Source organism: Nelumbo lutea, chromosome 7, assembly GCF_056320005.1.
Source record: "Nelumbo lutea isolate HS-2025 chromosome 7, American lotus-T2T, whole genome shotgun sequence".
Taxonomy (NCBI): Eukaryota; Viridiplantae; Streptophyta; class Magnoliopsida; order Proteales; family Nelumbonaceae; genus Nelumbo; species Nelumbo lutea.
The window spans coordinates 14,617,505-14,751,360 of NC_142690.1; the positions used below are offsets into that span (position 1 = coordinate 14,617,505).

General features: G+C 39.0%; 2 protein-coding genes and 1 long non-coding RNA gene across 4 annotated transcripts; 2 read left to right on the top strand and 1 right to left on the bottom strand.

Annotated features, from left to right (window-relative positions):
• Positions 1-13,141: 13,141 nt before the first annotated feature.
• Positions 13,142-18,827, top strand: LOC148845242 (uncharacterized). Its single transcript, XR_016101899.1, has 2 exons — positions 13,142-14,765; positions 18,480-18,827. It is a non-coding gene; the product is annotated as an uncharacterized LOC148845242 (long non-coding RNA).
• A 3,982-nt stretch (positions 18,828-22,809) lies between these two features.
• NUDT16 (nudix hydrolase homolog 16) lies at positions 22,810-30,125 on the top strand. The gene is made up of 4 exons (XM_088954389.1): positions 22,810-23,468; positions 25,491-25,605; positions 27,501-27,584; positions 29,533-30,125. Exons 1-4 carry the CDS (start codon positions 23,398-23,400, stop codon positions 29,827-29,829), a joined length of 567 nt encoding a protein of 188 aa, XP_088810515.1. The 5' UTR covers positions 22,810-23,397; the 3' UTR covers positions 29,830-30,125.
• A 1,025-nt stretch (positions 30,126-31,150) lies between these two features.
• Positions 31,151-103,427, bottom strand: KEG (protein kinase KEG). 2 transcript variants are annotated; one of them, XM_088956059.1, is made up of 16 exons: positions 102,309-103,427; positions 93,793-94,161; positions 93,482-93,712; positions 92,273-92,392; positions 91,835-92,171; positions 91,588-91,745; positions 71,913-72,070; positions 69,166-69,287; positions 68,904-69,038; positions 50,492-50,616; positions 50,219-50,323; positions 49,846-50,079; positions 34,398-34,731; positions 34,106-34,294; positions 32,934-33,239; positions 31,151-32,768 (listed from the first exon to the last, which is right to left on the bottom strand). In XM_088956059.1, the coding sequence occupies exons 1-16, from the start codon at positions 103,055-103,057 to the stop codon at positions 31,530-31,532; spliced, it is 4,911 nt and encodes a 1,636-aa protein (XP_088812185.1). In that variant the 5' UTR covers positions 103,058-103,427; the 3' UTR covers positions 31,151-31,529. The 2 variants fall into 2 exon arrangements, with proteins under 2 accessions (XP_088812185.1, XP_088812184.1); XM_088956058.1 differs by having other exon boundaries at positions 32,934-33,242.
• Positions 103,428-133,856: the final 30,429 nt, after the last annotated feature.

A 133,856-nucleotide genomic window follows, 5' to 3' on the forward strand; every position in this document is an offset into this window, starting at 1 on the left:
TCTCCTTATTTGTTGTCTTTTTCTTTGATGCACGAGTAAATATAAGCAATCAGAATCAAGGGTCTGTTTATAAAAGGATTCCAATAAGCACAATGGAGGAACCTCAAACTAGATCTAAGAATCCATACCTCCATTTTCTCCCTTGACGGAGGAATTTGTTTTCATGTAATGAACAAGTCATACATTATAATAAGTAATCATATAATAATATTACATACAAGATAACAACTTCTTCTTGTGTTTGATAACATTTTTATATAATAGGAATATATTAATAATATATGATATATTCTTTTTCTTTGTTCCTATTCTCTCTTCTCAAGCCAATGAAAATTTTCAGTATTTTTAGATTTCGAGGTTGCTTACTATAAATAAATTAGTTTTATTGTTGAATAAAATAACTTTTGTCCAATTTCTAAGGCAGGCTCAGATTCAAGATCTAGTCCCAATGGTCGAACTAGACTCGGGCTCAAGCCTAAACATATTCTAGTCCGACCCATGAACAGTTCTAAGTTCGAATAAGCTAAGGTTAACAATTTAGGCACACCCCATTATAGATAAATGGAATATGTCCCCATTTAAAAGACAAGAACTAACTTTACTTGTTTGTATTATTAGACATTTTATATTTGATACACGAACATTTCATAGCTCCAAAGGATTGGGTATGTGCCCTCAACCTTGTGATTTTTTTTTTTTTTGTATTAAAAGAAAAATTCATTGATATAAAGGAGTGTACATCATTGGATAGTGAGTGAGAAGGATTTGAAGAAGCCAAGAAGGCACATTCATTCCTAGACAAAGATAGAAGTTGGAATGCCAAGCTCTAGTAGTTAAGTGGTGCACTACGCTGCTTGCTCTTCTAGGGATGCTGACTATCTTACTGTCAAGGAACCAAGTTCTGAGTAGAGCCCCTGTTGGAGAAAAACGGGATGAAGCCTCATGGTTTACGGCCAAGCATTCTGGGCATCTGTTTCTACGATGAATCTTGAGTGAGGGAGATCACTGCTTTCCTTAAAACCCATGCGAATTGCTTGTAGCTCAACTGCTTCTACTAATGGATCTTTTCTGTTTTAGCTTTCAAGAGTGTGCCTTCATTTGATCTGATAATGCAAACAATCGTAGTTTCTTTTGAGGCTTTTCTAAATGATGCGTCACAATTCAAGAGTGGGTTCCATGATCAGATGTCACTGGCTCCGAGTTCCGAGAGCTGATGGTTCTACAAGAGGCTTTGTATTCCTCGGACTGAATGATGCTCTGAGTTACTATTGAAGTTGGGTTCTTGTCCAAATGCTTGAATAACTAGTCATTCCTAGCTTTCCAGAGCTATCCATTTCTTTCTATCATCTGAGTTCCACTAAGGAGTGTGCTTCCAATTCATGATCCGGTCTTCTATGCTATTATACTGAATATGGTTTTTGAATTGCCATTGATCCAGACTGTCGGACCATTTAGCTTGGGAATCGTCTAGGCAACTTGTTCTGTTTTACCCTAAATCAGGTCTCTGGCAAAAAATTGTTAAATCGGTCAATGATTCGTTGACCCGAGCAGCCGAATCGTCAATCTATCGACCCGCTTAATGATTTTTGGCTGCTTTTCATTTTTAATTAATTTTTTACTTTTTTTATTTTTATTGTCAAAACGAACTGTTCATTTGATCCAAATGGTCGAACCGCCGACCCAAAAACTGGTGGGCCAAAATGGTTTTATTTCCTGGTTGTTTTTTAAAACCATGATACTAAAATTCACAATTCTTAGGGCTTGAGACCCATGCTGCTCTAGCAAAATCAAAACCAAAGTAAGTGATAAATGGATTCTAAACTTAGGCATTTAGGACATTGACCTTGATCTGTAATGTGTTGAAGGAAGATTTTTTTTTTTAACTGCTATTGCTACTATGCAACAGCGCCAATTAAACTTAATTACAATCTTCAAAATGTAGGTTGGGAAGATGATCACAACTTATTACCAAGGCAAACATTTTTCTTCCACATGCACCCAACTAGGGGTGATCATTTCAGCCCGACCTGAAAATTCCGAGCTTAGGCCTGGGTTTTGTGTTTAGGCCTGGCCTGGGCCCTCTACAAATTTTAGGGCCGGGCTTAGGCTTAATACTTCAAGCCTGGCCCAACTCACATATATTTAAACTTACACATTTTGTGTATAATGTATACATATGTATACATCAATGGTGCGCACAGTTCGGGTAACCGAACCGTAGGCCTTTTTTTGGACCAAACCAATTGTACTAGTTTTTGGAAAACTGGTAACCAGAACCGAATCGAAACTAGTCGATTAACCGGTTGATCGATTTGGTTAACCGACAGTTCGATTTGTTAGTTTTTTGGTTTTTTTGACTTTATAATATTTATTATAAAAATATATAATAAAAATTATAAATATGTAAAATATTATATTTTAAATAATAAATAATAAATAATATATTATAAATATATATTTATACATATAATGTGTATTTATTAATTTATAATATAAAATACATATAATATATATAATATACATAAATATATAAAAAACATATACAAAAACATGTATACCGGTCGGTTTGGTTAACCGTCGGTTTTTTAAATTGGTTAACCAAAACCGAACCGGTACCTTCGGTTTTTTAAAATCACCGAACCGACCAGTTCGGTTAACCGATTTTTTGGTTCGGTTTTGGTCGGTTCAGTTTTTCAGTGTTTTTGCTCACCCCTAGTATATATGTTATTTTACATTATATTATATATTTTATATATAAACATTACAACACGACATGTATAATTTATATTATATATAATATTTTGTATTATATAATATATAAAATAAGAGTTTATATGCATGTTATGTCATTTAATATAAAATATTATAGATATATAATGTTTTATATATAAAAGTCATTGGCCCGGAATCAGGCCTGAAAACTTATATTACAGGCCCGGGTCGGGCCTAAACTATAGCCCTTATCATAATTGCAAAGCCACTATTTGATTTTCAATGGATTACTTCATATATACATTCTACAAGGGTACAAGGGTTTATGATGATATGATCATTACCATGATGATCCACGGAACAATGTGTATGGCCCATAAATTCTTGTTTTACTCCAAAAAGAAAATATTTAAGCAACTTTGACCCTTAAGGCAATAAGTAGAAAAGGTTGCCTTTGAATGAAAATTTTATTTACCTATTTAAGAAAATATTTAAGCTAACATTTCTCATTAAGATTCACAAATCATCAAAGTATATACGATGTATTAGTATAGTTCATTCATGCCAAATAGCCTTAAAAACTGGGTGCATTTCACTGTAAAGCAGTGTTGTTTTAAAAACCAACCAGAGGCTGAACTGTTTTCGCCTCCATATCAAGGATCAGTGGTTCAACTGTCTAGGTTGGATACTTGAATGGGTCAGATTATGATACGTCATCCTATGTTTATGTGTAATACACACATATTTATTCATTTATTCAGTTTTTATTTTTTATTTTATAAATTAAAAAGTTAAAATGGTGATTTCGAGGCCAGAAAAGGTGTTCATTTGACAAAAATAGTGAAACAAGGCACTTTCGGCCCCTTGAACACATAGATATTGTAAAGGTATCCAAAGTTGAAACAAAAAATCATCCCAAATGGATAATTGAACACAAAGTTATAGCCTCCAGAAGCTTTGATATATAAAATGTATAACCCCGATGACGGAATCTGACAGGTCAATGGTTCAACCATCTGGGTTTTAGAAAACTTGAACCCAAAAAAAAAGGCAGGTGGCAATTCGACCAGTTTGACCATTCAGATCAACGGCAGGTGGCAATACGACCAGTTTGACCATCTAGATCAACGGCAGGTTGAGAACATTGCTGTAAAGGGGTGGAAGTTCTGTTTCAATAATACATTCATCTATTCTTTTTAAACCTTCTACAATGATAACAAACATGGTGTTTGGAAGTGTGGGCGCTTTTTGGAACCAATTTTCAAGAAAAAACGTCCTTGCTTTCAAGACCTGTTTTTCACAAAAAAATGCTTCTGTTACGTAGGCAGTGAGCAATATTATGCTGTTTAGTAAGGTGATTTTCATCACCGTTTTTCATCTGTGTGCTGACAGGTAAGCACCACAGAGGATGCACATCAGTTAACCGTTGGGGGAAACGGTTCAACAATGTATGAAACACCAAATTTGGCATTTCATGCATCGGTGGGGTCCCGATTTTTAAGGCATACCCGATTTTTTAATAATCGGCTGAACTAAACAATGAGATACATGGGTGTTTGTTGAAATGCCTATATAGATCCGACATAGAACTGTTTTTTTTTTTTTTTTTGAAAAAATGGCCACGTTTCCAAATATCCCAAAATAAATAGATTAATAATTAATGCAGAATGATGACTAATCCTCCTTTTTAAGTATTTCAAATGTATTCAAGTTAAAAAAAAAAAAAAACTTCCCCTTTGCGAATTTGTCAAATTTTGGATTCCCCCCTCCATTTGATCACCTATAAATGAAAGAAAGCTAACCTGACTCTTTTAAAACACTTTGATTTTTGGATTAAACCCCTACAATCCACCAATCCAATCCATTTTCTGATTGTCGTTTCATTCATCTTTTATACCCATTCGAAGAGATGGTATTTAATCATGAATTCTTCTCGTGCTCATCAATTTCATACTTGACCATCTAATGGAACCTTACCTAATAAGTCATGCTAGCAGCAGCAATTGAAAGCTTGATTTATTTATTAAATTATTATATTCTTTGAAAACTTCCAGAGGAAGTGATGGTATTTATTCTAGCTTGTTTAACCGCATATGAGGCTTTTCTTGTGAGAAACTTTCGGCCATTTATCATGCACCCACATCAAAGCTTTCTGGTCATCTGTTCATGAAGCCATTTATTGGAGTTTATGACTTTTGGTGCTGAAGCATGTATACAAGTAGAGTTTTCTTTCAAATAGCTAAACTGTCCTTATTCCTTCTAATAAATTGTTTAAAGGGAAAATTATAAGTAGCGTGGCACTTAAGAGCCTCAACTTTCACTTGCCACAATGGATTTCAAATCTCCTGCCCACATTTACCCACAATACACTATCCCCGTACATAATACTATGTAGGAGGATGAGATGTTCTCTATATGTGGTTGCAATGATATGTGGACAGTCGCCACAATGAGGTACTTTGTACTTTTAGAAATCAACACTAAAGTCCAGTCATTAGCATTCCGTAAGTGATTTGGAGAATACGATGATGTCACACGACACGTAAATCTTAAAACATATTAAAATCTCAAAACTACCCTTTACTTTTTTTATAAGACCATTTTGCCTTCTCCTTTATTTAGTCTCTAAAACCCTAGCTGTTAACCATTTCTTTCCCATTTTCTTTCTTGAGGTGAATGAACATGGCATTCTCCCCTGTACTATTCTTATTTCTTTCTCATACGGGTTAATAAAATTTCAAGATAGCCACCCTCTACCTAGAATATAGTTTGGGGTTTAAAACAAAAAAGAACGAACATGGCATTGGATTTGAAGCTACACAATGATTTGCAGATTAACCATGTCCATTTCTATCATTTTGTAATTGTATAGAGTACTTCTGGCACAAGTGAAATTTGAGTCCCTTAGGCTCAGTTTGGAAAGAGTACAAATTAATGCAAATATGTACAGTATAAATACATACAAAATAATATAAAATACAAGTTTTGTACTCTACATATTTATATTTGTACTCCTTCCAAACTGAGCATTAAGTGTTATTACCCTCAAAGTACAAGGTACCTCTATAATCTTCCCTTTTAAATTATCAATACAACATTACAACCGTTAATTTTGTACAAAAGCTCCAACGTAAATAAAAATAACCATGGAACACTTATCATGGAAAAACCCTTGTTCTTTTGGGTGTTTTATAAAGTACTTCTACCATGGTCCATGGACCTCTAAATCTAAGGTTGTGTTTGGTAAGAATGCAAAAAGTGAACTGAAATTTGTTTGAATAAAAAGATGCAAATCCAATTCAATATTTGCATCCATAAATCTACAGTACTTTCTTGTTGTGATGAGTGCAAAAACGAATCCCATGGCTGGAACCAACATTTTTACATTGACCAAGTTTGAGTCCAAAGTTTACGAGTGTGAAAACAGTTGGGGAAAAAACAAGTTTAACTTACTTTCATTTTCGATATAAAAATAAAATCTTTGCTTGCAAAGCTAAACTGGAGTGCAAATTGATCACTAGTTCGGTTCTGCATTTGAACTGTTACCAAATGCAGTTTAAAGATCAGTGCCGACCGAAGAGAACATATAAATTTTGTAGAAAATTGAGAATATACTCCTTAATTTATAAAGTATTTTGAATCTCAACCAAGGTACCTTTGGGGTTCAGATACACCTAGGTGTTTCGGGAACCCTCTTTTTTAATAAAAAATATGTATAAAAGCCTTCCCAAAAACCAATTTTTGAAAAAAAAACTAAAAATATATATAAAATCACATGCGTTTCAGTACCGATACGCCTTTACCGATACACAAGAATATATCGATACTTTGAACATTGATCTCAATAGCAATTGCAAAGCCAATCGTAATTTAAGACAATGTATAAAACATCTCTCTCTCTCTAACTCTGTAGATCTCTATTGAAGGTAGAAGTGGGAACAGAGACGTTTTGGCACAAAACCCAAAGAATGATAATTTGAGATACATTTCAAACACGCAGACTTTGATGTAACCAAATTCACCTTACAAACATGAAAAATTGAATCGTGGCGCTGATGTGGTAGTGATTCAGCCTGAAATGGGAACGCATACAAAACCCTCTATATGAATCAAATATAGAGTTTAAGAAGCTACTTTATAGGTTTTTTGGTAGGCAAATCAACTACACAACAAGGGTAGCTCTCCCCCAAACCTAAGTGAGAAGGTGGGATTCAATTGCAAGCCTCCACTACAACCAACTGGAAACCCTATCAACAAGCTAGTTGTCATCTTTATTTGTCCATGGATTCCTTTGTCCACTCTGACTCTTGAGTGCATTAAATTAATGTGTACAAGAAAATTGGAAATTGATGACTTCTCCTTGAGGAACGCAGAAGTAGATAGATCACTAAAAGAGACAGGCCACCAAAACATTTTGGTTCGTAGTATATGGACAAAAAAATGGAAGTCCCATGGGAAAGAGCTGCAAACTATATATGATTGTATCCAATCCATTAATATCAGAGTCTGTTTGGATTGCAGTTGGAATCAGAATTGAAATTGGAATTAAAATCTTTCGGAATTGGAATCGGATTGATCTATTCCCATAATCTATTTAGTTCAGATAAAAATGGGAATGAGAATTTGGACTCAGCAGGAATGGACTTTCATTCCCAAGACAAGGGCAGGGAATGGCCATTCCAGCAGGAATGGGAATGAGAATATGATTCCGCCCAACCAAACAGTTAGAACCAGAATAGCCCATTCCAATTCCGATTCTAGACCCCTATTCCTGTGAACCAAACGGGGCCTCAGTTTGAAAGGAGTATTAATGCAAATGTGTAAAGTACTTCAAAACCTTGTATTTTCTATTATTTTGTATGTATCTGTATTGTACATATTTGTATTTATAATATTTCCGAACTAAGCCTTAATCTTCAGATTATTTGGACTTCTGTTGGTTTTATCAGAGATTTGAGACTGATCCTATCATTCATCTGGGTCAAGGAGTTCTCTACCCTTGTTGCTTATTCCATTTTCTAGCAAAGAAAAGAAAATTGAATCATGTCCATCAGATTCAAATATTGTATCGTCAGAAATATGAATTTAACTAGAAATAACTTGCGAAAGATTACATTCAATCTAATTACAGATATATAAAATTCAGATTACATCAATTGGATCTGAAATTTCATGATTATCTGAGACAATTAACAGCCTTAGTAGGGCTCTTTTGTAATCAAAATCTTAAGGTTTATTGAGCCAAATTTCTCCAGAGAAGCTCTCTTATACTATCGCCAAGGTTAAACACAGTTTTGTTTGGAGATCTCCTAGACAAACTCCATTGACCATTGAAGATGATGCCAGGGGCCGCTCAGGCCCCGGCTCTCCGGCGGCCCCATTTTAGGTTCTTCCTGTATGTAATAATAAGAAAAAAATAATGTACAAGTAAACATATATACTCCACCAACTTCTCTATCAATCTAATTTTGTTCTCTATTTAATTCTGTCTTAGTTAAGCTCCTAGTTGTCTGACATAAATGGAAGTTTGGAAAGAACAAGTAAGTAATTAATTAGCCTATCTATCCATCATTCTTTACATCTATCTCTCTTTTGTGAATGTGAGAATTAAATTGCTTTCCATCCCCACCTACTCTATTGACTTTGTACACAATGGCCAATCGTCAGCCCAAAAATGTATTAGAGGTTGTGCACAATAGGCAACAACCAGTGGACCCTGCATGCATGGCTTAGTATAGGAGAAAAGAAAACTCAAGGGTGGCTGGCTTTAGTATTTAACGTGCACTCTGAACTACTAAATCCGCCAGTCTCTACTAAAAAGGGGTTCTCTTTCTGCTCTAGGCTTTCTTTTTCCTGTATTGTTTTTCTCTTGTTGTTGGTGGAGGTCGACTCAAGTAGCCTAGCTAGCCCATGTGGTCTTCAAAACAATTGGATACTTGGATTGGATGGACTAAAGTCTAAAGATGCATGCATGCTTTTTATTTGCTCATTATCACCTTTATTAATGTGTTGTGTTATTTAATTTGTGCAGTTGTTTAATTAATAATGGTGCTGGTTTGGGGTCTTTATACTACTTGATTGAGAGCCATAATTTGTATTGAGAGACAAGTTCAAGTGGGTTAGATGGGAAAGGGTATAGGGTATAGCTAGAGTTCTGCATGACTGAGTTTCTAGCAATTGATTGCATCTACAAGGTCTCCTGGTTCTGGGATTCTTGGTGGGCTCTCCATAAGATTGAGCGACTAATAAATAGTTTTTCATCTGTTGGGTTTTGTTATATACCCACTACCGAGGGAAACAAACAAAGTTTTTCCTGCTGTGAGCTCACCAGGTTAATTAATGGGTGAATAGAGGGTGTAGATTTGTTTGGGTATAAACCCTATTTTTCAGGGCTGACAGACATTAATTTACATGTTTTCAGAGAGAATTGTCCCTTCCTCTATGACAAGCTTTGGGGCTCTTAGTATGAAAGCTAAGCTACAGAAATGAAGTCATGCGAAATGGATGGTTCTTTACTGAAATGCATGGCTCAGTGATGATATTAATTGCTAAGCATTAAGAAAGGCTTAGAAATACAGATTTTCTTGGCCCCACTCAGACCTTGATTCAAAATTGACACTAAACTTGCTAGGCAAGTGGGGTTTCTATATATGGTAGGAGGATCCAACCCCAAGTAGTCCACTCTGGACCCTGGAGGGCAGTTCAGAACTTCAGATATCAGCTCTGCTAATATGGGCATGTTAGTAACTGAAACTGACCTTCTTACATGAATGATAAGTCAATGTTAGGAATATCACATTCAATTGATGAGAGCTGGTGAAAATACAGCACAAATGAATAAATAGCCCCCTTCATTAAGTTGAAACCTATAATCCTGAAGTTTGACTGAGTCAAGGATTGGATCAATGAAGATGGTCCAAAATAGAGGGTGCTATACTATGTCAAGTTTGGATCAAGTCAAAATTGGTTAAACTTGGGATTTTAATCAGGTCAGAAATGGCTGTTTATAATTCTTTGAAAAGATTGAGTTAGACAAGTTGTTTCTGAAACATGTTGTGTGTTTTCTGTGTTCCAAACTTGAAGTACTGATTTATTGTACTTGGGTTGGAACTTGTGTGAATTCCAAGTCTATAAAAGCTGCATGCCTATCAAAGTGTGGTGCTTTATTGGTTGGGGATGGGCTTTTTAAAAGAGCTTTCAAAGCCTGAAAGCTCAAAAGATCTTTCTAGCGTCTAAACATGAAGATAAAGCTCAGAAAGCTAGCTTGATTGGTAATGTTGCTTTTTAAACCGTCATCTTTGGTCTTGCAACAATAGAAAATTATCAGAAGGTTGCCTTTCTGGGTTACAAAGTAGAAGTTCGGAAAATTGGAAAAAGGCTTCAATTGATGCTTCCTAGTTTTAGTCTTTTTTGAGCTTCAGCTTCAGTGGTTTGTGGCTTTCATTTTTCAAAGAACGTATATCTTCACTGAATCATAAAAAACCTTTCTTGGACTTCCATGGTTTTCAAAAACCCAGCCACAGCCTAACGAAACAAGGATTGCTGGAGAAAGCTTTAGGAGGTAAGCGTGTATCTGTAGGGGAGATGTTTGATCAGGTTGATGGGTTGCTCAAGAATTTAGAATTTGCTTCTTTAACAGAAGGCTTTTCCTCTTGCCTGCATTTGTGACTGTGTGGAGAGAGAGAGAGATCAGAACTATAATTCGGCTTTAGTAGGCCCAATGTAGTTGAGCCAGCCTTTATTGCTACAAAATCCGAGTTCACATCTCAGTGTGCATTGGGAACATTTTCCGTACTTGTCATTGGGAGATGTTTCTAATACACGGTTGGGATGTACTGTGGGGCGCAGATGTGAATTCATAAAACCCAGTTTGAATTTAATTGTGCATGGGCTACATCTTGCAGCTCTATGGACTGCCTTCGGTATACTAACTGTTTAACTGAGTCATCTGTGTTTTCTATCTATCCTGATCTGTTACCCACAAATTGTTCCCACATTCCTACCCACCGAACACTATCACTGCCTTGGGAACACACCTCATGAATGAAAAGTGAAATATTCTCAATGCATAGTTGTAAACTTGTAATGTCTCATGGGTAGAGATGTGGAAATAGCTCATGGGTAACAGATCCAAACCCATTTATTATGCCAGGCTTAAATGGGCTTTACTAGCCCAAGTCCAAACCATTAACATAATTACATCTATTACTACTTTAAAAAGCATGAATAGCCTCAGTAATATTTTTGGAAGTTTCTAAGGACAAAATTTAACCTTCCATATTTAAATTTAGTGATACAAATGAGGGCAAAAGGGTAATCAATTATTAATATTAAATGAGTTGAAAAGAGATAATTATAAGATATTCAATGCATTCAATTTTCTCTCATTAAATCCAACACTTAAGGTATTAATTTGAACCTTCATTGAATCATATATTTAAGGAATTTTTATTTCTTTTCATCATTAAATTCTACTAATTAAATCTATACATAATAAATTAATAATTCCAATAACATAAAAACATACTTTTAAAATCTACTTAAAAAAATAGTGTTTTCATCTAGGCAGTGGTAATAAATTAAACCATTTTGGGTCAAATGAACCATTCCATGTTGTCATAATTAAATAATAAAATTGAAACTTAGATAAAATGCAAAAAGAATATAGAAATAAAAAAATGGGAACATTTTTAATATTATATATATTCAACATATTAAACAATAATAAATATGATAAACAAGAAATGTTTTTATTAATGATGGAAATGGAATGTAAAATTTAAAACCAATTAGAATAAAACTATTTTCCTATTCTATCTTATTAAATCTCATATAAAGGTATATTCTCTTATTAAATCCACAAAATTAATTTTAATATTATAAAAATCAATATTTTGAAAAAAAAAAAACTATTTTCTTCCCTCCTAGTGGTGGGTAAGCAATTCAATCATTTTGGGTCAAATGGTTTAATAAATAATATCATAATTAAATAATATAAAATTGAAATATATAATACAAAAAATACAAAAGGATTGGACATATACCTAATATTGCATATTCATTATACTAAACAAAAATGTGTATGAAATGTAAGAAGTAATTTTATTAATGATGAAAATGGAATGCCAAAGTTAAAATCAACCTATAAATGAAATGATGTCATAGTAAAATAATAAAACTTTTAAAAATAGAAATATAAATAATAACAAAAATAAAAATAAAAATAAATTGGGTACATATCTAATGTTATATATTCATACAAATAAATATTGGGTACATCTCTAATAATATACATCATTATCAATGATGGAAATGTAATATAAAATTTAGTGTCAACCTAGAAATCAAATTATTTTCCTTTTTGTGTTGTGGATTAGTGGTTTGGGTCAAATGCATTAATTGATGACATGATAGTTAAATAATAAATCTTTAAAAAATAAAAAAGTACAAGTAATCAAAAGAATATATAAAAAATTATACATGAATTATGTCAAAAAAATTAAGTATGTTAAGTAAAAATTATTTATATAATGTAAATGATATATAATTTAAAACAAATCCAAAAGTAAAGCTATTATATTATCTATATGGTGGATCAATTATCTAATTTTTCAAAGAAACTCATGATGTCATAATTGAATAATAAATATTAAAAAAAAAAGATAGAACACAAACAATGAGAAAGTAAAAAATTCTATCACATTTAGAAACATTTATAATGTTATATATTCATCATAATAAAAAAATAATTGTTAAAATAAAATTTATTTTTACTTATGGCAAAAATGGAATACAAAATTTAATAGTAGTAGTAGTAATTATTGTTATTGTAATTTAAAATTTCCACATGCAAAGCGCGTGCACATTTACTAAAAGCATTTGAGTTTATTTTTTAACATATTGTTACGTTTGCTAACTTTCAATTTTTATCTTAATTATAATATATCTAAAATTTAAGTAATTAATATGAAAAAATTTCTCACATGCAATGCAGATGCTTAATTACTAGTAACACAAAAGCACAATACCTCTCTAATGCGAGGCCGGATCTGCTCCTCACACAGTGCGTCTCACCCTGACCTCACACGCACATCCTACCATGCATTGGAAACATCTCCTGTACTTATAAGTTATTGTTCACGGGAGGTGTTCCCAATGCATGGTGGATGTCAGTGTGAGGCGGCCATGTGTGAGGAGCAAACCTCGTTCCCTCTAATGCCTAATCCAACCTGATTGACACAACCTCAAACCCCCCATACATCCCCACCACTCAACGAGCCAATGATTACAATGTATGGCCTTGTGTGCTTATCATCTATTGGCTTGAGAATTTACCAAATAAAAAAAAAAAAAAAACATCTTCTTGTCTAAGCTCTAAAGCTAATGAATAAGTTTTCTCTCACACCTAGTTGCTAGTTCCCGGAAAGATGAGGCAAAAGGTCCCATCACCCTAACCAGCCAACTGTTGTTGTAGTTAAGAGGCACAGAGTCCCAATCCGTCGGTTGACAAGGCAATCAATCACCTCATTGCATGGCCCAATAAACTCCCGTCACCTTCAACCCTCCTCACCAGCAAACCTTCATTTCTGTTTATACTCTCTCTGGAGCTTTAATGGCAGAAACACAAAACTTTGCAAGCAGGCAAAAAATGGAAACACTATTAACCATGATGGACAGGCAAGTAAAAGAACTAGGAGAAGAACTGGCACAACATGCCACCCTTTCGGGCACAGTATATGAATTCAACATTAAGCCTGCCACAGAGGCACTAGACGTGGTAGTGCACATGCTTAGGGGAAGAATCTTCCCAAGGATACAAGTTAGCGAAGAAAACATCAAGTCCTTCGTCAAGCATACATGGAACCTGAGTATAGGAATTGAAGTTGACCACGACGACAGTGGAGGATGGGTTTTCATTTTCAAGAAAGAAGAAGACTTACAACAAATACTCGAAGGATGACTATGGTTCATTTGCACAAGTTGGATGCTACTAGGCAGATGGAAAGATGGATCCTTAGGTAAGAAAATAAAGCTTTGGCACTAGAATCTTTGGTTACAGCTCTACAACATCCCCCGCAACCACATCTCTGAAAAGAATTGCAAGCTAATTATCAGTGCGGCAGGGAATGTTTTAGATAGCCCAACCCCTATAGCCCTAGGGAAACCTTCACAAGGAAGGATAATCCACTTGAGAGTGGAGGTTGATTTGCGAAAACCCCTCTTTCGAGGGTTTTTTCTCAAGCACTCTGGAAACACTACCTAGATTCAGTTTGCGTATGAAGGCCTCACATGCCTTTGTTCATAATGTGGTCTAGTCGGGCATCAATGGAAGAAATGCAAGCAAATCCCGCTAGGGTTCTCCTATGAAGAAAATTTTCCACTGCACCACCTTCATGCAGATAGACTCAAATAATTCGAAGGGACGCCAGTTCTGATGAGGATTCGAAAGACAAACTCCTAGAAAAAAGGCCAAGTCTCCTCGAAGCACTGAAAACTCACAAGAACCAGCAAGGAAACACGGTAGCTCAGAAGCAGGAATCCAGACCAATAGAAGGAGGTGAAACGTCAAAGATGAAGCGCGCCAAGTCGACCCAGTCCCTAACTCGGGCAAAGAAGTTGAAAGAAAGCTAGGCCTCGGATTTCATGCCTAGTTTAGCAGAAACTGTGAACCCAGTTCGAGGCACAAACTCCAATTCGAACTCAAAGGTAATCATCAGCCCCCAAACCAAGAAAAATAAGGGGGAAGGCCCCCGCGCTACAAAGTTGCAATGATGGATTCTGCTCCAACTTTTGTCAACCATGACTCAAGCAGCATCAGAGTAAGTGAAGACCAATTGGTGTCATATGGGGCCTACATTCGGAATTGGATAGCCACCTTCAAAAAAGAAAACTCGGTCTTCTCAACCCCGGTCCAACCTCAAAAACCCCAAAGTGAATCAAGCCTGTCACCATTGAAACCTCTCTGCAATCTAGATGATGCTATGTGGATCGACAATTGGGACCCTACCTCGAGCAAGTAGCAAACCACCCTCATTACCTCAGTACTGGTCAAGGTACTCAATACCTTTTATGCAATAATTTTGTCCATTCTTCTTACTCTACAATTTTACTATTACACATTGTGCTACTATTTGGATTTGTACCTCTTGTTAATTGACAATAGAATGAGAATCCTGGCCTGGAATATTAGAGGGGAAAAGGAAGAGAGACCTTCCGGACCCTAAAAAACTAGATAGCAGTCTAGAATCCAGACAATTTTTTTTTTTTTCTATCTGAAACCAACATGAATGAGCATGAAGCAGAAAACTTCTGCAGGAAACTGCAGTACTACAACTCTTGTAGTATTGGAGCACGGGGGCTTAGTGGGGGCCTCCTCTGTGGTTGGAAAGACAACATTACCATAAAAATAACTGATTCCACACAAAGGCACATTGAGCTAAGAGAAGAATCAAACCCCCAAAACCACAGTTGGTCCATATTGCTTTTATATGGTAATCCCAACAAAGGAGTCAGAGAGAACTACTAGAATTCCCTCATCACATCCAAAGCCCACCTTCTGAATACACCTTGGATAGCAATTGGAGACTTCAATGATATAACTTGTACCTCGGATTATGAGGGCACCAACATCAAGTTCATACCTCACAGCCCTTGCAAAACTTCATAGAGAATTTTGGCCTCTTAGATCTAGGGTGTTCTGGCCCCTATTTCACATGGTCAAATAACCAATCAGGGAAGAGGAAAGTCTGTGAAAGGCTTGACAAATCTTATGCAAGTTCTCAATGGTTAGATTGGTTTCCAAATGCCAAACTCCATGCCCTACCTTGAATAGACTCAGACCACAATCCCCTTATACTCAAAACATCCCCCACCTACCATGAGGGGAAGAAACCCTTTCATTTCCTCCCAATGTGGGCAGAACAAAAAGGATGTAACCGAATCATTCATGAGCAATGGAGGAAGAAAATCAAAGGATCAAGAGCTTACAGGATAGTGGCCAAGTTAAAAGCAATTAAAAAAGATTTAAGGCTTTGGAATATGATAACCTTTGGGGAAATCACCACCACCCTAAAAAGATAGAAGCAGAAATGCAAGAAAAAAGATAACATTCAGTTACCATGCTTAAAGACTTAGAGGACGGACACAATAAATGGTTGAAATATAAAGAGAAGTTATGGAGACTCAAGTTAAGAGAGTTGTAGCTGTTAAGGGAGACAAAAACACCAAGTTCTTCCATCAAAGAACAAATTTCAGGCACAGATGAAATGGATTAGAATGGATAAAAAACTAGCAAGGGGAGTGGGTTTCAAACCCTAACCAGATTGCAGAAGCCCTCAAGCACCAAATCCTGGAAGTCAGTGGAGTTGATGAGTTCAACCAAAACTGGCTTGAAAACCTCCCCATGCACCAAATCAATGAAAATGAAAAGGCCTCCCTTACCACTATACCCACCCCAGAAGAAATTAAAGCATCCCTATTCCAAAGCCCCAGGTTCAAATGGATTCACTACATACTTTTTCCAGAAATACTAGAGCACAATAGAGTGACATCACTGCTATGGTTCAAAACTTCTTTCATAGTAGGAAACTCTTAAAGCAAATCAACCACACCCTCCTTGCCTTCATTCCCAAACGAACTAGCCCATAAATAGCAGAGCATTATTGGCCCATAAGTCTATGCACAACAATATACAAAATCATTGCAAAAGTAATGGCAAACAGGCTCAAACCAATCCTAAACAACTTAATTGATCCCAACCAAGCAACCTTTGTCAAGGGCCGAAGCATAATAGACAACATCATCTTATCCAAGGAGGTCATACATAAACTAAAAACTCAGAAAGGTAAGAAGAAATGGGCAATACTCAAAATTAATATGGCCAAAGCTTTTGATAGAATGGACTGAAATTTCCTAATTCAAGTAATGAGGAAAATGGGATTCCTAGGAGTGGTGTGAGATGACATGGCAATGCATTTCTACTACCTCCTACTCCATCAAGCTCAATGGCAACATTCATGATCACTTTACAACAAAAAGAGGTCTCTGACAAGGAGACCCACTCTCACCTTATTTGTTCATCATAGGAATGCAGGTTCTATCAGCCCTCCTTCTTAAAGGAGAACATGATGGAAGCATTAAAGGGATCCAAATTGCCAAGGACTTTGCTCCAATCTCCCACCTCCTATTTGCTGATGACTGCATTATCCTTAGTAGAGCCACTCCGAAAGCTCTTGCAAATATAAAAGCCATCCTCCTCACATTTGAAAAACTGTCAGGGCAGCACTACAACAAAAGAAAATCAAGAATCCTATTCAGCAAAAACACCCACAAAGTGCACCAAAAGCTTCTCAGCAGGCTCATAGGCATGAAACCTATGTCTTTCCATTCAAGGTACCTAGGAGCCAAGCTCTCGGATGGCAGGAGCAAAATAGCAGCAAGCAAAGAAATAATAGATAAGGTAAGCAAGAAATTGGACATGTGGCAAGCCAAACTCCTTTCCTAGGCAAAGCGAATGACTCTCCTTAAAGCAGTCTCTCAAAGCATACCTACCTATACTATGCAACACACCCTCCTACCCACAACAGTCTACAAAAAGCTAGACCGAATGCAAAGAAACTTCTGGTGGCATGGCAGCTCAGAGAAGAACAGAGGTCACAACATCAAATGGAGCCAAATCTGTAAACCCAAAAAGGAAGGAGGACTTGGCCTAAAACTCGTGGAACCTTTCAACAAAGCACTATTCGCTAAACAAGTTTGGAAGCTAATCAATTCGGAGAACTCCTTTTGGGCTTGCCAACTTAAACACAAATACTGGAAAGGAATCAGTCCTATTGTTGATGGCAGCTCTATTGATGCACTAAGGGACCCCTGCATCCCAGATATCCCGGGCAACATCCCAAGGCTGAGAGAAGACTCCCCCCAAACCAGCCTGAAGGTCAAGGACCTGCTGCAAGAAAACTTTGAATGGGACGTTGGAAAACTACAAAACTGGTTCAAGCCAGAGATAATTGAAGCTATTCTTAGCATACACATCAATGGTCTGGCATCACAGGACCATCTCCTCTGGTTGGCCTCCAGCAATGGATCCTTCACAGTTAAATCGGCCTACTCTGTCCTCCTTCAAAATAACAAAAGTGTGGAACAGACGGAATCAAGTGGTCAAAAATTTGGAACAACAAAGCCCCACACAGATGCCAGCTATTCATCTGGAAATTCTTCCGCCAAGCTGTCAAAAAATAAAACCAAAACCTGGGGAGCTCTTAGAAGCAATGACACAAGATGCACCTTTTGTGGCAATGAACCAGAGACACAAAATCATCTCTTCCTCCAAAGTCCTTTTGCTCGGGCTGTCTGGCTACAAGCCTAAGTAGTTCTAAACCCGGAAGCCTTCCTGCAGTCAAATTCAAGAGACATCCTGACATGGTGGCCAACCTATAACAAAGACACCATCAGGAAGGAAGACTGCAAACACTATCAGGCTCACATCATTTCTATCATCCAAGCAATCTGGGATACTAGAAATGCAACAATCTTCACAAATGACGAACCGACTCCATCGGCTGTTCTCAGAAGAGCCAACCAGTACCACAGGCTGCAATATGCCGACCCCCTTGAGCAGCAAATCCTAAGCCAGGAGCTGAACGTAACTAATCTTCTTGATGTGCATGAAGATATTGTATTGGTTGACGGGTCATGGGATCCAAACACTATGGATGCTTCTACAGGACTTTATTTTGTTACTCATACTATGAATCGCTTTTTTGCAGAAGGACAACCATGTTTGGCCGCTTCCTCGGCAGTAGCGGAAATGTGGGCAATCGCAAGAGGGCTAAGATATCTTCTTCAACAGAACATCACCACAGCAGCCCTCCTCTCAGATGCTAAAGCAAGTCTCTCCTCTCTAAAAGGAACCGGAGAAAATATTAATGGCAATGCCCAAGCCCTGCAGGAACATATTAGACATTGCTCTCTTTCTTTGTTAATATTAAACTGAATTTTGTTAATAGATCTGCGGTCATGAAAGCCCGTGATATAGCTGGAGTAGCCAGAACCCGCAGAACTTATGTATGTGCCCACTATCCCCTGTGATCTTACAAAAATATTTTTGTCAACTGTAACAAGGGGATAGTAATGTACCCTTAGTGTTTTTGTCGGTTACTAACTTCCTTTTAATGGATTATCATTTACCAAAAAAAAAAAACGAGCTAATTCTTCAGCCCAAGCAATTGTGGGTTTTCCCAAGGCCTTAAGCTAGCCAGAAAAATGAATTGTAAATTTTATGCTGAATAGGGGTGCTCATGAAAAACTGAAAAACCAAACAAAAACTGACAATCTGAACCGAAACATCGGGTTAGTTCAGTACTGATTTGTGTTTTCTCAAAATCTTGGTTTTTAACGTAAAAATCCACTATTAACTAAATATCTATCTATCTATCTATAACGATCCCAGAAACGAAACGAAGAGCTATTTATTGTTGTAGTATTCTGCTTTAGTGCATACGATAGACCATTTCTGTTTTATCCCTGGTTCCTTGCCCTAGATTTTTATTTTGCATCAAAAGGTATAGTGGATCAAGAACATTGTGTGCATGGGCTGGTTTTGTCATTGGTCTCATCTGTACTAATAGCTTTCGCCTTCTTTGTCGAAGTGGCCACTCTCAAACTTGAACATGCATTCTCAGTTTCAATCCATCTGTTTTCCTTCTTTGGATTTTGTTTGGATGAATAAGGCAATTGAAATGGGGGCAATAGAGACTTAGGCTCAGCTTGGACCTTGTATTTTGTATTGTTTTGTATGTATTTGCACCGTAAATATTTGTATTTGTGCTCTTTCCAAACTGAGCCTTATGCTGTGTTTGGTTGCAATGTAAATAAATTTGTACTAATGCAAAATCGTGGTGGTGCAAATGATTTGAGTGAAACCTAATTCTGTTTCAAATTTTAGCTTATTTTATTTGATTGCTGTACAAATAAATTAAATTAAGACATGAAGCAAAATAAAGTAAAACCCAAAACAAAATTAAGCAAGAATGTGCATTTTTTTTTCATTTGCACTCCCATGCATTTATACTAATGCAAGTAAAATTGCATTGCAAACAAACACGGCCTAAAGCATCAAATCATGCCTTCACAATGGATTAGACTTTTGGGATCTTTGTTGGGTTTGGGCCTAAAAACTTGATGTTGCCCTAAAGTTAGGTTGGGCTTAGGTAGATTCTATTCAAGCAGCCAGCCACGGGAAGATGGGTTTTTTTTTGTTAGACTGGTGGAAGGGTACATGATATGCATGCGTGTACATTTATATTTATATCTATACTATTATTAAAAGTAGTAAAGAGCTTGCCAAACTTTTTTTTGTTAACTGGAATACCCCTATTTTTTGAATTTTCTTTGGTCCTTTTAAATGCAAGGGCAGAAAATATAATTTGAACTATTTTTTACTTCGTTCATTTTCCTCTCATTAAGTCTTATATATAAGGTATTAAATTTCATTCTCTCTCATTAAATCATGTATTCAAGGTATTATTTCTCACCAATAAATTCTACTATATCTATCTCTATCTATCTATGTATATATATATATATATATATATATATATATATATATATATATATAATACTCCTAAAGATGTAAAGCCTATGCTTATTTAAACTGGCCAAAAAATACAACTATTCTTTTGTCCAAGTGGTGGGTATGCAATTCAACCACCTAGGTAAAGTGGGTCAACCCATGAATCCATGACATCATATAGTTCAATAATAAAATTTTTAATTCCATAATAGAAATAAATACCAACTAATTACAAAAAATAATTTTGACACATTGATCTCTAATATTTTATACTAATCATATTAAAGAAAAATTAAGTATGACAAACAGAAATTATGTTTATTAATGGTGGAAATAAAATATAAAATTTAAAATTGACAACAAATGAAATTGTGTTTCTATTTGGTTGTTGAAGAATACAACCTTTTAGGCCAAATGTGTCAACCTTTAGCTCCATTTGGGAGGAGTGCAAATACAAATATGTAGTACTGCAAAACATTATATTTTATATTATTTTGTATATATTTGTAATGTACATATTTGTATTTCTATTCTTTCCAAACTGAGCCTTAATGTCATAATTAAATAATAAAAATTAGAAAAAGATAAAAATACAATATATATACATAAATTATGTATAGAACATTTGTGTATATCTCTAATATTATATATACATTATATTAAACTAAAAGAAGTACTATGATAAATTAGAATGTTTTTCACATTGAAACCATCAAATTATAGAGAAATTTGGACACATATTATTATTTTCATCATCATCATTCCTCATTAAAATCGCCATGTGTTTGCACATGAGCATTTTCTAGTGAAACTAATGAAAACGCAATTTAAAATAAATTTTATATGCTTTAAATTCCTTAACTTTAATATTTAAATATTAAAACAACCACCGATTTCAAGCATCGACATTATATAATGATATTAAAATTTTCTAGTTTAATCTTCATGGCCATATTATTAATATGGCCACATCTTACCTAATCAATGCAACTAGAGCTAAGGGAAGAGCATGGGTTGGTTTGGTTCAACCCCAAGGTAAAACCTGGAACCTACGTTATAAGAGTTGGTTCCAAGTTTTTGAAACTAGAACCTACCCTGCCAATATTAGTTTTCAAGGTTGGTTCTGACTTTTGATGGTTTAAGGTCGATTCCAAAGGTCTACCCACGGAACCTATTCTTTAAAAAAACAAATAATAATATGTTGTTATTTATTTATTTTTTCTTTCAAAGCTTTGACCTTGAATTGCAATTTATCATAAATAATAAACATTTCAAATCCATATAGCAATTCAATCTCAAAAGAAATAAAACATCATCCATAAAAAACCTAAATAATATAACATAATCATTATTAATTCATAATTTAACTTCACACACATTCCAAAATTTAGTTAAATGCAATCTCAATGCAAATAGAATACCATCGATAATCAACCCAAATAATATAACATAGTTAATACATGATTAATCCATCATTCAAAATCATACACTAAGTTCAAATTATATCCAGACCAATTCCACCAAGGCGAATATGAAGGTCTGTTCTTTGGGTTGGTTTGAGACGTTTGAGTAGGGTAAACCCCTAAACCCTAAAGTCAACCTAAGCGGAGGATTGATTTTAAGAATTTGGAATAAAACCCTACACAAGATTTGAATGAATGCCAAGGTCAGATCCAAACGGTAGAACTGACCCATTTTGTTCACCCATGACTACAACCTTTTAAAAGAGTATTGTTGAAGATTTTCTGAAATGGCATCTTTTTATAGGGAAAATCTATGTAGTTGGAAAGACATGACACTAGATGGGCTTTGACCAAACCTCGACTGATTACCCCTTTTATAATACTGATTGATTGGTTACAAGGTTTTTAACATGCCTTTCTAATATCATGGTCAACCTTTTTATATATATTATGGAATAAATCACTCTAACCTTTTGTGTGTCTTGGACAAATTCTTTAACCTCTCTTGTACTTTGACCTCGCCAAGTCCCTCCCTTACATCTCATAGAATTTATACAAATAAACTTTTATATTAGTTTGACATTATGAATAACAATATTTGAAGTGTTTATTAACCAAAATAGCCCCAAAGACCTTTTCCATAGTTCAATAACAATACAAAAGAAACTTTTGAAGATATTTTAGTTTATGTAAACTCCATTATTATTATTATTTTTGGTCCCATCTCCAATATTATTATTGAAATATGTAAAGCCCCTTTTGTGGGTAGTGTGCACGTACTTTATATGTAGCAATTATAAATGATGATAGTGATAGTAATAATGTATCAATAAATTTTTATAAATATATATTTTTATTTTTTTGTTATACAAATTGTAAAATCTAAATCTGATTATATAAACACTTCATCCAAATATGTAATAATAAAATCGAGTTATAAAATTTCAAATATCGTCTATTTGCTTGGCTAGATTCTTTTTTCTCACACATGGGCACCTCATAAGTACATCCATTGTCCAGTCTCGTAGGAAACAAAACACCCTCAAAATCTAACAAAGTCTTCTACCAAAATTAAAAAAAATGTAACGGAAGCTAGAGTTAAAATCGGGGAAGAATCGAAAGGTAACCACACAAACCAACCCAACGCTGACCGGTTCTTCCATTGACCGAGTGGGAAGCGGGAACCCTTCTAATCCGATCCGTGCGTTCAGGGGTTTAGGGTTTGAGCCCAACCCCACCTCTACCCCCTTCCAAGCCCCATCTCTGTCTCTGTCTTTCCTTGAAAAAACAAACCAACAACAAAAAACAAGAGTACGGTAACAGAAGCTCGTGAGTCGTGAGTCGTGAGTCGTGAGTCTCTCCTATGGAACCTACCCTTCTTTGTGCCCACTTCTATCAAATCCGCGCCGGCCGCCGGTGATCAGTCGGTTGATGGGGTGGTGGTATTGGACGCACAGACCAACCAGAACACGCATTCTTGTCGTCATTAGATCATGCGGAGGGGTATTCATAATCTTCTGTGCAACAAAAGTCAACAAGGAATCTAACAGCAGTAGCAGAAATTCGATTGGCGGATTAGTGGCTATGATTGCGACTGACTATCATCCCTGCTCCTCCTACTGATCGTTACACACGGATACTTAGAAGAGTATGTCTGATTTGGTGGCCCGCACGGGTCGACTTCAGCAGCGCTACGAGGCCGGCTGTCGCCTTGTCGCCGGGTACCCTTTCTCTTTCTACCTACCCTTCTCTTTGCTTTTAATTTTATATCTCTTCTTTTCGCCATCGCAGCCCCGCCGCCGTGGTGACAGTCGTTCTTATGGGTCGTTTTCAGATAAGCCATTAATGGTATTTCTGTGTTTTTACTGTGTATTGAATTGAATTGGGTTATAAAATGGTTCGGGACTTTTTGCGTATACCAATTTCACCCTGGTTTTACTTCTGTTGTTTGCTCCATTCTGCTCAGCATCCTTGTAATTGTTAATGGGTCGTTTATTTTGACCACTAAATCCAAACGTTGACTCATCCTTTATTGGTGAATGATTTTGTATGTATGCACTTGTTAATGGAATCTATGCTGCTTTATTATAAGCGAAACAAGACAGGATGGGAGGCTCAACAGAATGTAGTTGTGACCTTTGGTCTCAAAGACTGTAAGTTCAAAGTAAGGTTGTTCCCCAGATCTCAGGTATGAGTTTCATGCCATGTGGTTATGTATCTTAATCTGTACACTTATTTAAGAGAAAACCCACCAAACCATCTTGGAAAAACTTTGGCTGTTGGGGGCCAACAGCCTATGATTTTCACCCTGGATAAAATTTTCGGTTTCTTCAATTTACCATTATTTGCTCAAAAGGCTAAATTATGTTGGCTGGTTTAATGTAAGAGCAGGAAAATGATTTCAAAGAAACTAGAGATAGGTGGATAGATCATCTGAGCAATCTGGATTACCCAAGTATATCAGCTGTATGGGTAAAACCTTGGCTTGATGGGAATATTGTAAGCTTTAACAATGGGATCTGAAGTGAAGAAAATACCTAAGTGTAGCTTTTGGTACAAAAAGTAGATGGAGAAGAAAATTGAAAGACATTTTCCATTAACAGTTTCTTTTTTAAGTTGCTATAAATTCTATTCTCGTCTCTTGTCTACAAGAAAATTTGAGTAACTTATTCTCTATCAAATTCTAATATGCCCCATTCATTTTAGTCTTACCCTAAGAAGGCCCAAATATCTTTTCTCCGACCTAGTTTAATAAATATATTGTTAGGGTCTGTTTAATGGTTATATAGCTCCAAGATGCAAAGTGAAAATGAGCTTTTTTACAAGCTCAGTTTTTTTTCCTGTATAACTTCCACCCAAAAAAGCACTGTATTGCAATACATATTGATTTGTGGCAAAAAGGAAAAGAAAAAACAAGTTTTCCTTTCCTCCTGGAATTTGACCTTCGCAACCAGAGATTTGTATCATGTGGAAATTTAGATTTGGGTATCTTGGTATTCATCCTTGTCATATCTGGATTCTGGAATTATTTTATGTTTCATCCATATGTTTGAGGTAGTGTTGATGGTGTCTTCAGTCTTTGTTTGCTTGGGTGGATGGTTAACATATTATTTTGGTTGCAAGTTGGCCCTTGTTTGGATAAGGAAGATCATTTTCATTTGTTAGGAGCTAGGGTATATGGTCAACTTTCTCCATTATCTTTTTATTTTGTACTGGGAGGAAGTGTTTGTGTGTGAGGCTTTCTTTTCTTTTCTTCCCCTTTTGTTTGTGGGTGATGTCTTCTTTTCTTTCTTTCTTCCTTTTTTTTTGCGGGGGGGGGGGGGGGAGGGACGTATACCATTTTTATTATTGTTTTTATAGATTCTCTGCTTTCCAAGCCTCTTTTTATTTCAATATATATATATATATATATATATATATATATATATATATATATATATACTTCATACATATATAAATATACACATTTTCTTCAAATCCTGGAAAAGGAAATTAGAAAACATATATATAATTTATGAAATCTTGTATCTTCAAAGACCTTCACTTTTTATAATAGAATTTTCTCCTTAATCACCATTAGTAGGAATATATTGTCCTATATTATGCATAATCTCTTGTCAGATTGTAAGCTGACCTATTGTAAGCCATTTTCTGTGCTTGTGGCTTATTTCTATTATGCTAGGACTGTATACAGCTGTGTTGTAATATGTTGAAGCACTTCTAACATGATAGGATTGTTACAGGTGTATTCCATACAGATACAGAAGGTCTGATGAGAGTAGTACTGCAAATTCTAAGAAGATTGTTGAGGTTCTTATGATCAACTCAACTAGTGGACCTGGTCTGTTGTTTCCAAAGGTACAAGGATATGTTGTTTCAGTATTACCTTCACTCTTCTTATGGCAATGTGATTTAGTCATCAGATAATACTATTTTTTGTTTTCCTTTTATGATGTATTAACAATTAAAATTGATTATTGTGGTTATGATGAATTTTATCAACAAGAGTGGTTCTATGATGGGATTATATATTTAAAAATTTGTCCAAGTATTGGAATGGATAAAAGAAAAATGTCTCCTTATAGGAAATCTTTTAGGAGTTTTTGTATGTTTTGAAGTCCTATAGCAATGTTACACTTTTTCTATGAGTCCTTATTTACACATGATCCATGTTCTCGTTGTAAAGGAGATGCATAAATTTTGAACAAAACTTAATCATTAGTGCCATCATAGACTATGATACCTGGATACGTATGCACTAGTCAATTGAGGGCCATATTGGTCAATCCCCATGATGCAGTCACATAGGATGGCAAACATTGGCTAGGTTTACTAGGTTGACTGATAACTAGTCTGCCTAGTTAGCCACAAAGTTAATTTGAAGTTTTATTTGTGTTTATCTCCAGACTCTTAGAATAGTATACCATGCCAAGCAATTGCCTCTAACTTTTAAAATAGTATTATAATGTCTATAATGTTACGCATATAGTACTTTTAGCTTTTCTGGTTCACACACACATGAAATTGGATAAAATAGAAACATTGCCTAAAATTAGAGAGAATAGTGGACTAATTTCTTCATGTCTTTCCTCTGATGGGGGATTTTCTGGTATGAAGTTGCAATAAACTAGGTTATCAAATCAAATAGTCAAGGTTGCATGCACTCTCTACTTAAGTCTATCCAACTTTTCCTTTAATTTTTGCAAAATAGATAATGTGTTAGATGTTCTATATCATAGTTCTTTATCACATATTTGTAGATTTGATTTGAAGTCTGTTTGCAACCAAACTCACCTCTCTAGATGTTTTCTCTAATTTCATTGAGGTAGCGAGCCAAGTGCCAAGGACCCCTTACATATTAATTTCCTTATAGGATCATAAGACTGATACATAAAGACCCAGTATTTCAATACTGCAATTCCAACTGTTTCAGGCCATATCTTTTTTTGTTATAACTTTGGTTCCAAGTATGTTTGCATCACTTCTATTCACGTTATTTTATGTTTCTGTTGTCTTCATAGAGCCTTCAAATTGCAGCAAATTACTACTGCTCAGGCACATTAATTGGTTACTGATGCATGATAAAATCTTCTTGTTCTTGTTATATACATCAAGGTTACCTTTAGAGTCTCCACAATTGTATTGAGTTTTAGTTTTCTCCTTCCTAATGCTGTTCCTTATCCATTTTGATATTGTCATTTTTGCTGAGGTCAGCCTATGAGCATGGCATTTCTTAATTTATGAACAAGAACGATATCTTCAATTGTCATTGAATTACTATAGTCTCCTATTTGTGTGAATGGACCATGCTGTTTTCTACCAGAATTGGCTGCTTTGGCTTTTTGCGCTTCTTCTTTCCCAACCTTTTCTTCAACACACCTATGTTTCTTTACCACTGTTATTTTGTCTAAGTTGTAATTGCTGAAAGTAGGTGACAACTGCTTTTGTACGGAAAGCCCATACAATTAAAGGCTTATTAACCATGAGGAGGCATATAATGCCCACAAATATTATTTTGTACATTAACATGAAATACAAAATTGTAATGAGTTGTTTTGTAAACAGTGATTGTTAATGGTTTACAAAAAAAAAAGTATTTTGTTAATGGTCTGCATGATGCTTGATAATAAATTCTTATGCATATCTTTTGATTATTGACTTCTGTGATGTAATTCACATATCTTGGATATTATACAAAAACTGTGAAAAAATAACTTAACAGGTTGATTAATGAGTTCAATGCTACCTTGTAGGGAGGATGGGAGAATGATGAGACTGTTGAGGAGGCTGCAGTACGGGAAGCTTTGGAAGAAGCTGGAGTCCGAGGTGAAATAAAGGTGAAAACTCACTTTTGGCTCAATACTGCAGAAATTTATTTTTTTTATGGAATTTATAGTAGCAAAATTTTCTGATGGAACTCAATTCAGCTCAAAGTAAACCTCATCCAAACCATTCAGGGTGTGCTACATGCCTACAACATTCTCTTTGTCTAGGGCTCTATACATTCCACATTATTTGTTTTATATATAAAGATTCTAAAAGCAATGCAATTTAATTGAATTTATTTTATATTCGTAAATTGATGTCTATGTCAAGTAGACTGTAGAAACCACTTGCATTTTACATCTTGGCATTATCTGTATACCTGTGACCTGTCATACTTTTTGATTGATTATGCATCTTCTGCCCTATTAGACACCATCAATTATGTAATTGACATCATGAGCCAAAGGACTATTACTCAATGATGGTCCCAACTCCCAAGTTTTTTTTTTTTCCTTTTTCTGATATCTTCTGAAGGGCTACATAACGGGGGGTAGCCCATACCTAACCCATACCCCCCAACCCAGGTGCAGGCGGGATTCAATCCCAAGTCTCCTCTACAACCAGCAGGAGACCTTACCACCAGCTGGTTGTCACCTTGCATGGTTCCAAGTATTTGGGGTCTTAGGAGGGCTGGACTGGATATGGACGTGATATTAGGCATCATGTTTAACTTATGTCCTAGATGATTTTAAACTTGAAAAATAATTGTGTACTCCAAGGGTTAGTGTATAACTAGCCATTAATATGATTCATGTATAATGTTTGCATGTTAACATCATAAGATACTTTTGATAAAAATAAAAAGAAACTTTATTATTTAAAAAATTCTTATAGTTCTCTCCTTCCATATATCTGAAACTGATGCCACAGAATAAGGAATGCAACTCCAAAAGATTCTTGCTACCATTGGTTCTAGGCCAACCTGCAAATATCCCCTTGGAATACTTGCTTGCCGTACTCTTCTTCTAAACAAAGAACAAAAATAACTCCAACTAAACTAAGAAAAATCACATGAGATGAATAAGGACAACATAAATCTTAGATAGTGCTAAGTCACGATATATTGTATGGACATTCAATGCTACGCCAAAGAAAATTACATATGTTTCTCCACAAGAATTAGAAAATATAATGTTGATCTGAAATAAGCTGCAATGGAACCCAAAACTGATACTAGACTCTGCTATGAAATGAGGTTGTGATGTTGCAAGCTATGATAGCCAATAGTTAATTTACCCTTACCCCATTTATTTATTTTGTATTTGTGTTTGTGTTATTTTTTTATTTATTTTTTTGTGGGGGGAGAGGAAAGACTTGTCTTGATTATTTTAATAATGGAGTGGAGCTTGATATGCATTGGATGCCTAGAATCTCTCCCCAAAGAAAAAAAATGGTTATTTGCTTCATTTAAATGATCATTTCACAAGCATGGGAGGGCAAGGCTCAAAATATCTCAACATATCACTGCATATCATACGATATGAATTGGTTTTTAGCGAGTTTAATCATTAGTACCCCTACTGTCTTACCTAACCCTGAAATGACTGCTTGAAAAAAAGAGTATTGTAGCTTATAAATATGCAGAACCCAATTTTTTGTGTTTCACCTGAGATACTTTGAACTCTGTGGGAGAGTGACAGTTACAACCAGTATGCTGGGACCGGTGAACCTAGGTTTCCATTAATTGAACTGGAAATTGTATCATGCATTTTAGAGGTCCAGGGAGCCCAATTATGGAACTAATATTATTTGACATTTGTACATGATGTAGATAGAGATGTAATGATTTGTCCTGGAGAAGCGAAAAGACATCTAGATTCCTACACCAAGAAAATGAAAATAAAATGTTGAAAGTTAAAAGGATGCATTGATATCTTTTTTGCATCTCATGTTATATGTAGATATGCCTCTTTTACCATTTACCAGACCAACTCCTGTTCATGTTTATGTGCATCTCAGGGATTCATAGGGTACTACAACTTTAAAAGCAAAACCCACCAAGATGAGATCACTCCAGAAGGCTCGTGTAAAGCTGCAATGTTTGCTTTGCTAGTCAAGGAAGAGCTTGACTTATGGCCGGAACAGAGTACTCGTAAGAGGAAATGGCTAGAGATCCCTGAAGCAGTTAAGCAATGCCGTCATGCATGGATGCATGAAGCTCTTACAGAAGGCTTCTGCAAGTGGTATGCTGATAATGTGGAGACCGCAGAGCAGGTGGATTGTCCCATTTCTTCGTCCTCCCCAGATAGGGACTGATTGTCTGCATGTCTGGATGTGCACATGCATGTATATACATGCCGACAAGAATGTGCCTTGCTGAAGCTGTTGTTTATGAGGATTCTCTCTCTTTTTCCTTTTTCCCTGTCAGGAGGTCAGAGGACAATTCTAATTGAGATGCTTTTCCGGGTGTCTTTTTAAGTCCTTATATTTGCCCGGAATTTGTTTTTCTTTTGTTTTTATGCCATATTCCTTCTCATCCTTGTGTTATGTATTTGGTGAAAAAGGGTTCATACTTTAGGATAAATATTTAAGGTGCCTTGTTGAATTATTTACTTTGGACGTATTCATTTGTGAATTCATACCAATCGTTCTTAGTTCTCAACAGTAACGTTACAGATAAAGGACGACTTTTGTAGGTTGAAACCTAAACCACTGATGAGTACGTGGGACAGAATCAGGACCCACCCAGAAATTCTCTGCACCAAAGATAGCTTGGTTTGATAACTTCAACCATTTGATTTCTGGAAACAGATTAGTTTTCCACCAATCAATTTAAATGGCATTAAATTAATACCTACAAGGATCATTCAATTAGGCTATAAACTGATTTTCACCAAATTCTAATTGGGTAATTAGACAAAATCCTTTTTACTTAATCAACTTGAAGTATATCTTGATATAAAGTCCATATTTGCCAGACTTTGAAAGAGAACAATGGAAACTAGAGTATAAAACCTTCATTTCTGGAAGAGAACTTCACCACGGTCCACAGAGGGACCCATGTCACCCATCATTTGGATAAATTTATAAATAAAATTTGGATTGTAAGATGTTGGCTTCAGATGTCATCCATATTCTTGCGTCGCTAATATTAAGAATCAACTACCCAGGAGGTCCTAAGGGGCAACAGTAGGGAGGTTGACCATATTTGTATTTGTGGAGGAAGAGACCAGCAAGCGTCCGTTTGGTCATGCCACACCAACTTAAATCTAAATCTTCAACAGTTAGCGAACTATTGTTTGATAATCTGCAGGATATTAGGAAGCGTTGCAAGAGATAAATAGAACCACTGCCAGGGAACTTTGAAATCCCTTGAAAGAGATCAGATGCTTGGTCAGAGTGCGGAACATTGGTTTGAGAAAGTGGAATGTTTGCAGGCCTTGAAAGAAAGTAGTTTGCCCGTTCAGCACTGCATATTAGTTGGCCAGTGAAGGGATTAAAAACAAATCAAAGGATTAATACTTTTCCTGCTGAGTTATTTAATTTATTTTGCGTTATGTATTGCTTATTTGCAGGAACATGCTTTCTTAAGCCTTGTTAGCTATTTCTATTTATAGTACAAAAGAGATCCAAGAGGTTAAGAACAAAAAGTTGGCATAACTCACAAGATTATGGGTTTAATTTGTACAGAGTAAGAATATTACATAACCACAGAAAATTAAGAGCTACTAGTGACATAAATACAAATGAACTGCTGCTTCCTCTCTTGTCTGCTCCTATGTCCTATCCACGGATTGAAAACCAGGCCAACCAACCTTTCTCTTCAATTGCACCTCTACCAGCTGGCTATATAAACGAATCTCATCCTTGAGGCTTCCTAACCACCACCAGAGCAAAGCCTCCAGCCATCAGGTAGTCCTTAACCCCCCTCCCCTTCCAAACCCAACTAACTGAAGGGCCAAAATTGGCAGCTGTGACAGACATTGCAAATAACAACGAATATCTGAATGCCATTACTATGAATTGCCCGACATACCAGTGGAGCATTCATCAAGAATAATGTCGGCAGGGTCCCCAAACCACAGCCTTCCTTCTCTCCACTGAAACTTGATCCTTAACTTACCATTTGCATCCACCCCAACTACCTCGCCCTTGCTTGCATGTGTCTCCATACCCCAACCCCACCTGGGAGTCACCAGCCCACCTCTAATTTTCACTTTATCACCCACCTTGAATGGTCTCACCCTCTCCATTTCCCAGGCCTTACATATCCATAGCCTCTCCATGAAACAGAATGCCACCCAAAGCTCCCCATCTTCCATCCTGTGCACAACCCCAATACTTGAGTGGTTAACCTCTCCCCACTGGTATGTTGGTGTTGCCACAGATGCTTTGACCCTTACCCAGTCTCCTATATGCAATTCTTCTTCCTCCACCATCTCAACCTCTGATGGGTCCAACATCCATGCTTTTGAGCCAGCAGGTGTATATATTCTCAGTTTTCCATCTGCATCTATTGCTGATATGGTCCCCACACTGGCATGGCTATGGCCTGACCACCCAAATCTTGGCTGTTTCACGCATTTTTTCACCCTAACCCGTTGTCCAACTACAAGTGCATCAATCCTTTCTAGCTGGGAAGCTGGCCCCACCCACCTATCCTGCTCCCCACAAAATCCGACAAGGATGTTTCCATCCCATTTATCCCCTTCATACCCTATTCCTTGTACAATGCCAATGCTCCCAGGTCCCAGGGATTTCCACCCACTTGCATCATCTTTTATTTTCACCCATTCTCCCACATCAAACATCTCCTCTACCTCAAGATCTGCAGGATCTCCTTTCCACAACCCCAACAAACCAAAGAATGCCACTCGGACTTCTCCATCAGCATGCGCACCAGTTATAACCCCTCTTGAATCAGGATAAACGCCTCTCCACCCCCACCTGGGCTCAACCAGTCCATGACGGAAACGTACATGCTGCCCAACTCTAAAGCATGGAATCTTTTCAACATCTTGATAGTGAGTCATCCACCGTCCTTTCCGGAAGCAACATGCCAGTTCTAAATAACCAGTATCCGGTACACTGTGCACCACTGCTAAACTTTCTTTTCCAATACCATTCCAGTCATAAGTTGGCCTATTTCCCATATTTGGCTTCAGACGAACCCAGTCCCCAACTTCAAAACCCGAAAGCCTTTCTGCATCTCCAGGAGCAACCTTCCACAAGCTAGCTCTCCCAGCTACTTTTACCTACATAAATAACCAGATCCATGGTAATTTAAACTAATTTGATATTGCAGGGGGGGGGGGGTTGGAAACTTGTGCACACAACAATTATAACAGGGCAGAGAAAAGCACACCTTAAACACCAAGAGAAAAAAGAGAACCTAAAAACAAGAGTAAGAGTAAACTCACATTCAGAGTACCATCCATGTCAATCCTTGCAATCTTTCCAGTGGAAGCCGGAGTTTCACCTGACCACCCAAGTCTTGGCTGGGAAACTGATGGCATCATATGAATCTCCTGTCCCACTTCAAAAGGTGGCACCTTCTCCATGTCTGTCACTGAGCAGCAGAAAGGCTTGCTCCTGAAGCAGAAGGCAACCCCCATATCACCATCTTCTTCCAAGCTATGAATGATTCCAATACTGTTCTTTGTCACATCTTCCCATCCATATTTTGGGGAAGGTACTGAAGCTTTTACCCTCACCCAATCCCCAACCTGCTGATATTGAAACAGACAACACAGAGAATGAATAAGTAAGATTCATTGACACCATAAATGTATCAATTCAAGAGTATCTTGGACCTGTGGCAATGGAACCCTTAGGTTTGACTTCCCTATAACTTGTTATTTGTTAACTTGCCAATTTTCCACCATCAAGTTTGCTACAGATAAAAGATTTGCTGGGTCTAAGATCAGTTTTAACAGAACTCAACAACTTCATCTACACTTCTTAATTTTAAAATCAGTATGAATAGCTGTAACAAATAGAAACTGCTTTTACATGACACCCAATTAGAACATAAAAAAAGAAGTTGGAAGAATTCCACCAGAACATGAATTGGAACCTTACAGATAGGGTGCAACTCAGATTGGCCCAAATCAGCATTCTACACTGTTTCAGGGTCAGGCCGAGCCAATTCAAATTTCCACAAAAGCTCAAGCCTAACCTGGCAAGTTGCAACCCTACTTACAGAAGAGGTCAATGTATAGGGCCAGACCAACTCCAAGTGGAAGAAGAGGTAATATGTTTGATATCATTCCTAACTGCTGGGAGCAGGTAAAGACATTTATTTGAGCCCCTCCAAAAAAGAAACAAGAGCAGTGCAGAGCCCGGTATTGGATTCAGATGAACAATTTTGCATAAGTCATATCAATGATCACCAATGCTTTGAAAATGATGGCAAAGTTTAGATGGTTAAAAGCCATCCTATCATGCTGCTCTTCAGTTTATGCAATCTCTTAGCTGAGAAGCCCATCAGTGGTGGGTCACAAATGTCAGGAAAACAGGTGAAAATCACGAGGTGACAAGACAAAACACTCCATTTGATTCATATGTAAAAAAGAATGACAAATCAGATTACCTTGAAGTCCTCCACCTTTTCCATGTCAGAAGGGTCTGCTTGCCATGGTATGGGCCGATTTGGTATTTCAATTATCAGTAGACCATCACTCTCAACTTCACTTATTCTTCCTACACTATGATGTGTCTCACCACCCCAAGCATACCTTGGTTCTGCAACAGATCGCTTCACGCATACTTTGTCACCAATCTGTACAAGTTCAAGAACAAAGGAAGAATAAAAAAGCAAGAAAAAATAAGATGACATTCAGCCTTTTCAGAATTAGAGAAAAGCCAAAATTTTCACCACTTACCTTGAATGGTGTCACTGGTTCAACCTCCTCTGGTTCACAATGCCATGGACTAGGTAAATAACTCAGTTCCAACAAGAGACTATTGTCTGGTCTGATACAGTAAACTATTCCGATGCTTCCTGGTGTTACTGGTCCCAATCCATGCTTTGCAGTGGTCAGAGAGGGACGAATACGAACCCAGTCACCAACCTTGAACTCCTCAACTCTTTCCATTTCTGCAGGATCAGCTTTCCATCCCCTGGATGCTCCAGGAAACCCAACACGTAGAATCCCATCATCATCAACACAAAGAACAGTTCCTATGCTGTCACGTGATTGACCACGCCAACCATACCTGACACCATCAAAGTAATTAAAAAAAAGCAATTCAGAAAAGAGGAGAAGATTCAACATGGGGTAAACTGAAAATATGCTCCAATTTGACCCTGAAATGATACCAATTAAGGAGTAGAATACCATTTCCCATCATGCCAATACACAAACATAGATGTCATTTTAACATCCACTATGAGTATATTGGAATTCCTCAATTCCTTATAACCAATTCTGTAATTTGAACAAAAACATCTACATTAGAAGGACAAAGAGTCAAGCCTTGTTCTCCAGAAGTTAAAAATCAAGGGTCCATATATCACACTGTTGTTTTACTACATCAACAAGAATGAGTGATTTAAATTAATCAAAAACAAAAAGGCGAGTTAGAACTTAGAACCCACAACCAAGCACCAAACAAGGAGATTTTAGGAAGTATAGCATCTGTAGTGATCTTTCATTTTATGAAAAATGGACATGTATAAACTTGCTCTGTTTTCATGTTATTCATACTGGGGTATGGGGACTCTCTCAAGGCAGAATTGCTTGCAGCCTTACAAGGAGCACAAATTGCTAATGAGCTGAACATAACCAATTTGGTGATTGAAGGGAACTCAAAATTGGTGGTGGGTTGGATAAAGGATCCAGAATCTGTGATATGGTGCTACAGGGATGAATTAAAATGGTTTTTGTGGATCACCAAGAATATAATTTGAGGATACAATGGGTGAGGAGATCGGCAAACAGGTTAGCTGATTCTCTAGCCAAGCAAGGGTGAATAGACTTTCTTTGTTCTGGGCTCACTTGTAATTTTTCTGTTTTGTTTATAGAGAAGTAGCATCTTGTGCCTCTCTAAGGGATGCTTGCAATGATTATAATTTCAGAATTAATGAAATCTAACTTCACTTAACAAAAAAAAAAGAATTTGTCCAAAGTTGTCATTATCAATCAACTAAAAAGTCAATGCCCCAGTAATTGAGACTTACAATGTGTAATATGTAATACCAAAAAAACAACTAAAAGAACCAAAACGATGGGGCATAACGAGTAAAAGAATTATGCAAAGTTAGACTTACAATGCATATGATACATATGTTTGCCTAGCGCCCCTATAAATGGGCTATTACTGTTACCCTGGAATCCTGGATTATTACTTTTGCTTAAAATATTTACAAATTCCCCCCTTGGCAATAGAATGGTCCCTGTTCACTCCTTGTCATTCCAGCATGTCAGTCGTGTCATTGGTTAATCTGTGAACCCAAGAAAAATTTGCCTTCAGCTACTTGATCTTTTCACCTCCCTTATCACATACACATGTAATGATGGACCTGGATTCCTCCTACTTCACTTTGTGGTGTCATCACTGTTGTCAGTTGTTTATGTATTCAGGTTTAGTACCATAAGGGTACTGTTGTAATTTCTTCTTTGATTACATTGTTCGGCTGTATTAGTATAAATAATAATAGATCATTCTTTCGCCCCCTAAGTCCAAAAGGGGCTTTCAGTCCTCTCGGCTCTCCTCTCCTCTCTCCCTCTCTTCTCTCCTCTTGTCTCTCACTTGCTCTTGCTCTTGTTCAACATGGTATTAGAGCGAGTCGTCCAGGCCTGAAGGGTGGTGTCAAGCAAACCTGTTGTTCAATGTCAAGCAAATCAGTTGTATTCAGTTCGACCCAGAAGTTATAGAGACTTTTCATCTTCCAGCCCAGAAGTGGTATTCATTGTCGATTCGACTATAGAGAGGCTATCATCTGAGGTTCGTAGAGGGAGTTCTGGTTTACAGAGAGGCTACCATCTGAAGTTGAAAGAGGTACTGCTCATTTACTGTTCGGCAGCCCTACGGATTGACTGTTTATTGATTGACTGTTCAGCCGATTGATGGACTATTGAGGGACTGTTTTTTTTAACAAAGTAGGTGTATTCAACTTTGTTTTGTAATCCTTTACCCCTTCGATGGACTGTTGATCTCCTAAAACAGATTTTGTATTGATCTCAGTCATTGACTGTTCAGCTACCAGACCTGCCGATTAGGGGTGTGGTGAACTTCACCTGTTTTTTCTATTCTGTTGGAGGGTCATATGACCTCTATACAACTGTAGGTCATACAGACCTGATTGTGTACTGCAACTGCAGTGTTCTTTTCTTGGATTCCTACAAGACCGTAGGTTATACAGACCTGTTCCAGTACTGCAACAGCAGTGTTCAGTCTTTGCTCCCAGTGAAACCGTAGGTCAGAAGGACCTGTTTCTATAATAGCCGTGTACGGAAGTACTCCTTTGGTTGCTGTTTTTTAAACCAGAAATCATGAGTAGTGAAGATTCAGCCTCATCTGGAGTTTCCTCAATGCCAAATGGAATGGGTGGGGGTGACCTATCCTTTCCTACGGCTATTGTCCCTCTTGATGGTTTAAATTACCTAGAGTGGTCAAGAGGAATCAAGTTATACATCACTGCAAGAGGGAAGATAGGCTACATTAATGGGAGGATAAAAGAACCATCATCCGGGAGTGCTGAATATGATAGATGGAATCAGGAGAACAATATTGTTATGTCCTGGCTCTTGGTTTCCATGCAACCTAAAATCAGGAAGAATTTCATGTGGGCTGAAACTGCAAATGAAATCTGGGAACAAGCAAAGTCTACATATTCAGAATTGAGACACTATGACAAAATTTATCAACTGCAGGCAGCATCTTCTACTTGTAGACAGGGGGAGAGGTGTTTATCGGTCTATTACTCTGACTTAACATCTGCCTGGAAGGAGTTGGATCACTACCAGAGTGTGGATTGGAAGTGTGATGAAGATGCTAAGAAGTACAAACAGATTGTCTCCCAGCAAAGGGTGTTTGCATTCTTACATGGTCTGAATCCTATGTATGAATCTATCAGAGTTCTGATTCTCAGCTCTAAGGATCTCCCTTCTGTTCAGGAAGTCTATGCTCTTGTACAATCTGAAGAAAGCAGGAGAAATTTGATGAACAGCCCCTGGTGGGGATGTTGTTGTGTTAGATGCAAAAGGGGGTGGATCTACTAGTGGGGGATCTTCTTCCCGGAAAAGAGATCTCCAGAAAAAAACAGAAGATAAGGAAAAATTGTGGTGCACTCATTGCCAGAAACCCCGACACACCAAAGATACCTGTTGGGATCTTCATGGGAAACCAAAATGGGCTCAAGATCTGACTAAGAAGCAAAGTTCAGAGATGAACAAGAAGTACAGGCAACAAAATACAAAGAAACATCACATGGCCAACATGGCTACTCGGGAGCATCAGCCTACCATTTCTACTGTGACTCAGACACATCTCACTGGACCTGACCCGAGGGAGGACATTATGAATTCCTTCCGTGACCATTTAGAGCTCTATGGTAGAGCAATTCGTCAGATGGATACTCCTCCCTCAACCTCATTTGCATCTACGTCAGGTAACCCTGCCACTGCTTTCCATGTTGCTTCTCACACCCATGACTCTCCATGGATTATTGATTCTGGAGCATCAAAACATATGACCGGTACGTCCTCTTACTTTCAAACCTATCACCCTCTTTCTGGAAGAGACAAGGTGAGACTAGCCGATGGATCATACTCTTCCATAGCTGGTCAAGGAACTCTCTCTCTTCCTCTTGGCCTTACCCTCTCTGATGTTCTTCATGTTCCAAACTTTCCCATTAATTTGTTCTCTGTTAGTAGTGTTACTAATTCCTTGAATTGCTTAGTGACTTTTTTCCCTTCTCATTGTGTGATTTAGGATCTGGCCTCGGGGAGGACGATTGGTAGGGGTCGTATGGCTGATGGACTTTACATGCTGGAGAATAAGGCTAGTCTTCATGTTACAGAGTCTATGAGTCAGTCTTGTAAGAAAAAAGTCTATTTATGGCATTGTCGTCTTGGTCATTTGTCTTTTGAGTCTTTGAAAGTTGTATTCCCAGAACTGTTTAAGTCAATGTCTGTCTCTGACTTTTCTTGTCAAACGTGTCAGTTGAGTAAACATTGTAGAACTCATTTTCTTCAAAGACATAGTAAATCTGAATCTCCATTTCACATTGTTCATTCTGATGTGTGGGGCCCTGTTACTTTACCATCTGAGAGTGGCTACAAGTATTTCATTACTCTCATTGATGATTATTCTAGATTTACGTGGGTATACCCGATGCAAACCAGGGAAGAAGTACCAAAAATCATTCAAGATTTCCAACGGATGGTCTTCACTCAATTTCAAACTGAAATCCAAATTTTCCAATCAGATAATGCAAAAGAATTTTTTCATAGTGACCTCTCGGAATTTTTTGCTTCGCATGGTTCTCTTCACCGTACCTCTTGTGCCCGCACACCACAACAAAATGGTGTGGCCGAACGGAACAACCGACATCTCCTTGAAGTGGCTCGAGGTTTACTACTTCATATGAATGTTCCCAAACGGTTTTGGCTTGAAGCTGTTCTTTGTTCCACTTACCTTATAACCCGTATGCCCTCTCGTCGGTTAGAGTACAAAGCCCCACATCAACTTCTCTTTCCTAAGGCTCCCCTTCTTTCTATTCCTCATCGTGTCTTTGATTGTCGGTGTTTTGTCCAAAATCTGTCTCCCACCCGTGGGAAATTGGACTCTCGTGCTATACCTTGCATCTTTCTTGGTTACTCCTTCACTCAAAAGGGCTACTGTGTTTTTGGTCCTGTTTCTCGTAAATTCTATGTCTCCATGGATGTTTCTTTCTTTGAAGATGAGCCTTTCTATCCTGTTTCTCCTCAGGGGGAGTGTAGATATGAGAAACTAGTTCAGCTTCCCTCTCTCCCTGATCCTCCACCTTTTCGTGTTTTTTCTCGTCGTCGCAAAGGCTAACCAAATTCAAGAGCTGTAGAGAATCTAGAAGCTGTACCACCAGTGCCACCAGACTCCTCGAGGGAGGATCATACTCACTCAGGTATTTTAGCTCCCAATGATGCCCTTGAATCTATTGAAAATGATTCCTCTACTGCTAATGATCTTGACTGTCCTATTGCTCACAGGAAGGGTGTTAGGTTGTGCACCACAAAACATCCCATTTCCAACTTTGTCTCCTATGAGAACATTTCACCCTCATTCCGTGCCTTCCTTACTTCTATTGACAGTGTCCCTATCCCTAAGAATGTGGCAGAAGCTCTTTCAGTTCCTGAATGGACAAATGCCATGAGGGAAGAAGTTAATGCCCTTCACAAAAATGGCACATGGGAACTTGTTGATCTTCCTAAGGGAAAGGTTCCAGTTGGATGTAAATGGGTGTTCACAGTCAAACATAAGGCTGATGGAACAGTGGAAAGGTATAAAGCTCGCTTAGTGGCAAAGAGATTTACCCAAGTGTATGGAGTTGATTATGCTGAAACTTTTGCCCCCGTTGCCAAGATGAATTCCATTAGTCATTTTCTCTCTTGCAGCCAATTTGGATTGGGTTTTACACCAACTGGACATCAAGAATGCATTCTTGAATGGTGACCTTGAAGAGGAAGTGTACATGATTCAACCTCCTGGGTTTCTAGCCCAAGGCAATGAACAGAAAGTGTGCAAGTTGAAGAAGTCCTTATACGGGCTGAAACAATCACCAAGAGCTTTGTTCAGTAGATTCCATGTGACAGTTTAGCAGAAAGGATACAGGCAATGTCAATCAGATCACACACTGTTCGTGAAAAAAGGAGAAGGTAAAATTGCTTCTCTAATTGTTTATGTGGATGACATAATTGTTATTAGTGATTGGGAGGATGAAATTCAGAAATTGAAAATTTTCCTTGCAACTCAATTTGAAGTGAAGGATCTAGGACCTGCCAGATACCTCCTTGGAATTGAAGTTGCCTGATCAAAGAAGGGTATCTTCATTTCTCAAAGGAAATACATCCTAGATTTACTTCAGGACACTGGAAAGATGGGGGTGAAGCCAATTGACTCTCCCATCGACCCCAACCATAAATTAGGTGACAACTGTGGTGAATCACTCAAGGATGTGAAACAGTTTCAGAGGCTTGTAGGGAGGTTGTTATACCTTTCTATGACTCGCCCAGACATTGCATATGTTGTTGGTGTCCTAAGTCAATTCATGCATGCTCCTAGGTCTTCTCATCTTGAAGCAGCAAAGAGAATCCTCCGATATTTGAAGAAGTATCCGAGTACTGGTTTGTTGTTTCAAAAGCACGGACATTTGAAAGTTGAAGTTTATACAGATGCAGATTGGGCTGGATCCCAAATTGACAGAAAGTCTACTAGTGGCTATTGCACCTTTATAGGAGGGAACCTTGTTACATGGAGAAGTAAAAAGCAAAATGTGGTAGCTAGATCCAATGCTGAAGCTGAATATCGTGCTATGGCCCACGAGGTTGCTGAAGGCATGTGGATAAAGAATTTGTTGGGGGAGTTGGGTTTCCCAATGACCAAACCTATAACTCTATTTTGTGATAACAAAGCAGCTATAAGCATTGCTGCCAATCCGGTGCTAAATGATAGAACAAAACACATCAAAGTTGACAAGCATTTTATCAGAGAGAAAGTTATCACAGGCGAAGTGTGTACCCCCTATGTCACTTCTGAGAACCAGCTTGCAGACATCTTTACAAAGGGTTTAAACCTTTCCAGACATCATGATCTTTGTGACAAGCTGGGCATGATTGATATCTATGCTCCAACTTGAGGGGGAGTGTTGTCAGTTGTTTATGTATTCAGATTTAGTACCATAAGGGTACTGTTGTAATTTCTTCTTTGATTACATTGTTCGGCTGTACTAGTATAAATAATAATAGATCATTCTTTCACCCCCTAAGTCCAAAAGGAGCTTTCAGTCCTCTCGGCTCTCCTCTCCTCTCTCCCTCTCTTCTCTCCTCTTGTCTCTCACTTGCTCTTGCTCTTGTTCAACAATCACTTTGTGGCCTTACATTTGCGCTCAACCTTCTACGGTTGCTTCTATCAGGGCCATTTGTTGGAACATCTCTAAGGAACCTAAAATTTCTAAAGAAATACGAGATATTTGGCTCACTTTTATGCAAATGCTATTAGCCTTCATATTATCACTTGACTTTTGTTCTCTAAGCATGGCAACTGATGAAGTTCTATTCCGTTTTCTCATCTCCTACCCCTAACTAGAATTTGGAAGTGTGATTTTGATCTTTTTGGTCGTAGGTGGTCAGCTCCAAGGGTTTTTCGGTGGATGGCATAACAAGGGGCTCAAGATTGCTCATTCCTCATCTTCAAGGCATCCAATAGCATGTAGTTGAAATCCACTCCTCCACCTTTGAATTGGATAAAACTCAATTTTGATAGATGCAGTCTGGCCAATCCAGGTCCATCAGGAGTGAGGGAGTTAAAAGAAATCACGTAAATGCTATTTTGGCTATCCACTCAAGCCCAAAAGGCCGTGGAAACTCAGTGAAAGCAGAACTCATGGCACTACCACAAGGATTGAGGCTTAAAAGAGCTCTCAACATTACAAATTTTCTATTGGAAGGTGACCCAAAGACTATAATTGGGTGGCTTAAGTATGACAAACCAGGTTCACGGCGGTTTAGACAAAATATGTGGGTGATAAGGAAGCTATCGAGGGGTAATAAATGCAAGTATCACTTGGATACAGATATCAGAAATGGCATGGCCAATTTTCTAGTAAGACAAGGGGTGAAGGTAAATAGGGAAAAAATGTAGTGGGGAGTAGTGGAACAATGTAAAGGGTGAATGCAACAAAGGGCTACTAGTAGTAGCTCGGGGCAACTATGATCTTGTACATAATATGTTCTTCTCTTTCAAAATTAATAAAGTTTTCAGTTATCAATCAATAAAGTTTTCATTATTTGTTAATATTAGTTATTATTATTATTATTATTATTTATAATTATTTACTATTTTATTATTATTATTATTATTATTATTATTATTAATTGGGTCCACATGGCGATTCACGTGTGGGTCCATATGGACTCTCAGTTGAAATGTATAGTATAACATGTGAAAAGCATTTTTTTTATCAATAACATCAACTTCATTAAATTAAGAGAAGAGAGGGAAAAGAATACAAAGAGAGATAAAAAAACTTACCTCCCCAAGAACAGAAAACACAGGGAATGCAAAGAAAATTAAAAACTAGCCCAAAAAACAGCCTCCCTATTCGCTCCTTGCTTGGCCAACCCATTCGCAAATGAGTTTGCACTCCTCTTCACCCAGCTGTACTGAATCTCAATGTCCCTATCCAGCCATAAGAACTGTTTTTTCTCATTGTTAAAGTTCCACAAACCACTGTCCTCTGTCTTCAACCAATTAACCACCACCTTCGAGTCATCTTCTAGAATCAAACGGCTAATATTTAAATCTTTTGCTCTTCGAATCCCTTCAAGTGCTGCAAGGATCTCAGCCCTAAGAGAGCCACCTTCTCCAATAGGGCCAGAGAATAAAGTAGTAACAATCCCTTCCTCATTCCTGAAGACTCCTCCAATCCCAGAGGGCCCTGGATTCCTTACACTGCTGCCATCAAAATTCAGCTTTATAAAGCCCGAGGGGGGAGGGGACCAGAACAGACAAAGAGTTTTCTTGCATCTAGCAGTGAAAGCAATATCTTTCCAATTTCTTAGCAAGTCATCCATAGGACGATCTGAAAACAACTCCAAAGATTTTAGCCAGTGGACCGCTCTTATAAGGATTCGATCTAACAAATCTTCCAAAGTTTTTTCTTTGTCAGAAAATATGTGAGTTTCTTTCTTCCCACAAAAGCCAACAAACCGCTGCCCTAATACACCTCCACATAGTCTTCCCTCGCTTCTTAGGCCAACTGAAAAAAGAAGGAGAAAACAAACCTTGGACAGTCTCCGGAGGATACCAAGAACACCCAAAACGGGAGAAAACCCACTCCCAAACAGATTTAGCAACCTTACAAGAGACCATGAGGTGGTAGCTAGATTCCCCACCAGCTTTACAAAGAGCACATCCATTAGGAAGTAGACTATAGTTGGGTCTCTTTCTTTGGAGTAAGTCTAAAGTGTTGATTCTTTCCAGGAAAGGACAACCCCAGGGGGGTAGGAGGTTGAGTTAAGGTTTCAAAGAAAGAAGCACAAGAAAAGGTACCAGAGCTAGAAAGGGTCCAAAAGCTGGTGTCTTCCTTAGCAGGGTTTAGGAAGACACTCTCAAGGGAGGCTAGTAGAACTACCAGGCTATCCAAGTCCGTATCCCTAATTGCCCTACGCAGGCCAAGGTTCCAACCAAAGGCTGAAGTGGAAGCTGAAGGGACTAAGAAAGAAGAAATGGGTTCATTTTTCAAGTCTGAAAGAGCATACAAGGAAGGAAACTTGTCTTTCAGAGGAGAATCCCCGACCCAAAGATGTTACCAGAAATTTATTCGATTACCAGAGTTTAGACCATACCTAATCCAAGGGGAGAAAATTGGAAGCAGATTGTGGATGGATTTCCAAGGAGAAGCAGCTGAAGCCCTTGCCAAGATTCCAGGATCCCAGCCATTGTCTTCCAGCCCATGAATGCTAGCCACAATCTTAGTCCACAATTTATCCCTTTCCAAAGAGAACCTCCACAACCACTTCCCCAGAAGAGCCATGCTCCTTTTCTTGAAATTACCAATCCCAAGACCTCCTAGCATTTTACACCTAGAGACCACCTCCCAACTCACCCTATGATCTCTCTTCTCCTCTCTAGGCTCCTAGAGAAAGTTCCTTATTAATTTTTCCAAAAGATTTGAAACCTTTGAGGGGATCTTAAACACTGACAGAAAGTAAACAGGAAGGTTAGCTAGGGTAGATCTAATGAGAGAGACTCTTCCACCTAAAGAAAGATAACTCCTCTTCTAGTCCGCTAGCCTCTTCTCAAACCTCTCCACTATCGGAGCCCAAAAGCTAACACTCTTAGGATTATCTCCTAAAGGGAGGCCCAAATAAGTCAAGGGCCAATCCGTAATAGCACAACCTAGCTCATCCGCAGATTCCCTTAGGTCTCTTTCGTTCACAGTCACTTCCGCCACACAACTCTTGTCAAAGTTTACCTTGAGGTTAGATATCTGCTCAAAAAGTTGTATTGTCAACTTTAGATTCTGGATCCAACTAAGTTTCCCTCCTTCACAGAAAAGGATAGTATCATTTGCAAACTGTAGAAGAGTTAAGGGAACCTCATCCCTTCCTACTCTCCACCCTCTTATCTGAATCCTCGAGTCTGCTCTATGGATCAATCGCCCAAACACATCAACAATAAGGATGAAAAGAAAAGGGGAAAGAGGATCTCCTTGTCTTAGACCTCTCAGCACTAGAAAGAAGTCAACCACAGTCCCGTTCACCGGGATAGAATAATGGCAAGTCCTAACACATCCTCGGATCCACTTGCATCACCTGTCACCAAAACCAAAATTCCCCAACACCTCCATCAAGAAAGACCAATCAACCAAGTCGAAAGCCTTCTCCAAATCCAATTTGCAAACCACTCCCTTCTTCTTTGACTTTCTAAAGCTCTCCAAGCTCTCATTTGCAATGAGGATCTGATCGGTGATTTGTCTTCCCTCCACAAAAGCACTTTGGTTGGGTGCAATAATAGAGGGGAGCACCTTCATTATCCTGAGAGGCAACACCTTTGCAATGATTTTGTACAAGCTAGTCACTAGAATAATAGGTCTAAAATCTTTTGGATGAGAAGCATCTTTCTTCTTTGGGACTAAGGCAATGAAAGTTGAGTTCAAGTCCGGGCTTATTACACCCCTCTTGTGGAACTCCTCAAAAACCGATCCAAAATATCCCAACAATCCTGGTAAAAGGCCATTGTGAACCCATCGGGACCCGGAGCTTTTGTCCTATCCACAGAGAATACTACTTCCTTTACCTCCTCCATATCGAACTTTTTTTCTAACCACTCTCTCTTCTCTGCACTTAGAGTCAGCCAATCCAAACCCTCCAACCACACTCTCTCATTCATAGGCCTTCTAAAAATAGATTTGAAGTGGTTTACTAGGGCCTCTGCAATTTCACCCGGGTGAGACAAAACTGCTCCATCAACTTCCAAGTTAGAGATGTAATTCTTCCTTCTCCTTCCATTTTCCATTGAATGGAAAAACCTTGTGTTTCTATCTCCCTCCTTTAGCCACTTACACCTAGATTTTCGCCTCCAACCGATTTCCTCCTTAATCAGGATGTCCTCCATCTGCCTTCTTAAAACCCATCTCAACTTCCTTTCTTCCTCTCCAAAGGGGCCTCTCTCTTCCTTTAGGTCCAAATCCTCGATTTGCTCCACCATAACTTGCTTTCTCTCTTCTAATCTTCTAAACTCCAGCCTATTCCACTCCTTTAATTGAGATTTTTTTTTTGATCAATAACACTTTCATTAATTCATCAGTAGAAAATTTACACTTTCATTGATCAATACCTTTAATTGAGATTTTAGGTATTGGAGTTTCTTGTGGAACCTCATTCCCTCCCAATCAACTACCGGATTAGCTTGCTCCCACCACTCTTTGATTTTCTCAGTGAAACCCGGATGAGTCAACCACATATTTTCAAACTTGAAAGGGATAGGCCCCACTCCTCTTAATTCCTCCTTGACCAAAACTATTGGCCAGTGGTCTGAAGTAAGTCTAGGGAGAGCCCATAACATGTGAAAAGCTTTGTATGAGTGAAGTGAGGGCTAAAATTGTCATTTGTGTCAATATAAGCACTTATGGGGAAAGTAGCTTACCAAACATTCCCACCCCAATAAGTGCTTAAAAACATAACAAGTGATTTGGAAAGTGGGTTACCAAACAGCCTTAAGTGGTTGTTAAAATAAGTACTTCTAAGAAGTACTTGTGTTAACAAGTACTTAATCATACAGGGCCTAAGAGTCTCTTATAAAAAATTCTAATTATAAAAAAAAAAGGGAAAAAATTCTCTCCTTGATCTTGCAATTGATTTTTATTCCCCCAAGTAAATATATTTTGGTAGGTAAAGAAAAAATTTTAATGGTATACATAAAGAATGCTATTTACAATAGTGAGGCATCTTTAGTTAGGCAAGCCTGCTGCCTAACCCCCTTTCTACTGTTAATTTACGATCACAATTTAACCCCCAATACAGCTGTTTCCTGTTTTTTTTCCTTGGTCAGCAAAATGATGATTTTATTCAATTAAGAGAATACATAGAGTTACAACAGATAGAACACAGACATTTCAACAGAAACTTTTACAATAAAGTCCCCAAAAAAGTTGTTGCCTTTGAACTCCTTGTTTAGCTAAAGAATCAGCCATTCCATTTGCAGTTCTCCTAATCCATGTGAACAAGGCATTAAGTTCCCTTACTATGCTTATTATCTCCCTTAACGGATGCCTGTAGCACCACGGAACATTACTGCTTGAATTGGTCCAAGATATCACTGTTTTTGAGTCTACTTATATCTCCAAATTCTTAAGATCAGCTTGTTTGGCCATCTTCAGTCCTTGAAGCCAAGCTAACAGTTCAGCTTTTAGAGAGTCACCTTCCCCTAGGGGTCCCGAGTACATAGCCAACACCTTGCTTGATGAATCTCTGATTATGCCACCAATACAGCTGTTTCCTGTTTAAACCCTGTCCAGCTAGTGAGCCTGCCAAGCCATTTTTTCTGACTATTGATCCATTTCCAAGCCACCACTAAACCCTAGCTAGCTGCCTAGCTTGCCTCAAAGTGTGTTGATGTTACAATGTGCCAATGATATGCAGATTTATTGGTAATCATTGACACCAAGATAGTCTTTTTTCATAACTAACAGAAATAATTTCATTAATTAAAACACCAAACAGCTCAAACAATGAATAGCAGGCCTGCAAAATACACTGTAATGCATGGACAGAAAAACAACTCAAACATCTCAAGCCAATGCTTTACAGATTACAGCCCAGCCCTGGGAAACCCCATTCTAAATTTTCTTTCCCCACTCCAAGTCTTGCTAAGGAGTCTGCTAGCATGTTTGCACATCTAGGAACCCATTTGAATGAGGTGTTCACAGAGGGGCACCTAAGGAAACACCCAACCTCACTATCCTTGAACTCCCATGGTGTTTGCTTGTGTGCCTTCATCCAGCAAATAACACTTTGATAGTCCCCCCTACTATCACATCCCATAACCCCATCTGCTGGCTGCTGCATCAATTTTAAACCTTGAATTAAAGCTAACAGTTCTGCTCTTGTGATTTACCCTGACCCACACTGGACCTGAAAAGCTGAGGATAGTACTACCCCACTGATTTCTTACAACACCTCCCACACAAGATGATACCGGGCGTCCAAGGCAGTACCTGTCAAAGTTGAACTTAATCAAACCTGCTTCAGGAGGACTCCATTCCAGCACCCTTTGCTGTTTGCTTATTTCAAAACCCAGCCACTGTTTATCACTCCTTTAGCAGATCATTGAGAGGCAGTGATCTATTTTTTATTGGGTTAATGTCGTTTTTGAATTTACCGGGCTGGCACCAATTTCCTACTTAGCTGTGGATTTTGGCCGAACATTGTATTTACTGGTTCCTTTTGATGGATGAATCTCTTTTGGAAACATACACAGCTAATGCACTCCAGTTATGCTCCAAAGCTTTAAATCCAATGGTCCAATCCAACTCCACTCTTAACCCACCTCAAAATCTAGTGACTTAAATGCTTACCTTACTGTACCTACCCTAATTACATCACATTTACCTATATAACCCATACTTTTTTTTCTTAGGTTAAAAACAATCACCTTTTTCAAGAACTAGATTTGACTCTACCTAAAGCCATACTGTTGAATTTATTGACAAACAAGGGGAAATAAGAATCTATATCTCAAGTGAAAAAGAAGGCAAAAGAACACCAAGATAAAAAGATAGAATAGAAGAGCAAATAGGCACAAGAGTACTCATGGAAAAAGAGGCCACTCCCTCCATAGAGAGAGAGAGAGAGAGAAGAAAATAAATATACAAAACAAAAAGGAAAGGGTCTAAAAAATAACTGCCAAATGAAACTACACTGCTCATTGATGTACTTAAGGGCCATTGGAGTAGGGAACTCTACCAGAAATCTACCAGAGTTCAGATGTTCCTTAAATCCCTAAATGCTAGAGGTGGAGGGAGATTCACATATTGGTAATGGGTCAGTTCAACCATGATGATGGTGGGGATCCAGACCCTTGAATATATAGAAATATTCTCAAAGAGGCTCATAAGGAGTCGCAATGGCCAATCCAGCCTATTGGGCCCAGCCTAGAGTTATGGCAAGGTTGGACCTAGGTTTTTGCACCAAAGACTGTCCCAGTCCCAACTACCAAACTACCCAACTATAGGCCCAGTCAAGTTCAGCCCAGGCTAGGCCAGAGATATGAAGTCTTAATAGGCCTGAACCAGCTAGTTATGTATATATGGTACATTTTTTGCATTTGTGTGCAAACAAAACCATTAGAGTTGCTAGAATTCAGATTTTCAAGCTGGTAATCTTCATTCCACCCAAGTTGTACCACACTAGGTAGGCAACATAATGTAGAGGGACATTAGTGGAAATTCAAAATGTTTTCTACTGTTTGGCTAATCCAGCTGGTTGTGCCCGACCAAACAGTTGGTTTTTATCTGATAGAGACTCAAGAAATTTGCATCAAATCTGGATGGCATCATAAATTTCCCTAATTCAAAATAACGATGACTCCTGGTCTTAGAAAGAAAGTGTGGGTTCAAATCCAACTCCTGACAAAGTTTGAAACTTTATTCCTCAAAAAAAAAATGATGATGACTCTTCTATGAGTTTAAATTTAGCTTTAACTCATTCTATCATGAAGCTTTGAATCTTAAGCTTTAGAGGGCAACTTTAGAACATATTCTTTTGTCTATAACCTTAGTCTCTTAACTTTGTTTAATGATTTCGAACAAGATAACAATTTAAAAAGGCGTGCCTTTGCTTCTTTTATCATTCATAAAATATCATTCTATATTTTGAATATTTTAATATGTCCCCATCATGCCTATAATTTTTACAATATTTTCATACAATACTTTGACATTTCTGACATGTTTCTTATATTTGGACGACCAACATTTCCACCAACATCGACATTTTAAACCTTGAATTCTATAATGTTTAGAGTTAACATGCATAAAAATATCAAAATAAAGTATGGATAAGTTAAATCAACAAAAAAAACAGCATGTTTATTCAAAACTTAAAAGAAACGCAGGCAGTTTCACACCTTGGTTCTTTAACATCGGCCTTAAGTTGTACGTGCTGTCCCCTGTCTAATGGAATTACTTTTATAACCTCACTTGCCAAAACACGAGCCTCTCCAGAGCAAAATGAGACAATTAGATTGTCCCTGTCTTGAACACACTGAACAAAACCAACACTCTTATGTCTAGCACCTTGCCATCCATATGTAGGTGTCTTGATGGTTCTCTTGAACTTCACCCAATCACCTATCTCATATCTAAAAACCAAGGAATAAAACAAATCAAATATGAAATCATAAAAAAGTGGCATTCCTTCAGGAGCCAAAATGTAATGTAAAAAATTGCTAAACTCAAAGGAGCATAGATCAGCAGTAACAGAAGAAAAAGAATTCTTACAATGTAGGTGACAGATGTATCCCCTTATTTGTGAGTGCCTCCATCAGATCTTCTGAAATCCATTCACGTGGCAAGGCTTCCAAAAAGTCTCGTAATGTCTTACCACTGTTCCCACATAAAGTAAATCAAATGAGTTATAATATTATAACTCGCTGCTGCATTTGTCAGCAATATTGAAGCTCTTCATTAGCAACTAATACAAACCAAGACCAGAATCTCATGATATTCCATGTAATATCCAACAAGCTTAGAAATCTACTAGGTGGTACTTGCCTGTGGTTTCTCACTTCTAAAGCAGCATCTGGATACTGAAGCATAACAACAATCCATTCAAGATTTTCACGTATCATTTTTGCTGCATCAGCTGCTATATGAAATGCATTGTCACCTTCGTCATCCTGATCACAATGAGAAAAGGCATTACATTAAGAGGGTGAAAGAAGAGAATTAATTCAACTAAAGTGGCATGGAAGATGAACACAAGAAAGTTAACATCCACAGCAATTAGCCATCACAAATGAAACCAACTTGCTACAGCCAAAGGGCTTTATGATTTTCCATATGACATTAAGAGACAAGAATATTTCCTTGGCAAAGCCCTCAGATGAGTAGTTAACTCCAATGAGTGGTTCTTTACATTCTCAGAGAAAAAAAAAAAAATTGCAGTAGTTAACTCCACTCTCAAAAGTACTCACTTCAGACACGTGGCTACCTATAAAAAAAAAACCCTACCCACTTCAAATGATGTGGGCCCATACTAAAATTTCTAACTCGGTTTTCTAATTCAAATAAAAGGCTCACCATAAAGACTTTAGTAGAAGATCAAGACTGTAATCAGTCTTGAATCCTAATAGGTTTTAGGTTTGCAAAACAGAAGAAAAAGAGGAAGAAAGGAGAGAGAATAGAAGAGAAACAAGAGAACGCAAGTTGTTGAAAGGAGGGACAGATTCTTACTGATCTGCCGCCGCCACTCTCTTAATATTTATAGGTTATGTTTAGTACATAATGGAAATGACACATCTGCCCTTGGTACTTACATAATAAATAAAGTAAATAAAAGCTGAAATAAATAACAACTGAATTAACAAACTGACTCAAACTGACACTACTATAACTGAAACAAATAACTACACTGTTGTCCTACGAACACAGTGGGGACCACTGCAGTGGGGCCCACATCAGTGTTCTCTACACTCCCCCTCAAGTTGGGAGTAGATATCTATCATGCCCAACTTGGATAGGTCTGTCTCTAACTTCTTCCTTGGTACAGCCTTGGTGAGGATATCTACGAGCTGCATATTAGATGTGATGTACGGAAGACACACTTCTTATGATGTGACCCTTTCTCGCACAAAATGTCGATCAACTTCGATAATGTTTAGTTCTGTCATGCTGCACTGGGTTGTGGGCTATATTAATAACTATCTGATTATCACAATACAGCATTAAGGGCTTTTCATAGTCAATACCCAACTCTTCAAGTAGTGACCTCAGCCATAAGATTTCAGCCACTCCATTAGCCATTGACCTGTATTCCGCTTCAGCACTAGAGCAGGAAACAACACTCTGCTTCTTACTCCTCCAAGAGACAAGGTACCTCCCACCAGGGCACAATATCCAGAGGTAGACCTTCTGTCATCAACACTTCCAACCCAATCGACATCTATATAGACTTCCACCCTCATGTGATTATTGTTCTTGAGCAATATACCTCTATCCGGGCATCTCTTCAAGTATGCTAATATTCTCTCTACCGCAAGAAGATGAGAAGTTTTAGGGGAGTGCATGTACTGGCTAACAACACTAACTGCATAGCTGATATCCGGCCGAGTGAGGCAGAGATAATAGAAGCTTTCCAACCAACCGTTGGAACATAACTTTGTCTTCAAGAGGCTCCCCACCCTCTGCACTAATCTTGTGATTTTGTTCGATGGGTGTATCAGCCAGCTTAACACCCAACTTTCCAGTTTCCGCCAACAGATCTAGAACATATATTCTCTGAGAGATAAAAATCCCCTACTTGGATCTAGCAACCTCAATACCCAAAAAGTACCGTAGTGCACCAAGATCTTTCACCTCAAACTCTTGATGAAGGAACTGTTTGAGGGACTCAATCTCATGACTATCATTTCCTGTCACCACAATATCATCAACATATACTGCTAGTAGTGTCAGAGAGGACTCCACCCTCTTGATGAATAGTGTATGATCTGACTGGGCCTGTACATAACCAAACCTTCCAAGGGCTAATCTAAACCTATCAAACTAGGCTCTATGTGATTGCTTCAAACCATACAATGCCTTGTTCAGTCAGCAAACCTTCTTACCTGTCTCTGTATCATAGAATCCAAGAGGCAACTGCATGTAAACCTCTTCTTGTAAGTCTCCATTCAGAAAGGCATTTTTAACATCCATCTGAAACAGGGGCCAAGAATGATTTGCTGCAAGGGATAACAAAACTCGGATGGTGGTCATCTTGGCTACTGGGGCAAAGGTCTCCAAGTAGTCTATACCATAAGTCTGAGTGAACCCCTTTGCAACCAGCCGGGCTTTGTACCTTTCAATAGAGCCATCAGCATTATGCTTCACAGTGAACACCCATCTGCATCCCACCGGTTTCTTTCCTTTTGGTGGGTCAACCAGTGCCCAAGTATTATTCTTCAACAGGGCATCCATTTCGACTTGCATTGCATCTTTCCATTCTGGAACTGATAAGGCTTCTTGCACTGTTCTTGGAATAGGGACATCAGCAATGGAAGTGAGATAGGACCGGTAAGATGGTGATAGAAGATCATAGGATAAGAACTGTGAGATACTGTGAGTTGTAGAAGTGGTGCAATGTCGTTTCCCTTTGCGAATGGCAATAGGGAGATCAAGGTCATCCACAGGAGGGGAAGTGGCAACAGTGAGAGGTATCTCAGTAGGCTTTGGATCTGGAGCCGCAGAAGGAACTGGAGCTGGCCGAGACTGTCGAAGACTAGGATCAACCTGCCTGCATCGCCTGTAATAGACTCTCAACTCCGGCTCCCTCTGGCCACCCTCACCACTACAACCTTCATTATCCAGTGGAATAGGTAAAGGAACAACCCCACTTCCACTCTCACTACTCTCCCCCTGAGGAAAGAAACTCAAAACAGCCCCACTCTCATTGCTCTCCCCCTGAGGAGAAACCCTAGGATAATAGGGTGTCTCCTCAAAGAAGGTGACATCCAATGGAGACAAACCGTTTCCCTAAAACCGGATCATAGCAGCAATAACCCTTTTGAGTTTGTGCATAACCAAGGAAAATGCATTTGGAGGCCTTAGGTTCAAACTTGGAATGATGAGGCCCAAGAAGCTGAACGAAACAGGTACAACCAAAGGTTTTAAGGGGAACAATGAACAACTCCTCGTCTGGGTATAGAAGGGAAAAGGGGGTTCTCATATCAAGGACCCGAGAAGGAACTCGATTAATGAGATAAACTGCCGTGAGGATAGCATCACCCCAGAAGCGAGTAGGTAGGTTGGAGGTAAATATAACGCTTCTAGCCACCTCCAAGATATGCCTATTCTTCCTTTCGGCAACGCCGTTCTGCTGTGGTGTATAAGGGCAAGTGCTCTGGTGAATAACTCCATGGCTAAGAAGGTAGGAGGTCAATGGCTGAGCAAAGTATTCCTTTGCGTTATCAGATCTAAGGACTTTGATTTTGGTCCCAAACTGAGTGAACCATCTGATGGAATTTTTGGGTCAGAGCAGGAACCTCATCCCGAGAACGCATAAGATAGACCCAAGAAAACCGGGTATGGTCATCAACAAACAGTAGAAAATATCTGTACCCACCCATAGAAGAGATATGATATGGCCCCCAAACATCAGTATGCACAATATCAAAAGAGGAATTACTCCTTTTATTACTTAAAGAATAAGAGGTTCTACAATGTTTGGCAAACTCACAACTCTCACACCTCAACTTTGATAACTCAACAGACTCAAAAAAAGCAGGAAATAGACTCTTCAAAGACTTAAAAGACAAATGATCTAATCGGTTATGCCAAAGCATAACCGAACTCACAGACTGGGAAACAAAAGACTTCTTATCCACTGACTCCTCCCAACGAGAACTCTCTCCAAGCAGATAGATCCCGTTCGTCTCACGACCAGTCCCAATCACCTTCCTCGTCTCCAAATCCTGAAAAACACATCGGTCAGGGAAAAAGGTTACTGAACAGTTCATGTGTTTGGTAATACTACAAACTGAAAGCAGGTTAGTATCAAGCTTAGGAACATGCAAGACAGAAGATAAAGAGATAGTATCCGATAGCTTGATGTCCCCCTTGCCCGAAATGGGAACAAGAGAGCCATCAGCAATGGATACTCTATCTCGGCCAGAGGACAAGTGATAGAAGTGAACAAAGATGGCAAGCTAGCCATATGGTCAGATGCACCTAAATCTATTACCCAGCAGTGATCAGTATTACCTGGAGCTGAAGCATGGTAAGCTGAGGCTCGAGTACCTGAATGTGCAAATGCAAATGTGGCAGGAGTTGATGGTGACTGAGATGGCTGAGCTGAACTCCCAACTTCCTTTTCCAACTGTATGAGGGCAGCCCGAACAGCAGCTAAAGTTTCTAGGGATGTGCCTGATGAGGATGTTGAATCAGTGTTCACTGCCATATGAGCATTACCCTTCTTATTTCTTAGTTTTGCTGGGGCCAAGTGAGGATGTAGCTTCCAACGAGTATCTTTTGTGTGCTTGGGTTTCTTGCAATGTTCACATACCAGATCCCATTTATCTTCCTTCTTCCGGTCCCTTTCTGAGTCACCCCCTGGCTTGGGTTTAATAGCTGTCAAGGCTGGGAAAGAGGGCTGAGGCTGCATCATGACTTTCCTCCTGGTCTCTTCACTATGCACCAAGGAGTATGCTTGAGAGAGGGTCACACTATCTCTTGTCAATATCTGTTGTCGCACAATGTCATATTCTGAATTCAAACCAGCCAAAACTCAAATACCTTATTCGTCTCGACTTGCTTTCTGTGAGTCTGTGCATCTTTGGGACTCTCCCACTCAAGGGTCTCTAGATGGTCAATCTCATGCCACAAGGATTTCAAGGTAGAGAAGTAGACAGAAACTGGCTTCTCTCCTTGTTTAAGGTTGTTCACCTCACACTTCAGTTCATAGGCTCTAGCAACATTAGGGGGTTGGGAATAGGTTTCTTTCACAACATCCCATATCTCTTTGGTTGTCTTTGCCCACAAATAATTTCGGTTGATATGTGGCTGCATAGAATTACACAACCATGCCATAACCAAATAGTTCTCTTGAACCCACTTGGTGTATGTTGGGTCCTCCTTGGAAGGTTCTTTCACATCTCCCAAGAGGTAACCCAGTTTTCCCCTTCCTCCAATAGCCATCATGGCTGATTGCGCCCACTCCAAATAATTTGACCCATCAAGTCTCATAGTCGTAATCTGAAACCCGGTTTCGGATACACTACCATAACTGTGGTTTCCAAAACTACTTTCTCCCTGACCCTTAAACTCCATCTTTGATCAAGATTCAGTGGCTACAAACTGTTAGAGAAACTATACCAGAAAACAGAGTCAAACAAGCAAGTCTGAAATCTGATCCGAAACCAACACAAATCTGATCTGATCCGATCTGAAACCAACCCAAATCTGATCTGAAATCAATTGCCTATCACAGTATATGCAAGAAATCAACTCAAATCTGATCTGAAATCAATCGGCATGCACAGTACCAGGCAGCCTATCAATCTGAGATGCTATTTTCTGAAATCACTACTGTGGGGCCCACTGCTGCGAGAGCAAAATTAGGGTTTCAACTGTAGGTCTGAAGTAAGTGCTCAGTTGCACTCTCCAAGCAGTCCGCACAAGTGGGACTTGTCGTAGGGCAATATGAAACCCTAAAAACTAATCACCTTTGAAGAGGGGAGTTCGGCCCAACAATCAAACCCTAGAAACAAACTTAAACACAATTCGGCAAGCCAAACCCTAGAACAAACTTGAACACAGTTCGGCCCCTCTTTCTAGATAGGTCCAACCTATCTCAACTGATTGCAGTCTCTGAAACTCAGTAAAAAAAAACTTACTTATGTACTTCGGTTTACTGTCTTCTAGGGTTACCCGAACCCTAACCTTCGCTGCCTCTTCCTGATTACCAACTCTCTGCAAGCCGCGGCAAGTCTTCAACTGCTGCGAACCTCTCCTGGTAATCTCCAAGATTCAGCCACCGGAAAACTTCTTCAAAGCTTCCAGACCTAGCTAGTCCTCATGTGGTCGGCTAAACTAGACACACATGAGAAGCCCTAGATAGGCTCTGATACCAAGTAGAAGATCAAGACTGTAATCAGTCTTGAATCCTAATAGGTTTTAGGTTTGCAAAACAGAAGAAAAAGAGGAAGAAAGGAGAGAGAATAGAAGAGAAACAAGAGAACACAAGTTGTTGAAAGGAGGGGCAGATTCTTACTGATCTGCCGCCGCCACTCTCCTAATATTTATAGGTTATGTTTAGTACATAATGGAATGGACACATCTGCCCTTGGTACTAGCATAATAAATAAAGTAAATAAAAGCTGAAATAAATAACAACTGAATTAACAAACTGACTCAAACTGACACTACTATAACTGAAACAAATAACTACACTGTTGTCCTACGAACACAGTGGGGACCACTGCAGTGGGGCCCGGTTCTCTACAACTTTCAATGGTATGAGTCCCATGCTTGCAAATGAAATAGGTCATCAATTACAAATTAAACCTCATTTAATTTCATAATTAAATAAGAAACCAAAATCATATTAATCTCAAACAAAATAATAGGCATAGTTTTGCTGCACTTAGTATAGGGTGATCACTACCTATGATACATGAAAAATCAAGAACAGTCTGAAATAAATAGGTATAAAATAATGAAAATTTTTTTATCATATTTCATTTACTTAAGATAATTGCATACATTATCTCTAGGATTTTAATATATAAAAAAGAGAAGGATGCCCTGAATAACCACAGTAGTGTCTCTTCTTGGGAATAATGAGAGAAGGGAGAAAAGAAGATAGACAAGTAAAGACAGAACTAGGAGAGATCATTTTGATCTAACAATATTTGTAGTATAACAGGATCTGATAAAAGGCACCACAAGAAGCTGAGTTTAGGAGTAGGGAGATCAAACTAACAAGATTGTAGACAAGAATCCAAAAAAAAAAAAAAAATCGAAACACCAAATAAAAACTGAATCAAGGATGATGAAGAACAAAAAATATTGCATTTGTAATAAAATAACTCAAAAAGAACAGTCACAAAAGATCTTAAGTTGATTAATAGATCCAATCCTTTTCTACAAGAAATTCTGGGAACTAATTAAAACAGGACTGTTGAAAGTTTTGGAGGAGTTTCATGAATTGGCTGCTTTAGAGAGAAGTCTGAATGCCACTTTCCTATCTCTGATCCCTAAGAAAAGTGGAGCTAAAGAGATGAAGGATTTTAGGCCATTAAACCTGATTGGTAGTGTATACAAAATCCTAGCCAAAGTACTGGCAACAAGGCTAAGAGCTGTGATGGAATCTCTGATTTCACCTCACCAAGGTGCCTTTGTTCATAATAAACAATTCATCATGGAGTTCTTATTGCAAATGAATTAATTGACTCCAGGTTAAGAAGTGGGAGGAAAGAGCTGATTTGCAAAATTGACTTAGAAAAAGCCTACGATCATGTTAATTGGGCATTCTTAGACTATATGCTGGATAGGATGCATTTTGGTTCAAAATGGAGGAGATGGATTAAAGTTTGTATCTCAACCTCAAGGTTTTCATTAATAATAAATGGGTCGGTAAAAGGAAACTTCATAAGCTCAAGAGGGCTGAGACAGGGAGACCCGTTACCACCCCTGCATTTTCCAATTGTGATGGAAGGCCTAAGTAAAATGGTGGGAAGGGCTTCAGATTTGGAGTTTCTAGATGGTTTTGAAGTAAGGCCCAATAGGACCAAAATCCCCATGTTACAATACGCAGATGATACACTCCTTTTCTGCAATGCTTCAGAGGATCAAATTATAAACCTGAAATATCTACTGTTCTGGTTTGAGATTATTACAGGCCTGAAGGTGACAAAAAGTAAAATAATAGTGGGGGAAGTCCCTAATGTTCATGATTTGGCGGAGCTATTGGGATGCAAAGTGGGAAGCCTGCCCTCAAGTTACTTGGGTCTGCCCCTTAGAGCTAAATGTACTTCCAAAGCTATTTGGGTAACAGTTCTAAAAAGGATGGATAAAAAATTGTCAACTTGGAAGTCAAGGTACCTCTCTAAAGGTGGAAAGGTCACACTGATCAAAAGTGTGTTAGCTAGTCTTCCAACTTACCTACCCATTCGAGGTGGCAAAGGAAATGGAGAAAAAGATGAGAAACTTTCTTTGGAAAGGCTGGAAAGAGACTCACAAGTATCATTTAGTGAGCTGGGACCAAATCTGCAAACCTCAATCACTAGGTGGTTTAGGGTTAAGACATTTGAAGTTGTTCAACATAGCTTTATTGGGAAGTTGGCTGTGGAGATTCTCAACTGAACCAAATAATCTGTGGAGAAAAGTGATAGAGGAGAAGTATGGCCTAAGGAACAATGGGTGGGATGCTGGACCACCCCCTCAAACCTATGGTTGTAGAGTATGGAAAGGAATTTGTAAGACAGCTAGAAAGTTCTCCGACTCCATCAGTTTTAAAGTGGGAGATGGAAGAAAAGTGAAATTCTGGTCAGACCACTGGATTGGTGACAGGCCCCTAAAAGAGATGTTTCCTGATTTATACAATGTGGCCTTAGACAAAGAAGCCTTAGTGGCAGACCCATTCAGACTTCAGGAGAATAGCATGTGTTGGACTCCCTCATTTAGGAGTTTGAATGACTGGGAAATTCAGCAGGTTGCTGACCTTTTCTCTCTGTTACAAAGCCAGCAACTAAATCTCCATTCCCAAGACACAAAAATATGGAAAGGGACCAAAACTGGAGTTTTCACAGTTAAATCCTTCTATTATAAGCTAGTGAGGACTGAATCTCCTTTTCCTAGTCAGGCCATTTGGGGCAAGGTTCAAAGTATCAACACGTATCGGCCCATATCTGCCGATACGTATCGTATTAGGAGCACCCCGATACACCCCTACAGAGGGTGTATCAGGGTTCTGACCGGTTCAGGGGGTGGAGGAGCCTTAAACCACCCCCCTGAACCGGTTTTGAAAAAAAGTAAAAAAAAAAGTACTGGTACCGCCCGATACGCCCCTACTGGTGTATCGGGCGTATTGATATTTAGAACCTTGATTTGGGGAAATCTAGCTCCTACAAAAATTAAGTTCTTTGTTTGGGTTGCAGCTTTGGAGAGATGTTTGTCTAAGGAAATGTTGATAAACAAAGGAACGAGCATTCCAGATATCAGGTGCTGTCTATGTAATGAGAAGGTGGAGTCAGTTGGACATCTCTTCCTATATTGTAAGTTTAGTACTACAGTATGGAGCCACTTTTTGAAATCCCTGAATCTGAACGGGTGCATGCCAGAATCAATTAAAGCTCTTCTGGAAGAATAGCAAATTTCTGGACTTTCCAAAAAAGGGAGACTTTGCTGGGCTTCTGTTCCTCCAGCAGTGCTATGGGCTGTGTGGCCAGAAAGAAATAGAAGGCTGTTTGAGAAGAAATCCTCTTCTGAAGCCGAGGTCATTAATTTAGCCATAGATGGCATTAGGAAATGGTTGTCAATATATTCTGATTTCAAAGATGTTACTTCTGATCATACTTTGTTGAGAGTGGACTTTTTTTGAGGTCCTTTTTTGTACAGATTCTCGTTGTACAAAGGACCAGTTATTAATATAATCATAAAAAATATCCAATCACTATCAACATTATCATCGTGAGTCTTTTTCTTGTTGCTCTGATGCCATTTGTTGTGAATAATATCACATGTCAACTACTAACTCATTATATAACATTACAAGAAAACCCCCGATGAAACTGATATGACATTAGAGTTTCTGAGTACATAAAAAGGCCATTATCCATTTTTTTGGTAGATAAACTGAAATTTCATTGCAAACTGAGACAAAGCAAATACAGACAGATACCTACTACCCAATGTTGGTCCCAGCTATCAGGGGTCTTGGGAGGGGTAGACTGGATATGGTCCTAACCTTCGAAAAAACTATGCTGCTGGAAAGACATCATACAGAAAGGGTGATGTGGACACAAAAACAAATTACATGCAGCACTTCAAGTGTACAGATACCAAGCTGAAAACAACAAAACAAGTTGGATATTTAGGGATTTCAGACATGAACCTGAGGTAGAACTTGTGGAACAGTTCCGCTACAGTAACAATAGCATCAAGCTGGCCTCCCATGCAGACATGCGGTCATAGAGAGATTGAAAGGTGCCAAAATGGGTCGACTCCTCAAAACCCAAACTTCCAATACTTGAAAACACTAGTTGGGGCTGAGCTACAGATCAAACAAAAAAGAAAGAACTAAAAAAACCCTACAGAAATAACCCCCTTCTCTTTTATAAAGACTCAACGCTTGCTGGAGAAGCCAATTAAAATATTTAAAAATGTGCCCCTAGAATGTTTCCCTTTCACAAGCAACTCCTTAAGAACAAAGTTAACTTCAAACAAACCCCCAAAAGATAACTTTTGTTACAAAAAGACCTAAGAGACCAAGACCCAACAGATGTGCACCCAACTACCCCTGACCAGAATCTGAATTATAAAATGATGAAAATACACCTGGACCCAAATTGTCAACAAAGCTACCCAAAAACAACAATTTGGGATCCTACTATAAAAAAATAACATGCAAAACATAATACATTCACATTTTTTCTTTTTCTTTCTTTTCTTTTTTTGGCCTCACCAAAGGGTTTTGACCAATCAAAACCCCCTGTGATTTTTGATAAACACCACCTGATTGATTACCTCTTTTACGATACCGAATGAGTGGTTACAAGTTCCTGGTATCATAACCTAGGAATGGCAATTTTGTGGGAATTTTAGGGTACCCAACCCTAATAGGACCCATTTATCAAAACCCAAACCCAAACCTAATTTCAAACTCGTCTATATATATATATATATATATATACATTAAAAAAATCGGGTCCCTAAAAAACCTGCAAACAGGTGTATCAGGTACCTAAAGATACAATACGATACGCCCGATACAGGGCGTGTATTGTATTGATACTTTGAACCTTGAATGGAAAAAGGGTTAACAGAGGAAGCAAACCCTTGCCCTTGTATCCCATTATAGACATCTTTAGCACTGGCCTACCACACCATTTTTACTTAAGAGGAGCATCACATTTTATTTATGTGATGTAAAATTGGGTGCAAGGTTCAAAGTTTCAAAAAATGCAAAGAATATTGAAGAGACAATTTAAATAAATGTATCCAAATCATGATACAAGTAGAAAGCCTTATGTGCTGATTTCGGCCAAGCTTCTTGTGAAAGGAAGAGGAGAAAGTTGGGGGTTTCAGCAATAGACAGAGGAAAGGGAAGAAAAGGAGAAGAAGGTCGACTAGGATAGTGATACATAACCCTAGCCACCAGCCCCTCATTCTATTTATAATTAACTTAAATATGGGATATTACAAAGATACCCCTAATAGGGCGGCAACTAAACTAAGTACTTACAATTCTTTTAAAAATAAAAGACTAATGGGTCCAAGGCCCAACAACTTCTTAATTTAAAAGAAAACTAACTAAACATAAATCGGCCCAACATAAATCAGCCCACTCAACACTCCCCCCTCAGAAGAAATGTATGGAAGACAAACTTCTCAAGAAGTTACCCTTTCTCTGATAAAATGTCTATCTACCTCAATGTGCTTAGTTCGGTCATGTTGAACTGGATTATGGGCAATATTGATTGTTGCCTGGTTATCGCAGTATAGCATCATAGGTTCTTCTGCCTGTACGCCGATTTCTTCTAACAGAGAACGAATCCAGAGAAGTTCTGAAACTCCATGTGCCATGGCCCTATATTCCACTTCTGCACTTGATCTTGCCATAACTGTTTGTTTTTTACTCTTCCATGAGACTAGGTTACCCCCAACTAGGGTGCACACTCCTAAAGTTGATCTTCTGTCATCAAGGCATCCTGCCCAATCCGCATCTGTATAGGTTTCTAGCTTCAGTTGTCCATGATCAGTAAGCAATATGCCTCTACCTAGATGTCCCTTCAAATATGCAAGGATCCTGTCAACTGCCTTCCAGTGCTGATCTCATGGAGCATGCATGTATTGACTCACTACACTTACTGCATAAGAGATGTCCGGTCTTGTCATACACAAGTATAGTAGCCGACCCACAAGTCTTTGGTATCTCCCAAGGTCCTTCACAAGTTCACCTTCTGATGCACTGATTCTATGGTTCTGATCAATGGGGGTGCTAGCTACCTTTGTTCCAAGCTTCCCTATCTCTTGGAGAAGGTCCAAGACATACTTCCTTTGAGAGATAAAAAATCCATGTTTCGATCTTGCAACTTCAATGCCTAAGAAGTATCTTAGTTCTCCAAGATCCTTAATCTCAAATTCCTTATGCAGGTTCCTCTTAAGACTATCAATCTCACTCAGATCATTCCCAGTGACAACAATGTCATCCACATAAACAATTAAGATTTACACCAAAGATCCCCTGCGCTTCACAAACAAGGTGTGATCAGATTGAGTTTGAGTGTAGCCAATTAACTTCTTCAGCTTGCACACCTTTCCCTTTTCAGCATTATCATAAAAACCAGCTGGAAGATCCATATACACATCTTCTTGCAAATCCCCATTTAGAAAAGCATTCTTTACATCCAGTTGGAACAAAGGCCAAGAGTATGAGGCAGCAAGAGAAAGGAGTATCCGAACAGAGGTCATCTTTGCAACTAGCGCAAATGTCTCTAGATAATCAATGCTATAGGTTTGTGTGTGCCCTTTTGCAACAAGTCTTGCCTTGTACTTCTCTATACTTCCATCCGCCTTATACTTTACTGTGTAAACCCATCTGCATCCAACTGTCTCCTTGCCTTCTGGTAGGTCCACAATCTCCCATGTCTGATTCTTAATCAAAGCCTCCATCTCTTCCTGCATAGCTGTCTTCCACTCAGGTTTGGAGAGAGCCTCACTAACACCCTTGGGTATAGACACTAAATCAAAAGAAGAGAGAAAAGCATGGTAGGAAGGAGAAAGTCCACTGTAGGATAAGTATTGTGAGATACAATGAGCAGTGCACTTTCTCTTCCCTTTTGCTAAGAGCAATAGGGAGATCAAGGTTATCTGTAACAGAGTCAGTAGGATCAATGGGAACTGAAATAGTGGGATCAAGAGGAATACCTGAATCTGTATCAGCCGAATCTGGAGTCTCCAAGGGATCGACAGAAATTGGTGTGAGTTCTGCTGTAGTAGAATCAACCGCCTTATGAAGTCTCTGCCGTGAGTAGTGTTGTGAAATGGAACGCAAAGGAGGTGGCAAGATGGGTGACATCGGGTGGTGGTCAAGCATAGGAGTAGACACAGGAACTGGAACTGGGAGAGGGATAGACTGCTGACTTACTTTCCCAAAACACTCCCCCTGAGAAGGATCCTTTGAGAAGAAGTATGTAGATTCAAAGGTAACATCCATAGTAACATACCGGTTCCCAGAGACTGGATCATAGCAGCAATACCCTTTTTGATTCTCTACATATCCAAGGAAAACACATTTCTTTGCCTTGGGATCAAGCTTCAAACGGTAAGGGCCAAGAATATGTGCAAAGCAGACACATCCAAACACCCTTAAAGGAATATGAAACATCTCCCCCTGAGGAAAAAGAAGGCTGAATGGGGTCCTGAATCCGAGTACACGAGAGGGCACTCTGTTAATCAGATATACTGCTGTGAGAACTGCATCACCCCAAAAACGAACCGGAACTGTGGCTGTGATCATCATGCTTCTTGCCGTCTCAACGATGTGTCTGTTCTTCCTCTCTGCAACACCATTCTGCTGTGGACTATAGGAGCAACTGCTCTGATGGACAACACCATACTCCAACAGATATGAGGCAAGATGTCTCTCAAAATATTCCCTAGCATTGTCAGATCTAAACATCTTTATTCTTGTCCCAAACTGTGTTAGTACCATCTGGTGGAATTGCCTCACCAAGGATGGTACTTCATCGGGTGATTTCGTCAGGTAAATCCAGGAATATCGAGAGAAATCATCCACAAACAGGAGAAAATAGCGATAGCCACCCATAGAGGGAACATAATAAGGGCCCCACACATCCGAATGAATAACATCAAAGGGAGAACATCTTTTATTACTAGGTTTAAAAGAGTGTCTACAATGCTTTCTAAGTTCACAACCCTCACACTTCAAACTTGATAGACTCACAAACTCAAACAGTTTTGGAAACAAACAACTCAAAGAAGAAAAGGATAAATGACCCAGACGATTGTGCCAAAGCATAATCTGACCCACAGATTTTGACTCACTATCTCTACAAACATGATGGCTTTGGTGAAGAGGGAGAGCATCCAGGAGGTAGATTCCATTCACTTCACAACCACTCCCAATTGTCCTCTTTGAATCCAGATCCTGCAAAATACAGCGTCCAAGAGAAAAAATCACTGAGCAGTTCAGATTCTTAGTCAAACTCCTAGCAGATAACAAATTAGTGCTCAATCTATGAACATGGAGGACAGAGGGTAAGCAAATAGAATCATTAATCTTGATAGATCCCTTCCCAGCAATAAGAACATGGGATCCATCAGCTGTGGAGACCCTATCTCTGCCAGAACAAAGCTGATAAGAGGAGAAAATAGTGGAGCAATGGGTCATATGCTCTGAGGCTCCAGAGTCTATAATCCAATGAGATCTCTCCTTACCTGAAGCAGAAACATAGTTTGCAATGACATGTGAACTACCTGTGTGGGCAAAGGAGACTGTGCTACCTGTACCTTGTTGTCTGCTTACGGCTGAACTGGAACTAGCTATATCCCTCTGATTCAAAAGTAACCCAAACCTCTCAAGCTCGGCCCTTACTGCAGTAGCTGCAACGGACTCCAAAGCAGCTGTAGTAGGGGGGACAAAGTATCACCAGTAACTGCCATGTGCGCATTTCCTTTCTTATTCTTCAATTTGGTCGGCACAAGATGTGGGTGAAGCTTCCAACAAGTGTCTCTTGTATGCTTAGGCTTCTTACAGTAGTCACAGACCAAGTCCCTTTTGTCTTCCTTTTTTGTTTTCATTGTCATTCTGTTTAGATTTCACAGCACTTACCATAGTAGACTGATCAGAACTGAGATTTTTCATCATTACATCCCTCCTGCACTCCTCTCCTGACACAAAGGCATATGCTTGGGAGAGAGTGACATTGTCCCTAGAAAGAAGATGTTGTAGTGCAATGTCATACTCAGGGTTAAGGCCAGCAAAGATTTCGAACACCCTATACTTCTCTAAATGTCATTGATAGGTAGCTGCATCCTTGGTGGTTTCCCAAGCAAAGGTCTCTAGATGGTCGATCTCCTGCCACAGGGTCTTAAGGACTGAAAAATAGGCTGCAACAGATCTATCTCCCTGCCTTGTGGCAATAATTTGATTTCTCAGTTGATAAGCCCTAGCAACATTCTCCCTTTGTGAATAGGTTTCTGCAACCCCATCCCATATCTCCTTAGCAGTGTTTGCCCATAAAAAAAATTTACTTATATGTGGCAACATAAAATTACACAACCATGTCATTACCATATAATTTTCCTACACCCACTGGGAGTTGCCAGTTTCGGGTTTCACCTCTTCACCAGTAATATACCCCAATTTTCCACGAGCCCCAATGGCCGTCTTTGCAGATTGGGACCATTCCAAGTAGTTTGTACCATCCAACTTAACTGTAGTAATGGTCCCAGCTCCGAAGGGGTCTCCAGCACATCCTCCCACTAGTCCCATTTCATTCCCGAGCTTATATTCAACTCTGTATCCCTCCATGTGTTTCAAAAGAGGTACAGAAAACAACCAAAAAATGCAGCAAGAACAAAAAGAATACCTTCTGGAACCAACGACACTCCTTTGGTGTCCTAGACTTTCTTTCCATGAAAGATTCCTTTTTGATGAGATGGGAGAAGAGAGAGAAAAAGCAACTGCCCTCTCTAGGAGCCTCTAAACCACATGGAACTTGAATCGCCCCTTACAAAAAACCCAGAGGAACCCTAAAAAATTAGGGCGCCACTACCTAGGTCAAAATTGAAGAGTCCAACAAAATCAGGGCTCTTCCCCTTTCTCCAGTTTTTCCTGATTCTAATGAGAAACCCTAGACCAGCTACAGGGCATACAGATCCATCAAGAAAATCCAAAAACTGGGCTTACCTGAGAGCTTCGATCAGCCTCTTAAATCTCCATGCAGTCGGCCGATCTAGGGCTGCAGGAGTGAATCTCTTCAAGAACCTTCAACCTGCTCTGATACCAAGTAGAAAGCCTTATGTGCTGATTTCGGCCAAGCTTCTTGTGAAAGGAAGAGGAGAAGGTTGGGAGTTTCAGCAATAGACAGAGGAAAGGGAAGAAAAGGAGAAGAAGGTCGACTAGGATAGTGATACATAACCCTAGTAGGGCGGCAACTCAACTAAGTACTTACAATTCTATTAAAAATAAAAGACTAATGGGCTCAAGGCCCAACAACTTCTTAATTTAAAAGAAAACAAACTAAACATAAATCGGCCCAACATAAATCAGCCCACTCAACAATACACTTGGATATGCACGGATACGGTGGCAAAATGAAGATGCACATGGATACACTATGGAAATTTAAATATACATTAAAAATATATAAATTATATATTATCTACACCTCTAATAACCATACATAAGAAACATGTATCTTAATAGTTTATGACTTTATGTGAAGTGTAAACTATCAAAATATCCCAAGGAAATGATGTCATAGTAAAAAATTACATTCACATATGAAATTAGTCATCCAAAAAAATTTCTTCAATGGACAATTGCGATTATAGAGGCAAAAGTATTTAGAGCTGTTTTGATAATGGCTCGAAACCCATATATCTAAAAATGAATTCTTTGTACTTTAACGCATGGATATAATATGGTGCTTATCAAATGCTAATTTAGCAAGATAATGTGGAGTGGTCAATGCTTTAAAAGCACAAGGTGCAAGAAAGCACAAGGTCATTTTGCACCCAAGGCACAATGCACAAGGTGAGGCATGCACCTTTTTGAATCAAGGTGAAAAAAATAAATAAATAAGGCAAGTTTTTCAAAAACCCAAAAAATATAAAAAATTCAAACTATTAAAAATATTAAACACAATATTAATTAAAAATATATACTTAACTTTAAAAAATAATTAAAAACTATTATCTCAAATTAAAATCACAAACATAATATGTAAAATATATTTAAAATGAAAACTTAAAAAATCAAGCATAACATATAAAACATATTCAAGCTTGTAAACTCTTAATCACTTAATTTTTTCCCAATTGCATTACTTCAAATAACTAATGTGATGTTAAACATTATGCATTCCTAATTCTACAAGCCGCCTTTGTACCAAGCCCCTCGAGGCAAGCCCAAACAAGTCCATATCAAGGTCTTAAATTCTTAATCCCTATAAAAAAGGTTTTATAACTTTTAAGTGTCTTTTAAAAATATCTATTATTAGGATGAATAAATGAGCAAAATGAGCAAATATGAAGTTTCAGAGCTTTGGTACAAAAAAAAAAAACAGAAGAAAATGCACAAGTTCTCAAAAGACACATGCCTAGGCTGAAGTGCAAGGCGCACCAAGCACACACCTTTTGAAAGTGTTGTGCCTAGGACCTAGGCGAGGCAAATTACCCTAAAATGGACCTCGACTATGCGCCTAGGTGCACCTTTTAAACCACTGGGAATGGTTTAGTGGTTAGAATATTTATGTTTCAATTAAGAAACCTAGGTTCAAATACTCAAACAACATAGTTGTTTTATGTAGGGTTGATTTTAAATAAACTTCAATGGAATTAATTGAGCTAATTATGAGATATAAATAATTAGTGGAACTAATTAATGTTATAGGCGGTGTGTTAAATAAGGTTGGTTATGCAGTTAATTATGGTAAATGGAATGTTAAATATAATCAATTGTAGTGAGTTTAGTGGGCATTAATTAAAGTAAATAAAATTAAATTTCAAATTTGAAAAATGATAACAATAATATGATATGTCAAATGATAATTGGGTGAGACAGGTTTGGGAAATTGGAAGGAAAAGTTAAATGGGTTTAGGATCAAGGGTACCTAGATGGGTTCAAGAATGGGAAGAGCAATTTTCGTGGGTACCCTACCCATTGCCATCCCTAGTAGAACCTCCTAACCTTTGGTAGTTTTTACACAAAGTGGCCACTCTCAGACTCGATCATGCATTCTCACACTTGCCCGCCCAAAATTTTACCATTTAACCAAGTAATGGCTATGGCCCCCAGTTTCTAACTAGACCTGTTCATGGGCTGGGCTCGGGTTCAGGTTTTGCCAAAATTTGAATGGGCCCAGCCCGAAGCAGTGTAAAGCCAAAGCCGATGGGCTCCCCATGAACAGGTCTATTTCGGACTACATATTTTTTTTCTTAAAGCACAACTTTTACAAAAAAAATAAATAAATGAAAGTGAGTTCATAGGAAGGATGACAACAATTTAACTGAGACTAACCTGCAAGTTACAATTTGCTCCAGAAGATAAGAGCAAGCCAACACATGATTTTGCACCTCTGGCTAGTGCAACATGAAGAGGTACCGTATTATGGACATTCCTGATGTTTACGTCAACTCCAGCATCAAGAATAATCTACTCAAAAATGCCAAAATATCTCAAGTAAATAAGAAGTCTACAAGGAGGATTTGACTATATATCTTAAGGAAATGAAAAGCATAATGTTGCTAGATTCCAGAAATTGGGAAGACATTTGGCTTACCTTGACCAACTCAACATCATTAGCCATAGCTGCTGAATGCAAAGCTGTCCGCCCGTGTTGTGAGTCCTGGGCAGTTGGGTCTGCTCCAGCAGCTAGCAATATTCTCACCAATTCTCGACCCTCTGAATAGAATGAAATTAAAAGGGATAAATAAGAACAATGAAAAACAGAAAATGGAATAGGGGTAGGGTAAAGAAAGTAAGATAAGTGGTTATCCTAACAAGTGCAAGGCAATGACTAATGGAAATGGATTTCCTTCCAAAAGGCAGTCAAGTATTTAAAAAAAAAAAAAAAAAAAAACTCTACTCCTTTAATGTTATCTACACCTCTTGCCTTTTTTTTTTTTTGAGCTTGATATGTTTCATAACTTTTGAATATCATATCTAGAATATAAGTTTATTGTCATATAAAATGCCTCTAAGCATTTGCAAACTGCCATCTGGTACCTTGAATATCCAGCTCTATAAGATATGTTCATGTACAAGTTACTATGTTCAAGTCATAAAGATATCAAATTACTTTTCCCCCAGGTTTGGTGGAGGTGTTAAGAAAAAACCCGAGCTTCTAACCCACCTTCAGCTCCAACTACTGACCATTAAACAACTTTCATATCCAAAAATACAATGGATATCAAATATAACCATTTCTGAAAGATAACAAGTTTTAGTAGCTATTGAGAGGAAAAGAAAATACAAACATGGGGACTAGACAAATGAAACAAAAAGAGGGCTGACCCAGAACCAAAAACAAGCAACTGCTTTGGCCCTGTACAAAGATTTACAACTATGCAGCCCAGAGCATCAAGCCTGAAACCACCAATACCAATCACTAACCTGAGACCTCCTAGATACCAAATCCCTCCAATAAAGCAACCCCAATATCACAGGTTTCCCCAGCCGCCTGCTTCAAATTCAAACAAAAGATAAGATTCTAACAACCTACCTTCTCCCTATATCCGTACTTCCTGAGAGAACTGATCAGTCCCCTATTCTGGTAACGAATGCTCTAGAAGAATGTACGAGTGAAAATAATCGTTTTTTTTTCTTTTTTGGATGACAAAAAAAATATATATTGCTTTGGCAAACGCAAGTTAACAATGAGAAAAAATGAAATAATAGCCATCAAATGAAATAAACAAATGAGATAACAATGCACATGAACTGTGCCTAGCATCTCTTATTATAAGCTAGAACCAGCTACCATTCCCAATCAATGTTTGTTACAATGATACAATCCCCTCCCATGAGGAACATTTCCACAAAACAATTTATCTTTGTTTCCCCAGTAGAGTGTAGCTCTTAGCTGAATAACCAAGTATACAATTTTCCTCATGATATATCCGCATTTCCATGATCCTATAGTACAGTTTTTGAGCCAACCCACTATCACCTTTTTTCTGATCAATAACTTTTAAGATTTCATTAGATTATGCAAGAAATAGAAGGTACAATACATAGAAGTACAGCACAAAGACTGTGACTGTAAGAGATAAAACCTCTTATCTCTCCCCCATCCACCCCAAATCCCTTGCACCTGTGCCCGGAACAAAGAATCTCTCCCCACCCCCTGTTTAGCTAGAGTATCAGCTACAGAATTAGCATCTCTCTTAACCCATCCAACTCTTAGTTCCATATCTTTGGTTAGCCACTTGATTGTTTGTTGAAGAGCCACATTTTCATCTCCTCTTCTTGCAACCAATTGATTTGCAGCTTGGAGTCTCCCTCCACAAATAATTTAGTAATGCCCCTCATCCTTGCCTTTGATATGCCTTCTACCACAGCCATCACCTCTTCTCTCAAAGAGTCTCCCTCCCCAACTGGCCCAGAGTATAATGCAATGAATTTTCCCTCCTCATCTCTAAATACACCCCCCCAGTCCTATAGGTCCAGAATTAGTGGTCAAGATTATACTATCACAGTTCCTGGGAACTCCCTCAAACTCCTATCAGTCTCTTTTAATTTTGAATCATTATATAAAGATGATAGGCATAAACAACACTTTTTACCATAGATTTTTTTGTGTAGTATCTCCTTATATAAGTGCAAGATATACATCCAATAGGCGCTTCTTGCTAACTGTTGCAAGAAACAGTGGGTGGATCCAAGTGGCCCTCGGAGCTTGATCTTCTCATGGCCATCTAAAAGTTTCAGTCACTTGTATAATTGAAGGTGGAATCTTTTGCAATATGTTGGACTGTATGGAAAGAGTGCAGCACCAAAATCTTTCAAAGAAGAGTTGCCACTAAGGAATATGTTATGGGGAAGGTAGAAAGATCTAATTTATCAAAAAAAAAGGTAAAAAGATCTAAGATCCAGTGGTCAAGCCACTGCAAGGAGTTTGTGGGTTTCAAATATCATCAGCATTTTAGCAACCGCTAGAAGCATAACATTTTCAATGGTAAAGAATCAACTTTTATTGGGCAATGGACACTTGTAATAGTTATACTCATTACACAATATGGTCAGAAATATGATGCCTGTACACGTTTGTGCTTGAGGGAGTCTCACCCTCATATTATTAATACAAATATTACACTCACTTGTCAAAAAAAAAGATAGGTTACTGTTTCAAAAACTAAGATAACTAAAAAAGTTCCTTGGGAAGTGGAGAAAATTCAGTTCCTTGGGAGAAGCTAAAAACACCTATCATTAGCCTTTTTTGATACCTATCATTAACCATATTTATTCAATAATTAATCCAATATCCAAATTATATTCAATTATATATTCAGGCAGTCAAAGTTTTACCACTTTCATGGTCCTTCTTCAAAGCGGTTGCCATACACAATGCAGTTCCATATGGACCTGGTATATCAATTGCTTCAGCAATCTCTTCTTGAGATGCAACTTCTACCCATCTTTTCACAACATCCGCATTCCAAGTGGCCACGCATGCATGCAAAGGTCTGTGGCATCAGAAAATTCAAAATACACAGTTAGAATCAAGAGACTAAGCAAAATGAGAATGTATAAAGAAATTGCACCAACATTTGCAGACAGAGATTCACTATGTAATTATGTTGCTCAAAATTTATCATAAATGTAAAAATTAATGAACACTTTTTGATCAGCAAAAGGATTTCATTAATAATTAAAATTTTAAATTTAATACAACTGTTGGCAGATTCCAGTATCAATCAGTAACAGCATTTACAAGTATGCCCAGAAAAGATTTTGCCTATTTACTCCCTGCTATGAATCTGCTACCCCATTTGCAGTTCTTACCCAGCTTAAGCGTGTATTTAATTTCTTTGCAATCGCATCAATCTCCCTCAATGCATGTCTGCATTTCCAAGGTGCTTCTTTGAGGTGCTTTGCCCAATGAATTACTAGCTGTAAATCACCTTCAACTTCCAAATCTCTGAGGCCATGCTGTTGTGCTAATCTCAATCCTTGTAGAAGTGCCATGGTTTCTGCCTTGACTGAATCTCCTAAACCTGCGGGACCTGAATACATCACAACCACCAAACCTTGATGGTCTCTAATCACTCCCCCAATGCCTGCTCTTCCCAGGTTACCCATAGAGCTACCGCCAAAGTTTAGTTTTAGTTTACTTCCAGACAGTGGTTTCCAGTCCTGTCTTTCCTCTTCAGTGTAGCTACCTGTTTGTGAAACTTCAGGCCAGGATCTGATAATATCAGACTGAAAAGACTCTGGGAAGTCTCCAAGGATTTTACGCAATGTGCAGCTTGGACTAGGATAGCTTCCAACAATTCCTCCTTTGATCTACTCTTTTCATTCAAGATTCTATTATTTCTTTCTTCCCATATTGTCCACAACATGGCACATTGAATCATGCAAAATGAACTTAGAGAGGCACTCTGTAGATTCACCAATCAGAGGTGCCAGTTCATTTCAATTACCTAATTCCCTTATCTAAGAGATTTGCAGTAGTGGACCCCCCCCCCAACTGAGCTCTCAAGCAAAAATTTGGCAACTGCTCTTCATCTAATTTAGGGCCCTCTGATCTTGGTGCTGCGTTCAAAATGATCTGGATGATTATCCTCAGCTTTCAGGTCTGGTTGGTATTAGATTACATCAAATTTGAGATTTTAGTACTGCTTTAGGGGTTGGGACCTTTTAACTCTGTGAGTTTGAAGCATGTCTAGGTGAAGAATGACTTTCAGGTAGATATTGGCTGGAAGAGAAATAGTGCTGATGGGCACCAGTGTTGCAGTCATTCTTTTATGAGCCATGGCACAGAGAATAAATATTTTGTTTAGATGGACTCTGAGATCCAACTCAAATAACTGATAGTCTAATAACCGAGGCAATGGCAAAAGGTGAGCTGTACTGGGGGTCTTCCCTACCAAGGTAGTATTTTCCTGTTATTTGGCTTTTCTTCCTTAGGGGAGTTTATGCCCGAGCTATTGCTTATTTGATGATGTCAGATCCTTGTAAGGTTCTCTTTCTCTCTTTTTAATGAATTACCTCCTTTCATGGATTCAAAGAAAAAGGGAATAAACAGAAAGCTTCAGATCCTTCAAACAGAGTTTGTCTGCTCAAAGACCACCTCACTCTTTTTAATGAACTTCCTCCTTTCATGGAACCAAAGAAAAAAAGGAAATAGACAGAAGGCTTAAGATCCTTAAAACAGAGTTTGTCTGCCCAAAGACTAACTCACCAACAATTCTTAATCAAATAGACAACAATTTAGCAAAAGGACAAAATGTTCACCTAGAGTGTAGACATCCAAATGCAAAAGCTGCTTTTATCATAAGAAAATGTTTCAAAAGGCATCTATAAAGAGAGGTTGCATGAACTTATAAGACGTTTCAATGGTCTTTTTACCCATTTGTATTGGATTTCCATGTCCTTAGTCAGCCACTTGAATTTCCTCTTTTCATTACTGTAATTCCAAAGTCTAAGATTATCCTCTTTCAGCCAGTTTACCACCACTTCAGAATCTCCTTCTATGATCAGCTTGTTAATATGCATATCCTTGACTCTGAACCCCTTTCAAGAGCTGCAAGAATCTCAGCTCTCAAAGAATCTCCCACCCCAACTGGTCCAGAATACATAGCTAACAGATTTTCTTGTTCATCTCTTATTACTCCTCCTATTCCGGATGGCCCTGGATTGCCCAAGCTGCTGCCATCAAAGTTCAGTTTAACAAAGTCATGAGGTGGGGGGGTCCAACAAACATTTGAGGCCTTCCTCATTGGAACAAGTTCTGCTATCTCCTTCCACCTTCTTTGCAGCTCATCAACTGAGAATTCTGCGAACAGAGCCAAGGTTTTCAGCCAATGTATAATCCTAATGTGGATGACATCCAGCATTGCTTCCAAACTTCTCTCCTTATCTGTAAATATTCATGAATTTCTCTCCTCCCAAATAGTCCAACAGACTGCAGCCCTCATACACCTCCACAAAAACTTGGCCCTTTTTGTTGGCTGAAACAGCATAAATGTGAATAGGCTTTGCACATTCGAAGGGGGGGTCCACCTGCACCCAAACAAAGAAGTACACCACTCCCAAATGATGTTAGTGAACCGACAGAAGATTAGTAAGTGATATCCAGACTCACCATCAGCTTTACAGAGGACACACCAGTGAGGACAAAAACAACTACTGGGTCTTTTTCTTTGAAGTAAATCTGCTGTGTTAACTCTTTCCAGAAAGACTTCCCAACAGAACTCCCAACCTTAGGAGGTATAGGATGACACCACACCTCTTTAACAGGGAAAGACAAGCCAGAAGAAGAAGAATGTGTGAGAGCACTAAAGAAAGAGGCACAAGTGAAAGAACCAAAGGGAGTGAGAGTCCAAATTCTACTATCTGCCTTTATTGGCTCTAGGAACATCCCTTCAAGAATAGACGGTGATGAGATACCATCAAGCTTTGTATCCCTACTATCTCTTCGCGGGCCCAAATTCCAACCAACCCCTGAAATAGAATTAGAAGGAACAATGAATGAAGACACCAATTCATTTTTAAAAGTGGAAAGGGAAAAAAGACTTGGGAATTGGTCTTTTGGGGTGGAGTCCCCAATCCAAACATGTTCCAAAAAATTAATGAGATTGCTTGAGTGCAAGTCATACCTGATCCATGGAGAAAACAAAGGTAGAATAACTTGAATAGCTTTCCAAGGAGATGCTCTTGGACTCCTTGCCAGAATCCCAGAGTCCCATCCATTTGCCGCAACCCCATGAATACTTCCCACTATCTTCACCCAAAGTTTGTCCTTCTCCAATGAGAACCTCCAAAGCCATTTCCCCAGAAGAGCCAAGTTCCTATTCCTTATGTTCCTGATACCCAAACCTCCCTCCCTCTTACTCCTACAAACCATCTCCCACCCCCGTTTCAATGGCCAATTGTATAGAAAGCATGTAAAACAAAGAAGGTTGCATGAACTTATGCAATCACAAACACATTGATGGCTTTTGTACTGAGAAAACATCAAAAGATGCTTGCTACCATTGAGGACAATGCTTAAAAGACATCAGTAGTATGGGATATTGGTTGCTTTCCCTTTAACTAGAACCCTCACCCAAGAACTTCCATTTAAAAAAGTTTTAACTTTATTTCTGATAGAAGGGATCAATCATTAGAACAATGACAGATTGAAGTTCAAAAGAAAATAAAAAGAAGAAAGAAATGAGGTGGGAGTTAAAGAAGAGCCTAGAGGACATAATCTTCAAAGAAGAAGTAAGTTTGAGATAGAAATCTAGACACAAATGGGTGAAGGAAGGAGATGGGAATACAAAACTTTTCCATGCAATAACCAATGGCAAAAGAAAGAAAAACACCATATCTAAGCTGGTTGTTGATGGGACAGTTTTAACACAACAACAAGAGATTGTTGGGGCTCTTGTGGAACACTTTAAATCCATCTTTAGAAAGCCTCTGTAGAAGAGATTAAGGATTGAAGGGTTGGATGGGCCTAAGCTCCCTAATGAGTTGATGTTGTGGCTGGAAAGAGAGTTTGACTCTGAAGAAATCAGGGAGGCCATTTTCTCTATGGATAAATCCAAAGCCCCGGGCCCTGATGGCTTCACGATGGCCTTTTATCAAGATTGTTGGGAGATACTTAAGGCTGACATTCAAGCAGTGTTCTTGGAATTCTTTGAAAAAGGTGTGATAAACCCAGGCTTGAATTCTACTTTTATTGCTTTAATACCGAAGAAGGTTGGGCTTCTCATCCTAAAGAGTTCAGACCCATCAGTTTGGTTAACAACCTCTACAAGATCATTGCTAAGGTGTTATCCTGAAGAATTAGAGAGGTGCTCCCCTCGATCATCTCCCATAACCAAAGTGCCTTCGTGACGAATAGAAAACTGTGGATCAAATCTTAATTGCAAATGAAAGTGTGGAAGGCTACAGAAGTAGAGGTGAGAAAGGGCTAGTGTGTAAGTTGGACTTGGAGAAGGCATATGACCTGGTTGATTGGTCTCTGTTGTTGGAAGTGCTAGAGTCTTGTGGTTTTGGGCAGAGGTGGTGCAGGTGGATTAAAGGATGCATTAGGACTTGCCATTATTCCGTGTTAGTAAATGGCAAGGTGGTGGATCACTTTCTAGTTGTGTGGGGTATTAGGCAAGGGGACCCTCTCTCCCCTTTTCTCTTTACCCTAATTGCTGAAGTGCTAGGGAGGCTTATTGAGAGGGCAAACTCCAGAAATCTGATAAGTGGTTGGAGAGTGGGGAGGGATAGGGTTCCGGTCACTCACCTACAATTTGCAGATGACACAATTCTGTTTTGTGATGAAAAGGAGATTAGTTGTGTGTGCAATATGAAGATGGTGATTAGGGTGTTTGAACAAATAACCAACCTCAAGGTAAATCTGGGTAAGAGCTATGTGATTGGTATTAATATGAGTGAGGGAGAGGTGGAGAAAAGGGCTCGAGTGTTAGGATGTGAGATAGCTCATTGGCCACTGAAGTACTTAGGGCTTCCTTTGGGAGACAATCCCAGAAAAAGGAGCTTTTGGAATCCGGTGTTTGACAGGTTCACTAAAAGGCTAGCTTCTGGAAGAAGAACTACTTGTCTCTAGGGGGCAAGATAACACTGATTAAGTCAACTTTGGCAAACCTTCCAATATATTTCTTGTCGATGTTCAGAATCCCAGAAGGAGTTTGTAGGGAGTTGGAAAAATTAATGAGGGACTTTTTATGGGAACCTGGGGAGGAGAGAAAGGACCATAGAGTTAGGTAGGATCTAGTTACAAGACCTAAAAGTGAAGGGGGACTGAGGCTGGGGAATCTGCGGAAGAAGAATGAAGCTATATTAGGGAAATGGTTATGGAGATGGTCCAAAGAAAAAGAAAATTTGTGGGCTAAAATAATCCCAAGTATTCATGGGCAAGAGGCAGATGGCTGGGATCTGGGACTATCATCTAGGGCTTCAAGAGCCTCTCCTTGGATGTCGATTCATGCTGTCCTATAGTCTTTTCTTCCATTTATCAAGTACGATCTTGGTTATGGTTTGTTTGTACTTTTTTGGGAACACACTTGGCTGGGGGATTTTCCCTTGAAAGAGCAGTTTCCCTCTTTGTTTGTTCTGTCTAGGTTTAAAAATGAACCAGTAGCAACATTTGCTAACTTGTCTAATTCCCCTACTGGTTAGAACTTGGGTCTCAGAAGGGCTCTCAGAGATTCTAAGTTGGAACCCATTTCGAATCTGCCTAAAATCTTGGATGAGGTAGTCCTTGAACCTTCCATTGTGGACTCCAGGGTGTGGTCTCTTGTTCCCTCAGGTATCTTCTCCTACTCCTTCAAAGTATTGACACAGTCTAATCTGGTACCTGGGCCTCCTTTTCCAGTCCGGGAAGTTTGTAGTAGCCCCACCCCTCCTGGGGTACGTGCTTTTTGCTGGTAAGCAATCTTAGAAAAGTGTAACACTTGTGACCTACTTCAAAAAGAAAAGGCCTAGATGGTGTTTATCCCCACACTGGTGCATCTTATGTAAGAAGAATGGTGAAACCTGCTATCACTTGCTTGTCTCTTGCCCTTTTGTTTCAGATATTTGGTGTTGGTTCTTTTCTTCATCTGGTTGCAGGTGGCCCTCCCCTTCAAGTGTGCAAAGTTTGTTCAGCTCCACTCCAGTGAGGGGTCTAAAGAAGAGGGGTAAAATTTTGTGGAGATGCGCTAGAGCTGTTGTTTGTTCGACGGTCTGGGAAGAAAGAAATCAAAGATTATTTCATGAAAAAGATAAAAGGAGGGAAGCCCTCATAGAACTTGTATATGTCAGGGTGGCTTATTGGGTCAACTCTTTGAAGCTTTTTGAAGCCCATTCAGTAAGAGACATCATTAGAAACTGGGAAGAATTGGCTCGGTCAGCTCCTATGTCTAGTGATATCAGACCTGTCTAATGATGTCTAGTGACATCAAATTGAATTTTGATGGTAGTAGTGAAGGAAATCCAGGCCCTTTAGGCGTAGGTGGTATTTTCAGGAACGAAGGCGAATTATTGCTATGTTCTCAGGACCTCTGGCTAGGAGGATTCTCTGAGAGCTGAAACCCTAACAGTTGTAGAAAGAGTCAAAAGGGCTAAGCAGCTGAATATTAGCAAGTTGCTGGAGGAAGGTGACTCCCAACTGACTGTTAGATGGTTGCAGATGGAAGAGTCCAGCATGTGGAAGTTCTCAAATGAAAGAAAGAAAATCAAGCAACTAACTCAGAACATGACTATGAGGTTTCAATGGTCTAAGAGGAGTACCAACTCCATGGCTTCCTTGGCTAAACAGGGGGTGGGAAGATCTACTTTGTTTTGGGCTATTCTGTAATATGCTTTTTCGGGTTTAAAAGGGAGGGTTAAGACATTTTACCCCACCTTTCTGGTTGTATCTTACATATCTCTTTTAATAAAAGTGCTGTTATTGATCAAAAAAAAATAAGAAAATAAAAAGAAGCAAACATAATGTAGATGCATTATTTCATCTATTCCCTTTTCAGTGTTCTAGGCCTAGTCATCAAGTATATACAAAGAAAACAACAATGCAAAGGGTGTCATCTAGAGATATCTGCCACACAACCATCACAGTACATCAAACAAAAAACAAAATCAATACATATATAAGAGACCCAGAATCACTGCACCCAACACAGTGCCACCTTCCCAATATTCCCCTGGATGAGAAAACTGAATTCAAGATCCATTTGAACATGGTTTTCACCCTAAAACTCAAAGATCTAGCTTCTCTGTCTCTGATGAAATATTCTAGACAACAGGGGGGCCTAAATATGAAGAAACATCCACCAAATTACTACCGGTGAGTCTCCCTCCACCTCAATCCATTCATAGCCCAAGGAAAACATCAAGCTACAACCCTACACAAATTCTATTGATTAAAAAAACTACAAAAGTTCTGAAATTTTCGCTCTAGCAGAGTCTCCATAAGCAAAAATCCAGAAAATTTTGGATAATCTTCCCTTCAGCGCTGCCAAGGCACCATGCAAACCTGAAGGACCAGTGTTCCCAATTTTTTTTTTGGGAAAAGGTGCTGTAAATTTATTCAGCACAGAGAAACTAAAGTAAACTGCAATCCAGACCCAAGAAGGCAGTCTGAAAAGCAGCCAGGATTACAAACTCCACCAACAGAAAGACTGATACAAAATGGGCATGCTAAGATCTCTGAATTCCCCAGAAGTGGAAATCCAAGAAATCAGCTTGCCCACAGCTCTCTGAATTACATCATCAAGACCCTTAGACCTATTACAGAAGATTCTACTATTCCTTTCAGCCCAAATGGACCACAGAACAACAGCTGGGATTGTCTTCCACATTAACTTCCCTCTCTTACTTACACCCTTCAATTTCCAGCAACAGAGGTGTTCCTTAACTAATCTCGGCGAGACCCACTTAGCACCCAAAGCTTTAAGAAAATGCATCCAAATCTGAAAGGAAAACGGACAATGAAGTCATAAATGCTCTGTAGTTTCTGCAGAAGTCCCACAAAGAACACAATTTGAATCCAGAATTGGAATGCCTCTTCTCAACAGATAGGATCTGGAAAGACATTTGTCAAGGGCCATCGTCCAAACTAGAAAATTGGATTTTGAGGGGCTCATAGGATTCCAAATCTGCACAGCTGGGAACTCAGGAAGCCCCACACTACATAGTTTATCAGCCATGGACTTCATAGAAAAAACCCAATCCAGCTTCCATTTCTAGTACCACATATCCTCCCTAAGCACATCAATTTTCTGATTAAGAAGAAGCGTCATCAGCTCCAAGAAATCTTCCAGCTCCCAATCAAACAAATTCTCCTTAAGAGAGGGGACCAAGAAACTGAATTCTCAATCAAAGAGAAGTAATCAGCCACAGTAGCCTCCTGATTAACTGCACATCTAAAAAGGTGAGGGAAGAACCAGCAAGGGGGCTTTCTAAACACCAATTATCTTTCCAGAATTTTGTTCTATCACCTTTACCCACCATCACAGAAATCCCTTCCCTGAAAATAGGATAAAAGTTCAACTTGATAGTTCCACTAGGAGGGGGAATCAACACAGCACTGCTACTTGAGTTTAAGTAGAGCAGCTACTGAACACCTGCCAACCCCTAACCAGTAACCACATTATCCAGCAAAAAGTCTTCAAATTCTACATATCAAAAAAAGTCTTTCAACCAAGGTTTCAAATGTTGGTGTCCATGGAAATATTGGTCATTGAAATATAGGAAACATGTCGGAAATACCAGAAATGTCATATGAATATATAGCAAAAATTATAAACATGGTCGAAGCATTGTTAAATATGCACAAATAAAGAATGTTATGCTGATCAAAAAAGATATAAAATGTTTTTTATATAATGATAAATGATGCATAGGTAGACCCTTTTAAATCATTATCACATAATAGAGTGAGTTCAAGCAAATATTTAAACACACAGAAAGTGCAAATGATTCTAATAGATCAACCAAATAATTTCTTATACAATAAAATCTATAACTTCGTGTTTGAAAAGAACTTTGAATTGGAAAAAAGTGTCCAATCTTTTCTACAAACTTGGAGTATCATGCCCATTAGGTGGAGAATTAACACAGATACTCCACAATTTCTAATACATCACATAATAGAGTGAGTTCAAGCAAAATATAAACTCACAAAAAGTGTAAATGGTTCTACTAGATCAACCAAATAGTTTATTATACAATAAAAATAAAGGTTTAACTTCATGTTTGAAAAGAATTCCGAGTTTGCTCAAGGTGGTCCAACGTTCTTTTATACCAACTTGGAGTTCAAAGTGGTAATCATGTCCATTAGGCGGAGAATAACACTGCTACTCCACATATCTAATATATTGTTGCCAGTTTATGTTTTAATATTATCTTGTACTCCATATAGCACTAGTATCTTTCATTGGGCACTATGTTGATTCAAGAAAAATTTTGTATCAGTACCCGTGGAAATGGAAATATGTCATTGAAATATTAGAAAATTTATGGATATTTTAAACCATGCTTTCAACTTTTCTTTGGTAGGTATTCAACGCACAACTTTTATGGTGACCAGATCAATTAAAGTCTCACATTTATCGCCACCAACTGAAATGCTGATCCACACAAAATAAAACTCTTATAAGTAGTCCATTAGACAAATTAAGATGGTTAACTTGAAGCAACATCTCTCCAACATTCCACATTGTGAACTTTATTTCGGTAACAAATCAATGCATCTATTGATAGTGAAAAGAGTAAAACGTAGTACAGTAACCAGGATCCATTTGAATGATGCCTAACCTAGAACAGCCCATTTCATGAGACAAGCCAAAACCATAGCTCTAAGTTCATACAAAAAAGATCCAAAGACCAACTAACAAGGGGGTCTATCACCTAATCCATCTCAGATTGCTAACACCATCTCATGCCAAGATATCATCCAGCATGTTCTGTTATCTCCCAATCTAACTAAACAAGGTGCCCATATCAGAATGGGGGCCTATGTGACTGAGTGCACATGGAGGACCACCTTGCCCAAGCACCTTTGTACAATGTGCTTTGAGTGATATCAAAGCTTCAACTAGTTGACCAGATAATCAGTTGAGAGCCAGAATAACTGCATCACTCACTAGTCAATCAATACTCATGATACAGTAGCATAGGAAAACTAAGTATTAACTATCATATAGTGTAGCAATAACAGACAAGCCTCTGCTATATTCCACCCTTGTAATCTGATCCCTGCTGATCCTTTAACATAGCTAGATAGAAATAGAAAGAGAAACATGGAGTTCGTGCAGGCAGGTCAGTGGAGGAGATCCTTGAAGATAGAAGCAAAAAATCTCATGTTCAAAGAGATGAGAATCAAGGGGAAGGTAAGCCTGAAGGTAAGGGAAGCGAAAAAAGGTACAATATTGCTGGAAGGATTAGAAGTGATCGAGTGGCTAAGAGAGTTCATAGCTGGAGCCTGTTCAAAAGGTAAGCAGATAAACCGGCAGGATTTTAGTACATTAGAAGGGAGAAGATATGTTGTTGAATGTAAGAGGAATATAAAAGGTTTCTTCATAGCTTTGGCTGAGTTTTTTTTGGTAAGGGACGAAGGCAACTGGTGTGTCTACCAGCAGGAAAACAGAACCAAGGTTGGGGGGAAGTTGACTGGTTGCTCAAAGAGTTCTTAGTCAAAAGAGTAGCAAACGATAAAAAAGCCTCCATAAGGGAGGAGAAGGCATATCCCAGCAACAGCAGGGTAGAACAAGGGCCAGTGGTCATGGCAAAAACAAAAGGCCAATGCAGAATGGTGGGAGGTCTAGAGAGAGAGGAGTGGGATAGTAAGTTTGTGATACAAGCCAAGGAAAAGGTTAATGATAGGAGGAGGGTAGCTGATTTACTGGCAACCAGGTTGAAGCTGAAGAGTGTCTTCATAGTAACCCCCTTCAATAGCTGTAAAGCCATCCTAGATCCAATAGAGAATGATTTGGAAATATCAGCTATCAATGTTCAGGCTGAATTCAGATCATTCACAGTCTTTAAATGGAATCCAACATCCAACTCCAAGGATTTTTTTGTCGAAGATGGTGTGGTGGTGCATGTAATAGGCTTGCCATTTCATCTATGGAAACAAGAAATAGCAGAGTCTATAGCTGTATTGTGTGGAGGAATCTTGAACGGAGCTTTCTGGGGTGATCTTTACTCAGTAGCAATCCTGCTAAGTGGTGTGAAGCCAGATCACATTCCACAAAAGATAGAGGTACGAACAGAGGGGAGCTTTGTCTCTATGTGGTTAGCTTCCTCCATTGAAGCAGGGCTGTGGAAGAGGCTCGTATGGTAGGAGGGCAGAAGGAGGAAGAAGCAGCACTACGTGGACCTGTGAGATTGGTTAATTCAAATGGAAAGGAATGTTTCACTAAAAAGGGCCAACAAGTTCTGGAAAGCCAAAATGTTTTGGGGCAGTTGGAAGGTCAAACCTGGAGAAGGCAAGATAAAGATATGACAAATGGCAGATCCTTTGCGCAGGTGGTGTCAGGGAAACAGACAAGAACTTACTATTGGCGAAAGGGAGAGGGCTGAACAAGCAACCTCAGTCAGGGAAGGTTGCTGGCTCAACCATTAAAACAAGGGGGTGTGACTTTTTAGGAGGTCACGTGGGACAAAAAGAATTAGAAAATGGACCCAATTGAGTGGATCCCTTTTGTGGTGGGCCGGAGAAGGCAACTCAAGTAAAGGTCTTAGAGTTGGGTTCCTATAGTCTTGAGCCCAAGGCCCATTACAAGACAGTCGGGCCGAGGGACACTTTAAGTAAGCACGTGACTGGGAGGAGGGATGAGCTGATAGACGAGACTAAGCGTCTATCTTCTCCTACCCCAAATCCCTCCTTTCGATCGAACAGATCAGGTGCAAAATCTCAAGACTCTCAGTCTCGAGACTCTCTACAGTGGGTTCCATCCAACCTGGCGAACCGTCTTTCACCAGATAGGCGCAACCCAAGATACCTAAAGCCTAGTTATTTGAACAGAACATGGTTTGAAGATTGGTTGTGTGAACAAAACAGCAGTGACGATTCTGATAGAGACGAAATGTTAAGTTTGGGAAGTCTGTCTCCGAAAAGCAACAATGATTTACTTGAAATAGAAAGTCTACATACAGAGTTGTTGTTTTTAGAGGAAGAAACTAAAGAGGTATGTGGCGGGAAGTCTAGAAATGGTGAAGAAAATGGTTCTAAAGTTGTGAAAACTCCTCCTCCCTTTGTCGAGGGAGCTGACCCTGAGTCTAATGAATTGCAGGATGTTGGTGGAGAGGGACAAGAATCGACCATGAGGATGGATGTGGGTATTCCAGTGTCGGAAACACAGAGAAAGGTTTTCCAAGTGGGTAGGTTGTCAGGAAGTGATTCTTTCACTACTTCACAACCATGTCCAAAAAATGGAAAGGCCTTAAAACCATTTGCCGCCTGTCAGCATTTCAATTCCAGTGTTTCTAGTCCTACCCCCGTCCTACTAGGTATGGGTGTCAATTCTTTTATAGGTACTGACTTGTTTGCTATGCCTGTAACAGATATCCCAGCTTCCCATCCAGGAGGTTCTGATGCAAGAGAGGGGGTGATAGTGCAAGAAGGAGAGAGGGTGTTGGAAGGAAGTAGTAAGGGGGAGGCAGACAGAAATTGGGAGCTGATTTTACAATGATGGAGGAAAAAAAAAAGACTCTTAGAAAGATGTTGTAGCCAAAATAAGTGTGAGCAGGGTAAAATTCTTTCTCAGGCATTGGCTAGAAAGGATGGAGAAAAGAAAAAGGATGACTGTTGTATTAGGAAGAGGAAGGTGTGAAAGGAACAAATAAGAAAAAAAGATCTGAAGTGGAAAGGCTAATTTCAAACATTGAGGGAGATTTAGAATTCAGTGGTAGAGGGGATAGGAGGAAGGGCCTAAAATGAGGAGACTATGGCCTTTTCATGGGTTTTTTGCTATTTTGTCTCGATGAAAATTATTAGTTGGAATGTAAGAGGGTTACAGAGTGCAAAAAAAGAGAAGGGTGATCAAAGACCTACTCCGAAGGGAAAAACCCGATATTGTGTTGTTACAAGAATCCAAAATGATGGAATTAGATGGGAGATGGGTGAGGAGTTTTTGGAGATCTAGAGGTTTAGGTTGGAGCTTGTCTCCACCTTGGGGAGCCTCGGAGGGGATCGTAACACTGTGGAGGGAGGATGTGGTGGAAGTAGTGGAAGAATTGATAGGCAGATTCTTAGTTTCCATTAAGTGTAAGAATGTAAAAATGGGTGTGTATGGGTCTTAACCAATGTTTATGGCCCTAATTCCTATAGAGAGAGGAATGAGATGTGGGAGGAACTATATGCAATCAAGGGGCTATGAGAGGGTCCTTGATGCCTAGGCGGGGATTTTAATGTCATTAGATTCTCTGATGAAACCAGTAATCCCCAACAGGTAATTTCAACAAGCATGAGGAAATTTAATGGTTTCATTGAAGAATGTGAACTGAAGAAAATACCTCTGCTGCAAGCCAGTTACACTTGGTCCAACCTTCAGGAAACCTCTTTGTGTTCGAAGCTGGACAGATTCTTATTTAACCTTGCCTAGGAGAATATTTTAGAAAACTTGGTTGCTAGAGCGTTACCCAGGGTCACCTCCGATCACTGTCCTATCCAAATAGGTACTGAGTCATTTTCTATAGGACCTAAACCTTTTAGATTCGAAAATATGTGGCTTACCCATCCAAATTTTGTGAAAAAAGTGAAGGAATGGTGAGGTGAGGAGGAGAGGGGGGTAAGATGGAAGGGGATCAAGTTCCATAAGAAATTAAAAAGGCTGAGAGCCAAAATAAAAGAGTGGAATAGAGATCAGTTTGGTAGAATTGAGGAGCAAAAACTGTGCCTAATTTCTCTCATAGAGAACTTGGATGTAAAGGAATCTCAAAATGGGTTGACCGAGGAGGACAAAGTGTTAAGAAGACAATTGAAAAAGGATATGGAAGAGGTGTTATTGAGGGAAGAAATCAATTGGAGACAAAAATCTAGACACAAGTGGATTACGGAAGGCAATGGAAACACTAGATTCTTCCATGATTGGGCAAATGGGAGACGAAGAAAGAATCTTGTGACCAAGCTGGAGATAGGAGAGGGGGTAATTACCAACTAGGATGACATAGCCAGAAAATTCGTGGACCACTTCAAATCGATTTATAGAAGACCTTTGAGTGAGAGAGCAGTCATGGAAAGGGTGGATTGGCCAAGAATTGATGATGGAGTGGCAAAGTGGCTAAAAAGGGATTTCGAGGAAGAAGAGATTAAGAAATTTGTCTTTCTAATGGATAGATACAAGGCTCCGGATCCAGATGGATTCACAATTGGTTTTTATCAAGACTGTTGGGAGGTGGTGAAAGAGGATTTAGTTGAAGTCTTTAAGGAATTTGCAGACAATCACACTATAAGCCCTGGAATTAATGCCACTTTTTGGCCCTGATACCTAAGAAGATTGACGCCAACCACCCAAAAGATTTTAGGCCTAATAGTTTGGTGACAAGCATCTATAAAATTCTGGCTAAAGTGCTCTCATTGAGGATCAAAATAGTCCTCCCTTCTATCATTAGTGAAACACAAGGGGCTTTCATTTAAGGGCGACAAATAACAGATCGGATCTTAATTGTGAATGAGTGTGTGGAGGAAATGAAAAGGTCTAGTAAGAGAGGATTCATTTGTAAATTGGATCTTAAAAAGGCCTATGATCCGGTGGACTAGAAGTTTCTATTAGAGGTTATGCAAAACTGTGGGTTTGGGGACAAGTGGTGTAATTGGATCTTTGGGTGTATCAGTACTTGTCACTACTCTATTCTGGTAAATGGTATGGTGAGAGACTTTTTTCCAGCTTGCAGGGGTGTCAGGCAAGGGGATCCACTCTCACCCTTCCTTTTTACCTTAGTAGCTGATGTGATTAGTAGGACCATTACTAAGGCTGACAGCGAAGATGCCATTAGGGGTTGGAGAATAGGGAGACACCAAGTTCCCATCACCCACCTTCAATTTGCAGATGACTTAATGATCTTTTATGAAGGAGGTCTTAGCGAAAAGGTAGCAAACCTAAAGGAGCTAATAAAAGGTTTTGAAAGTATCTCTAATTTGAGAATAAATCTGAAAAAGAGATGCATAGCGGGTATAAATTTGGAGGTAGGGGAGGTTGAGGCTATGGCAAAGTGTCTTGAATGTTCCACTTCTGCTTGACCTATGTCATATTTAGGGCTTCCTTTAGAGGCAAATCCTAGGGAGAGTAGATTTTGGACCCCAGTGATAGAAAAGTTTGAGAAGAGATTAGCCTCATGGAAGAGGAATTATATCTCTTTAGGTGGGAGAATTACCCTAATAAGAGCTACCTTGGCTAACTTACCTACCTATTATCTGTCTGTTTTTAGGATACCAGTTAGGGAATCTAGGAAACTGGAGAAGTTGATGAGAGATTTCTTATGGGAGTCAGGACAAGAAAAAAAGGATCATTTGGTTAATTGGGAAATTGTGTGCAGAAGTAAAGATGAGGGTTTGGGACTTGGGAGGGTAACTAGAAAAAATCAAACTCTGTTAGGGAAATGGTTGTGGCGATGGCCTTTGGAAAGAGAGAGATTGTCACATGAGGTGGTGGAAAGCATTTATGGGAGGTCAGAGAATGGATGGGATGCTAGTGTATCGAGGCAAGCTAACCTAGTAGCACCTTGGAAGGCTATTCACAACACCCTTCCTCGATTCCTCAATTTTATCAGGTATGAAGTTTGTTCTGGCAACTCTATCCATTTTTGGGAGGATATTTGGGTAGGAGACACACCGTTAAAGGATTTGTTCCCTTCACTATTTTCTATTTCTTTGTACAAAAAAGAGGTGGTCTCAAAATTTGTCTCACCTTTGGGAACACCCTTAGATCCTACTTGGGATTTTGGGTTTCGTACAGGTCTTAGGGATGATGAAATTGATTCTCTTTCTGCTTTGCTTGGTTGTCTTAATCAGGTTTGTTTGGATCCCTCCAAGCCAGATAAGAGGGTTTGGACTCCTAGACCCAATGGGACATTCACTTGTGCTTCTTTCTTCAAGTCCATCTCCCAACTTTCTACTCACCAACCCTTTCCGTCAAAAGAAATTTGGTGCAGGCCAGTTCCCCCAAAAATTATGGCATTTTGTTGGGAAGTATTCCATGGAAAAGTAAACACTTTAGATAACCTACAAAAGGGAAGACCTTTCCTCTGTATTTCTCTTAATTGGTGTATCCTCTGTAGAGCTCACGGTGAGGATTGATACCATCTATTAATATCTTGTCCCTTTTCTGCAGACTTTTGGGCTTGGCTACTTTCATTGTTTAGGGGTAGTTGGAGTCTACCAATAGAAGTCCACATGCTCTTCAACCACTCTACCTTTTATTGGCCTACAAAAATAGGGAGAATTATGTGGAGATGTGCTTGTGCTGCTTTGATTTGGACTCTTTGGGAAGAAAGAAATCTTAGAATCTTTCAAGAAAAGGAAAGGAGCAGCCAGGATTTGAAAGACTATGTGTTGAATAGGGCAATACATTGGCTGAAGACCTTGGAAATCTTTCATCAATTCTCCTTTAATGACCTTTGGAGAAATTGGTCAGCAATAGCGAGGTGTTCATCTCTAAAGGACAAATCAATTACAAGCTGATCTCCTCCATCCGAAGGCTCACTAAAGTTGAACTTTGATGGAAGTAGCATGGGTAATCCAGGTTTATCCGGAAAGGGGGGTGCTTTGAGAAATGTGAAGGGAGAGATTTTGTTGCTTTACTCATGTCCCTTGGGATTTGGGAACTCCATCAGGGCAAAACTTTTAGCTGTTGTACAAGGGGTGCAATTTGCAAACCAACTAGGGGTACAACAACTAATAATCGAGGGGGACTCCAAAGTAGTGGTGGGTTAGTTGAAAAATTCTGAAGAGGCTATGTGGCGATACAAGAATGAAATGAAGAAATTCAGTTGGTTGACAAGGAATATGTTGGTCACTGTACAATGGGTGGGGAGATCAGTAAATACTTTGTCAGATATGTTAGCCAAGCAAGGGGTAAATAGGAAAGAATTATTTTGGGCTCAGTTGTGATTCTTGTTTTTCTTTCCTAGTTTACTTGTAAGATTCAAGGAGGGGTTGCAGCTCGCGCCTCTCGCTGGGATGATGTATGAACTCACTCTAAATTTGCTTCTGAATCAATAAATTTATTATTATTCATCAAAAAAAAAAACTAAGTATTAACTAGGTCGACAAGTCACAATGTAGTCAACCACAAAACCATTTTATTGTCTTATTTGTTTATTTATATGACATTATTATAAATAATATAGAATTTGTTTGTGTTTTATTCTATCCATGTTGTTGCTTCAAATATTGTGATGAAACATTGTTGGATGATGGTATAAAAAATAGAAAAATGCATAAAACAAAAAAAAAGTGCCGGTGGAGGAGTTCTTTAAAGTATTCTTCCAACCTGCAAGGTGCCAGCCAGCTGGTTGGTAAGGTCTCATGCAGGTCGTAGCAAAGACTTGGGATCAAAACCCACCTGCACCTGGGTTGGGGTATGTGTAGCCCTTCAAAAGAAATTAAAAAAAAATAAAAAAAGGAGTATTCTTCCAACCCGTGATATGTTGGTAGAAAGCTGCCATAAGAAAAACCTTTTCTACCACTTGTTTCTACCTCCATTCCATTCCAAACAAAGCCTCGGAGAAAAAAAGTATATTCCTTTGTTGAAAGACATACTAAGGTTCAACTAATCATATGCTTTGTCTAATTAGATAATTTTCTTAATCAATAACAGAAGCAATTTTATTAATAAAGATCAATTAGGTGCAAAAGAGAAGGGGAGAAATAAACACTTAGCCCTCCCCAAAAAAATTCAAATTACAACATAGCCCTAAAGAAAGTGTTCCTTCCTGCTCCTTGTTGCAAAGGCATTTGCTTCTCTTCTCACCCAATTCTAATTAGATAATTTTTAACACAATTTTCCTTTTTATGGGAGTTGTCTAGGTAATCCGGGCCCCTCAGGCATAAGGGGTCATTAGGGATGAAGAAGGAAACATCGTAGCTTTATACTCAAGACCTGGTGAACAAGGTGATGTGTCAAGATCAGAACTATTGTCTACAGTATATGGGGTCGAAAAGGCAAAAGAGTTGGGTACTAATAGACTGATCATTGAGGGAGACTCGAAAACTGTTGTGAAATGATTGAAGAAGGGGGAGGGGTGAATGGCATTTGAGGAATGAATTCAGGTGATTTAAATGGCTATCAAAGGACATGACAATCCGAGTCAAATGGGTGAGGAGAACTGACAACACCTTGGCAGATGATCTAGCCAAGCAAGGGGAACAAAGAAATCATCTGTATAGGGCTCAATTGTAATTCTTGGGTTGGGTTAGCTTTTCTAAACTCTAATGCTGTGTTCATTTTTTTTCACAACCACTAATCTAACACATTCTCCATGTTGAGAATCAAGATCCATTCAGCCTTAAGTGGTTGTGGCTGTGGCCCCTAAAGAGAGAGATAGAGAGATTTTGTTGCATGAGGTGGTAGGAAGCATTCATGGTCGCTCAAAGAATGAATGGGACGCTGGTAAATCATGGCGAGCAAATTTGGCAACACCGTGGAAGGCAATTCACAATATTCTTCCTCAATTTCTCAGCTATGTTAGGTATGATGTGTGTGTTGGCAAATGTGTCCTCTTTTGGGAGCATATATAGGTTGGAAATGTTCCCTTAAAGGACCTTTCCCCTTCCTTATTCTCTGTTTCTCAGTACAAGAAAAAAGAGTTTGTTTCAAAATTTTTCTCCTCGCTAGAAACTCCTTGGGCACCAAACTGGGATTTCAGGTTCCGTAAAGGTTTAAGGGAAGAGGATATTGAGTGTTTATCCATTTTGTTGAACCTTCTTGAGAAAGTTTGTTTGGCTCCCTCTGAACCAAACAAAAGGATTTGGACCCCCTCAATCTAAAAGGTCTCTTTTGTGCATCTTCTTCAAGTCCCTTTACCAGTCTCACTCTCAGCAGGTCTTCCCTGTTAAGTTTGGTGCAAGCCTATTTCCCCTGAGGATATGGATCTCTGTTGGGAAGTGTACTATGAGAAAGTAAACACCTTGGATAATCTACAAAAGAGAAGACCTTCCCTTTGTTTTTCACCTAACTGGTGTATTGGTTGAAGGGGGGGAGTCCAAGGTGGTACAGAGTTGGCTGCAAAACCCAAAGTCTACAGTGTGGTGCTTCAGGAATGAAGTAAAGAAGTTCAAGTTGCTGACAAGGAATTTATGTGTAAGATTATGGGTGAGATCAGCAAATGCTTTGGCTGATTGCCTAGCCAAGCAAGGGTAGCTAGGGAACTTTTGTATTGGGCATAATTGTAGTTTGATTTTGTTTTCTACTTTGTTCGGAGAGGATGCAGATCATGCCTCTCCAAGGGTTGCTTGTATTAGCTTATCTTTTTCATCTAATACAAGAATTTATTTATCAAAAAAGAAAAGATCCATAACAGCCTTAAAGTATCCAATTTAGGCAAAATCAGTTCTTACGTCATATTTTTTGAATTCAGAAGCCCCATTGATCTGCAACCACCATTCTCCAATATGACAATAGCACACTCTGTATATTTCTTGGAAATGGCTCTATGCAGCACGGATTCACCTTCATCATCTACTGCATTGGGATCCGCTCCTGCCAATAGTAACTCCTGTAATCATCAAAGACAAGTTGAGTGAAATTTCAAACCAAATTAGTATAAGCACAACAAGTAGGTATATTAACTGAATTAGAACCTACACGCATGCAATCTGGTTGGCCATGGTAAGCACAAACATGAGCAACAGATGGACCAAGACCCTCCCTCATACCAGATCCGACATTAGCTGATCTTCTAATGAGAGTACGAACACATTCTGGGGAACCAGCTGCTAAAGCAAACATTATTGGAGGATCCCCGTCTTTGTCAAGGATGTCCACATCTGCCTCTTTGTACTCCAAAATAGCTTCAACAAGTTCTACACAACCCCGTCTACAAGCTAAATGCAGGGCAGTTTGGCCATCAGCATTCTGTGCTTCTAATAAAGATTCAATAGAGCTGCTAATGCTTCCAGATGCAGCCTTTGCAAGCAGATTTCTATGGATAAAAATGAGGAAAAATAAGGTCAGGCAAAGAAACAAAGAAGTCTTAAAAGAAATATGCAATAGAAGTAAAAGAATACACCACATTAGACTCACCTAACACCATCCAAATCCCCCTCTGAAACAAGTCGATGTAAATGGTTGCGGTTATCCAGGAAATTGTCCAAAACAGATCTAGGCGACGGTTCCAATGCTCCAGGACATTTGGCAAATTCACTAAATTTCACAAACAAAACAAATATACTTCATGCATTGAGCGAAGATAAAGTTCCAGGTAGGGATGATCATTTATGATCCGGCCTGGCCTGCAAATTTCCAGGCCTGGGCCAAGCAAGCCTTGGGCCCAGTTGTTCCACCCCGGCCAGGAAATTATTGTATCTAATATAAGGTATTATATCTTATATATGTATAATATCTTACATTCTTTTGATAATATTGTAGTATTTACATACATGGTATTATATTTTACTTAATATATATTTATATAAATGTAGTATGTACGGCCTGTATATATGGTATATTATATATTATTATATACACAATAACTTTTTAAATATGTTTTTCTGTAACTATGAACATAAAGTTATATTAAAATTTTAATTTTAATTCATATGGACCAGCCCTCATGTCCGGCCTGGCCCAGCCTGGGACCAGGCCCAGGGTGCGGACCGGGGCAGGCCCGGATAGACCTTAATACTGATGATACCCTATAAAAACCCAGCCCATGGTCATCCCTAGTTCCAGACAAGGATAGACGGAATGACTGTTAAGATGTTCCATGGTAGTGAGAGAATCTTTCAGGTAATTATTCAAGAAGGTAATGAATTGATCATATCAGATAAATTATATTAATTCTTCAGAGAAGCAATGAAGTTCAAATAATTGCTGAAGGAAGCAAAAGTACAAAACCACAGAATCAATAGCTGCTATCTCATTTGCTTCAGCAATCTCATCAGTGCTATACAATTTAATGTTTATAGACAGCATTGGAGGTTAACCCAACCACTGAAGCAGAATGGTCAACCTCAATAGCATTTGCAAGCATATTCAGGTCAAACCAGTAGCATTAAATGGTCTCAAGTCAAATAAAAAGTGAATACCAATATGTCCAGGTCTAGCTCATGGGTGTTGCTAACCATGTTGGTCACTTCAACAGTTTGGTCTGATAGTTAACATGGTTTCAATATGTAACAAGAGATGGAATCGGAAAGAAAACCTTTTAAGGACCCTTTCGGTGTCCAGGACCCTTTATTTGTTAACATCACCAAAAAAAAGTTAGATGAAGTAGCAGATGCAACTTCTTACTTATCAGGGCTTGCAGGAGGGCTACGAGGTATCTCTTGCAAATGGCGAAGGAATATTTCAAGCATTCCATGAAACGTTGGCCTTCTGGATGCCTTAAATTGTAAGCACTCACCAATCATCTTCCAGAGTTCCCTAGGTATCCCAACACCTACAACACTTGCATATTGCGGAGGTTGCCGCCGTGCCTTAACAACTGCACGATATATTTCCTCTGAACTTAAACCAGACCACCTGCATAAACCATCATCTTGTATTAATAGTTTATATTTACAAGCTGCCAGAATATGGAAGAAATCTGGTACAACACATACGGGGTAGAACCAGTGCACATTTCAACCAGGGTACAGCCAAAACTCCAGGCATCTGATTCTGCAGAAATACCAATTGCATCATCCCAGAATAAGTTTAATGATTTTTTTAATGGCTCCCATGCTTCAGGAGCTGTATAGTGTGGACTCAACATTGTACAGTCCATGCATGAGTGCACTCTTGAAGGGTCATCCTCAGTAGCTGACCGAGCTTTTCGACAAGAAGGCTTCTTCAGTATCGCCGGAAGCCCATAATCAGAAACCACAGCACGACCACTTGCATCCAAAAGAAGATTAGATGGCTTTATATTCATGCAGACAATACCTGCCGCATGTAGTTCAGCCACCCCTCGTGCAATATCTGCCCCATATCTGGAATCAAGAAAACTCAGTTGATAAGAAGAAAGGACTCACCCCAGGGCCCAGAGGTGGATATAACCATTTAAGTTCACCCAAAAATGTCTTGCCCAAATAATTTGGACAAAAAAAGAAATTTTGGAGAAGGAAATGCAGAACCCATCATCAATCAATAAAGTGTATACTTCATAATTACAAGATTTTGCTGATAAATAGCTGGAATTTGATTCGCGTTAGCATTGTTTTATAGGCAACTAGTAATATGGATGATATGTGAAAGAAAAATACAATAACTTTGAAAAAAAAAATGAACCAGAAAAACTATACCTAAAAAACATGAGAGATGCATCAAGTCCAAAAAAATTACAATATACTCAGCCCTTCATCACACTCAAATAGACATACATCATCATCCAACCAGTATCCCAACTTTACGGGGTTGGCTACATGAATCATGTTTCGCCATTCCGTTCTGTTTGTTTGATACAATGAATCAAGTTTTGCCATGGTGAAACACGATTCAATGTGTGTTTATTGAATAAAATTTTACCTTACTTTTCTCAAAAAAAAATTCATTGTGTGTGTATCAAACAGAATGTAATGGTATCTCCTTAGGATCAAAAACTTTTGCTTCTTTCCTTCCAAATACCCTAAAATACCACAAAGGATGTGATACTCCATAGGATTAATCCGTCTTCAAACCTATATCTTTTTTTATTAAAAACTGAATTTCATTAAAAAAGAAAAGATATAAAGGTGTACAAGCATCCAAGATCTGGTTCTTCAAACCTAGATCTTGGCCAATATTGAACAATGAGAAGCTTTCAAGAGGGCAGCTGCCAATTGACTTTGAAGATTAAAAGGAAAATTACCAAATGTTCTTTGAGACCCAACAAAAGCACAAGGCCAATGAAGTGTTTTTCTCCACAGTAATGAAGAGATAGATTTTATTGTCCATAGGATCAATCCTTCTTCAAACCTATATCTTTTTTTATCAAAAACTGAATTTCATTAAAAAAGAAAAGATATAAAGGTGTACAAGCATCCAAGATCTAGTTCTTCAAACCTATATCTTGGCCAATGTTGAACAATGAGAAGCATTCAAGAGGGCAGCTGCCAATTGACTTTGAAGATTAAAAGGAAAATTACCAAATGTTCTTTGAGACCCAACAAAAGCACAAGGCCAATGAAGTGTTTTTCTCCACAGTAATGAAGAGATAGATTTTATTGTTCATAACCATTCACAAGACATTGAAGTGATTCTAGATCCATCTTCCCTTCCTCTGCAATGCCAGACCCACTGAAGCAAGCCTATGAGCCCACATATTCTCTTATCTTGACTCATGAATAAATTATAGCGCTTTAAAAGCATTGGCTAGAAACTGCATGTCATCCATTACAGCCTTGTTCTTCCATGAGCTCAATTTACTGGTGTGATTCATTTGGCCATTTGGGTGATCCGGTGATCACCATTCCACAGTCCCCACATAAGCACCATGGAAATGTTTTTACTATGACTTCAATTGTCAGAAATTATCTCCCCACAAGAAACGTCTAATGTTTCAAAAGGCGTAGGAGGTGTATGCCTGGAGGCATGCCCTAAGGAGATACCATTCCTTCTTCAATTAAGATAAGCAAAACAAAAGGAAAGACCCCCCCCTCCTTTTCAGCTACCATTATGCATCCTCATTCTTCTTGATACAAGACATCTTTCATCAAAATAAACAAAAAATAAATAAATAAAAACTCTTCCTCCTTCCACCTTCCTCTTCCTTCTTCTTACTCCTCTAGAAGAGGTTTACACCTCTTTCTTTCTGAACTGCGTGTCAAACCTCCAAAAAATCAACAAGTCCATTTAATCATCCGATGCTGCTTTGCACTGTCCTTATCAGCCAAATGTTCAAGCCCGATCCATTGGGATCAGGACCTATTTGATAAGAAAGCTGCCCTTGCATCAATACGAAAGAATTTTAAGATCTACTAGAGTCATTGTACATCTTTTCTTTCTTTCAATTATACTTTTTAATAAAAAAAAAAAAATCCATAAGATGCCCACATGAGGGTCCAGGAAGAGAATAGAGATCCTCAGAGAGGTTTAAAAGGAATATTAAGTTGTGGCTTACAAGCTTGTAAATAAAGAGTGAAAAGGGTCTCTTTTTCGTCAAAATGTCCAACCTCGAGAACAGATGATCACTCATTGGATGTCTTTGGCATGGAGGGTATTTGGAGTTGGTACTCCACCCATGATGTTCACTCCATGCGCTGCTTCAAATGATGGTGATCAGGATCACAGCAACATTTTAAAATCCAGACTGGTGGCTGACCTGTTCTTTCTGGATGATGGTTCACCAGTTCGTCTGGATAACAGGTCAGGTATTGGATTAGAAATATCAGGTTAAACTTTTACCATATGCCCATCTTTAAGTAAGATAAGAGAAACAGCTGAGAGTAAGAAGAAGACAGGTTTGCCCATGTTGACTGAGAGAAAGATTGCCAATTGTGGCAAGAAAGCATCAAGTTCATAGATCCAGCATTGACTACCATAGTTTAAATCACAGTTTGCAGAAACAAGAATAATGATCTCTATGTTCCCAATAAAATTATCCCCATAGAATAAAAGGTAAACCTGAGCCATAATCTTTTATTATTCTTTGTACATCCACAGACAGCTGATCATAATAATCATATATGCTGATCATAATAGTCATGTTTGCTAACAGCATTGGCAACGCTGTTAACTTCCCAAAGAGAGTACTCATTCTAATATTCATCAAACATCTCAATTTTCCCCTTCCAATACCAAAGCTTCCAAGGTGCTTCCATTTCACGATGATGTAAAGCAACTGTGAATCCACAACCATTTCCAACTGTCTGATACCCAAAGTATATGCAAGTTCAATACCCACCAAAGCTGTATTTTCTTTATTATATTTGTAGTTTCTCCATAATAACTTGAAAAGACAGCAATCATTTTATTCCTACCATCATGCACAATAGCCCCTCCTCCACCTATGCCAGGGTTCCCTTTAGCCGTACCAACAGTTTTTTTTCCTGGATCAGTAACAATGAAAATTTTATTGACTAGTATGGATTAAAAGGTACATGAGAAGCAGCAGCATGGTCAACCTCAACTAACAATCCATAGAGACAATATTAAGTACAACTTCCCCCCTTGTTCTATAAATCCCAAGTACATGAATTCCTTGTAAGTTGTAACCCCCTGTTTTGCCAACCCATCTGCTAGACCATTAACAGACCTTTGTATCCACTATATGGTCGTTTCCAGTTCCTTTATAATTTCTTTAGCTTCTCTTATTTCATATGTATTTCAAAGGTTCATCTTCATTGCTTGCCACCCAACCTGTTATGACCTTCGAATCCCCTTAAATTACTATATTTCTGAACCTCACGATTTTAACCTTCCTCAGCCCTGCCAGAACAGCCTTCAAGTCTGCTTTAGTTGAATCCCCTACACCAATGGGAGCAGAATACAGCAGCATCAGCATAATGTTTCACAAATGGTTTCTGATCACTCCTCCTATACCTGATGGACCAGGATTTCCCAAGCTACTGCCATCAAAATTCAGCTTGAAATGAAGTGTCTGTGATGGACACCAATCCACTTGTAGTATTGACCTGCTTGGGGTAGATTCCGCAACCTCTTTAGTTTTTCCAATTTCTTATGATGTCATCAGTTGTATAAGAGTCAAACTGCTCTAAGTTTTAGCCCAATGTGCCACTTTGATGGAGATATTATCAATGATTGACATTAATTTATTCTTCTTATCATTGAAGAATGAATAGCAGCTCTAAGCTGCACCATCAGTGTTCAATTTGTAATATTCAGCCAGCAGAGGATGATAAATACCAGCCCCATTTTCTTCTGATGCACCCCTTGAACATGAATCCCCATGACTTCCAAGGATGATTGTCACACCTTATTCACATTGCCATGAAACTCTTTTGAATTACATAACTCATGCCACCATTAGTCTACACTTTAGTGACATAGTAGGAACACTTGTGTTTCTTTTCCATCCTTCTGTTTACTTCCTTCCAATTTTCTTATTTAATACTACACACACAAACCATTGGTTGTTGCTAGCATCAGCAATATCAGCCCATCTCTTTAACCTCACCCAAATAGATTCAGCTGGTATTAAATCCACCCCCAAAATTCTACTAAATTACTTCCAGACTTTCTTGATTAAGCCACTTTGAATGAATAAGTGGTTCAAATTCAATGTTTCAAACTGGGCCATTCTACAACAAACACACTTAAAAGCAAATAGCTACCCCAACTTTTGGATTTCAGCATCAACTGGCACTCTTTTTATAATTAATTTTCAGCTGAAGAAGGATATTTTTGTTGGTAAAGATCTATTCCAGACCCATCTATACCAATCTACTCTTGGTGAAGGATATTTTTTCATTAATTTCCAGTTATTGCTCACTCATGGTGTGTTTGTATTATCCATTACAGATCTCTGTAGTAGAACTCTACATTATTTATCAAAGATGAATTAACTCTTAAATATTTTTCTTAACATTTCTACAAGTAATTAGATTGCACTGATCAAAACAGAATGGAAGCCAAATAGAACTAGAACATAAAGGCATTGTTGGTGTATACCATTTTTAACAAAAGAAACATCAACCTCTAGTTGACATTTCCCATAGTATGGCAACACTTTTCAACGTGCAGCAAAATACCTAACGCTTTCAACCAAAACATGCCAAATGTGAGAGTTTGGCAGGGTCAACCAATATGAAATTTAAATAGAATAATCATTGAAAAGTATTATTACAGTTTGTATTGACATAATTTAAAAACAAAACTAGTAATATATTAAACAGAAGTAAATATTTTATTTTTATATAATGTAACATGGTTACTTCCTCACAACCTTTCCAGGTGTCTGGATTGTGCGTTACAAGGAAATAAGGCATCAGTAATAGATATTCCGAAACCTATCAATATCCTTATTGGAAATTCTTAATACAACATAATATCCAGCATAACATGTTATATCCATCTATTTTTCCGATTGGTGAAGTTGGTAATATTGTATTAATATCAAAAAGTAAGAAGGGCCACCACAAATAGGTGCAACGCACAAGTAATGAAGTATATGTTTTCAGCCAATGTACATCATTTACAACAAATCCCCCTATTTGGAATCAAAGATATCTTCCAATAGTAACAAAGTGCGACAAAGCTTAACTTAACCAATGATTTAAAAGGTGAGGCGCATTTTAGGGTATGCACCTCACCTAGGTCCTAGGCATAGCCCTTTCAAAAGGGGCACTCACGGTGCGCCTGATGTGTCTTGCACCTCAGCCCAGGCATGCACCTTTTGAAAATTTCACGCTTTTTTGCTCCTTTTGAACCTAGCAGTTGAGCACGCCCCTCAAGGCAAGCAAGAACCCCCTATTTGCTAATGTTGTTCATTCATTCATCCTAATAAAATATCTTCTTAAAAAGCAATTAAATTTATAAAATCATTATTTTTTGTGCAAGAACTAAGAATTTAAGACCCTAACATGGACTTGTTTGGGCTTGCCTCGAGAGGCGTGGCACAAAGGTGGCTTGTAGAATCAAGAATGTAATATGTTTTACATCACATTAGCTACTTGAAGTAATGCAATTGAGGAAAAAAAAGAGATTGTGGGTTTTACATGCTTGAAAATGTTTTATATGTTTGATTTTCTTTTTAAATTTTCATTTGAATACACTTTACATGTTATGTTTATGTATTTTAATTTTAGATAATTTGTTTTTTAAAACATTTATTTTAAAATTTAAGTTTATATTTTTATTAATATTATGTATAATATTTTTTACTTTTTTTCTGAAATTTTTGGTTTTTTTTTTAATTTTCTGACATTTTTTATTTGTTAGCGTTTTTTGTATTTGTATTTTGCACCTTGCTTCAGAAAGGCACATGCCTTGCCTTGTGCCTTGCACTTTTAAAACACTGCACTTAACAAAGTGCACTAGGACTGATGCGCAAAACTACAGTGTGCTTTCTATCTTGCCAATAACAGACAACACCTCACAACTCTTCCCTTCAAATATTCTATTGTTCCTCTAAATCTAGGATCCAAAGGCAAGATGGATATACTAGAAAGCTATCATTCACATAGTTACATGGAGCATCTAGGAGAAAAGAAACAAAAGGGGTAAAACAAAGCCTAGTCCTCATCCTCCTTGGTCCCTAGATGCTTGTGACAAAGGAGTTCAAAGGAGTCTGTACAGATGATATGAGACGAAATCCGTACAGACTTTCCACTCGATCCCTAGAATTTCTGATTGTCATGAGGAAACCCTTCTCAGGTTTGATGGGACATGGGAGTTCAGAATCAGTTCAGACCAGGTGCTCTTGGGGGTAGACAATATAATATAGGTGGCAACTGAAGCAAACCTAAGGGCCATTCTCATGGGTCCCTATATTGCCAAGCAAGCATCTTATTCTTACCTTCCTTATTATAGACAGAGATCTGCAAATGTTATTAGAGTCAATATGTGGCTAGAAAGCTTTCACCATTGACTCATCTTCTCAATGAAATTACAGAAATTCTAGCAGGCATAGATGCAGCAGTCTGACAATGTCAGGCATTGAGAGGGTGTTGTTGTACAGTGACAGATTTTTGCCTGAGCAGTTCTTTTTAGTAGGGGTTAACCTGTCTGTCTATAGCTCTTGTACAATTCTGTACATCCTCTTATATACAAGCTTTTTGCCTTATGCTAATACAAAGTCAAATTCCACAAAATATTGCCTAATTTTTTATAATGTTATACAGGCCATTAGTCAATTAAGCATCCTAGGTCCATTGGCTTCATCTAATCTTTAACCATGTTCAAACTACAGTTTGAGTGTTTTACGCTAGCTCCAGAGGAAACCTGATCCATCTGGAATTACTGGGATGTTTATGGCACCATAAATTGGGTGTTCATTGGGAAAATAGGAGATGCCAACTCCAAAAGAAGCAGAAATACATCCTCTCATATACAAGATTTTTGCCTTACGCTAATACAAAGTCAAATTCCACAAAGTATTGCCTAATTTATCATAATGTTATACAGACCATTACTCAATTAAGCATCCTAGGTCCATTGGCTTCCTCTAATCTTTGACCACGTTCAAACTACAGTTTGATGCTAGTTCCAGAGGAAACCTGATCCATCTGGGATTAATGGGATGTTTTATGGCACCATAAATTGGATGTTCATTGGGAAAATAGGAGATGCCAACTCTGAAAGAAGCAAAAAGGCTCTACTTTGGGAGTTTTTAACTTTGTATAGCTAAATGACTCCAAATCTCTTATTAATTGAGGATGATTCCAGAAATGTAATCAAACGGCGCCAACAGGTGGGCAGCAACCCATGCATATGATTAATGTCCAGCCTAGGCAGTGCCTTAACAGCAAGAGGTGCAAGAAAAATGCAAGGGCCTTTTAGCGCCTAAGGTGCAAGCCAGCCAAGGAAATCGCAAGACATATGCCTGGACAAAGCAAGACATTTTTTTTTGACCAAGTGATAAAATGGGTCCAGACCGGTCGCCTTCAGAAAAAGTATGATGAATTGGGTCCAGACCAGTTTGATAAAATTGCAATGGAACAAAATACTAATTCTAACAGCATGCCGAAAAGGGTACACACGTTCCTTAATCTCACTTCCTTGAGATTAAGTATTTGTTAAGCACTGACCTTCTTTATGGTTTGCTTACAACCTCAGTGCAACAAGTTTTAATAAGTGGAAGACTACAGACTCAGGACTGGTGTCTGATGGGGAAGAGGAGGCAAAGCATCATTTCTTTTTTCCTTTTAAAGCAGAGAGAGAGAGAGAGAGAGAGAGAGAGATCGACTTTTTACAGGCAATACATAATAATCACTTCGGTTAAAAGTATCAATGCATTAGTTGTTAATAGCACCTCTCTGTTGGAATTGAAGGCACAGATCCTATTATGAATAAAAGAAGTTCGAATTCTGAGTTTAATCCAACAATTTCAAGAATTCGACCGAGTTCTCTGAGATATCATATCTAAATAGATCAAAACCAGCAGTTCAAAAGCTCAAATTTCTTTGTTTCAAGTAATCTCGACAACTAAAGATCGAGGGCGGGGCGAAATATGAGATAAAACCATGTTGAGTAAACTAACCTGAGGATTTGCTCAAGAGTTAGCCGCCCTTCATTTTGCTGCATCTCTGACTGGACAGAGCCACTATACCTATCCATGATAAGATAGAGATGGCCATCCATCCTCGTAGCTCCATGGAATGTACAGACGTTCCTACACCACATCGACGCCCGCCGTAAATTCTCGAGCTGACTCTGAACCCAGACCAAATCCGTCTCATCCCCAATCGTGACTCTCTTCACAGCAACCCGGTGACGACACCTGCCCGACGAAGAAGCCGAAGGCGACCCGGTGGAAAGCAAACCCGACCACATCTCAATCGCAGCACGCCGCCCCTCGCCAAGCCGCCGAACAAGCTTCAAGTCATGATGTGAACTGAGGTCAATTCCCGAGCCGCCGGCTGCACTACAACCAGAGCTCGAAGTATGGCGGCTACGCCTCCGACGGCCAAACCCATCATCATCATCAGGGTCGGCAGCATCGTCGTTTCCGCCGTCGTCATCCTCCTCGTCATCAGTGAAGTCGCAATCGAAGTCCGCCGAAGAATGGATGAGGGCAAGGACAGCGAAGTTCTTCCGGAGGGCGTGAACAGAGTTACCGACGACGGAGAGGTGGCGGCAACGAGGGCACGGGAGAGTAGTGTCGGGCGATGCGGAGAACATCCGGGAGAGACAGTCCTTGCAGAAGCCATGGCCGCATTGGAGCAGGAGAGGAACCCTGTCTTCCTCGTTGTATTTGTTATGGCAGACTGAGCAACAGGGGACCTTCATCTGAGTTTCTGGGTATGTGGGTCTCTATCAGATCAAATCGAAATCGAACCAATCAATCAATAAATGGAAATCAAACAAATTGGGTTCAGAGGGGGGAGAAAGAAACGAGGTAGATCCATGGGAGAAGTGCAAGACAAAGAGGATGAAAAAAGAGACTTTTACTGAATTAAGCAATCAAGGACTGGTTAGGGGAAGAAATTGTAGGTGAAGGGACTGTAGAGAGAGAGAGAGAGAGAGAGAGAGAAGGGTGAGGAAAGAGAAGAGGAACAGCAGACAGAGAGAGAGAGAGAGAAGAAGCGGAAACCAGAAAGCTTTTTATTCTTCTTTTCTACGCCTTTTCTTTCGCCCTGGCTCTGGCTGGGCTCCTTACGCTCCCAACCCGTTTCTTCCGGCTCTACGACTACTTGATTTTTTTTAATTAATTTAGGGCCTAATTAATTAATAGTTAATTATTACAAGTGATCCAATGTAGCCAACGTGTTTTGTCTCATCTGTGGGTCCCACAGTTAATTGGAATCAGTTGGGAGATGGCATGCTCAGTCGAGGCGATGCACCGTTGGATAGGAATCGGAAGAGTGGATCCTGATCAGACAGTTGAAAAGGAAGTTAGGAGGTAGACACGTGGTGGTAGAAAAAACTGTTTATATATGTATAATTGTATGTACCGACGCTTGAGCAGGGTTGGTGAATGTGGACGCAGGAGTGGAGGGGAAGTGGAGGGGAGCTGGAGTCACCACTCACCACCATTTGTTGTTTCTGAGCCGCCAATTGGGTGGGGTGCCAATCTGTGGACTGGATATATGCGAACCCATAAAGGCATATTTATTGGGTTAACTTAAGTTGGGCCTGGGTTTAGATCGTAGGCCCACTCAAACATGATGCCAGAACTCAGCCCATTTTAGGCTGTGTTTGGAGGGACTCCGAATCTCCTGCCCACGAGAATTCTGTTCACACCTACTCATAATATACTACCCCCATGAATCGATGGGAACATCTCCCCCTGCATAGGATGAGATATTTTCCGTGTATGACTGAGATAAAAGTGGATAAAATTCTCATGGGCAGGAGATCCGGACTCGGGTGGGGGGAGGGAGGTTCTTCTTTTCTAAACGGGCTTCTCAATGAATGACCACTTCTTGAAAAAATGCTGATTGTGAGATGTTTTTTCAACGGGGCTCTTTTATTTATAAAATGACTTTTTCTATATGGAAAAGGTCTTCTAAACGCAGTTATGTGGCTTTTTGAGGGGGTGAAAAAGTGTTTTTTGCATTTTTAATCATTAGAGATGGCAATTTAACTCGTCTCGCTTGGGTTTCATCCCACCCCATCCTGGTCAGGGTGGTTTTTTGACCATTGATCGGGTTTAGAGCGGGTTTCAAGGAAATCCGAAATTCTAGGGACGGGAATGTGTGTGTATATAAATTGCAAATAGGTTTAAGAAAATAGAAAATAAATAAATTGCAAGTAAGAATGACTGGAGAAGGGCGGGACAAATTATAGGATTCAACGTGGATGGGGTTAGGATTTCTGGCCCCATTGGAGCATGGGACAGGGTATTTAAGTTTGGAGTCAAGGATGAGGTATGCAAAACCCAATGGCATCCTTTCCCGTTGCCATTCCTATTAAGCACCAAACTTTCATAATTCCACTAATAGAGTTTCTTGTTTTTTTCTGGAATGATCAAAATTCCCATTGAGACCGGAAAGTGGGTGCCCCTATCATCGATGCAAGGTGATCAAGGAAATGTTCAGAAGGGCTGAGGAGAGAATAGGGGGAAAACTTGCTGTCTGGAAGCAACCAAACAAAAACCCTTCTCTATCTCTCTTGTATAACGAGCAACCCTCCTCAAAGCAAAGCTATTGTTAGTTATGAGATACATCAGATTACCAAAATCTAAACAACCTTTGGATAGTTTTCGTTTTAAGCTATGTTTGGTTTGAAGGAAAAGATAGGAAAAGGAAGGGAAAGGAAAATCTTGGTCTCAACACTCAAGCATATGGATTGGGTAAAGATACCTCTGAGTTGAAGTAATACAAAGAAAACTGTAAGCAGGTAAGCCTTTGAAAGGACCCATGGTTAAGTGATGGGTCTATTGCAAACCTAGAGGGTGGTGATATTTTTACCAATTTAGATCTAAAAGTTAAAGAATTTATTGATCAAACTTCTTGAAATTGGGACAAACCCGAAGTTCTAAACCTATTATCAGAAAGCATTTGGAATAAAATTAGAGCAATAAGAGTGCCTTTTGAGAAAATAGGATGATGGCAAGGATGAAATGGGTTTGGAGATATGACTCAAATGGGACCTTCGCCATCGAATAATTTAAATGTTTGAGTGTTGAATCCTCTTCCAAAAGTTAAAATATTTATGCTCTTCCTCCTTTGGGCCCACTTTGGAAAAACTCTCATCTAAGTAAATGTTAAAAAATCATGGCTTAAACATTGGCATAGGATGTGCAATTTGTGGTCAAGATGAAGATCTCTCTCACATTTTCTTGAGATGCCCTTTGGCTTAACATATTTGGTTAACCCTTTACCCAAGGATTCCTAACCCGTTGGATAGGGATTAAAAAATTGTTACATGGTGGATAAGTAAATTAAAGGGGTTTTTATGATTCAGTCCACCCCTAGGTGGAGCTAGCATTCCCTAGGAGTGGACTGAATCCTGCTCGTGGGTTGATGTTAAATTCACGGGCAGGATGTGGTTTATAGGGGGGCTACTAGTAGATTAGGAGGGGGCTGTAAAAAAAAATTCTGAGGGAGATTGCAGTTCAAAAATCCCTAAATTAAAACACAATCAACGTTGGGATGATAGATGGACAAAGTTGTAATTCATCTCCCCTCCCTCAATAATTATTGACAAGACTAGTAAGTGGGTGTTAGAGTATTTAGGCCTTTTAGATCCGAATATGTGTGAAATGGAATATAATTTAATAAGTTGTGGCAAAGTATTAAATGAAAAGCTCCATGTTGAGACCATATTAAAATCAATTTTGATGCTTCAAGGAAGGAGGATGGTAATTGTGCCATAGGTTGTATAGCAAAAAATCAAAAGGAATAGTAGTGAATATAGAGAAGCTTGAGCAACTCCCAAGGCCCATGAAGTTGTAGGTTTCTTTAGGGAGAAGAAAAATCATCCTTGGAGGGGATTTGAATATCATTATTGATAGCTTGAAGAAAAATACAACGCCATTTTGGAGAACCAAAAGTTTGCTAAAGGAGTTGATCAAATTACAAAATCCCCTTATGTTTTGTATGTTCATGCTTTTAGGGAAGCTAATCAAGCAGTGGAATGGCTGGCCATGAAGGCCATTTGATTTTTTCTATAAATTGTTAATAGGTTTAATTGGTCTTTTGTATATTTCTTTTTGTGATTTTGGGGCGAGTTACACCCCCTGTTAGGAGATCAAATCAGCCCCCCACAACGTCTCACAGTACATCTCTGTCATGTATTGGGAACATCTTCCAATGATAATACTAGAAATGATGATGTCATCATCGAGAGATGTTCCCAATACACAGCGGGGATGTGCTGTGGGACATTGTGGGGGGCTGATTTGAACTCCCTTCTTTGTTATCTTCTTAGTTTACTATAAAAGAAGTAAGGTAAAATAAGGCTTTTGAAAAGGTAGAAAACTATAAAGAAAATAAGGTAGAAATCTTGGAGTTGAGGATATGTAGTAGATTCTATTTGGATGTAGGCCATAGATCCAAACCACGTAAGTAGGGGTGATCATGGACTGAGCTTAGGACCTTCATCAAAAAGTCATTTGATCAATGGCATTAAATAACAAAAAAGATTGTGTATTTATAAAATTTTAAAATTATCTGATATGTAACACATGAAAATAGTATTGCATAAACCAAAGCTAGGCTAGGCTTGTACATTAAAAAAAAAAAGGTATGACTTTGACACATGATTCTCTCCTTTTGTATATTGCGAGCTAGGCCTAAAGTGTTGAGCCCAAGCCTGAACACAAAACTTAGGACCAAACCCAAAATTTCCAAGTCGGGATGTAAATAATCACCCCTACATGTAAGCAACTTTCTCATGGTTTTATGCTTTATTATATTGAGTTATTTTCCTCTTTCTCTTATTTTATATTTGTAAAGGCATGTTGAAATTGCTACAATTTGGTACCAAAGCATTTGGCTGGGTTTTATTATGTTTTTTTATCTCCCCGCTATGTTTTCCATTGGTGAATGGATGGTTATGTATGTTTTCTAATAAAACTTTGATGTAAATCAAGAAGTGATTCATTGATTTCACATTTTGATAGATTGGGGAGGAAAGTGGAGCACTTGAAGCTTGTGTTTTTCATTGTGCAGGTATGAAGTCAAGGTATTTTTTTAACTAATGATCACTCCTATAAATAATTACCTTTACTAATGGTGAAAATAGAATACAAAATTCAAAACCAACTTAGAAATGGTGTCATTTTTCTATTTGAAGCGCGGGTTAATGGTTTAACCATCTAGGTCAAATGGGATCCACTAGGGGTGCAACTCGGGTTGGCCCGAGTTAGCATTTTACACTACTTCAGGCTCAGACCTTTAGGCTAAGTTCATCCAAATTTTGACAAAAGTTAGACATGAGGCCACCCAAATTGTACCCCTAGGACACCCATGATATTATAATAAAATAATACATTTTTTTAAAATAGGAAACCTAAAAGGAATTATTGAAATTACAAAAAAAAACTTAAAAACATCCCTGATATTGTATATTAATCATATTAAACAAAAACATGTGTGAATAACAAGAACTAATTTTCTTAATGATGAAAATGAAATACAAAATTTAAAATTTATCTAAAAATGAAATTGTTTTCCTACCTAAGTAATATGTTAGCAGTCCAACCTTCTAGATCAAATGGGTTAAACCAAGATATCATAATTAAATAATAAATATTTAAAATATAGAAACATAAAAATATGAAGAGTACACAAATTTTGTAGAAAATTTTGAGTACATCTCTAATATTATATATTCATTGTACTAAACAAAATTAAATGTGAGAAATAAAACATGTTTTTTTACTAATGATGGATGGAAATAATATACAAAATTTGAAGTTAACCCAAAAGCAAAACAATTTTTTAATCCATATAGTGCATCAATAGTTCAACCATCTAGGTCAAAGGGATTAACCTATGATGTCATAATTAAATAACACAAACTTAAAAATAAATAAAAATATAATAAGTTGTAATGAATATAGAAATTTTGTGGAAAAATATGGCCACATATCTAATATTATATATTCATCATACTAAAAGAATAAATGTGATAAATAAAAATCTTTTTATTATTGATGGAACCAAAATCTTTTCTAATATTATATAGTTCAAGCATCTAAACCATGTCCCTACCACCGAGACAAATAGTTCAATTAGCTAGGTTACAATGCTGTTGCCTAGGTCAATGGTTCTTTACAAATAAGCAACTTGTGGTAAATGGAACCAAAATCTTATTTAGGTGATAGGTCAATAATCTAACTAGTCAGTTTGACTACAAGATCAAACATATTGATACAAAAACAAAGTTTTAAAATTAATTGGGACCATATTTTCCTCTCAATTAGACAAGTCAACTTTTGATATCACAAGTCAAACAATAAAATATTTTTTTAACCCTAAAATTTACTCCCGTGGAGAGGTGGAAACCATTGATTTTATTAATAATAGCCAAAAAAACCTATGAGGGGGACATAGAACCTTACCCCTCATAAAATTAATACATAAAAAAACTTAGAAATAAGGAAATCAAGAATGAAGATAAAGAAGTCCAATTTTATCATCTTTAAAAAAGCACGGTGCTTGAGATTGTAAGTAAATTTTCCTATACAATTTTAGGTTGAGATAGTGAAGAGAATATGCTATATTGTTAACCAGTTTCCATCTGGCTATTAATTTTAGGATTCTTAAGGAGTCTTTTGTAGAAAAATTATTTAATTACTCAACTTTTAGAATATTTAGAGATCTAACTTACGTACATGTGCAATATAAAAAATATATATATTAGAGTTGTTATTAGCAAAATATGATCTTTGATGAACACATGATGAAATCCATAATAGAAAGGAAAAATCAAAATGAAAAGCAAGATATGGAGAAAAAACACTATGAAAGTTACAATTTATGTGGATTCTAGCAAGACAATGCATGGTGATATTCCTATATTACAAATATCCCGAAGGGAGTCCTCCCAAAGTCCACATGATGAGGACAATGATAGTATACAACAACACTAAGTTTAAAGTCTAGTTGAAAGCAAAGAAGATATTCCAATTTAATATGGTTTTAAATATATGGTGGCTTTTGCACTATTTAGAATTGGTGACCAATTTATAATCATGAGATTATTATTAATAATAATAAATAAATAGATGATGGTTATGGCATAAAAATGGAGCCATTACATAAACATGACATACAAAAGTTGATATAATTACATAAAGATAAAAAGGCTATTGGCTGCAAATGGATTTTTAGAAAGAAAAAAGCAACACTAGAAAAGGAACAAGAAAAACATAGAACATGATAGTGATAAATGGATATGGAGAAGAAAGGGGAAGATTACAATGTCATCTTTTTCTCTTGTGGTGAACCATACCTCCATTTACTTTATTAGCCATGGTAGCTTTAGTTGATCTTGAGCTTGAGCAACTTGATGTGAGTGTCATAGATAACTTGATGTATATGATGATTTATATTAAACTAAATATCACACAAGATATTAGTGTTTTAAGTAGGTACATAGACAATTTAGAAGGAAAATACTAGAAAGGCATGAAATCCTTCAATACCCAAGGACAACAAATTGGGTAGGTTCAAAAACTACTATTGGATATGTTGATGCGGGTTATGATAGATATTTGAATAAAATGGATATTTGAATATGGAAATAATCGATTCAAATCAAATCCAAGTCATTCATAATTCTAACAAAACGGTTAGGGCTAAAGAGCCTCAAGCTATCTCCCCGTCTTCCAATGGTTAATACTTGATATGGATATAAAGTGGGTGGGCTTGAGTTAGGCTTTTGCCAAAATTTTAATGGGCCCAACCCAAAAGCTTGAGCTCAAAATAGTTTAAAATGTTAACTTGAGTCAATCTGAGTTGTAGTCCTAATGGTTAATATGATTTGATAAAAATCTTTTTCATATGAGACATTGCAACTCAAAAGTCCTTGTCATGCGGTTAAATATTTAACTTCACTTGACAAAAGCTTTAATTAATCTTAGGCCCCATTCACTTTTCCTTTGATCATTTGCAAGTGCATTTACCCATGTTCTTTTATTTTGTGGATAAATAAGACAATGATCATTTTAGCCATAAAAAACTATTATTAAAATGGGCAATTTTGTCCCATTATGTGTTGGAAACTTTCCCCAAGTGGGAAAGTTACTTACCCACATAGGATATGGGTAGGGATACAAATGGATTGGATCAGATTTGAATCAGGGTATATTCGAATCTGATCCAAATCCGATCCAACACTGGTCATGTTGGATCCAATCCGACCAGATTTGATAGGACTCGATCTAAATTCAAATCCATCGGATCTTCGGATCTGATTTGATCTGACTTGTTTTCTTTAAAAATTAATAAATTATTAAAACAAAAAATATACCAATTTAAATAAAGAAAAAAGATACAAGTATTTTTTAATTATTTTTGTCATATATATACATGTTAATATAAAAAAATAAATAATATAATAAATTTATAACAATACAATATAAATAATATATTTATAAATAAATAAATAACACACACATATATATATATGTGTATTATATATATTTATATTTATAAATATATAACACATCGGATCGGATAGGGGTGATCCGAATCCAATTCGATTTCTGATCGGATCACAGGATCCGAGATCCAATCAGAAGATCCGACAAAATAGGATAAAATCTTGGATTGGATCGGATCATGGTCTAGTCCAGTTGCACCCCTAGATACGGGTATCACTTACCTGGGTACCTTGGGAAAAATAATTTTGTCAGGGCCCTACATGAATCTAAAAAACAAACATGGGTGTCTTCCATTGTCTAACTTCCTCCCTCTCTTTAAAATCTAAAAAACGAATAGGCCATAGGGTAACTTACCCAAGTAAGTGATACCAAGGGAAAATAATTTCCCATGGGCCCCACATGAATTTGAAAAATGAATATGAGTATCTTGGGTTAAATGGGAACCAAAATGCCATTGATCATCTCCCCTTCAAAATTCGGAAAATGAATGGGTCCTTCAGGTAACTTACTTAGGTAAGTGATACCTAGGGATAATAATTTTTCCATGGGCTCCACATGAATCTAAAAAATGAATATGGTTATCTTGGTCAATGGAAACTAGAATCTCATTGACCAAATTCCCTCCTTCAAAATTCAAAAAATGAACAAGTCCTTAGGGTAAGGATAGTGCAAACTAGGAAAGTAAGCATATGACCAATTCAATGGTCTTTTTTATGGACAATATGGATTTTTTTGCATCATCTTTTTACATAGACGAAATTGTGTAGGCTTAATAGGATGAAGTTTAGCGGATTGAGCCATCACCATTAATTGCTCCCTTGCAATGGAAACTAAAACAAGGGCCACCCCAAAGGGTCTTTATTTAGCCTTGAGCATGTCCATGGATAATATTCAGCTAGAAAGTGATGACAAATCAATTAACAAAATTCTCTCCTCTGATCTTGAGCCCCTAGTATCCACACATTTTAATGTTTGATTATTGAAGACCTTCTTTTGAATTCTCTCATTGCTCCCTAGTTTACACATCTCATTCTTGTAACATAGTAGCCCATGGGCTAGTTCAATATACTATTAGGCATGGTAGAACCCTGGCTTGATTTCTAATGAAATGTAATATTTCATTAACAATTGGATTTTTGTATCTAGTCTTAAAAATTGAATTTATAAATTCTTTTAGGTAATACTATAGGGGTGATCATTTCAGCCCGGCCCGACCTGGAAATTTCGAGCTTGGGCCTGGGTTTTGTGTTCAGGCCCAGGCCCACATCAGGCCCGCAAATTTTAGGGCAGGGCTTGGGCTTAATACTTCAAGCCTAGCCCTATTTAAACTTACACATTTTGTGTATAATGTATACATGTTATTTTACATTAGATTATATATTTTATATATAAATATTATAACATGACATATATAATTTATATTATATGTAATATTTTATATTATATAATGTATAAAATAAGTTTATATGCATGTTATGTCATTTAATATAAAATATTATAGATATATAATGTTTTATATATGAAAGACATTGGCCCAAATCAAGCCCGGCCCGGCTCGGGCCCAGACCTGTGTAGACTTGGGCTAGGGCTTATGTTTCAGGCCCTGAACCCCGGGCCTAAGCTATAGCCCTTACCATAAGTACAAAGCCCAGCTCAGACCCGGCCCATGATCACCCCTATAACAATAGTTAGGATAGCATGTGCAAGATTAGCCATAGAAGAACTTAGTATATTTTACCAAAAAAGAATCCAATATATTTCTTGGTTAAATGGGTAGACATGTTCAACCTAATTTAGGTTTTTACATATTCTAATGCTAATCTAAAATAGACAAACATATTGATGCATAACAACATAATTTGGTATAAAAAGTATCATCACATATTTTATCAAAACTAAATCAAATTATGGTATTTTACATTAATGGTTCTGTTTTGATTTGGAAATTGGAACAACTGCTAGTGTGTAGGACTTAATAATTTTAGTTTATTTAGCAAAGAATAATGTCAAAATAATTAAGGATAATAGATGGCTCCTAAATAAAACTAAGCAATCTCTTTAAACAAAAGGGCAATTAGAAAAATACTATTTATTAAATCAAATCCACAATTTGTTTTTATATAGGTAACTAAGTTATTCATTGGTATTGTAAAGATTATAGCTAACAAATTAACAAAAATTAAATTATTAAAGGAGAACTAGAGTTTAACCATGTTGTTAATACTGCATAGTAAGAACCTTCCTTTTTATTTGCTTTGCATAGTTTCTATTTGAAGTTATTGGAACACCTTTAGATATATTAATTATTTGGAATTGCATGTCAAGGTAATTATGGGTGGATGAATCACTTAACCTACCATTGAATTAGTAAAATATAACTTGAAAAACATGAGATTGAATTCTTATATGTTCAACTATTCTCGGCACAAAAAGGTATGATATATAGTTTCACATATTTACTTAAACCTACCCTATAGTTTGCATTTTACTAGAACACCTCTTATAGTTTGCAATCTATTTACTTACTTGACCTTTCATTAGGAACTATTTGTTTTGCCATATGAAAAAAGTAACATGATCACCTAAAGTAATTGGAAAATGTTCAAGGACATGGACCAATGGTTGTTTATTCCAAAAGTACCGCTAAATTGAGTGAAAAATGTTCATGGATATGGATCTAAGGTTGTTTATTCCAAAAGTACCCCTAATACTTTTTGTATATAGAAAACAAAATTGACTAAATAGAAAAAAAATAGAGTGGTTGCCCATGTTTTGATGGGGGCAAAAATGATATTTTTATTGTTTCTTTTGATTAAATTTATTTGAATGGGTATTAGGGTTAAATTTTTCATTTTCAATTTCCATCTAATGGAAGGCCAATTAAATAAATTGATTGCAAACTGTAAGGGATGTTTTAGTAAAAAACAAAATATAGGGTATGTTTTAGTAAATTAATGAAACTATAGGGGGTGTTCTAAAATATAACATGTTAAAAGTTTTGCTATAAGTCATTTTTCCAAATTGATCTAGGAGGTGTTTGGGACTGTTGCCGTTTTCTTAGAAAATAGTGATATGTCAACCCAACCTCAACATTTAAATTTCAGTACTTGAAATGCTTGTTTTATTGGACAGTTTTTTGAAAAACATCAAAAAAGACACATAGGAAAAAAAGAAAAAAAAAAAGTGAGTTTTGGGAAAATGTTAAGATCGGTGTTTTCTCATTTTGAGTACAATAACCAAACATGGCAATGACATGGTGCCCGATATGATCTGTGTTCAAAATGTTCTAGTGCATCGCAAGTTACATTGACAATGGTGTTTTCTCATGTATTGAGTATTGCTGCAATTAACTATTATCGAAGAACAAACCATCAGACATTGCAAATGATGTTTTAGGTTGTTAGAACAAGAAATAACAAAGACTCATAGATCGGGAACATAAAACAAATCAAACCCCTTTTATTGCTATTTTCATTTTCTATGTTTTCTTATTTGATCAGCTTTCTCTGTAATATGTTCTCCATCTTCTGCTAATTATTGATTAACAATAATTCATTTTTGACTTGGGCCATATGAACTACTGAATAGCTTTAATTTATATGGGTGCAGTTGTATTGGGTTATGGTTGAGTTGGCCCCTGTGCTACATGTCACCTTCGTGGCCGCCTTATCACTCTGGCCACGTTGGCACCATGTCATGTGGATAAGCGTGACCAAGGTAGAAGAGAAGCATACGGATGTGGACAACTCCATTAGGGATTAGGTATTATCTTGAAGGCCTCGACGAATAACCTCATCCCGACAACCCCAGAAGTCTCATTCGACCATGACACAGATCTTCGGCTATAAAAAGGTACCTCCCGCTCAAAATAAGGGATCCAACTTTTGACTACTAGACTGTTACCCTACTTGGACCAGTATTGTTCTTCTAACTGTTCAGCCTGACCACCCATCCTTTTCACTGACTTGAGTGTTAGAATACCTACCTGGGGAATAACTCCTTGGGCCTCTAACCATGTTCTCGGTTTCAGATTTTGGAGCACAACTTCATCCTTCCACCTCGACTCCGCCCAATTGGTAGGATTATCTGACAGTGACCTCGGTTTAAAAACTACATCGGATCGAGTAGCATCAAGTTATACTGAATGATTATTTGCATTGAAAAAAAAAACACTATCAAACAAACAATCATTGCTATTTTTTGAGAAAATGGCTTAGGTGGTAGCAATGAAACCAAATAAAAAACATTGTCGTTTTCTGAGAAATGACATACTGTTGCTTGGAGAAACGACAATGGAACAAAACACCATCTTAGAGCCTTCCAATTTGATAGCATCCCAAGTTGATAACTTAAATTGAAGTTTATATATGATATCCCTCACTTACGTTAGATTTTTTTTTATTAATAAAACAAAAGAATATAAAACCAACTTTTATGTAAAGTGATTTATGAAAGTTGTTTTTATTTGTGTCATTATCTTAAAGTTGTTGTTCATGTGTTATCAAAAGATGCTTGGGAATATTAAAAAATATATATAATAATAAAGTGTTAGACAAAGATGGAGGGAATCATTCACACTTGGAAAGAGTAATTAATAAATAAATAAATAATGGGTGAAAGAGGGCTTGAATAAGTTATGAACATTTAATGGGTGGGATATAAATGAAAACTAAGAAAGGTTGTTAAACAAAAGAGAGATGGAGGAAAAAATATTTACCAAATGGAACTTGTCATTCATTATTTTCTAATAATATTAAGGGGAAATTCTTAATTAGTACCATGTATTTTGGGCCTAGTGCCACTTTGGTCCTCAAACCTTAAAATGTGACAATTCAGTATTCAAACTTTTAAAACGTGACAATCCAATACCTATCGTTAACTAGCTGTTAATCAGTCGTTAAGTGGCATTTGAAAAAGACACAAATGCCCTTCATGTGCTTTTTTTTTTAATCAACCATCTAAATGTTGACAGAAAATTAACAGTCCCAGATCCTTGCCTTTTCCATTCAAGAAAGTTGGGGTCATGTTTGAGTGGGCATTCCGGTGACCCCAACTTTCTTGAATAGAAGAAGCAAGGATTTGAGATTGTTAATTTTTTTGTCAATGTTTGGATGGTTGATAAAGAAAATTAGACGATACTCAAAGGGCATTTGTGTCTTTTTCAAATGCCACTTAATAGCTGGTTAATAGTTAGTTAATAGCAGGTACTGGATTGTCATGTTTTGAAAGTTCGGGTACTGAATTGATGCATTTTAAAGTTTGGGGGACCAAAGTGGCATTAGGCCTGAATTACAGGGTACTAATAAGGAATTTTCCCTAATATTAATTAATAAAAACTTTTGAAAACCTATCAAATGTTTAATACATGACAATCATTTTTAGGCAAAATTTCTAATATTAAGCATTGTTGTTTAGTTTCAATACCATGAACCATTGTTTTCTTACTAAACCAGCAAAGAAGACATACAATGTTTCAACATTTGAATCGTTTAGGTTGTGTTTGGTTTAAAAGAAAAGGAAGAGAAAGAAACTTGATAATTTCCCTTCCTTTTCTTCTAAACTAAATACAACATTATAAGAACTAGATAATATTGGCCATTTACTATGAGCCACATATACCAGGCTAGCATGGTATCTTGTGATTGACCTAATTGAATCATAAATGATTAGAGCTCCAATTCTACATCTACCAAAACAAATAGTGATTGAATTGTGATATGACACTAATGTTTGATTGTGACAGGATACACATTGTACAATATTTAAAAATTGGACAATGGTTTTTGGTGCCATAGTACCAAAAACTACTAATTGATATCATATTATGGTCCAAATTTCTGAGCTTTAGTCCCATCTTTAGTTAGAAATGCATGTGCAGATGCACTCTCAGCATTAGGGCATGTGTAAGGCTTTTAGATGTTAATAGAATATCAAGGCACAAAATAAATAGTCCTTGGACCGCTAAAATTAGACACCACTTTGTATTTCGTAATAGAGTAATAGTATACAATTTATGACTATTTTTCATTAATCCAATGTTTTACATTTGTAATTTAGACATTAAATACATTTTTAAATCAAAACCAATCTGATTTGATGAATTAACCAACTACAATATTAAATTATTTTTGAATGGCTAAAAAGCAAGGATTGTATCCTTTGAAGAACAATCCATTTATTTAATGGTTTGAGACATCCAATTGGGCTGTTTCTTGTCTAACATACCTACATCATTCATCTATCTATCTATATCAAATATGCTAGTCATTGCTATTATCTATATCTATTTATTATTTGCAACTTAGCATTCAGAGGATTGCAACATATCCTTTGGTGTTTGTGTAGATATTCTTGGATATTTTTGTTGCTATCTTGTAGTTTAACAATCTTGTTAGAAGTTTGTGAAATGCTTTCAAAGTTTTGAGAATGGGTTAAAAGAATGTGGACAATCAATGCCAATGACATTTTCATTCAACAAGGAAACTATATATAATTAGTAAGGGAACAAATTTGTTAGATAGGGCTTGGTTTAGGACCAACCTAGGCCTAACCCTAATATCAGATCTTGGGCCTAGGCTTAGCCAATTGAATTAGAGCTTGAGTTGGCTAGTCCAAAGCCCAAACCTAGCTTGTGTTAAACCCAACTACAACTATGGTTGGGCTTGGACAGGCTTAGTTGGGCTTCGGTTTGAAGCTCTTTTTGTTCATGTTTTGCACTTCTAGGTGCATTTCGCATTTCTTATTTTAAGGATTTATCTCCTTTTTTAATTAAAAGGAACCAAAGCATTAATAACTAATTATGGGATGGGGCATTGAATATCTCAGCTCCATACTCATTGAATTGAACAGAATGAATACATCACATCTACACCCCACATGCACATCAAATTGTCAGTGCGAGATGTTCCGAATACACAGTTGGGATATACTGTGGGGCCGATCTGAGCAGTACGCATGCATGAACAGCCGCTGGTATGGTCTTCTCTCTGCTGTTCAGTTGGAGAGAGATGGTGGACAATGACGGATTCTTGTTGGGCTGAGCTGGCCCACTTTGGCATGTTAGTAACTTATTACTGGGCTTTATAAAACCATGATAGGCCTCTAGTGGCTTACCGTACCCAGGTCCATTTTCTATCCTGGATCCGAAATTCTCTTTTCAAAGCTAAAGCAGGTGTGACATGAAATGAAATGGACGTGCATAAGGGGTCTCATTCCAAAGGCTCAACTTGTAGGAAGCAATGAAATTGAAAAGGAAGTTTAATGAAGAATATGCGACTGTTTTTTTCAAGAAACGGTCAAAAAATGAAAAAGAAATAAAAAAGAAATCCAAACACATGAAGTGGAGAAAATAACAAGACAGGAAGATATGGACGATGAAGAATTTTCAAACAAGGCAGCACACAACTGCATTGCTTCACGGGTCCCCCATCTACTGGATTGATGGTTTTGTTCAATATTTGTTCCTGAATGGAACGAGTTAAGGGCTATTTGACAATGGGCTGAAGTGGCTGAAACGCTGAACTGAATGACTCATTGTTAGACCTGTTTATGGATTGAGCTTTTTCCAAAATTTGAATTGACTTGACACAAAGCCCTAGAGGTGTAAAATGGGCCGTGCTACCTGCGGCCTGGCATGACGGCCCACGGGCTGTGCTAGGCCTGGCACAATTGTATGGGTCGTGTCGGGCTTAGGGTTTTAGGTCCATGGGCCGGGCCGGCATGACACAACCAAGCGGGCCGTGTCGGTACGATCCGACACAACCCATATATATTATCTATATATATTTATATAATATTATATAAATTACAATTATATAATATATATATATATATAGTATATAATATATTAATAAAATAAATAATTTTTTAATTTTATTATACTAATTTATTTAATTATTGTATATATAAGCAATTTTATACATCAAAACTCATATAAAATGAAAATTTTAAGTTTTTGTCAAATTTTTTAAATAAATAGCTTTGGCCCAATGCTTGGACCAAGACTCGGCCCATGGGCCAGCTTGGCCTGTGGCATGGCACGGGCCTGGGCCGTGGGCCGTGCCGGGCCGACCCCCCAAGTTATCCCTTGGGGGGAGGGGCCACGGGCAGAGATGGCCTGCACTTTGTGCGGGCCGCCCATGAGCGACACAGCATGGCTTGTTCTACACCTCTACGAAGCCTGAGCCTCAAGCCTAAAGCAATGTGAAATGTTTATGGGCTGAGCCATGAACAAATCTGTTCTTTTTTGTATTTTAGTGAATAAAAAATTTTAAATAATAAAATATCCAAGGGTATACTAATATAAATAGTAATCAATCCAACTTCAGCTTTAGTCATTGTGGTTGTGTTTGGTTAGAAAATAAGAGGGAAACAAAAAAAGTTTAAACATATTTCCTAAGGCTCCATTTGGTTTGTGGGATGGGGATGAGAAAACGGGAATATTTAAAAAATATTCATTTTTCTCTCATTTGTTTTGAAGGAAATAGAGGGATGGGATGAGAAAAATGTGGGATGTCAGATCCCAAAATCATGGATTTGGGGTCGCACCAAAACCGTGTGACCTCGGTGGAAAAATTTAAGAAATCACCTTGGAGAACCAGCGACAACAAACAGAGAAGGGAGAGAACCATTGCCTTCTCTGTTACCATCGGCTTTGCTACCTCCCCTTCCCCTTTCAAACCCAAAAACAGAGTAGCAACAGTGGCACTCCCTCTTAGCTACTTCCTTCCTCCCTATCTCCTATCTTCTTCTCTTTCTTCTTCTTCTTCTTCCATTTTCACCCAAAAAAGAAAAAAAACATTGTTCATCATCTTCTCGACAACAAACACAGGAAATACCAGCAACGGTAACCAAGATCATTTACCCTCTAGTACCTCTCCATTCATTATCTTCGCTTTCTGCCGGTGAACTACTATCTCTAGTGGCACTGTTCACTTTCCAATGGTGACTAGCAACACTGTTCATCATCTTCGCTTTTCGCCGGCGAACTACTGTGTCTTCCTCTTGGTGAAACAGAGCACTGTTCATTGTCTTCTCTTTTCTCTCGTCATAATGCTTTTCTCACTGTTTTCCCATCCCACCAAAATCTTCCCACAAACCAAACGGAGCCTAAGGTTGTGTTTGGTTACAATGCAAATTCATTTGCACTGATAAAAAATTATGGTAGTGCAAATGATTTAGGTGCAACTTTTGATTTATTTTTGTTCCAAATCTTATCTTACATTGTTTGTTTGCAGTAAAAATGAAGTAAAATAAGACCTAAAGCAGAATAAAATAAAATCCAAAACAAAATTAAACCAAAATTTGCATTTTTTTTCATTTGCACTCTATTACATTTATGCTAGTGCAAATAAAATTGTATTGCAACGGAACACAGCCTAAGGATCAATTTATTTGCCATGCAAATTTCATCTGCAATGGTGTAAATGCGTGGGAGTGTACATAGGCTCAATTTGGTTTATTTTTGCTTCACATTTGACTTTGATTTATTTGTTTGTGAGAAGCAAAATGATGTTTTTCCCTAACTTATTGTTCCATTTGGTTGTTGGAAATAATGAGACGAGAAGGGATGGAATGAAAAAGTTTTGACAAAGATACACTTCATATATATCAAAAATTATAAAAATACTCTTATTCCCTATTACTAGTAGAGGGGGCCCTGCGTTGCAGGGGCTCACTCATAAACTATCAAGCTCAAGCTCAGAAGTTCAAACTCGACTACCTTTGATTACAGATTTCTCAAACAACCGAGGTGCCAAGCCGATGTTCCGAGCTGAGATCTCCCTCAATTGCCGAGGTGCCAAACCGAGGTCTCCCTCAACTACTGAAGTGTCGAGCTGAAGTTTCCCTAGTAGGCGAGGTGTCGAGCTAATATCTCCCTTAGTTGATAAGGTGTCGAGCTGATGTCTCCCTTAGTTGATAAGGTGCCGAGCTGAGGTCTCCCTTAGTTGTCGAGGTGCTAAACTGAGATCTCCCTCAATGACCGGAGTGCCAAGCTAAGGTCTCCCTCAGTAGTCGAGGTGTCATCCAGCTCGAGATCGATTCAAATTAAAGACTTGAGCTTGAGTTTAGCTTAGCTCGAACTCGACTACCTTTGATTGCAAGTCCCCTATCAACCGAGATGCTGAGCTGAGGTGTCCCTCAGTTGGAGAGATGGTGACATTCTTGTAATTTATAAGGAGAGAGAGAGATATGACATTCTTGTAATTTGTAAGAAAAACATAGAGAGTGGCATTCTTGTAATTTGAAAGAAAATAAAGCAAGAGAGAGAGAGAGATAGTAGGAGAGAGTTGCATTCTTGTAATTTGAAAGAAACAAAAAAGCAAAAGAGAGAAAGTTGGTAGAGAGTGGCATTCTTGTAATTTCTATGAAAAAGGTAAAAAATACTATTAGGTTCCATTTCCCTTAGGCTTCATCCTTAGGCCTTCTTACGTACACAACTTAGCTTAATATATTTACTAGCGGAGGGGCCCCTACGTTGTAAGGGCTCGCTCATAAACTATTAGGCTTGAGCTCGATTCGAATTAGAGACTTGAGCTCGAGCTTGAGCTTGACTTGAGTCAAAAGCTCGAAAGTTCGAGCTCAGCTACCTTTGATTGCAGGTCTCTTAAGCAGTCGAGGTACCAAATCGAGGTCTCCCTTAGCTGTTGTATTGTCGAGTTGAGGTTTCCCTAGTAGGCGAGGTGTCGAGCTAAGGTCTCCCTTAGTTGACAAGGTGCGGAGCTGAGGTCTCCCTCAATTGTCGAGGTGTTGAGCCAAGATCTCCCTCAGTGACCAAGGTGCCAAGCTGAGGTCTCCCTCAGTGGTCGAGGTGTTGTCTAGCTTGAGCTCGATTCAAATTAGAGACTTGAGCTTAAGATCAAAAGTTTGAGCTTGACTAGGCTCAAACAAGACTACCTTTGATTGCAGGTCCCCTAGCAACTGAGATGCTGAGTTGAGGTCTCTCTCAGTTGGAGAGAGAGTGACATTTTGTAATTTATAAGGAAAGAGAGAGATGGCATTCTTGTACTTCGTAAGAAAAAGAGAGAGAGTGACATTCTTGTAATTTGAAAGAAAAAAAAAAAAGCAAAAGAGAGATTTGGTATAGAGTGACATTCTTGTAATTTCTATAAAAAAAAGCAAAAAATACTATTAGATTCCATTCCCCTCATTCTCATGCCTTCTTACATACACATTTCAGCTTAATATATGTTATATATATATACTCTTCATGGGTTTCCTCCCTTCAAAGTCAAACCAGGTGCCCCGGCCTGCGACAATGAGATGATCTCCAATCTCTCTCTCTCTTCTTTTTTTCCTCCTCTTCCTCTTTCTTTTTCCCTCTTCTTTTTCTTCTCCTCCGGCTGCGTTATTTGTTTTCAGTCCGCCTCTACAACTTAAACCAACAATGGCGATAGGACCTCTCTCCCTTTCGTTTTCCTTGTTTTTTTTTGACTGGTCATTGTTTTCCTCCTTATTCCGCCCACACAAATCAATCCACCCGGGCTTCCTTCAATGGCAGCCATAGGAGAAACAAATTGGCATTTTCTTTACTAATTTTGGCCAAACAATGTTGTGGTGCTCTACCAGCTCTATCGACTTTTGGCAGGTCATGATATATAATTTTTTTGCGACTCATATCCTTTTTCATCGGCGATGCACCATTTCAGTGTAATCCCATGTTCCAAGTTTTGGGAAATCATGTTTCATTTCATGATTTCTCGGTTCATCTCACAAAACAAACAAATGAAAATGAGCATCTAAGGGAATATTCCCATTTTCTCTTCTCAATTGCAGCAACCAAACATGTTGTATATGTAGGAGAATGGAGGTAGAGTTATTTGAGAGTGAGGTAAGAAGAAGGTAATGTGGTGAGATTGCCCACTTTATAACAGAATCGATGTAGGAGGGAGGTGGTGCAAAATTTGCACTTTTAGTAGTGCAAATGAAACATAAGGTACAGATTTTGGGTAAGATATGAATGCAAAGCATCATTATTAAGTATAAACAAATGAATGCAAAACTTAGTTGGTCCTCTTCAGATTTGATTCGAATCCAAATTCGATATGATAGAATCAGATCTGATCTGAATTCGATCTAATAAGAGCCGGATTCAGATATCTCCTTTGATCTTAACAAAATCAGATTAGATTGGAAAAGATGGTCTGCTTACCAATCCGATCACGACATGATCCAATCTAATCCATTAGTTATGGTTGAGCTGACCCCGAGTGCCATGTGTCATTTCTGTGGCCGCCTTATCACCTCGACCACGTTACCACCATGTCACCTCCACGGCCCATCTTATCACCTCGGCCACATCGGCACCACGTCATGCGGATAAGCGCGACCAAGATAAAAGAACATCGTATGGATGAGAACAACTCCGCTAGGAATTAAGTCTTACCCAAAGACCGAAAGCCTCATCCTACCAAGACATGAATCTTCGGTTATAAAAAGGTGCCTCCTACTCAAGGTAAGGGATCCAATTTTCTACTTTGATACCACCACTTTGCTCAGATCAGCACCATTCTCTAATTGCTTGGCTTGACCGCCCACTTTCTTCGACTAACTTGAGTGTCGGAGTACCTACCCGGGGATAACTCCTCGGGCCTTTGACTACTTTCTTGATTTCAGATCTTGGAGCGTGACTTTGTCCTTCCACCTCGGCTCCGCCTACTTGGTAGGATTATTTGACTACGACCTCGGTTCAAGAACTACCTCGAATTGAGCAACATCAGATTGGCGCCTTCTGCAGGAATCACACAAAAAGCAGCTCCTAATCCTTTTTCCCGTGCGATCAAGAAACAATGCCAAGAAACACATCAAAACGTTCAATAGGATGAATAGGACGATCCCCATATCAGGGATCCTACTCTCACCGCCTCCACCGCATGAGTCTCAATAGCAATCTCAGCCTTAGGCCACAGTCGACTTCACCCAGTTTTAGGAAATGCAACAGAAGGTCGATCAGATCTGGGCCATGATGCTAACGTTGAACCCTGCTCCGTAACCTTCTCAGGTCGTCCCTCCCCTTGTCCTAATGCTTACCGCTGCCGATCCTCGCCCCGACGACCCCAAAAAGTGTTGGACAGGTAAGGGTAAGGCACGGTCTGACCAAGAAAATCAGACTTCAAGAAGATCGGGCTCTTCGGCACGGTCCCACGAACATGATGATCGAACACACTGATATGCTTGGATTTCGATGAAGGAAAGGCTCGGTGGACAGACACAACAACAACTGATATCTATCATCGAATCCAGTTCGGTCAGAGATCGCCCAGTACCACCCAAGAAAGAGAGAACCACACCTGCAACCTAGGACCACAAGTTTTTAGAAATTCAAGAACTCAGACAAAGTTTGACTAAGCTGGAGCGCAGCTAAGCTAACAAAAGCGCGGCCCCTTCGGTAGTCCGACCTATGGAACCAAATGACCAACTCGCCAAGGAGCCGATCTTCACCCAAGACATCATGGACGAGCTCCCCGCGTCTGGCTAGCAAGCACCATAGTCCAAGAGGTATGACAGAAATGACAACCCCAATGATCATCTCGAAGCCTTTAAATCCCAGATGATGCTGCATGGTTCCTTCGAATGCCTAATGTGCAAAGCCTTCATGGCAACACTTAAGGGTGTAGCTTTGACGTGGTACTTATCCCTTCCCCCCAAGTTCCATCTCCTCTTGGGAGCTATTGGAGAGCCAATTCTTGGCATAGTTCACAACTAGCAAGAAGCACTATAAGACTTTGGCCAACCTCATGCAAGTGCGGCAGAGGAAGGGAGAGTCCTTTAGAGAATACCTAGCCATATTCAACTTTGAGGCTCTACAAGTTTGCTCATTGAATCAGTCCGTGGCTGTCACAACTATCATGCATGGCCTACGCCCCTCACCATTCTACTTTTCCATATCGAACAATCCTCCTCAAACTATGGTAGAGTTGATGAATCATGCCTAGAAATACATCAACATCGAGGAACCACAAGCGCAATAAGAGGTGAGGAAGAATAAGCTGATAGGAAGATAAGGGACCTTGATGATCGTAAGGCAAAGAGGGCAGATCAAGATAGCAAGAGATAGGACCGCCAACCAGATTGGAGGTTGAGGACTCCACCTCGACCTACAAAAATTTTACGCCGCTGACTGCACTGTGGCTTGAAATTCTGATGCATATTCATGACAACAAGTACATCAGGTGGCTTAAGAGGATGAAAACCCAGAGTGACAAGAGGAAATGGGACAAGTACTGCGAGTTCCATCGGAACCTTGACCACGTGACCGATAACTGCCATGATCTGAAGCACTACCTCGAGGACTTGATCAGGTGCAGATACATTGAGGGACTCATTTACATAAAGGAAGACAGACCAACGGAAGAACCACGCCCCAGACCCCGAGGCTGAGCTCCCCTAGCCGGAGTCATCGCCATGATCACAAGAGGGATGGCCTTCGGAGGGGAGAGTTGACCAGGCCAAGGGAAGGTGGGTCGAGGAATTGCCCAACATCCTTTGGGTGTAAAGGACTACACCACAGGCAACCACTGAAGAGATGCCCTTCAACCTCGCTTATGGTGCCGAAGCCAGGAACCCCATTAAGATAGGTTTGCCAACTCTTCAGACCGAATTCTACGACGAGGAGCAGAACAACGAAGACCTATGCGGAGAGCTCAACCCAGTAGAAGAAACACACAACCGAGCATGCCTCAAGATGGCAATGTAGCAGGAGAGGGAAAGCTCAAACCGAACTTGGTAGGACCTTACAAAGTCACCAAAGTGCTTGGACTTAGTACCTACAGACTAGAAGACCTCGACGGAAGGCCCATACCAAGGAGCTGGAATATTGGGAACCTAAGAATGTACTACTAATGATTCCACATCAATAAAGACATCCCTTTTTTGCACTCAGTTGTTCAACACATTTCACAGCACGCACCTTACAACACACTATATGGAACACATCGCACAACTCACGCTACGCAACACACACCATCCAACCAAACTCTCAAGGGTTGGAATGCCCGCACATTGACTCGTCTGACCTATAATGGCCAGAGCTTGCAACACATAGCCACATGCTATCCTAATAATGCATAGCCGACTAATCTAGTTGACTTGGCTAATTGACGGTCAGATCCCAAAGCGGGGAAGAACACTCCCACCTCAAAAGGCCAGGGGTGGTCATTGAACTCCGCACACCCTGCTGATGAATCGTGGGATCAAAGCTAGCTAAGGAATGGTTAGCTCACGAAGAGCGCAAATCTCTCTGAGACTGAGTGAAACTGAGCATCTCCCAAGCGATGAGAGCTCGAAAAGCACTTTGGCCATGAAAGCCGATGACTAAAGTTCTAGGCTACCCTCGATCTCGGCCAGGATAAGATCAAGGCTTACGATCAAGATCAACGAAATAAAATAAGGAATGGGACGCGACAAGCTTGGAACCAAAAAGTACCTTTTCCATTAGTCATTAAAAAATTGTACAATGATAAAGGCCCATCATATCAAGCCATTTGCATCATCAACAAGAAAAAGAGGAAAATACAAACATTAGAAGAGCAAAATAAAGAACAGGGCTGCAACAACAGTGGCGAATGCTTCAGTCCTCGGTGGGGTGTTCCTCAGCCTCCTCAACCTCCCCAGGCATGCCAACCTTGACAATGTTGGGCAATGTTGGGGGTGTCAGGATCAAAAGGCCCCAAGCCCTGCACAACCTCAACAATGTCGATGATTCGGTGCAAGGCCCTGTCCCAGCAAAGTAAGAACCACGCCTCCTAGGAGCATGCGACGAAGTCGTCCATCTTGTTCTGATACTCCTTGGAGGCCTTGAACTAAGCACTACCTCCTCCCTTGCCCGGGCCGCCCTCTCGTTGGCCTCCTTCCTTAGCCTCTCCCACACCTCCTTCAGCTCGGTGGCACGCCCCTCTAGCTTGTGGATAGTTTCGGACCACTCATCGATGTCGTGCTTCAGCTCAACATTCTTAGCTTCTAGTGCAACCAACCGCACACCCACAGCCTCAACTTTAGCCAACCGAGCCCTCAGACGTTTGACCTCGGCGTGACTAAACTCGTAGAGGCGTCACACTGACCGAAGACGGTCTATCATCGCGACCGCCAAGCAAGTGTTTTGCAAAAAAGAAACCAAGTGTCAACATAGCAACATTAACTGACCAAAGTAGAAAGCACAAGCAAGGATTTACTAACACAACTTGAAGCATGAGTGCGATTTCTAGGACACCGCTTGTGGACTCTGCCCCCTCCCGCCTCATGGCCGGCATTAAAAGGCAGCGGAGAAGCTGCTCAGCAATGCCCTCCTTCCCTAGTTTGGACGTTCCACTATGACACGTGGATAGCCAGACTGTTGCCCTCTGGCATGTTCTTCCATGGGGAAGGGGGTGGACGGCCTAGGTGCCCTCCTTTGGGTTGACCACTATGACCTCTTCCTCGACTTGTCTTGCCCTCTTCTATTGTCGAGGAGTCCATTCGGTAGACCTCAGCTGTACCACCTCAGACCAGGGATGGGCCTCTTGAGCACTTCGGCTGTGCCTGTCTTGTCTAGCCCTCATATGATGAATGATCTATTCATGACTTGCCATCTCAGCACCTGCACAGAGTAAACAACAAATCAGTACAAGTCACACCACTCAGTAAGAAAAATAGAATGGAAAGTCGGCACAACAAATAGACAGACTACCTCACTCATCAGCCCGACTTTGATCAAACTCGAGAAGGATGTGTAGTTTATCACATTGACCTCCTCGATCCTCCCTATCGACACCCTTTCTTCCGAGGTGAGCTAGGCTAGCTTGGGCTGCTCCACCTTAGTCCTCGGCTTCTGGAGCTTGACCGATAGAGGTGAGCCTCTAGGACAATGCACAAAGAAGAACTTCTCCTTCTAGTGCTTGATGCGTTGCTTAGCCGAGTAGTAGTAGTACCCCTCCTGGTGATGCTTCAGTTGAAGGAAATAGATGACCATCACTAGGGTAAGCTAGACATCATGGATGAAACTGTAGGACATGAGACTGATTTGGAACCTAAACGAATTGGGTGTCAGCTACACTAGTAGTATCCGATACCACTTGAACACCTCAACCATCCCCTTGTGCAATGGTAACCTCAGCTCGACCATCGGGCTGTGCTCATACACATAGAGCTCGTTCGGACGAGTATTTGTGGGCCTCTCACCGGTCCTCGGGCACCTAAGTTCATATTCTATAGGGATGCAGTATATAGCTTGGATCTTAGCCATATCCCTGGGCATTAGACAACACAGCGTGGTCCCAAATTGGCAACCAGCCCGTGGTGGAAGGGCAGTTTCCTCCCTAACCAACAACTTGGCTCTGACCCCTTGGCCTCAACCTCCCACTCTGTGACCTGTACAAGGTTGAATAACTTAAAGTCTTCAGCCTTGGCCACCTAGCCATCAACCTTAGGAACATTGAGCATGGCAACCTCGGTGAGAGACCCCAACTCAGACTTAGAACCAGAAGATGAAGGAGAAGAAGAAGATCGGGAGAAGTCCATGGATGAGGAAGGCATCTTACCGAATTTTGAAAGTTAGGACCGCGGAACTGAAGCAAACACCGAGCAACTGAAGACTACTTCTCGCCTAGCTTTGCAAGTGCTTTCCTTCGCAAATGACAAAGGGGAAATGCTCTTCCCCCCTTTTATAGGACTCTCAACAATCCAGATCAAGGCAAGATCAACGGCGCGGATCAAACACCGCTCTTTGATAGCTCGGGAAGACAAAACAACGCCACTGACCTTCGTGTGTATGTAACCTCGTGAAGGCAAAATGTCTCTTCCGTTAGCATGACATGAGCGTCAAACCAGCCGGTTTGCTCAGAAACTGGTTCAATCCCAAGGTCCTCCGCTTAGAGAGCATGCTCAACCTACTTCAGACTTGAGTTTCTTATCCGAGAACTGAAGAACTCTTCCACGCCACACCACGGCGGAGCACTACACTCATTGACTTTGGAACTGGGAGAGTGGTGTTTGGGTTATGGTTGAACTGGCCTCGAGTGCCATGTGCTGTCTTTGTGACCACCTTATCACCTCAGCCACATCATCACCACATCACCTCTATGGCTCGCCTTATCACCTTAGCCATGTCAGCACCACGTCACCTCCGTGGCATGCTTTATCACCTCGGCCACATCAACACCACATCATCTGGATAAACGTGACCAAGATAGGAGAACATCATATGGATGATGACAACTTCGTTGGGGATTAGGTCTTATCTTGAAGACATCGGTAGGCAACCTCATCCCGATAACCCCGGAAGCCTCACCTGACCAGGACACGGATCTTCAACTATAAAAAGGTACCTTCTGCTTAAGGTAAGGGATCCAACTTTCTACTTTGATGCCGCTACTTTGCTCAGACCAGCACCGTTCTCTAACTGCTCGGGCCGACCACCCACTTTCCTTGACTAACTTGAGATTTGGAGTACCTACCCGGGGATAACTCCTCGGGCCTTTGACTGCTTTTTTGATTTCAGATCTTGGAGCGCGGCTTTGTCCTTCCACCTCGGCTCTACCCAGTTGGCAGGATTATCTGACTACAACCTCAGTTCAAGAACTACCTCGAATATGATTTCTAATAAGATATTTGAATTCAAATTCAAGTCATACCCTCAAAAAAAATTATCTTTAGATTTGTTGGGTTTCTTAACAGACTAGATCAAATATATCTTTTATTGAATTCGATCCTATCCCTTTGTAGCCCTACTTTCTGTTTTTCTTTACCCAAGAAATAGGGATGGCAACGGGGCGGTTTGGGGTGGGTTTTGTAAATTCTAAACTCTACTCACCTCCCTATGCCCCCAATTCGTACCTGCCCCAAACTCGTAGCAGGTTGGATTTTGAGAATCCAAACCCTCTATGCACATAAAAATGCAAAACCCTCCCCGACTCTACCCTCTCCGCATTCAAGGGTAGGGGTGGATTGGGTTTAGAACCCGTGCCTAATTTCCTATTATTTCTTGTTATATATAAGCAATAAATAAATAAAATAATACAAACAAATAACAAAAATTTCCAATTTTACATACAATTCAAAATATTATTAAATTTAACATGTAAGTATATAAAACTTGTATGCTTTCCAACAATATGCAAGTTAGGGAAGGTTGAATTTAATATAATACCATACCTTATCCGTACCAATAGGAATGGTAGAAAACCCAAACCCATCCCCCGCCCCAAACCTAATCAGCTTGATGATTTTAACTGGATTTAAAAACAGCAAAATTAGATGATTTTGTGGAATGCTAGTAAAAAGCAGGTTTATGCAAGTTTGTATCTTCATGGCCGTATAACAATGTGGAACTTGTGCAACGACATGACCAATGTTGTCACATGGTCTGCTTTTTCACGGGTCCCATCATGTTTGTAGGTTAAAGGCACTTTGGATCTACTACGCAAAAAACCATGAATTGGAAACATTTCTCCGTCAATAATAAGAAGAGATATACTTCCAGTGCACACAGCTGTAATGTCAGATCTTTGTTTACCAAGGATTGACTTCAAAAATTTGGATCTATTCATTTTTTTTATTGACGAAAATGTTGAGAACCACTTTATAATGTTGTGTATAACTGGCATGTTCACTCATGATTCCTTATGCAGCCCAGTTTAAATATATGTTTTTGCAGCAGATTTGGAATCCTATTAAACAATGGGTTTATGCAATTCTTGGATTTTCAATCAATTCTAAGGAGATGTATTTTGGGCTCCACCTTAGGAAAAAAGAATATAAGAGTTCAGTAAAGTTGATATGGAGGTGTGAGTTGGTGTGGATTAAACCATGACTAATCCAACCCATTAAAGTAATCAGGTTGAGTTAGGGATACATTTTTAGGCTTTGGATTCATAGAACAATTCAGCGACCCCAATAATAAATTTAAGGCATCACATAAGTAATTAATTTTATATTTCAAACATGGTCACAATTCACTAGGGGGTCGTTGAGATGTTACGTGACTGTGGTGGCAGGTCATATTTTCTCGGTTGGACTAAAACTGAAATACCTTTAAGGCTTCATTTGTTTTGTGCTACTCAGAGGTAATGTGTCAGGAAATGGATTTCCTGTCCATCAGAACCCTGTTCAGGTCTACCCACAACATATTATATTCGTGTATTGAGAATATTTTCGATGCCCAATACTATGTAGAAGGATGAGATATTCTTTATGTATGACTGTATTGTTATATGGATAGACGTAGACAAAGTTCTTGTGGACAGGAGATCCGAACTTGTTTTATTTATGGAAAATGTTGTTTAGGTACTTACAAATACAGTGCTCATTTGGGCGATTAGTTACATTTATTATGTATGTATGGTATTTTAAAAAAATGTATATATATGTACATATTAGATTTAAAAATATATAAAACCGAAATTAATATATGCAAATGGAACAACCCATATTAAAAATTTTAAATAATTATATTATATACTATATAATACTTATAAAATATAATCGGGTTGGGTGAATTTTGATCAGTTTATACATGATCAAACATGATGTAACCATTTTCGGCTACGTACCAATGTTTTGTGATGTAAAATTTTTGGCTAAGTACCTCGTCATTTGACCCGGTGGTGGCATGCCTTAGTGATGAGCTACTTGGTGGTGAACTGCCTACTGGCGTACTGCTTGGTGGAGAATTGCCTGGGAGCGGACTACCAGGTGGCTAACTGCCCAGTGGCGAACTATCTAGTGGTGAACTACCTAAGGGCGAGCTGCCTAGTGGCGAACTGCCTGGTGGCGAACTACTTGGTGGCGAGCTCCCTGGTGGCGAACTGCCCGGTTGCGAACTGCCTGGTGGCGAACTGCACGGTGGCGAACTGCCTGTGGTGAACTGCCTAATGGCGAACTACCCAGTAGCGAACTGTCTGGTGGCGAACTGCTTACTAGGCAGCCGGTGACTTAGAGAATGGTGGAGCTCCCTGGTGCGGCACAATCCGACTGTCCTCAGCATGGGGTGGTCTTCTTTCCTTTGTAGGCAGTGGGAGCTGAGAGACCTGCAAGAACTTCATCTTTTCCTCCTCTTTGTAGGTGGCGGGAGCTGAGGGACCTGCGAGAACTCCATCTTTTCCTCCTCTTTGTAGGCGGCGGGAGCTGAGGGACCTGCAAGAACTGAATCAAAGGTCCCGGGGGTATTTTCCCAACAGGGGGCTCTCCAACGCTTAAGTTAGCACTCTGATTGTAGAGAGCTTTGAAGATAATATTGGAGAAATGAGAGAGCCAGAGAGCAGGGGTTACTTCCCCTTTTTCACCCCCTCCCCTTTGGGGGGTGAGGTCTTTATATACCGGAGTCCTCGCGGGTTAGGTTGGTGAAAAGCCTCCAAACGTTAAGACTCGTCACATCCTGTCAGAACCGGGGTACGGTGGTGAACTCCTCGAAGTCGTCAGGCTGGCGCTTGTGTCAGGCGACCAGGTCGGTGCCTGGACCGGGTTGTCAGGGCGGCGCCTACATCAGTCGATGGGTCGGTGTCTGGGCTAGGTCGTCAGGTAGGCGCCTGTGTCAGTCGACGGGTCAGTGTCTAGGCCAGGTCGTCAAGCAGGAGATCTTCCTGCGATACGCCAAACTACTCCTGTACCGAACTTCTCTACAAGTGGTGAGCTGCCTATAGCGAGCTGTCTGGGGGCGAACTCCCTGTGGCAAGCTGCCTGTGGCGAGCTCTGCCAAACTGTTTGTGGCGAGCTCTGCCGAGCTGCCTGGCTCTTTGGTGAGCTCCCTGGTGAGCTACCGAGATCGGGGGGTATGTATGCCGCCGAGTTTGTCGGTGGGCGTCTTATGGGCGGCTTGGCCGGATCGTGTGCTAGGCTGGTCCAAGTCAGCCAGGTTGCGCAGGCCGCGCGCCAGGCTGCGTGCAGGCCGTGCGCAGGTCACGCCAGGCCGGCCAGACTAGTGCCCGGGTGGGTCACCAACTTCATAAGTTCGTTGGCTGGGTGCTTACCTAGTTGTCACGAGGTGCCACATGTCACAATTCCACTGGAGTGCCAAATCTGCCCTCATCAATAGCCCCCCATTCCCGAGCTGATAGTAACTTAGTTAAGGGAGTAGAATTCTTTTGGCCCGTAAGTCGATGAGCTAGTAAGTGCTGATCCAATTACTAGTGTGGCCCATAGGCTTTGGGAGTGACCAGTGGTCTACTCTTTTCTAACCTTGCTCGTGTCGGAGAGGCGACTGGGTCTTAAGTAGTAATGTGGCCCATAGGCTTTGGGAGTGACCAATGGTCTACTCTTTTCTAACTTTGCCTGTGCCGGAGAGGCGACCGGGTCTTAACTAGTAAGTGGCCTGTAGGCTTTGGAGTGACTAGTGGTCTACTCTTTTCCGACTTTGCCCGTGCCGGAGAGGCGACCGGGTCTTAAGTAGTAATGTGGCCCGTAGGCTTGGCCTGCATCAGTTTTGTAATGCTGGTCACCTACTCCTACAAGAAGCTACTAGGAGTTTGACCTTCGGGAGCAACACTACTAACTTTAGGTTGCTAGCTCACACGGGAGCCTTGGAAGGCTCGACCGGTAAGAGTGCCTATGTAGTCAGTTGGCCGCCAACTCCCGCGGAAGCCACGAAGAGCTCATCTTTGTAGAGGGACCTTGCGGAGAGGACTGATGTGGCATTATCTGAATTGAAAGTAAGGTTGGTAGAGCTACTTAGTCCGTTTGCTCCCTGCATAGTCTTTGAGTTCATAAAAAATGTAAACTATAAAGCCATAGCTTCAATTTCTAAAAAGTGAGGACTTAGCTTTGGTAAGATGAGAACTTAGCTTTTGTAGGATGAGAACTTAGCTTTTTGTAGCGCATTCCCACAGATGGCGCCAATTGATGTAACCGTTTTCGGCCACGTACCAATGTTTTGTGATGTAAAATTTTTTGGCTAAGTACCTCGTCATTTGACCCGGTGGTGGCGTGCCTTAGTGATGAGCTACTTGGTGGTGAACTGCCTACTAGCGAACTGCTTGGTGGAGAACTGCCTGGTGGCATACTGCCCGGTGGTGAATTGTCTGGTGGTGAACTGCCTGGTGGCGAGCTGCCTGGTGGCGAACTACC

Bases quoted from the DNA above. Each gene is read 5' to 3' on its own strand.
- NUDT16 (XM_088954389.1), top strand. From the start codon at position 23,398: ATGTCTGATTTGGTGGCCCGCACGGGTCGACTTCAGCAGCGCTACGAG. The intron at 23,469-25,490 runs GTACCCTTTCTC...GGATTGTTACAG, and splicing joins GGCTGTCGCCTTGTCGCCGG to GTGTATTCCATACAGATACA. The intron at 25,606-27,500 runs GTACAAGGATAT...GCTACCTTGTAG, and splicing joins CTGGTCTGTTGTTTCCAAAG to GGAGGATGGGAGAATGATGA.
- KEG (XM_088956058.1), bottom strand. From the start codon at position 103,057: ATGAAGGTCCCCTGTTGCTCAGTCTGCCATAACAAATACAACGAGGAA. The intron at 72,071-91,587 runs GTAAGAACTGAT...CTGATGCCACAG, and splicing joins CTGAATTCAAAAAATATGAC to ACCTTTGCATGCATGCGTGG. The intron at 50,324-50,491 runs GCAAGTACCACC...ATGTGGGAACAG, and splicing joins TTAGAAGTGAGAAACCACAG to TGGTAAGACATTACGAGACT.